The following is a 133,226-nucleotide window of genomic DNA, read 5'->3' as shown; positions in this document are numbered from 1 at the left end:
ACTTGTGGCGTCAGGCATACTCACGTGTACACATAAAAAGCGTGGTTTAATGATATATTGTAAAGTATTTTCAAACATGTTTCAACAAACAAGAAAAAATCTTATGCAACTAGATAATAGCAATTTTCCGATAATTCGAAAGTACACATTATTTTTAAACAAAATTTCTTTGCTAACCCAGTTTCACTTTGATTACAACCACTGAAAGAGTAGTAACCTGATTGTCCTTGTAGTTAACAGGTCGATCAGTTTAAGATCGTGTAGTGCGTGCAATTTAAAATTTGTTTTTTTTTTAAGCCCAAGAAACCGGGACCTAATAGATTTGGTATTAGTCACCTTGATTTGTAGTTGTAAACGTGCAGTCTGGCTAAATTAGATTGACCTTAAACCCAAGTATTGCGAAAATAAGTTTACAATAGTGGTGACAGTTTAATTTGACACACTTAACCACGGTAAATCAACCACCGTTCAAGCCTGCTGAAGTACGCTTGAGCATGAACTAGGACACACGTTAGCGCTCCACAAAAGGCCATTATAAGATAGATTCTACAGTCCACTTAAAACTGATAAAGCCAGGCGGCTAAAGCACTTTAGTGGGTACCCCTCGCTCTATCGGTAGAAGAGACCAGACTAGCGGTTAATGAGTGTATATTCTGGTCGTCAAAAATAACAGTCGAACCCTTAGATTATCATTTTAAAACACACGACGTTTTCCGATATTCATCATAAAATAACAGAAAATATAATACCTATCAAAAGTAAAGATGTGAATAAATACTTGATTTAAACATTTTTGACATTACTAAGATGTTTTTGGTCAACCCTCAACCAAATTACCTAAGTCGTCACAGTATCTCAATGCTGTGCAGTTTACTACAACTCCCCAGGAGTATCTTACGAGCTCGAGTGATTCCAGGCATATTTGGTTTATTTGACCATAACCTTTTAGGTAAGCTGGACATCCTTTTCAATTGCGAAGAATAAAACACCACATTAATTGTTTGATAGTCTTATTTCAGCATTTTGACGCATAGAAGTAGTAGACTCTAAAGGATTGAAACGAACCCATGAAAAGCGGCAGTCGTGAAAAGTAGTCAAAGAATCATCTCAACATTTGAGTGAGGTTAACTGGTATAACCAGAAATAACCACAAGGTTTGCATATCACGACACCATGTAAACCCAACTTTTGCGACGCTGAATTTATTGTTTTACGTTCGAAAGATGAAAATCTGAAATACAGTCAATCCCTACATGATAGAAAATTATGTACGATTTAATCAAGCTCACATGAGCATAATAGGCCAAACATGTGGTGAATAGAAGCAACTACTGGTCATTCCAAACATCAGCAGCCCCCAAAAATGGCAAAATCGATGAAGTAGGACTCAGTACGAAGCACAACATACAAAATATCATGAAGTGACGCAAAAATTGACCCGCATCCCACCATCAGTGGACGGATCTGATTGGTTGTCAAGGTCACTGGCACAAAAAATGTGATAAATCTCGACTCAACGTGGCCAACTTTTTAACAGCCGAAATCTAATGTTTTCATCACGAGCGTGTATGAACTGATTAACTCACCCATACTTCTCGTTGTTTCACTGCACTTCCAGGTATTTGATAATGTGGAGCGGTTGATAGTCTAACAACCCGACTTCACTAATTCTAATCACCTTGGTAGTTATTTGTGGATTTCCATATCTGCAAGCTCGAACGAGCGTGTTAGTCTCTTGTGAGTAGGGTTTCTGTATACCGGTAGCTATCACATTAGGAGACTGGTTATTCACAAATGCAAATAGTAGTGAAGTGATTGTTTCAAGAAAAACTAATCATTACACTCAATTGATGATATGTAAGAGGATGGAATTGAAAGAATGAGAGGGGAGACGGAGATGAAGCTATCCACTGAAAGAGTTGTGGTTGTTTCTGATGGGATAGAATTCCGATTGTGGCAAATCCTAATGAGAAAAAGTGATAGCGTACCTGAGTTCTTACTTTCCGATATGTGGTTCGGTCGATGTAAATTTATGTGCTTGTGGGAAAGAATGGTATGATTTATAACCATGTCGTCGAAAGCACATAGACCTACCAATCTCCCGAATGTAGCACGCCATCCTCATTATATTTTGGGATGTGATTCCTTCATACTCGGTATCATAGAATGGTACAATCTATCGTGATAACTGGTTGATTCGTCTCTTCTGGTGACCGGCTAGTTTGAACAATCCCACTTGAAATAACAGCATACATTGGTTAGAATAGATAGGAAGTGTATAGAGTAGAACTGTAGTGTTATTGGTTTCTAACCACACGACTCTCGGAGCTGGACATATAATTACTGAAAAGATTGGCACCCAACACGTAACGCTTGAAGGAAGTTAGTAATGGTGAATATGGGAAGAATCATTCAAAGTGGCATTTCTCGGCCATCCAAGCGTTGTCACAGTATGTAAAACCTATTGCATCTTGTACTGGATGGTTTACTCACAATATATCTCAAATATGTCAGTCAGCTACAACGTAGGACCAGGCACATATATGCATCGGAACAAGTTGCCATACCACATTAACACGACAAGATGAACACCGGATTCATAAAAGTAGTTAATTCAAAGGTGGTAATATATAAAAGAAAGATTGCAATAAGGATATAGTACAGGAAGAAAGAATTAGTTCGTAGAAAGAAAGATATGAAGTGATTTTAATCTCTTAGTTTAAGGGAAGACAGGGAGTGTATACACCGACGCCATTGTGATCGATTCTGAGCCATGTCACCAAGAGTCTCCAACGAAAGTCACGCGGACACCAACCAAGTAGTCTGTATCTACCAACATGGCTCAGACTACAAGTTAGTGACTTCAAGCACTGATGCCACGTTTTGGTTTGGCCGCCCCTAACTTTCTTCCAACCATCTCCAACACCGGCTGGCATTGAGCGTCGTGGTAACCGGTGTCCAGAAGTATAAGGCGTTATATTTCTGATTTTCATGATAGTGATAGTTCGTGTGGGCAATGACGTGACAGCAACGTAATGTGTTACAGATCAAGTTTTCACATCATTGCAAATCTACAATCTTGGCAAATATGTTATTTAATTGACATAAATGCATATTGTGTAGCAATGAAAGCAAGACTGGACTTCTACCTGGATCTAATTTTTAATCTTGCTCCTCCACCCAACATTTGGCTCAATTTTTAAACTATAGACTATCGCCTAATATCTTTTCTTCCGGCCACTGGCTGCCTAATTTCCGATTGTTGAGTACCATTGACAAACAGCAAAGAGACAATTTCAGATGCTTCGGATCAATTAAGTGACAAGGCCGACATTCACTTGTCTGTCGTATGGATTAGAAACAGTTTAGGCTGATAGTTGGTTTGATTGGTTAAACATAAACTGGTTCGCAATAAACTTGGCAATTACGCATTTGGGTAGTCCACTCATGATTTTATAAGGGTTATGGTAGCAAAAAGTGTAATACGGGTTATCATGAAAGAAAATTCGTCGGTGTATCCAAACACAGTGTTTTGCTTATTGCAATTTAGAGGCCTACTTAAGCTTAAACTTTCATGTACTTTGAGTTTCCTCCATTCATGTAGTTCCTCGTCAGTTCGTTATCATATTTTTGGTCTGTTTTCTTTAACCTATCTAAATACATATGAACGGAGATCGACCTATTGAGGTAAACAATCCTAAGTAGTTGTATCGTAACTACCCCATCTTATATGACTCAAATTCACCAGTCACGAACATTGTCTGTCCTGCTCCTCGTCGTTTTGTTTTTCCTTCTCTTTCCCGGAACCCTCAACATATACCACCAAAAACATACACGGAACATAAGACTTCGTTCTGCGTCTTCAGTAGTGCCTTCGATACTTCAACATTATTTGTAGTCATTTTCTGGAAGCCTGTTAACTTTGTCATCTGGGAACACTATCAAGAAACACAAAACAATGTCTTTAATCTGACGTCTTCAACCCACCGCTTATGCATTTACCACGTTACTTCTGGCTACAAACAGCTCTGAACCTCGTTTGCATTCTTTCTCGACTGTCGGATGCCCGTCGCAACCCACATACGTAATCATCAGTGTTACCCTCACCATGCCCTTCGTTGTCCCCTCTGTCCTCATTCCTTCATTATTTTGCTCATAACCATTATTTATGATTTTTGGATATTTATCATTTATTTATAAAATTGATTTGCTTGTCGCATGTTCGTTTTGAACTTTTTCACTCTTCCAATTCACATCTAACTATTTTCAGTGCTAACAAACAAACCAATTCCTCATTATGCAGAGGTTACGGGTTCTGGCAATCCTTATGATCAGAGACAAGTGTAATCAATCCACCTCAATTCATACTGTTCCAAACGGCCAAGATATACAAAATACATTGACCAGCAAATAATTGACAAACTGACTAAAACTATTGCAGTTTAGTGGCTTAACCACTGCTAATTGGACGTCGCCAAAGACCTGGAACCGTATAGAAATAACAACTGGTGAGAGCCAAGAACTCAATCAGGTTCGTACATGCTCGTCACAAGATTTGGATGCAGGAAGTCAAACAGGGTTATTATAATCGAATGATCACTCTGGCCCTTATGGATACCGAAAAAAATCAAAACTAATCTCTAAACTCAGGTCACAGATGTAAAAAAGAACATTGGTTTGAACGAACTGGTCACGAAGGTATTGGGCATTGGACATGTAGCCTTCTATCATGTTTGAAAAAAACCTGGCTACAGGTCAGCAACGTTTCATGTATATTGACTTTGGTGTAAATATTGTAGAATTTAGGGTGTTACATTCAGTAATAAACTGTCTTACAATCAGAGAAGCTTGGTCAAACAATATGGTTTAAAAATATGGTTCGCGAGAACTAAACATGCAGTACTGGCAACTGTTCCCAATCTCCCTATTATTAGGTAATATTCTTGGGAATTAATAGATGAAACCCGAAATTTCCCAAAACTTCGGGGATTTTTCTCAGGCCTGGGAAAACTTCGGGGAAATGGCACAAAAAACCCGAAATTATCGCATAGTTTTCTATTACAGTTTCCCCCAAAATTCACCCATGGTAGATAAAAAATTTCCGGAAAATAGGGTGATTGGGTTGTTTTCGTTTACAATCGTATAATTACAAATAAGCGATAGCAAGGAACTAAAAGTTGGAATCTCTAGCAAGAATCGATATGCTCTTCAGCAGCAATGTTTACAGATGTCTTTTAAATATGCATTGGGAGAAATGGTGAATCCTTTCCTATATCTCATTAAAGAAATATCTCTTAATTCACACTTCAATCTCCGCCTAAACTTGCATCAATGTACCAATGCTGATATTCTCTCAAACTACTGTTTAAATATTTACAAATAGATGGTTTATCACGTGAAAATCGAACTTCCAAACCAGTCAAACTGCGTCGTTAGTTAGTCTCTCTCGGGAGATAGTGTCAAAGTAGGCAACATTTAGGAGGAAATTAGGCTATTCGACGTAAGTTTAGGCAGAGATTGAGATGTGAATTCAGAGTCAAGTTTCCCAATGGAGCACAAAAAAACTCACTTCTAGTGGCAGGTGCAATAGACAATATATGGGTCAATGGTTGCTGAAATGCATATCGCATCTTGATAGAAAATATTACCTATATTTCCTCATTGGATTTTACCTAGGTAAACTAAGTGTTCTCTGCTTGTTGTCACGTCTTTCCCCAAGTGACCCTCGTCATTTTCTAATCATTCTTGTTTCGTATTCTACAGTTCTGATTTTTACTGATATAATAAGGGATAGAAAGATTCATGTCCAAAATATGATTATTGAAATAGTAGCAACTCAATCGTAAGCAATGTAGTCTGGCACTAGTGTGGGTTAGCCACATCTCATTAGCACGAGACGAATACTAAAGAGGTCAAAAAGTTAGCTTTTGACAGTCTCTATCCATACAAGTTACCGCTGATCCTAATATTCGGACGATCTTTCATTCCCCTGTTCTCTAACTAGGGAATTCCAAATTAGAATAATCACTTTTGTTTGCCACTAATGTACTTGAAAAACGTCTGACAATTGTAAGTAACACAGTTGTTAGGAAACGGGTACTAGGTAAGGATGGCAAATCAATTGATGAAGTAGTGAAACTTCATCAGTTGAGATGGCTTGGACACGTGTTACGTATGCCCAACCACCGACTGCCTCGACATGCTATGTTCAGTGGTATAGGAGTAGGTTGGAAGAAAGCTAGGGGCGGCCAAACCAAAACATGGCACAAGTCCATGAAGTCACTGACAAGTGAACTGAGTCATGTTGGTAGGTGTAGACTACCTGGTTGGGGACCGCGAGATGACAGCAACCGTTGGTTAGAGACCCTGAATGACATGGCTCAAAATCGTTTGCAATGGCGCAGGTGCATCCACTCTCTGTGTTCTCCCAAATTCTAATCTTCTGAATTCTTCATGTCCCTTTTTTTTCCTCTTTCCAAATTTCTTTCACTGGATTATACTCTTTAAATAACATCTCCAAACCCTAATCTTCCCGATTACTGCTTATACTCTTGCTACCTCTACCACTACGGGATTTGAATCGACAAGTGCATCTCTGTGCTAATGTGGTGTGGCAACTCGAACTGATGTACGTACGTACGAAGTTCTACGTTGTTACTGACTGACTGACTGACTGACTGACAATTGTTTACCTATGATTGAAAGTTCACATGACCGCATTATTTTCTGTGGTTTATTAGTATTATTAATTATTCAGACAATTTATTTATTTGAACACAAATATTGCTACACGGGGGCACCAAATATACATGTGCCACACAAAGCAATGAGAATGGGGAGTAAGAAAGAAGGTAAGGTGCGTATAAGAAATAAAAAAAGAACAATAACGACCACGGCTTAGTGTATGGTAGTGTAATGATAATAATAATAATGCGAGAAACAGAAAGGTACAACCAGAAGAATTCTTTCAGTTAAGGAACATACAACCACTTTTTATGAAGAAAGTAAAAGAAGATTACAGCAGGATCGCCACTGGCTTCTATTCTGAGCCATATTTGATAACATCTCTACCCGACCGTTGTTGCTACCTTGACGTGGTTGGTCGGGCTTGCCTATCGTGATGAAGCAACCGAGCTATACTAGCTAGAACAACCGTTCCTCAAGGTCCTACCATGTCAGACAGGTCGGTTGAAGAGCAGTAAGACTAAAAGCAACAAACCCAAGGTCCGAAGGCGAAGTCGTACTGCTGACTGTACAGAGGTGTGACAGCAGTAAGGTGTTTCCTTCAGACAACCAGCATGGCGGCGATGCTGCCTTCCCACAAGGAGGGGTTGGGTTAGAAAAGGTCGACCCTAAAAATGCACACCTCGCCTTATCCCACGGATTTCCGTCTCCGGCGGTAAGGCCCTTTGAAGAACGGAGCTAACACGTCAAAAACGTCCCATGAAAAGGCCGTGCGCGACCGGCCTCAAGGAGTTGTCCTTTGGGCACTGCAGTCACGCTCTCAGGTCACTGAGACCACCTCTAATCCAATTTCCTTTTCAGGTACCTCCAGAAGAACCCTTCCACGGTGTGGGCAACCGGGAAGTGATAACCGCCCTCATACCTCTAACAGCACTCAAGACCACTGTATTCATAATCAAACTCCCTCTTCAATTCCTATTATTCCTCCTACATCGACTTCAAACTCGAAACTTCTTTCTTCGGCTTCCCCCTCAAGTGTCACCATAGCCAACGATTCTAGCGCTCAAGACACTGTCCTAGGTCTACTGAAACCCTGCTCCACACTACACATTAGAGCCTTCAACGTACGCACCCTATGTCAAATCGGTCAGCAGGCTTCCTTGGCTAAAACCCTAGAATCTCTTTCCATTGATGTATGCTGTGTCTCCGAAACACGCATACAGGATTCCAGTGTGGTCATTCACTTGACCTCACCTCGGCAAAACGGAGAGCCAACTAGATACACCCTCCGTGTATCTGGTGACCCGATGGCCAGTTCTCGTGGACTGGCAGGTATAGGCATAGCACTAAGCATGAGGGCGGAACAAGCACTGCTAGAGTGGATCCCCGTCAACAGTCGTCTATGTGCTGTTCGACTAAACGGCTACGTAAGAACTCGGAAGGATAGGGACACACGTCGTTGCCTTTTCGTCGTTTCTGCCTACGCTCCCACTGACTGCAGCTCAGATGAAGTGGAAGATGAATTTTACAGAAAGCTGTCCGAACTTCTTCAGAAAGCTAAACGCTCAGACATAGTACTCGTAGCAGGTGACTTTAATGCTCAGATAGGTAGCTTAAACCAAACAGAAAGGCATTTAGGTGGATATTTTAGTATTCCGACACAGCGAACAGATAATGGTGACCGTCTGCTGCAACTGTGCTCAGACAATCGTTTATTTTTAGCAAACACAAATTTTAAGCATAAGGAGAGACATCGTCTAACTTGGCGACCCCCTACACCAAACCAACGATGGACTCAAATAGACTATATTGCCATCAGTCACCGTTGGAGAGGGTCGGTAGAAGATTGTCGCTCATTCTGGAGTACCTGCTTGGACTCCGACCACGCCCTAATACGGGTACGCGTCTCACTGGACGCAAAAAAGCCACAGTAAAAAGACCCATTAGAACCGAACTGAGTAGCGAGGAAACCAAAAGTAGGTTCCAGGAACAACTGAGGTCACACTTAGGTAGTTCTGAAAACGAGGCTGACCCAGATGTTGTTTGGAAAGCTATACAATTAGCTGTGGAAACAGCAGTGACATCTATCAGTGATTTAAACCACAGGGTTACAAAGAACCAATGGATTTCCTCTAGGTCTATTGCACTGATGGATTCTCGTAAACTCATCCCATCAGGCTCTGAACACGATGAACAGCGACAACAAATCAGATCTAGGTTAAGAAAAAGTCTAAGAAACGACCGTGAGCAGTGGTGGGCAACGAAAGCAAAAGAGATGGAAAAGGCGGCGACTATAGGGAACACAAGACAGCTTTACAGACTAATAAAAGAAACTGGACTTAATAAGTCAACTGTAAGTGAGATTATATCGGGAAAAGACGATACTCTCATCTCCTCCCAGTCCAGACGTTTAGAACGATGGGCGGAACATTTCAGAGAACAGTTCAACTGGCCTTCAGCTACTCTACAACTACCCTCCATTCCCAGACAGCGTGAATGGAACATTGAAGTAGGTCCCCTAACTCTTGCTGAAGTTCAAAAGGCTATAGTTAATCTGAAGCGAGGAAGGGCAGCTGATCCAGATGGACTGGCTCCAGAGGTCTTTAAGAATGGTGGTCCAATTTTAGCGATTAGGTTGACTAATATTTTAGCTAGGATCTGGGAGTTAGACGTTATTCCATCTAACTGGTCACAATCACTTATCGTCCCAATATATAAGAGACGGTTAAAATCATCCTGTGACAACCACAGAGGGATTAGTTTAACTAATATAGTGTCGAAAATACTAGCCTCGATAATTATCAGACGCCTAACTAAGACTCGTGAACTGCAAACACGAGAGAATCAAGCTGGCTTCAGACCTGGTCATGGCTGCATCGACCATATATTCACCATTCGTCAGGTTCTAGAACATAGGCATACTTATCGACGTCCGACAATGGTGGTCTTTCTCGACTTAAAAGCAGCATTTGACTCCGTAGACCGCGAGATTCTGTGGCAGTGTCTGTCATTGAAAGGCGTACCTCAGAAGTACATAAACCTTGTAAAGGCTCTTTACTTGAACACTACTAGTCGAGTGAGAGCTTATGGCGAACTGTCATCTGCTTTTACAACTTCAAGTGGTGTCCGTCAAGGCTGTCCACTTTCTCCGTTTTTGTTTAACTTCACCATAGATCTACTGATGGAAATAACTTTCTCGTCGACTGAGTTCTCGGGTATTGATCTCCATCCAGGAGGTCTACTTATCGACTTAGAATACGCAGATGATATAGTCATGTTTGGTGAGGACGCTGATAAAATGCAGAGTCTTCTGGTAACACTAAGCAACAATGCCAGAATGTCTGAAATGCGCTTCTCTCCCTCTAAATGCAAGTTGTTGCTTCAGGACTGGTCTGCGTCAACACCTGAACTAAGGATAGGGAGTGAAGTAGTCGAACGCGTTGACAACTTCACTTATCTTGGAAGTCTGATCAGCCCTAATGGGTTGGTGTCTGACGAAATCTCAGCACGGATTCGAAAAGCTCGTTTGGCTTTTGCCAACTTGCGTCAACTATGGCGAAGGCGAGATATCCGTCTATCAATAAAAGGACGCGTATACTGCGCGGCAGTCCGTTCTGTTTTAATTTACGGCAGCGAAACATGGCCATTAAGAATAGAAGGTACTCGTAAGCTACTAATATTTGACCACAGATGCCTCAGAAATAATGCTGGCATCTGCTGGGATCACCGGATAAGTAATAGTGAGGTTAGACGCAGGGTATTAGGGAATGATGGTAAATCAGTTGATCAGCTTGTGAATCTTCATCGACTGAGATGGTTGAGCCACGTGTTACGTATGCCCGAACACCGATTACCACGACGTGCAATGCTAACCGGTGTTAGAGATGGTTGGAAGAAAGTTAGGGGCGACCAAACCAAAACGTGGCACCAGTGCTTGAAGTCACTAACTTGTAGTCTGAGCCATGTTGAGAGATGCAGACTACTTGGTTGGGGTCCGCGTGACTTTCGTAACCAATGGTTGGAGACTCTTGGTGACATGGCTCAGAATCGATCACAATGGCGTCGGTGTATACACTCCCTGTCTTCCCTTAAACTAAGAGATTAAAATCACTTCATATCTTTCTTTCTACGAACCAATTCTTTCTTCTTGTACTATATCTCTATATGCAATCTTTCTTTTATATATTACCACCTTTAACCTAACCACTGCTATGAATTCAGTGTTCATCTCGTTGTGCTGATGCGGTATGGCAACCTGGATCGATGCATATATGTGCCTGGTCCTACGTTGTAGCTGACTGACTGACTGACATCTCTAGCCACTGTGTTGCACCATCTCTCAGACCCCAACCAGGAAGTCGTGAAGGACCGACAGAAGCCAGTCCTTTGCAGCTTCCTTTCATACCACGACACCATGTCATACACTGACCACCTCTCCGCTTCTTCCAACCAGTCCGCGCGTCGGCAAATAATGCACGACGTGGAATTCTCTGGGACGACGTTCGTAGGACATGTCCAAGCCACCGAAGTCGATGTTTCGAGATGGTGACACCAATTGAACTATCGTCTCTGCGCCCGAACACACGATGACGAACCTCTTCATTACTGACATGGTGTTGCCGCTGGATGTCAGCAATCCTTCGGAGACAGCGATGATCGAACACAGAGAGTCGTCTAACGTCCTCAACTCGGAGAGGGCAGGTTTCACAAGCATAGAGTAAAACTGCACTCACCGACGCGTTGTAGATTCGACCTTTTACAGTCAGACTAACATCACGAAGGCGCCAAAGGTGGCCCAGATTGGCATAAGCCGCTCTGGCTTTCACTATACGTGCATTGATCTCATCACTCACGCCACCACCAGCACTTATGCATCTACCCAGGTACACAAATTCCCGACTACTTCTACCTGCTCACCACCCAAAGTGAGTACATGATCAGAATCCTGCCAGACTTGTAAAAGTACTTTGTACTTCGAAGATGCAAAGCACATACCGTACATACGGACATTGATTGCCAACTGATTAAGTGTGGATTGCATGGCTTGGGCATTATCGCACAGTACGACAATATCGTCCGCATACTCAAGGTCGAGAAGTCTTTCTACAGGCAACAGATCCACACCACCACTACTTACATCCATCAGAGCTGTTTCCGGAATGTCATCGATGGCAAAGTTGAAGAGGAATGTTGAGATTGGACAACCCTGTCTAACCACACTGCTTGAATGGAACAATGGAGAGAGGTAGTTGTATGCCCTCACTGTGCCTGAGTCGTTTGTATATAGGGCTTTTAGATGTTAATAAACTTCTCAGGCACAGCCTTCTTCAATAGACAATCCCAGGGAATAGTCCTATCCAACGAATCGAAGGCAGTCCTGATGTCAAGAAACACTACGATTGTTGGCTTTTGATAAGTGTGGCGGTGTTCTAACACTTGGAGGAGGGTGAAGATATGATCAATACATCCTCGACCGGAACGAAAACCAGCCTGCTCCTCGCGAGTCAATCTTTCTCGGGTTTTGAATAACCTACGAAGTATGACGGAAGCCAATAGTTTGGACGCAATCGGAAGTAGACTTATCCCCCGATAGTTGTTACAGGAACGACGTGAACCCTTTTTAAAGATAGGGACAACTATCGACTCATTCCATGACGTTGGTACACTCTCTAGCTCCCAAAACTTTGTAAACAACGTCGTCGGTTCCTTAGTCAGAAAGTCACCACCATCTTTAAAAAGAGCCGGAGGTAAGTCACTTGGGTCAGGTGATTTGTAGCACTTCAAGAGTTGGAGTTCCTTGCGGACTTCCTCCTCATTTGGTGGATCAGTCGTCACCGGCCATGAAGGGCAAGACAGTCTGACCGATGTTGCCGGAGCAGCAGGCCAGTTGAACTGCCCTTCAAAAAATTCTGCCCATCGTTCAAGACGTCGATGGATGTTAGTGATTGGCATCCCGTCATCCTCGCAGATTGTTTCGCTCACGCAAGACGTGTTGTTGCCAGTGGCTTGGATGAGTTGGAAGAGCTTCCGGTAGTTACCAGATGCAGCTGCTGCTTCCAGCTCATTAGCACGCTTCGACCACCAGGCTTCTCGGTCCTTACGCAAGCTTTGCCCAATTTCCTTACGTAACATCCTTCGTTTATGGTCAAACTCACGGTCACCCGGAGTAGACCGACGGGCTTCAATGAGTTGTAAGGAGCCTGAAGAAACCCAGTGCTTATAAGCGGGACGTTTCGCGAACCCACAACTGACTGTACCCGCCATTTTCATGGCGTCATGCAATTGCAACCAATGCTCATCTATACTTTTCGGTGGAATGGTAGCTAGCCTAGAAGCTAGCTCGGTTCGATACTTACTAGCGACAGAAGTTGCAACCAGCTTGCTAATATCAATCCGTTGATGGCAGTCACTTCGTTGTCCATTGAAAAGTAAGGTGAGATTGGCACAGACGAAAGCATGGTCAGAGTCCAGATAGGTACTCGAAAAGGAGCGGCAGTCTTGTACACAACCACGACAGCGGTAGCTGATCGCGATGTGATCAATCTGAGTCCAGGCTTGAGATGCAGAGGGAGGACGCCAGGTGGCACATCGGTGATGACTGTGCCGAAAGTTAGTGCTAGCCAGAAACAGGTTGTGGTCTGTGCACAGTTGCAGTAGACGGTCCCCGTTATCTGTCCTGCGACTAACAAGTCCCCATCGGCCACCTAAACGACTCTCTTCTGTGCCTAGACGCCCGACCTGAGCATTCAAGTCTCCGGCTAGTACCACAATATCTGTCGAACGCACTTTCTGGAGAAGAACAGTTAACTGGTGGTAGGATTCATCCTTGATTGCATCCGGGCTGCAATCTGTCGGGGCATAGGCGGAGATGACGAAAAGACATCGTTTCTCACGCCCATTTCTCCTCACTTTGATGGAACTTTCTAATCTAACAGCACATAACCGACTGTTAGTGGTGATCCAATCGACTAGTGCTGCCTCAGCTCTAGCGCTTAGTGCGACACCAACGCCAGCAAGAGCAGACGAAGGTGCCATAGGGTCCCCGGATAAGCGCACGTAAAACAAGCTTTTTGAAGCGACAGATGTAGAGCGAATTTGTAGTACTTCACCAGAGTCTTGAATACGGGTCTCGGATAGACAGCAGACATCGATATTAAGACTCTCTAAAGATATAACCAGCCCTATCTGTTGTCCAACCTGCATTAGTGTGCGAACGTTGAAGGCAGCCAGTTTGAATGGTGCACGCGGTTTCAGAAAAACTGTTTCAATATTTGTAATCAGTGGTAGCATTCAATTTCCGACCAGTCAGTTACTCGAGATCGTTTAGATAGAACAGAGTTTCCACCATGGGCGAGCTGCTGTATAAGTTGAAAAATAAAAATACACAAAGTGGGAATAAAAAAGTGAATAACTGACGTGTTAATAATAGTAATAGCAATAATAATAATAATAATAATAATAATAATAATAATAATAATGTGAATTGTTTGACTGTTAATCGAAGAGCGAATAGAATTTTCAGTAAATATCGTCATTTTCATTTTATCTGTGTGTGGACTGCGATACTGCCCGGGTGCCCAAGCCGAAGCAGGTAGTTTTCTTAGGGTGCCACATCCAGAGCCTTTGAAATAAAGATCTGGTCCACAAGGTAGTGGAGCAACTTTAGGAGATGCAGTTCCATGGTAGCCGGTGACCAACAATAGGTTCATGCGCCTTTTGTTCCTTCAGAATACTGGAGCCCATGTTGGAATCAGGATTTTCCGACTCTCCTAGGTGAACTCTCCATGTCCACCGGCCTGGTTAAAGCGCTGAACACTCGCCGTTCGTCCTCTCAATTTCGTAAACAACATCCTCGCCGCGAGAAGGCAGTGAGTAGGACTTCCCTGGCAGAGTCTGTATACATGTGGCTTTGTGAGAGCATTTCGAAAGGGAGGGCCGGCCCTTCCCACTCTCGGCCGTACCAGGGCATTCGGGGGCCTGGACATGTGCTGTGAATGCCGATGCTGGGACTAGTTGTAAAATGCGGAGAGGTGGTTAGTGTATGATATTGTGTCGTGGTATGAAGGAAAGCTGTACAGGACCGGATTCTGTTAACCCTTCATGACGTTCTGTTTGGGGTTCCAGAGATGGTGTAAGACAATGTCTTGAGACGTTATCAGATATGGCTCAGAATAGAAGCCATTGGCTATCCTGCTGTAACTTTCTTTTACTTTCATCATGAAAAATGAACTTTACTTTTCATTTGATAGGATTTTTCCCGGTTGTATTACATCTAACTGAACTACTTTTCCAATAATAATAATAATAGTTATTATTATTATCTCACTCATGTACCAATTTATGTTCATTGTTCTTTTATTATACGCACATTACATTATCTCTTCACAAGCTCATTGTAACTGTGTGGCGCATATGTATTTGATGTGTTCGGATAAATAAATATATTCATACGTATCCGATAACGTCTCAAGACAGTGTGTTGCACCATCTGTAAGACCAAAAACAGGAAGTCATTAAGAACCAACAGATGCCAGTCATGTACAGCTTTATGTCTCACCAGTCCTAGCATTGACAAATAATGCACGATGTGGAATTCACTGGAACGACATAGTGCATGTTCGAGCAATCGAAGTCGGTGTTTCATGATGGTGACACTGATTGAATTGTCGTCACCGTATAAAAACGCACGCTACTGAACCTCGGCATTACTAACATGTTGTTACCCTTGAATGTCAGAAGGCCAACGATCAAACGCAGAGTCGTCTAAAATCCTCAATCAGGGAAGACCGAGTTTCACAAGCATAGAGCAAAACTGGTCTAACTGACGCGTTATAGATCCGATCTTTTACAGCCAGACTAGCAATATCAAGGCTCCAAACATGGCTCAGATTCGGGTAAACCGCTCTGTTTTTTACTATACGCGAATTGGTCTCATCACTCACGCCACCAACTTTGCTATGCTGCCTTCTCACAAGGAAGGATGGGGTTAGAAAAGATTGACCTTAAGAATGCACACCTCGCCTTATCCCACGGATTTCCGTCTCCAGCGGTGAGGTCCCAACAAGCACGAAGCTAACAAAAAAATTGCCCACAAGAAGGTCGTGTGTGACTGGCTTTAGGCATTTGTCCCTTGGGTACTGCGGTCATGTTCTCAGGTTACTAAGACCACCTCTTGCCCTTTTCAGGTACGTCCAGAAGAACCTTTCCACAGTGTGAGCGATCGGGAAGTAAAAACCGCTTTCATACTTCTAATAGTACTCAAGACCACTGTATTCATAATCAACCTCCCTCTTCAATTCCTATTATTCCTCCCACCTCGACTTTCAACCCTAAAATTCCTCTTTTGGCTTCCTCCTCAAGTGTCACCCTGGCCAACGATTCTAGTACGCGAAACACTGTTCCAGGTCTACTGAAACCTCTCTCCAAACTACACATTGGAGACTTCAACGTACACACCCTATGTCGAATCGGCCAGCAGACCTCCTTGACTAAGACCCTGGAATCTCGTACCATTAATGTATGCTGTCTCAGAAACACTCACACAGGACCCTAGTGTGGCCAGTCACTCGACCTCAGCTCGCCGAAATGATCTTACCGCTCATCAACCGACCTGTATGACATGGTAGGACCTTAAGGAACAGTTGTTGCAGCCAGTATAGCTCGGTTGCTTCGTCACGTTAGGCAAGCCCGACCACCACGTCAAGGTAGTAACAACAGTCGAGCAATCCGCACTTAATCAGTTGGCAATCAATGTCCGTATGTACGGTATGTGCTTTGCATCTTCGAAGTACAAAGTACTTTTACAAGTCTGGCAGGATTCTGATCATGTACTCACTTTGGGTGGTGAGCAGGTAGAAGTAGTCGGGAATTTGTGTACCTGGGTAGATGCATAAGTGCTGGTGGTGGCGTGAGTGATGAGATCAATGCACGTATAGTGAAAGCCAGAGCGGCTTATGCCAATCTGGGCCACCTTTGGCGCCTTCGTGATGTTAGTCTGACTGTAAAAGGTCGAATCTACAACGCGTCGGTGAGTGCAGTTTTACTCTATGCTTGTGAAACCTGCCCTCTCCGAGTTGAGGACGTTAGACGACTCTCTGTGTTCGATCATCGCTGTCTCCGAAGGATTGCTGACATCCAGCGGCAACACCATGTCAGTAATGAAGAGGTTCGTCATCGTGTGTTCGGGCGCAGAGACGATAGTTCAATTGGTGTCACCATCTCGAAACATCGACTTCGGTGGCTTGGACATGTCCTACGAACGTCGTCCCAGAGAATTCCACGTCGTGCATTATTTGCCGACGCGCGGACTGGTTGGAAGAAGCGGAGAGGTGGTCAGTGTATGACATGGTGTCGTGGTATGAAAGGAAGCTGCAAAGGACTGGCTTCTGTCGGTCCTTCACGACTTCCTGGTTGGGGTCTGAGAGATGGTGCAACACAGTGGCTAGAGACGTTATCAGATATGGCTCAGAATAGAAGCCAGTGGCGATCCTACTGTAATCTTTTACTTTCTTCATAAAAAGTGGTTGTATGTTCCTTAACTGAAAGAATTCTTCTGGTTGTACCTTTCTGTTTCTCGCATTATTATTATTATCATTACACTACCATACACTAAGCCGTGGTCGTTATTGTTCTTTTTTTATTTCTTATACGCACCTTACCTTCTTTCTTACTCCCCATTCTCATTGCTTTGTGTGGCACATGTATATTTGGTGCCCCCGTGTAGCAATATTTGTGTTCAAATAAATAAATTGTCTGAATAATTAATAATACTAATAAACCACAGAAAATAATGCGGTCATGTGAACTTTCAATCATAGGTAAACAATTGTCAGACGTTTTTCAAGTACATTAGTGGCAAACAAAAGTGATTATTCTAATTTGGAATTCCCTAGTTAGAGAACAGGGGAATGAAAGATCGTCCGAATATTAGGATCAGCGGTAACTTGTATGGATAGAGACTGTCAAAAGCTAACTTTTTGACCTCTTTAGTATTCGTCTCGTGCTAATGAGATGTGGCTAACCCACACTAGTGCCAGACTACATTGCTTACGATTGAGTTGCTACTATTTCAATAATCATATTTTGGACATGAATCTTTCTATCCCTTATTATATCAGTAAAAATCAGAACTGTAGAATACGAAACAAGAATGATTAGAAAATGACGAGGGTCACTTGGGGAAAGACGTGACAACAAGCAGAGAACACTTAGTTTACCTAGGTAAAATCCAATGAGGAAATATAGGTAATATTTTCTATCAAGATGCGATATGCATTTCAGCAACCATTGACCCATATATTGTCTATTGCACCTGCCACTAGAAGTGAGTTTTTTTGTGCTCCATTGGGAAACTTGACTCTGAATTCACATCTCAATCTCTGCCTAAACTTACGTCGAATAGCCTAATTTGCTCCCAAATTTTGTTTTGTGTGGCACATGTATATTTGGTGCCCTCGTGTAGCAATATTTGTGTTCAAATAAATATATAAATAAATATCAACTAATCAGTTTTCATTGATTGCCAAAATCACAGTAAATTTATTAAAATAAATGAAAGTTCATTGAAGTTCAGTTTATTCAATGCATATTGATTGAAATTATGCAGTTGAAAATACTCAGGAAGTCATTAAACAGTTTTATTTTCGAACAAATTAACGCAACGAAATGCATTAAAAGTTGACTGACCAAAAATCACCTTAAATATGTGCAAATTTTAAGGTGGATTTTCTGTTTTGTATGTTATATTTGGGAGTGTCATATCCCTAATATCTCTCATTTTCAAAATGGAACAGTCCGAGGTTAGTTTTTGGTCTTTCTTTTCGGATTAATGACTGGATATTTAGTTCACAGGTGTTCTTTCCCCCAGAGAATAAAACACCGATCGAGTGAATCTAAGCCATTTGTTCTTAACTGAATCTTAACGGTTAACAGATAGCTTAGAGGCAAATTGATAATATGACCGTTAAAATGGGCTATCTTGTTTATGTGGGTACTGCGGTGATGTTTGCTGATATGCCTGTTGATTTCATTTAGTTTGTTGTTTAGATTTCTCTGTTTTCTCGATTTTTTAGCATATTGTGACTATGGCGTCTATTTTAATAGCTTATTATATTACATTTACTGCTTCGGTGGTTTTTGAATGAGCATAATTTGGCAAAATGTCATGCACTTCAACGCCAACGTATAGATTTCAGAGTTTTCTTTTTGATAACTTATTGCTTGAGTGCAATGCGGTAAATCGTAAAGGCTTGGGACCAGGATCAGATTCATTGTTATGTGCATGAACTTCGAGATCACACTTTGTTGCAGACTGGACTAAAATGGTATAAATCCCGATATTCGTTAACCGTTAGTCTTTGGCAACAACATCAATACAGCTTAACATGGGTTCTTATTCGATGTAATGCGGCAAATCAGAGCTAGTGGTTGAAGATGTATTAACTTCAAGAAAATTACCGTAGAAAATCTAGATAAATATGAACCGTTGATCCAGTTAACACTTATATCTATCTTCAGTGTTTTCCACAATCATCCATAGTAGTCATCATTGTGAATTAAAATTGTGTTCGTTATTTTCTAATCATGAACAATTGGCTGAATATTTCAATACAAAGTGGTAGTTTCTTCTTTATGCGTTGTATTTGAGGATGTCACATCAACAACAGCTCTGTAGAGTAATCAAACTCGACTCAACCAAGTGGGATATCGATAGAACATCAACTCCACTATGGTGCTTAGTGCGTTCAGTATTTCCATCTCTTGCAAATTTGATTCGTCTTGATTACTTACCACACGTAGATTTGGTGGCTCAGCGATCAAGACCCTCTCAGCCGCTAAGTTACGAGCCTAATCTCTGTCCCACCTACTTCAACTTTGGGGATTGGGTAGTATCGAAGCTCTTGCACTTAATGCGTGGCTCGTAGCCTAAGGTATAGATCTATACTTGGTAAATGACCCTTAAAAAATATAAAACACTTCTGACCACTCCCACATCGTCAGTTACGTAACAAGGACACCGTAGAAATTAATTAACCGATTTTATCCAGAGAATGTTACTCCACCAATGTCCTTGCTCCAGGTTGTCGAAGACTCCTTCATATCTGTTATAATTCTCTCTTACGGTTATAACCCAGCTATTCCTATTGCTTAGTATTCTCGGACACCGATTCACTCGACAAGTCCCCAAATCAGAACACGGTTGAACAGCAAAGAGATTATATTCCAATAACAAGGTTAGATGGAAGTAAGAAGCACAATAGGGAAAACGTTAGTATATTTATAGTTTTTCACATGAGATTTCTAGTGTTCACTAAGTATTGACTAACACTGATTGGATAAGAATTAGCCAATCAGCGTGCACCAAAGCAATCGTGCATTGAGCATGCTTTAATCCAGTCTATGTCCCGCTAACAATATTCTTTTCGGATTCCTCGTTTATATTGATGCTTATGTGTAAAAAATAAAGCTTTCTCATAATCGATGTTTAAAATCACGAATGGTTAACTGGTTGATTTTATTTCGAAATATTTTCTATGACTTTCGCGGTTATCATTCTAGCGTTTCCTTTGTAGATGAAGAAGCGATTACATCGATCTGTCGGTTGTTTTGGATTTAGATCTATTCATCTTTTTTCAAACACAGCGATTACCAGTAAAAAGCTGCAATCCAAAAATCCCCCTATTCAGAACTCTGATCCAGACCCCAAAACGTATAACAAAGGACAAAATTTACCAGCATCTAGTGATTATGACCTAATGTTAAGTAGTGTAGTAAAAGAAAATGGTACGTATAATTAGTTTTGGAAAAATACGTAAAACCATATATAAGGTCGATTTTACTTAAATTCAGCATGTAATGATGATGCTAGTTGAATTATTTGCGATGAGTAAGAACGGTTATTTTATCCATTGTACAGCTACCTCCTAGTTTAGAATTTCATTCATTTCTGTATATTAAGGTTAGTTAAAACGATAAAATCTTATAAACATTAGACATTTAGTGCGTGTTAACCTTTTCTGAAATTTCGTTGAAGCTAAGGATAAAATACAAAGGGAAAATGTATGTAAAAAATTGTTCTGTTGAATTTTTAGTGTTGAACTAACAATAAATTTGGCACAGTGCTGCGTATGTATAAATACATAATACACACAAAGTTCAACGAAATCACATACTATGAACTGACTATGAGCTCACATAAGTATATGACTTAGTTTTTATCATAACTATGTATCTCGAATGGATTGTCAGAAATCTGTCTGCTGTTATTGGCTGAGGTCTATCGATGTGTGTTTGTAGATATCTGAGATTATTGTCCAATGAATAATATTATTTTAAAACGGGCCTTTGTGTCTTGCATATATTTCGTGCATTTATTTTCAACAACTTTTATGCGGATCACTAGTCGCCGACGTTGGTAGTAGATAGAAATTGCGAGTAGGTGTTGATTTTATGACAAGAATTCATGTAATAAAGGATAGTTTTTAGTTCTAAAAATTTTGCAACCCAATAGCTTGCGGCTTTATGAGACATAAGTCAAATTGAAAATTAGTGATGATTATTCTGGATTTTTTCGTCATATCCTTTGTAAATAGCAGGTACCTTTTTAACTGAACGAAGTGTATTTCATTTATACTGTGTTCCTCCAAAGTTCTTTTTAGTCTTGTGGTTACTTCTCTTCATTTCTTCACGATATCATTTCGTTCTTTGTAGCGTATTTCATAGGGTGCTGTTGTGACAGCTTTTTCGGTATCAAAACGTTAGTCTTACTGGTTGCTTGGTGTTTGTCGAAATTATTACAAGATGTTTGACAAACTTTGTTTTCATTTGGATGCGTGTTTTTTGACTGAATTCGCTTATACTTACCAGTGTATTTGCTTCTCGATTCAGCGAGTCAAATGATATCCATTATTCGGTTGACTTTTCTATTGTACGTTGAGTTTTGCTTACTCTAAAAGCATTGAATTCAAGGAGATTGGGTTAGCCTATGTGCTATCAAGCAATTACTTATTTTGATGAGTAGTCTGAGCACCTATTATTTTTCCTTCTAGTCGTACATCTATACCCACTTCCAAAACTAGCTACTTACCTCACAGCCGTTTTTCAGAATGTTTTCGGTGGGAAAATGAAAGAGACCTAAGTAGGTCAGTCGACTCTTCTCAACCTCATTTCTATTTTGGAAGAACGATCTGAGGCAATCGTATTTTTGGGGGGGGGTCTGGTAGGACAGTCATTCAAGTTTAACGACGTTACTTTTTCAGAAGCAATCTGGTGATACATTGTATCAGTACACAAAATGTGTAAATAAAACTAGGTAGATCTACGTGGTTTTAATCGGGATTGATCTGTTGTTTCACATTTTATCATCATCTAACACAGACTTCCCGGAGCTTAGATTTCTACTGTAATCAAAGTCGTTGAATCATTTTTAGCGATCATGTTGCCATTTTTCATACTTATTTACTAATTTCCAAGTTTAATGTTCTTAAGAGTGTTTTGATACATTATCATATTGTTTGTTCTACATAATAGATGCCTCCTCATGTTCCACTTCTCAAGTAACCAATACTAGTGTGCATAATAGTAATCTATCACACACAAAAACTAGCAACGTCGAGGAAAATGGAAAATACTTAGTGTTTGGCGGTAAAGTTTCCGAACCTCGTGCCCCACGTATTTCTAATGTCAGAAAACAACAACCGATGAAATTTCAATCTCGTACACTCAGTCCTTCCGATAATCAAGATGTACATGAGTCGTTGCAAAGAAATTTTATCCTTAACTGCTCATCTGTTTCAACATTGAAGCGCAACTCTTCCGAAACAAGAAAAACTGATGATTTCGATCTACAATTTGAAAAGCAATTAAATAATGGTAGTAGACATTATGACCTAAATAATGATGTATCAGAAGATATTCACAATTACTTATTGAATTCTCCATCCTGTACAAATTTACTAAACACTGTAACTGCCAAATGTTCAGATAAAAAGTTGATTTCCAAGACGGTAAGTCTTGGAATTCCTACACAAAGGTAAATTATATATATATATATATACATATATATATATTAAATGCTCTGTTTTTTTCCTGTGGTAAAGAAATTCATGAAAATATGTTTTTCTAATGCATACTAAAAACCAACTGTTTATTTACTACATGAATCCCGTTTGTCATAGAAAATAAAAGTTCCAGCCGTCCGACAGACTCATTCATTTGAATAACAACTAGTCTGTCGTAACCAAGTTTTGTGCCCAATACACTACTTCCACGTCAGTAAACCGTCAAGTAAACCACTAACATGCCGTTAACACTCCAAGGCCGAATGGGAAATTTTACTCAAAATATTTGGGACCCTGATAATTGACCAAACTTAGTGAATTTTCTGATTTTCATTATTATTAGTATCTGGTAATTATTATTATCGTAAAATTTCTCAGTATCGTTTATGTGTCAATGCTTATGATGTTATTGGTTAACATTTCCTTGGCAGTTATTTTTGTCACTAGAAATTTGTTTGTATTTAACAAACACTGTAAACTACTTTCAAAGCATAGTTTGTGATACTGTTTTGCAAATACGCTATGTATATATCACTGAATAAGGTGAAATATCAGATTATTGGATTTGAGTGATTTCTTCAGTTCACCTCGAGAGAACTTATAGCTGACTGAAAAACAATTGTGCAATTTCTGATTGGATTCTTTATCGCTTTGTAGTTTCTTTTCAAAGAACACATTTTCTTTTTAATTCCTTATTCACAGTCTATGTTTATATGCAGAATTTAACCTGATAAGTTTTGTTTAACTTGTGAACTTTATTCAAAAATTATGAAAGAGCATTTATATTTGATAGGTTAGTATATTAAATAATGATTTATTACCTAATGGTACTGTACTTTAAGTGATCACTAAAGAGAAGACAAGTCCCAGCGTAAACAAAGACGGTACGAATAAACGAAAAAGATAAATGTCAATCTAAGATATTAAGTGTGCTTTCCCTTAAATACGAACAGAATGAAGTGCCACGTCACTTTTCCTAGCATATAGAGCAAACAAATGTCTATTTTCGAAGTGTTATTACTAAGTTTTGATAATTTCAAATAACAACTATTGGTAAAAGTCTCATATCATGACATTGACATGATCAAAATTATTTTTTGACTACTATATATTCTGCGTTCTTCTGTACTACATAAACTTATACTAACTTCAGGCAACCAGATCTCTCGATACATTTAAACAGCAAAATCAATAAGGTTTGTCAAAAAAGGATTAATTATGTTTCACAACTTCTCATAACCTATATACAGCCTAAGATTATATATATAATCTGTCAAGCATAAAGCTAATCAAGATTGAAAGTGAAGTTATATCTCTTTCTCGGATTTAAATGGCCATGTTCCAAGTAAAAATGTCAACCAAGTTGATATACAAATTCAATTTGAAAGGCTGTACCAACAAGCCACGGACTTAAAACTTATAGATCATGACAGAAAGGTTTGGTCTGAATCCAAACTTGTTGATATGGCAAATCAACATTATATTTTCGCAATTTCACATCCAAGAATGTTGACGAAGGAACATATGTTGGCATTGAAGAAGAATAAGACCGTTATAATAAGACCAAATTGAGCTTCATGTATTGTAATAATGAATCGAAAAGATTATGTGTATAAAATAGCCCAAATTCTCAAAGATGCATCAAAATTCCAAGTTGGCAAATCTAGTAAATATGTCATCGGAACGATGGGAAACAGAGTTAATAAACAACCTACGGAACTTTTGAAAAAGGAACTCATCGATAATTCAACCTACAATAATCTGCAGGCAAAATGGTCGTGATTGCCTTTTATATATAGTTTCCATCATGTACACAAATTCAATATCCCGTTAAGATCTATAGTGTCTATGGTAGACTCACTAATATCATAAGTTAGCTCGATGGTTAACTAAATTATTAGAACCAATTCTTAAGAAATTGGCGGCTCATAGTTTAATAGACAGACCACAGTTTTCTGATGAAATGGATAATTTGAATAACCCAGATAAATTCATGATGTCTTTTGATGTCTGCTCATTATTTACACGCATACCATTAAAAGAGGTTGTTAATATAATTTGCGAACAGTCTGAACTACTTTCTTGACCATAAAATAAGTTGAGGAAATTATTATTGCTTTGGATAAAAGAAAGTCATCTCCAGTTCAGCAATAAATTGTACAAGCAAACAGGTAGGGTGGCCTTAGGATCGCTCCTATAGCCTACTTTGGCCGATGTTTGTGGTTAACCTAGAAGAAAAAAAACTAAAACATGAAATACAGAATACGACACACCATTCCAAATATGTCGATGTACGTTTATTATTTGTGATGACATGGATTATTTTCCAGTTGGTGTCTTTAACGTGTTTTGGACTTTTAGATGCCCGGAAACAGTAGATAACTGTTCTAACTTATCAATGAAACATGTATTAGGAATTCGGCCGTTAGTGAGACTATCTCGGAAAAAGACGTGAATATTATTCACTCTCAACCCAGGAGATTGAACCAATGGCCAGAACACTCTTGGAAAATGTTCAACTGACCTTCAGCCACACTTCAGTTACCAATTATTTCCAAGCAACCTGAATGGGAAATTGATATAAGTTTTTCAACTCTTGGTGAGGTTGGAAAGGCTATGAGCAGTCTGAAGCGAGGGAAATCAGCACGATCTGATAGACAGACTAACCCGCGGGGAAGTGGTTTAGTTTTAGCAGTTAGATTAACCGCGATCTTTGATAGAATTTGGGGACTATTTTATCTCGTCATGCTAATGTGGTATTGCAATTGCAGCTAACTTACATTCGTGCTAGATCCTACGCTGATTATAACTATCCGATAGTGAAGCAGGGTTGATTTTTCCTCAGTATGTGGTGGTTATTTTTCCGTCGTAAAATCATTTTATTTTAATTCTTGTCATTATGTCATTTTAATTGGTGCAAATTTTTCGAGTTGCTACCCTGTCTTTTGTTGCACAAGTTTAGCGTTATTCTATGTTGTTTTTTTCAGTAAGAATAATTGTATGTTATGATTATATTGTAACTGCATGTTATTTCCAAAATATAATTTATTTATGTAGTATTATTTATCTTACAAAAGATCTATATTTCGTTTGCTTGATTCATACATTTTAAGACCTTACTAATCCTATTTAGGCCAAATCATCCTCTAAAACTTTCTCCATCTTTTATGGAATCAACTTCAATGAAAACTGTTAATGATTCTTTGCGTCATGAATTAAAGCATCCATCTAGTTTCCTGTTTGCTAATGAACAAAGAGAAATGGTTGAGGAATTACAAGCAACAAGAATTATTCTTTTGAAACTGAAACGTTTATTAGTCGAGGTTAGTGACTGAAATGTTTTATTTTTTACTGGAGTAACTTTCTATTTCTCAGCATAGTGTTATTATCGTAATATTTCAGTAATCGATTTTCGAAAACTTTGTAAGCTGTACCTCACGTCAACTAATTACTTTTACGTCGCCTGTTGTTTTGTGTAGAAAATTCATATTACAGATATGTTCTATCTAAATGATAAGAATTATAATAGCAGAGAAAATAACCCTCAGTCGTAGTGTTGTTTTTATCATATTTTGTCTAGTCAACAAAACAGTCTTTATTTGGGATCTTCTTTGCTAAGTAGTTAGATCGTTATGGGATTGTTTTGGGACTAGTAATCAAACGATTTACCGATTCTCCATGGTGAGCACACAACAAAAACATATCGAACCGTATGAGTAAATAATGCGTAGTTTTGTTTATTCGAAACGTTTTCATTTACTATTTTAATATCTTCGAATTTTATAGTATCAAATAACTTTAAAAAATAAACCAACGATCTAGAAAGTTCCAAATTCTCCTATCATTTAATAATTACATTGCCAGAATTACAAGACCCTCCACCATAAGTTTCCTAATATTCAGTCTATATCTGATAGATCGATCTCCTATTTAACTTGCTGATAGTTTTTTAAGCTTGGATAAAATTCTCAGCCAGTCAGCTACAACGTAGGACCAGGCACATATATGCATCGGAACAAGTTGCCATACCACACTAACACGACAAGATGAACACCGGATTCATAAAAGTAGTTAATTCAAAGGTGGTAATATATAAAAGAAAGATTACAATAAGGATATAGTACAGGAAGAAAGAATTAGTTCGTAGAAAGAAAGATATGAAGCGATTTTAATCTCTTAGTTTAAGGGAAGACAGGGAGTGTATACACCGACGCCATTGTGATCGATTCTGAGCCATGTCACCAAGAGTCTCCAACCATTGGTTACGATAGTCACGCGGACCCCAACCAAGTAGTCTGCATCTCTCAACATGGCTCAGACTACAAGTTAGTGACTTCAAGCACTGGTGCCACGTTTTGGTTTGGTCGCCCCTAACTTTCTTCCAACCATCTCTAACACCGGTTAGCATTGCACGTCGTGGTAATCGGTGTTCGGGCATACGTAACACGTGGCTCAACCATCTCAGTCGATGAAGATTCACAAGCTGATCAACTGATTTACCATCATTCCCTAATACCCTGCGTCTAACCTCACTATTACTTATCCGGTGATCCCAGCAGATGCCAGCATTATTTCTGAGGCATCTGTGGTCAAATATTAGTAGCTTACGAGTACCTTCTATTCTTAATGGCCATGTTTCGCTGCCGTAAATTAAAACAGAACGGACTGCCGCGCAGTATACGCGTCCTTTTATTGATAGACGGATATCTCGCCTTCGCCATAGTTGACGCAAGTTGGCAAAAGCCAAACGAGCTTTTCGAATCCGTGCTGAGATTTCGTCAGACACCAACCCATTAGGGCTGATCAGACTTCCAAGATAAGTGAAGTTGTCAACGCGTTCGACTACTTCACTCCCTATCCTTAGTTCAGGTGTTGACGCAGACCAGTCCTGAAGCAACAACTTGCATTTAGAGGGAGAGAAGCGCATTTCAGACATTCTGGCATTGTTGCTTAGTGTTACCAGAAGACTCTGCATTTTATCAGCGTCCTCACCAAACATGACTATATCATCTGCGTATTCTAAGTCGATAAGTAGACCTCCTGGATGGAGATCAATACCCGAGAACTCAGTCGACGAGAAAGTTATTTCCATCAGTAGATCTATGGTGAAGTTAAACAAAACGGAGAAAGTGGACAGCCTTGACGGACACCACTTGAAGTTGTAAAAGCAGATGACAGTTCGCCATAAGCTCTCATTCGACTAGTAGTGTTCAAGTAAAGAGCCTTTACAAGGTTTATGTACTTCTGAGGTACGCCTTTCAATGACAGACACTGCCACAGAATCTCGCGGTCTACGGAGTCAAATGCTGCTTTTAAGTCGAGAAAGACCACCATTGTCGGACGTCGATAAGTATGCCTATGTTCTAGAACCTGACGAATGGTGAATATATGGTCGATGCAGCCATGACCAGGTCTGAAGCCAGCTTGATTCTCTCGTGTTTGCAGTTCACGAGTCTTAGTTAGGCGTCTGATAATTATCGAGGCTAGTATTTTCGACACTATATTAGTTAAACTAATCCCTCTGTGGTTGTCACAGGATGATTTTAACCGTCTCTTATATATTGGGACGATAAGTGATTGTGACCAGTTAGATGGAATAACGTCTAACTCCCAGATCCTAGCTAAAATATTAGTCAACCTAATCGCTAAAATTGGACCACCATTCTTAAAGACCTCTGGAGCCAGTCCATCTGGATCAGCTGCCCTTCCTCGCTTCAGATTAACTATAGCCTTTTGAACTTCAGCAAGAGTTAGGGGACCTACTTCAATGTTCCATTCACGCTGTCTGGGAATGGAGGGTAGTTGTAGAGTAGCTGAAGGCCAGTTGAACTGTTCTCTGAAATGTTCCGCCCATCGTTCTAAACGTCTGGACTGGGAGGAGATGAGAGTATCGTCTTTTCCCGATATAATCTCACTTACAGTTGACTTATTAAGTCCAGTTTCTTTTATTAGTCTGTAAAGCTGTCTTGTGTTCCCTATAGTCGCCGCCTTTTCCATCTCTTTTGCTTTCGTTGCCCACCACTGCTCACGGTCGTTTCTTAGACTTTTTCTTAACCTAGATCTGATTTGTTTGGTGTAGGGGGTCGACATGTTAGACGATGTCTCTCCTTATGCTTAAACTTTACAAGGTTAATGTACTTCTTTGGTACTCCTTTCAGTGACAAACACTGCCATAGAACCTCACGATCAACAGAGTTGGATGCTGCCTTGAGGTCGAGAAATACTACCATTGTAGGGCTTCTGAATGTGTGTCTGTGTTCTAGAACCTGACGTAGTGTGAATACCTGGTCTATACAACCACGTCCAGGTCGAAAACCAGGTGAAAACACATGTTACGTGTGTCCAACCACCGACTGTGTCGACGTGCGATGCTCAATGGTATAGGAGTAGGTTGGAAGAAAACTAGGGGCGGCCAGACCAAAACATGGCACATGTCCATGAAGTCACTGACAAGTGGACTGAGCCATGTTCTACCGATCTGTCTGACATGGTAGGACCTTGAGGAACGGTTTTTCCAGCCAGTATAGCTTAGTTGCTTCATCACGATAGGCAAGCCCGACCACCACGTCAAGGTAACAACAACGGTCGGAAAAAATTATCAGTCATCGACATTGAAATGTACTATTTACCTTTCTATTGGTTCAACATGGGTTTATTTACATAATCCTAATTTCTGCTTTCGGTAATTGGCGATTTATTCTTGTTAGCGTGCAGTATATATTATTTTTTGCCAGCTAACGTTGTAAGCTTGAATGTACTCGCATCCGCGCCCATTACAGTTTGTGTTAATATTTCCTCTCTTTTTGGTACCAAATTATCATATATTTAAATCCAGACTCCGAATTCGGGAAATAATCTTTATTCTTCGACTTTCAAACCAACAAATCTATGTAACGACTCGTTGCATTCCCTCAACTTTACCATGTGTCATTGTAATGTAAATCAAAGTCGATTTCTGCTTGTTCCCTCAGTTGCCGAAGATAATCGACTAATACCCTCTATCTGTAACAAATCAATCAATAGAACTGGTCTCGAAGAGCTTATTGATGTAAGTTCTTCTTAAAAAACGTTTTACGTTATCATAGATAAATACATTTCTACTTGCTATAATGCATTTTTAAGACGCTTTTCAGTGGATTGCTGTATATATATTTTCTTATATACCTAAACTAATTGATATGGTCATTTTTATTAGGTAACTCATAGGATTTTATGATTTTTGCCCCTGTCAATTATCACGTGACAAAATCGCCAATCAGAACATCGACTTATAAGACCTTGTTGTTGTGTTAAACCAATGACAAGTCAAAACAGTACTGGCAGCTTTGCGCAAACTCTGAATCTTTATTGATCCTTCTCGCTTAGTCCTGACCGTTGAGTCCAGAAAGCAAATCTCAACCTCCGCTATATAAATCATGTATTTCAAACATACGCAGTTTATGTACAAGCAAATCAGACCGCATCATATCATCAAATAGAAAATAACAATTATACACGATCAAGCCAAAAGTGGCTGTGAGTGTGAGATATTGAGAATAAATTAAGAATAGTAAATCAAATAATAGTAATCAATAGGTCAAATGAAATTTTATGATAAAATGAATATATATATATAGTTACTTTATAGTTATCCAATAAGAACGTGTGTAATAATAGTTCATCAATAATTTCTAGCAATTAACACTCATTGATTCTTCGTTAGGATATAAGATTTATCTAGATTGTAATACTCTGGCCAGACAGGTTGTTCATTGGTTAATCGTAAAGATTCTAACTTAACATATTCTGCGTATAAATATTCTAAAGTAAATTAGTTCTACAAACTTGATAACTGGTGTACCGTAGTTAAGGTTGCATGTTATCTACTGGTTGACCTTTGTTTAATGTATCGGTTTTCTATCTCCCTTTCTTGATAGATTTATCCCATTAATTACCAAATCAGTGTAAATATTATTGCTATTACACAGTTTATTTTTGTACACCAACTTTCAGTCGTTAGTTTCTTTACATACATCAAAAATCTTTCTGTTTTGTTAGCTCAGTGCTGGGATTGCTAAATGATTGTACTAATGAAAAACCTATTTTACCCTCAACTTTTAAACTGTTTTCCGTAAAAATTGAAACCAATTGCATATATTGTTGTTTGCTTTTCGCAAATGAATTTTAGAGCCTTGCACAGCTTCACTTTGAAAAATCAGAAATTCTATGCGCTACCTAATAACTGTAAATCAACGTTTTATCGCTTCAGAACTGTAAGTATATTTTTGAATTTATGAAACATTGCTTCCAAAATCATCAGAAATTATTTCTTTAAGAGTTATTGTTACATTTTGTAATTATCAATAGTAATTGCACTTCGGATTGTTTACTTTTGAGCATATGGTCAGCTTTATTCAGAGTAAGCATACAGACATCGTCAACATAGAGCCTGTACGTTGGCCCGATTTTCAAAGCCTCATTAGCAGGAAAAAATGGAAATAAAAAACAAGTCCGAATGATGTAATAGCAGTGATAAATAAATAGAAATAAATATTGAGAGTAAGTTTGGGAAGTTTGAGCGAAAACGTATAATTGGAACGGTAATGAGATTCAGGATCTAGAGGAAGATAAACAGTAAATACGTCTGCACTACGATAAGCGATTCTGAGATATACCACCTAAAGTCTCTAAAAATTAACACTCGTTCAATTTGGTCATCTAGTTTGTTTAACGAAGATGACGTATTCACCGTAAGTAGAATAGTTGTTGGATCATAATTGTTACAGACTGACACAATGTTTACATCTCGGTATAACTTGCCTAAGATAAGAAAGCTTGGTTAGTGGAAACTTTAGGTATCTGTTCAAATAAGAACCTATGCGTAGTATGTAATAATGTAATAAGAAGACGAAGATTATCAGAACTATGTGATATATTAGCGCAGTACAAATCGAACAATCTGATCACACATACTTGTTAAGAACATATGTATTAATAAATGATCAACTAGACTGGAAATGGGGTAAGAGGAGATAAGGGTAATAATAAGAGTAATAATAATAATAATGTGAACACAATTTGAAACCTAATCACTCTGGCTAATAAGTCATTATTAGGGTAGGTTTAAGGTGGGAACAAACTGTTTTTGAATACACAAAGGGGGGTTGAATTTTCGTATGGCTAACGCTTCAATAACCCTTAGTATACGCCCTTTTACACCTTTATACAACACCACAAAAGCCGAGTTATGATCAATCTTATGGCCTGTTTCGATTATATGTTTAGTAATAGAGGATGATGGATGTTTATCCTCTGCTCTTATTGGGTCACTTGATTGTAGTTGTTTCCGCAACCATTTTGGTAGATGTTCACACACCCTAACTTTGAGATCACGATTGCACCGTCCTATGTATGTGTGACCACACACACATTTAAATTGGTAAACAGTGGAATGTGACACAATCTTTTTCATGTCTTTAAGGTTTTGGATGAAGCATGCACCTTGTTCCTTCTTTGATAATGACCTTTGCTGCGCAATACGTTTTGTTGATGACTGATTTAAGCCTTTGTTTCAATAAAAGGTTATTTGAATCACCTCTGAATGGTAAGGTGATGTAAACAGGCTTTTTTTCTACCAAGGCTACAATAGGTCACACTGTACCATCGACTTACCGTCTATTTATGAATTTCAGAGGAATGCTATCAAAAGTATGTGAGTTGTCTGAATTTTAATTGGAGCAAGAACAGTATTTCCAGTAATTAGAACAACACATATAAGCGAACAATTGTTTTCAATTAGATCTTCAAAAGATTACGTTTAAATTATAATAACTTTGGAACAGAAAAGGCTATGGCAGTGAATCATACATCAAAAGAAAGCTTATGGTCTCTAGAATAAAATAGGAACAAAATTAAATGTTACTGTTTTACAAGCTTTGAATTAAATGAAATAACGTCCCCAAAAATAGCTTCCGTAGTTTGTCTAGGCTTCTTGTTCTCTGTTCATATCACAACCTACACTAAGCAATGAAGTGTCAGAAAATCAATTTCATACCCATTGATAAACCACAGATGGGTAGAATACTTCGAGGAACTCCTGAATAGGCCGGCTCCAATGAATCCACCGGACATCGAAGCAGCACACATAGATCTTCCTATAGATGTCAACCCACCAACTACGGAAGAAATTAGAATGGCCGTCAGACAAATCAAGAACGGGAAAGCATCAGGACCCGACAACATACCAGCTGAAGCACTGAAATCAGACATCGAAGCAACCACAAGCATGCTTTATCTTCTATTCAAAAAGATTTGGGAGGAGGAACAAGTCCCGATGGACTGGAAAGAAAGACACCTCGTCAAGATTCCAAAGAAAGGAGATCTGAGCAAATGTGAAAACTACAGAGGCATTACACTACTGTCAATACCAGGGAAAGTCTTCAACAGATTGTTGCTGAACCGGATGAAGGATGCAGTAGACGCCCAACTTCGAGATCAACAAGCTGGATTTCGTAAGGATCAGTCGTGCACAGACCAAATCGGAACACTACGGATCATCGTCGAACAATCAGTTGAGTGGAACTCGTCACTATACATCAACTTCATTGATTATGAAAAGGCATTCGACAGTGCAGATAGGAGGACATTATGGAAACTTCTTCGACACTACGGAGTTCCTGAGAAGATTGTCAATATTATCCGGAACTCATACGACGGACTACAGTGCAAAGTAGTGCATGGAGGACAGCTGACAGATGCATTCCAAGTCAGGACCGGAGTCAGACAAGGCTGTTTACTCTCTCCCTTCCTCTTTCTTCTGGTGGTCGACTGGATTATGAAGACCCCGACATCTGAAGGAAAACACGGAATACAATGGACAGCTCAGAATCAATTAGACGATTTGGACTTCGCTGATGACCTAGCCCTCCTATCGCGTACACACGAACAGAAGCAGATGAAGACAACCAGTGTAGCAGCAGTCTCTGCATCAGTAGGCCTCAACATACACAAAGGGAAAACCAAGGTCCTCAAATTCAAAGCGAAAAACAGAAATCCAATCACTCTTGATGGCGAAACTCTGGAAGATGTAGAGTCCTTCACATACCTAGGAAGCATCATCGATGAACAAGGAGGATCCGATGCAGACGTAAAGGCGAGGATCGGCAAAGCAAGGATCGCATTCCTACAATTGAAGAACATATGGAACTCAAAACAACTTTCAACCAATATCAAAGTGAGAATCTTCAATACGAACGTCAAGACAGTTCTACTGTATGGAGCTGAAACTTGGAGAACTACAACAACCACAATCAAGAAAGTACAAGTATTTATAAATAGCTGTCTACGCAAGATACTCAACATCCATTGGGCGGATACCATCAGCAATAGCCTTCTGTGGGAGAGAACAAACCAACTTCCAGCTGAAGAAGAAATTAGGAAAAGACGATGGAAATGGATAGGAAATACATTACGGAAATCACCTAACTGCATCACGAGGCAAGCCCTAACTTGGAATCCTGAAGGGAAGCGAAAAAGAGGAAGGCCAAAGAACACATTGCGTCGGATAATAGAAGCAGATATGAAAACGATGAATTACAACTGGACGGAGCTAGAAAGGATTGCCCAGGACAGGGTTGGATGGAGAATGCTGGTGAGCGGCCTATGCTCCTTCACGAGGAGTAACAGGCGTAAGTAAGTGATAAACCACATATGTTTTAATTACAATATCTCTTCAATCGTAGCAGATATTTTGAGAAAACTAGCTAATAACAATTTGAAGCAATCAGCTATATCACTTAACAGTTACGTTTGAGGATGAATGTAAAGAATAAATTTTTTCATGGACTATTTTAATTTTTTAAGGACTGTTGATTAATTATACGACAAAGACGCGACCAACTATTCACTTTTTGTTATGATAGGACACTCGATGTTAACGTTTTTATACTCGTTCACACCTAGGATTCTATCTTTCTGAATTTTTATTACATTTTTGTTGCATTTATTCTTTAAACACATAGGTGATTCAGGCAAACATGTACTTGATGGTTTTTGTATTGTATAGTATAGATATTTCAATACTGTGTTTCCAACACATTTTGACACTCATAATTTAAATCACATTAATAGTCGTATTACGTGTTATCCGGAGGATGGTGTAGTTCTGAATGTGGTTTTTAACATATTTTGACTGCTTCCTTTTATATTCTAAAAGGATTTTTAGATCTTTTTTTTGACAACCTTAATGTTGAAAATGTAAAACTTCGTGAAATTTCCTTCAAAACATCATTGTAGTTCTTTGAATTGACAACTATAACTAGTTATTTTATCAAGATATTCGGTGTCGAATGTAACTACGTATCAAGACGTAAATCACAGAAATACCGTTTATTATCAAACCTATTGGTTTCGTGCCACTTTGCCAATACTGCTTTTCTGTTGTCACCTAAATATTTCAGTGATTCCATATCATACACTCAGTAATTTGTTTCTTACTATTTCTGATAAGAAAGTGAATCGGATCAGGTGACTTATTATTAGCATTCCAAAATTCTTATTAGGTTAGTCACATTTTACGAATGCTGTACTTTATTCTGGTCGAAATCAATGTTTTATTTTAAGAAAGTTTAATGGAATTAACTAGTTCGTTTTTATCTTAATTGTTAGCTCCATTTTCTAAATATTTATCCACTGATCATTTATATTGTCATATCGTTTTGTGATTAAAGAGGTTAAAATATTAGCATTTTAACATTTGTAAGCTATTAATCCATACTCCACATACTTCGGTTAGAATAGCCGGGTAGCAGCACATGATGGCTCAAAACTGAATACATAAATTTGTGCTTGGTAAATGAATCAAAATATCTAAACGCATGTTTTAACTGTCATTGCTGCTACTGTTATTCTGTTATAATTCAGTTGAAAGTAGGTATTTTTACACATAGTGTATCATATCTCATTGTTATATTTTAATACGAACACGGTTGTAAGCAGTTGAAGATAAACCACGAAATAAAATGCATTCAAATTATTTTGCCTCAGTTGTGGTTTTAGCCTTACTGAAATAGGTATTGGCTGTCGTGCTTTGAAAAATTATTTCTCACAAACCAAATATCCCGTATAAGATCTTCAGGAAATTCACGGATTACCACATCCTGGATAACTAGACACCTTCTTACTGCCGCAAATTTTATTGTATTCAAAGCAAACTCATCAAAACACATGCAGTTTTTCGTCATTTGAGCTATGTTTCAGTTGACACTATTAAAGGTATCAAGTAATCTAGTCCTGGAAGGTTCGGAATATATATAATATTCCCTAAATTTAATTTGCAGTACAGTAATGAAGTACAATAATCCCAGTATATAGTAAAATTAAAATTTACAAACTATATATATACGCATTTTTTTCTTCGTTTAAATATTACTGATCACTGTTCACCGAATTTTTTTTAGACTACATATCCTGAGGATTTGGATACTTAAATATATTTTTTATAGTTCTAGCAGATATCTGGCGCTTCTTTTGGGAAGTTTTTCTTGGTAAATTTTCCATGACCTTCCTAATTGTAACTTTCCTCAAGATGCAGCTGATATACTTTATTTCAAAAAAGTGGATTTTTATTTATGCCGTTTTGTTTTGTGTGTCTATTCTGGTCCTAGCTTAACTTGATATATTTATGTATGTCTATTCAAACTTTATTTATTCAGAGATAGTGCCACTACTTTCAAAAAGAAATTTATTTAATTTCCGGATTTTTTAAAATGCATTCCTCAGAACATAGTATGGTTTTTTGAGATTATCAACTGTGATGCCCTTTATTTATTTATGGACGTTTGGTATTGAATGTTTTTATGCAATAATAATTTTAATCAAGAAATCATTTACTTTTGGTTTTCTCACCAGAATTGATGTATGTATGCAGATGTGGGTTCGTTGCTTTGATCAAGTTGGTTCGCTTTACAATATCACTCATTATTTGCCGATGCCTTTATGTCTATCACTTGATATTCATGTTTTTCAAAGGTTTGTTAGCGGAAATTCACTATTGCCACTTTCTTCTATTTTACAATATAGTGTCTGCAGAAAATTCAGACTATTAACAGGAATTCTTCATGTCAATCGCTGTACAATAAAATTAGATATCATGGCCTCATTGATCTAAATTGTTTATTTTCTTCACAGTAACAATGTTTTATCAGATTGCTTGTTTCGAGGCGCTGAGTTCACTGTCTACCTCTTTTCAAAATTGTTAGTATTTCATATTATTTTACCACATATATAAAATCGTTATCAAAATATATCGTAATGTCTACTTATTTAGGTTTATGTATTTGTGAAATAAGTGCAAAATTATAGTTCCAATAATTTGAACAAGATGTGATTAATTTCCATTTTCCCCACATCTAGTTGACGTTAACCCTTGGAATCTTGTTCATTCGCTAACAAAAAATCACCATTATTGATTATAGTATTTATGATTAGTTAAATTCATATTTCTTTATGGTACCATATTTTATTTACCCATATTACTCGTTGTATATCTTCTCATAACTGTTTTCAAAATGAACTTATGTATGACATAAACCGTCATACTTGTCAGGTCACATGCATGTGTTGAAGTTGAGTTGTTTTTGAGGATACTATGTTTTAAACGAATGTGTAAATTAGGAAAAAGTAATCACGTTAATGTTAAATGTGACGTACATGCATAGTCGTTGTACTTCCATTCAAAGATTTATGAATATAACCCAGTTAGTGTGGGGGGGGGGAACTGTCATTTCGATTTGATGGCAGCCTGTGTGAGCGGTTTAGTTGGTAAGGTAACTAACATGCGCGCCTTGAAGATGTGTGTTCACACAAAAACACATGACACAATCATTGTAATAAGGATTTTTTCTATTCCATACTAACAAAATAATCATTCCCGTTAACCAACACTTGAGTGTGGTTTAGTCACCCAAGTATCCATGATTATCAAGTGTTTGAAATGACTGGACAATTGAACTAGCATATTATCAATGGATAATTACTAAAAGGAACCTGTCATTGGGATGTATATATATGATTTACAATAATGAAATAATACTCGTCGAGTGGATACGTTAAGTAATAATTACATAATGACAATTCGATTATAAATTAAAATTGAGTAATTGAAAGAAGGAGGATTAATAATAGTCAAAGTAATTATTCGAAAATCAAGAAGTTGCTACGTTACATAGTATATAAAAAAAGAGAAGGAACAGGATATTTTGATGAGTGGTCAGTAGAGTAGTAGTTGTGCAAGAATCAAGAGATCAATGTTGAGAATGATTAAAATACAAAGTTCAAAAAAATGGAAGAAAGTAGTTTATCAATGTTCTGCTACAAACTCCCCTATACCGATGGCCAAGGTAGCAAAAGTAGTTGTACAAACTTCTTTTGGATGCAAAGGTTAGGTTTGTGAACATGGATTGCAATGGCTTCAGCAATGTGCAAAAGACGCACTCGTAAACCATGTGACATATTCGATGGAATATGGTAGATAACCTTAAAAGCTTTATTCAGTTCAACTTGATGACCTGTGTCAACCAAGTGGGCCTGTCCTTTGCTCAACCACGATGGATGGTGCTCTGTTATACGATGACGAACTTGCCGAATTGTACGCCCCATATAACTGGCTCCACAGAACCAGTTTAATCGATAAGTACACATAGATTTGGCGAATTCAGGCAATCTGTCTTTATTGGCTGTTCTTATTGTGGGGTGGTTGTAGAAGGTAGCACTCAGTCTGACTGCATTAAATGTTTTTTGTACCGCTTTTCTCAAACTCTGAGTCACAATTTCTTCAGTAGTATCATTTGGGAATTGTAATTTTAAGTACAATACTTCCTTCGGAACGGTAGGCAGCTTTATCCTTTTCATCTCCTTCATGTGTTTTCACTGGGTACCCATTCCTACTAAGTAAGTTACGAATATTTACCAATTCATGTACAATAATGTCGTCCGAACAAACCATTCCAGCACGATGAGTCAGGATCTTTATCAAGTTCGTTTTGTATCTAATAGGTACTGCACTATAGAAATAAGTGTATTGTCCTGCTGCAGAATTTCTGTGTAACCCTCTTTTTAAAGTTCCATCTGCTCGTCTAGTTAGTTGGACAGCTGGAAACGTTAAGCTACGGTTCTTTTCTTCTTCTAGTGGAAAATTAATAGGTGAATGAACGTTATTAAATATAATAAGTAAACTGTCCTTTACCTGTTCTTTTTCTAATACTACGAAAGTATCATCCACATAGCGATAATAAGATGTTAAATTGCTAATTGTGTTTTTAAGTGGTCCATTCTCCAGTTTTGCAAGGAAAATAGAGGGCCCAATAGTGACCCCATCTAGTTGTCTATAGTATTCGTTGTCGAATCGGGATTGGATAGAATCTCTTGAAAAAAGTTGTATGATATTACACTTTGCCTGATAGGACCTCTATGTTTTTTTCATTTTGATAGCTTAAATTCATCCGGATTGAGTGTCATTTCATTGCTGCTGATAAAAGAAGCCTACATGTTCTCTTCTAGTATGAAAACACTCCATTCATTTAACGGTTGAAAATTTACCGTAACATGGAAATACGTCTATAAAGTAATGAGATCAGTTAGATAAAAACTAGAAGTTCTTCCCCTTTTGTTACCACCTTTCCAATGGGTTTATCTGTATTTGTTAAAAATATCTCTATCCATAAATTATTCAAATAATTATCATTCAACTTACTGTTAGTTTTGAATTCACGTTAAATAACCGCATTCCGTTTGTAACAAACATAAGATGGCCAGCAAATTAATTGACCAGGTATGCGCATTTATTGCACTATATTTCTGGTGTGAGATATCAAATCTACGGGCACCTTTTACTTTTGATAGTTTAATTAGACCTTTTCTCATCTTTAATTAGACTACATACAATGCATTTCTAAATAAGAAACATCTATTGCAATGAACCTGTGCTTTGTATTTAGTTTATCCAAAATGAAAATACCGATGTTTGGCGGACTTCACAAATTCCATTCGTATTCCTATCTGCTTACGCAATCATCATTATTCTCCCTAAGACTTCCAAAATATTCAAGCTTGCAAACTCGTTTGTTACATTCGGGACACAAAACAGAATTATTTGGTGATAAAAATGAATCTTGGGTACCCATATATCGTTTCCGTTCCATAATTTTCCTCCAGGTCTGTTTCCAATTATTTGTCTTCTAAAAATTAGTAAGTCACTAACACGAAATATATATATATATTAAGCATGTAGTCCAACACAGTTAACCAGTTCTTCAAGGATTGGCAACATGTAATCAGACCTCCTTACATGTTTCATCCGAAGCATATTCGAGGGCGATTGTGCTGATAGATTTTAGGTGGTTCATGTTTGTGCTAAAGTGGTTTACTGTGGTTCTGCCATAAGCAAAATCATGGATATTTTTAAACCCTTGCCGTTTTTCAATAGTCGCAGGATTTCTTAAGACAGGAATCCGTCGATAATTGATGGTGTGGGAACAGTTTAAAAAATCTCACACTGTATAAGTGGGCATACTGAAAATGTATGTAGTCCATTGAATTTGATCGTAGGTTTTTGAAAAATTTGTCCACCACTAGATGTTATTCCATTACAAAATAGCTTGAGGTCTTCATTCAATCGATATATGTCCAAACTTTCTTTTACATTGTAGACCCAATGGTCATTATGACTATGAAATAGCCCAACACATCCCACCTCTACTCAATATTTTTACAATTTAATCCATATTAGTTGCGGTATTATTACGGAACATAATAAATGTCGTTTAAGACACAATTGCTACAATAACAAGTATTGGACAGTGTTTGCAAACTGGAACTTATTCCTTGTCTTAAAACCTGCCAGTAGACATCCAAAAGACACACATGTTTCAATTATTTTCATGAGAAATTAGTAGTATTTAAATTGTTGGTAACTAGACGATGTATTAATAATTTAACTTACAATTATTTTCCTAGGCGATCTCACAACTTAAAATTATATTAACTGGCTCATTAATTTCTGGCTGTCCAGTAGCTATATACAAATACCTACATGATCAAGTTTCTTCCTCATTAGTTTATACATTTCTGGGTTGTGCCGTGTTTTCCCTGTGCAGTCTGATTATTTTCAGTTGGCTCAGCATAAAAATTGTGGGAGTCGTAAGTTAATCATATTTTATATTATATATAAGATTCCTCTTGTATAAAATCTTTTTAGTTCTTCGAGTTAAGTCATACTATACTGACAATTCTTATTGTTTCATATAGCGGTTAATTTATAAGGACAACCCAAGATTCATCACATCCAAGTTTATAGTGACCGTCAGTCAACATATCTATCTTCAAATGAGAGGGATTTACGACGAGTTTCTACACATACTTTTCGTGTTATGCGTGATCAGAAATCGGTTTTCGGCTGGAGATTTAAGATGTTTTGTTTCGTTACGTCAGGTTTTTCATTATAGTGAGCATCTGATCTTCATAAATCACTATGAGGAAAACTTAATTTACAAGAAATATATGCGTCACTAGTTCTTTGTAATAGTTGTCAGTAGGTCCGTAATTAAAAATTTGAGTGGTCAATATAACTTAGATACCCTGCAATTGCTTTTTGGCCGTTTGTATTTCAGGTTAGTATTCACAGAGAGTCTGGTCTAGTACGCATCGGACATTTAACATTTTGGGGAAAACGTCAAAATACAATTTTGAATTCAGGTCAAATAGTCCCACCATCGGATCTTAACGAAACACCGGGAAAAAAAAGTTATGTTCGTATTGGGATAATTAATGCAAATGCCAATTCCACAAAACCTTTGGGTATTGGACGAACCTTTCTTCTAACTAGAGGGAGATCGGAAATATTAGACAGAGAAAAATTCAAGCAGATTTTCGGATTTATATGAGTTTTAAGTGTTATCATCTTAATGTATAACATATCCCCACACCACGCTTTACAAATGGAGCACGATGATACACTATTGTAACTGCGGTCATCGTAAAATAAGAAAATAAACTGATTTATAAACATCTTTTATACTTTCCACTGCTGATCCTGGTTAGTGAATTAAGTGATTCGACGTTAAAATCTGGCTCAGAAATAGTTTAAAATATTACTGACATTGATGGATGGTAATGAGAAATTGATCCTAAAGAATCATTACGGATTTAGAAGACAACTAACTGTTACTACTCAGTTCGATTGCTATTGCATCGAATTTATTTAATAATATGATTTCTTTCTGTGAGTCTCTGGTACTCAGAGATCATTTCTCACAATATATTTTTTGTAGACAAGTTAATCTTGGCAGAAAAGTTTATTTTATACTTCCTACTGCTGGTTTTGTGGAAGTCAGCATCTCTAAATTCCCGCGAATCGGGCAAAAAAGTTAAACTTATAACGCCCAGTTAATAAATGAATAATTAAGAACGAAAAGTCATAAAATGACGACTAATTACCTACCCTTAACAAGGCGTAGTTACGACAATGAGTTTGTTAAGGTTATTTATCGTCTCGTCTTGAAAGTTACATTAAAAATTTTCTAGCACTCGCCTGAACAAACATGATCTGAGTTTGGAAAAGTCGTTAGTCTTTTGTTATCTTGATCAGTCCTATAATCGAATATACTGAATATACATCGGTCTCTTCCAATTTAATAACTTAATTATCAAAATATTGGTAAATCTAATCATTTTCTGTCAGAGACGGATGAGGATTATCGCTTACATCACTTAAAGTTTCAAAATAAGCATATCTGCTTAGCAAGCTCACAGCTGATATCATACATCTTTGTTTCATTAGTTAGTAATTTTCACCTCTAGTTTCTGCTGATTTGTATCAGTGCAAAATGTGACATTCATCTGCTGAGATTATGTGCCGAATAACGTTTCACAAATTTGGTATTGAATCGGTTTGATTAGGTCGAACAAGAAACCAATGTAAGAATTTTAAAGTTAGATGAATAACGTTTACATTTTTCCATACATTCTCAGCTAGCATCAGCTTCAATATCGATTCTGTTCAATATAGGGTTGTGGAGATTGTTGAGTTTCACTGAAATCGTGAACTGGCCTTAGTGAGACCGTCCGGTGCTTCCAGGTTTTCAATGGTGGTCTAACTTAGATCGGTTCATGATTTCAACTAAACAATTTGTTGTCTGCCATAGCTCTCTCTTACCGATACGGTCTCATTGACTCACCATACTAATTTCAAATAGATTTGTCAACTCATATTTTGTAATATCAGTAAGGAATACTTATCTGGTCACTTAATTTTCGAAAACAGCACACAAATAAAAATAAGTGGTCCACTTCTAGTGTTTCTTCCCAACTTGTTACCTATGACTGTCTACCACTTTTTTGAATATAGTCTCATAGTTCTGGTTTGTATCATTTTTGTTTTAAGAGGAGATTATCAAAAATATAATAGAACGATTAATTTTGAAGTTTAATGCATGATGAGAATATTTTCCTTCATTGGTGTTATTTAATCCTGGCAAATATACATTATGCCTCTGGAATAAGATGTTGGATTTAGTTTTACGATGAACCTCATTACCAGTCCAATAAGGTATAGAAGACCAAAGTCATCGAAAATACTGAATCTTTTTTTATTATCAAGATTTGTACACTTTTTTTCGATAACCGTTAAAGATATAGGCTTGCACAGAAAATGATATCTCTTTTGATTAGGATTACGGCTGGAAGAAAAAAAAGTTTATATATATATATATATATATATATATATATATAAGCCTATTAAGAAAAACACAAACTTGTCCAGCAATACTGTATATCTTAACAAATTAAAAGCGGTTCACAATATTTTACGTTTGTTATGTCCGAGTGGAGATTAAATTACAGGTAACTCCCGAGGACTATTAATGGACTAATATTCTATAAATATTCTTATTGTATAATTATTCAACAATTACATTACATATATTTATATTCCTCTTATTATAAGCTTTATTTTGACCTATAACTTATTATTGTACGATTTACGGTTCTTAAGTTATGTTCAGTTTATTAACTACTGCCTCCCACATTCACAGCCACTTTTTGGGCTTATTTGTGTACAAATATTATTTCCTATTTTATGGTACGTTGCGGTCTGTGTGATTGATATATAAACTAAGTATGCCTGAAATAAACGATCTGCTCTGATTCTGGTCTGATCTGCTCTGATTCGGAAGCTGGTATCTTGTTCTGGACTCAAGTGGAAGGGCTCGTAGGACATAGGACCAATAAGGACACTAAACTGCCCACACCGGTTGAACGTCATTGGTTGGCCTAGTGCGAAGATTCGTATAAGTCGTATTCGGATTGGTAGATAAGTCGTGTGATCGAAAAGTCAGACATCCAAGGTCATAACAATTGGCGACGGGGATTTTGGCAAAAACAAAATAATTGGGAGACGCAAGGTCATAACAATTGGCGACGGGGATTTTGGCAACAAAGAAATAATAATAATACAAGTGGTGACTCAGATTTTGGAAATAAATTAGCTGTATAATTGCCGGTGATTTTTGGAGCTAATATTATTGGCAACAAAAAAAAAATGTCGATTTCTTTCGAACAGTTGCGGTTAATATTACAGCACCAGCAGAAGATGTTTGCCTTGCAACAAGAGCTATTTATAACAGTTTTGGGCAGACTCTGCATTCAAGCAGAAAATAAGAAATCTATATATCATGCAGATAATGGTGCAGTAATGGACATTTCAGAAGCATATCCTGTGCAGGATTCAAATCCCTCTATACCAGAAGGAAAACGTAATATTGGTAACGTGTCCAGCTCAGAGCAAGAAAATATTGTGCTAAATGCACATGAAGTTGTGACAATACCAGATGATCAGGAGCCAGATCCTGTAGATGATGCCCAGAGTCCAGAATCAAATGAAACACTACTGGTACTGTCTAGCTGCGAAAATAAACGTCAGCTCGAACAAAATTGTGGTCCACGTGCTATTAGCCGAGAAAGCTATGGTGACTCGTATTCAGAAAATAACTGGAGCAACACGATGAACCAAATTGTACCAGATGTTACTCAAAATCACCGGAAGACAGAATTTTATATTGAGTCAACTTATCCCATTTCTAATGACAGTGTGCCAGATACTGATTCTCAGAATAATGCATATGATTTTGATGAAACTTCTTATAACAATGAGGGAAATATGTCAGCTGAGTCGAATGATGGCCAAAAATCTAATTTAATTCTGTTAGACGTTGACTTTCTTAATGACTCGTTATCTGCTAACGAGATTCATAATGAATTTGAAAATAATGAACTCAGATCAAAGGTCGTTCATCATCATCTAGTCATTTTTAGTGGATTCTCCAGTCAATACGAGAAACATGGTTTAAATAAAGTCCTACTAGTTGTAATTTGGAGCCATAAGGACCCAACATTATTTCGAGGAGGAGGAGAATGTCGAGGAATTTAAAGTCACATATGATTCTTTTTTTTTTAATCAGAATCTAAAGTTGGGTTTTTCAAAAAAAAAAAGGGGGGAGGTGTTATGTCCGAGTGGAGATTAAATTACAGGTAACTCCCGAGGACTATTAATGGACTAATATTCTATAAATATTCTTATTGTATAATTATTCAACAATTACATTACATATATTTATATTCCTCTTATTATAAGCTTTATTTTGACCTATAACTTATTATTGTACGATTTACGGTTCTTAAGTTATGTTCAGTTTATTAACTACTGCCTCCCACATTCACAGCCACTTTTTGGGCTTATTTGTGTACAAATATTATTTCCTATTTTATGGTACGTTGCGGTCTGTGTGATTGATATATAAACTAAGTATGCCTGAAATAAACGATCTGCTCTGATTCGGAAGCTGGTATCTTGTTCTGGACTCAAGTGGAAGGGCTCGTAGGACATAGGACCAATAAGGACACTAAACTGCCCACACCGGTTGAACGTCATTGGTTGGCCTAGTGCGAAGATTCGTATAAGTCGTATTCGGATTGGTAGATAAGTCGTGTGATCGAAAAGTCAGACATCCAAGGTCATAACAATTGGCGACGGGGATTTTGGCAAAAACAAAATAATTGGGAGACGCAAGGTCATAACAATTGGCGACGGGGATTTTGGCAACAAAGAAATAATAATAATACAAGTGGTGACTCAGATTTTGGAAATAAATTAGCTGTATAATTGCCGGTGATTTTTGGAGCTAATATTATTGGCAACAAAAAAAATGTCGATTTCTTTCGAACAGTTGCGGTTAATATTACAGCACCAGCAGAAGATGTTTGCCTTGCAACAAGAGCTATTTATAACAGTTTTGGGCAGACTCTGCATTCAAGCAGAAAATAAGAAATCTATATATCATGCAGATAATGGTGCAGTAATGGACATTTCAGAAGCATATCCTGTGCAGGATTCAAATCCCTCTATACCAGAAGGAAAACGTAATATTGGTAACGTGTCCAGCTCAGAGCAAGAAAATATTGTGCTAAATGCACATGAAGTTGTGACAATACCAGATGATCAGGAGCCAGATCCTGTAGATGATGCCCAGAGTCCAGAATCAAATGAAACACTACTGGTACTGTCTAGCTGCGAAAATAAACGTCAGCTCGAACAAAATTGTGGTCCACGTGCTATTAGCCGAGAAAGCTATGGTGACTCGTATTCAGAAAATAACTGGAGCAACACGATGAACCAAATTGTACCAGATGTTACTCAAAATCACCGGAAGACAGAATTTTATATTGAGTCAACTTATCCCATTTCTAATGACAGTGTGCCAGATACTGATTCTCAGAATAATGCATATGATTTTGATGAAACTTCTTATAACAATGAGGGAAATATGTCAGCTGAGTCGAATGATGGCCAAAAATCTAATTTAATTCTGTTAGACGTTGACTTTCTTAATGACTCGTTATCTGCTAACGAGATTCATAATGAATTTGAAAATAATGAACTCAGATCAAAGGTCGTTCATCATCATCTAGTCATTTTTAGTGGATTCTCCAGTCAATACGAGAAACATGGTTTAAATAAAGTCCTACTAGTTGTAATTTGGAGCCATAAGGACCCAACATTATTTCGAGGAGGAGGAGAATGTCGAGGAATTTAAAGTCACATATGATTCTTTTTTTTTTAATCAGAATCTAAAGTTGGGTTTTTCAAAAAAAAAAAAGGGGGGAGGTGTTATGTCCGAGTGGAGATTAAATTACAGGTAACTCCCGAGGACTATTAATGGACTAATATTCTATAAATATTCTTATTGTATAATTATTCAACAATTACATTACATATATTTATATTCCTCTTATTATAAGCTTTATTTTGACCTATAACTTATTATTGTACGATTTACGGTTCTTAAGTTATGTTCAGTTTATTAACTACTGCCTCCCACATTCACAGCCACTTTTTGGGCTTATTTGTGTACAAATATTATTTCCTATTTTATGGTACGTTGCGGTCTGTGTGATTGATATATAAACTAAGTATGCCTGAAATAAACGATCTGCTCTGATTCGGAAGCTGGTATCTTGTTCTGGACTCAAGTGGAAGGGCTCGTAGGACATAGGACCAATAAGGACACTAAACTGCCCACACCGGTTGAACGTCATTGGTTGGCCTAGTGCGAAGATTCGTATAAGTCGTATTCGGATTGGTAGATAAGTCGTGTGATCGAAAAGTCAGACATCCAAGGTCATAACAATTGGCGACGGGGATTTTGGCAAAAACAAAATAATTGGGAGACGCAAGGTCATAACAATTGGCGACGGGGATTTTGGCAACAAAGAAATAATAATAATACAAGTGGTGACTCAGATTTTGGAAATAAATTAGCTGTATAATTGCCGGTGATTTTTGGAGCTAATATTATTGGCAACAAAAAAAAAATGTCGATTTCTTTCGAACAGTTGCGGTTAATATTACAGCACCAGCAGAAGATGTTTGCCTTGCAACAAGAGCTATTTATAACAGTTTTGGGCAGACTCTGCATTCAAGCAGAAAATAAGAAATCTATATATCATGCAGATAATGGTGCAGTAATGGACATTTCAGAAGCATATCCTGTGCAGGATTCAAATCCCTCTATACCAGAAGGAAAACGTAATATTGGTAACGTGTCCAGCTCAGAGCAAGAAAATATTGTGCTAAATGCACATGAAGTTGTGACAATACCAGATGATCAGGAGCCAGATCCTGTAGATGATGCCCAGAGTCCAGAATCAAATGAAACACTACTGGTACTGTCTAGCTGCGAAAATAAACGTCAGCTCGAACAAAATTGTGGTCCACGTGCTATTAGCCGAGAAAGCTATGGTGACTCGTATTCAGAAAATAACTGGAGCAACACGATGAACCAAATTGTACCAGATGTTACTCAAAATCACCGGAAGACAGAATTTTATATTGAGTCAACTTATCCCATTTCTAATGACAGTGTGCCAGATACTGATTCTCAGAATAATGCATATGATTTTGATGAAACTTCTTATAACAATGAGGGAAATATGTCAGCTGAGTCGAATGATGGCCAAAAATCTAATTTAATTCTGTTAGACGTTGACTTTCTTAATGACTCGTTATCTGCTAACGAGATTCATAATGAATTTGAAAATAATGAACTCAGATCAAAGGTCGTTCATCATCATCTAGTCATTTTTAGTGGATTCTCCAGTCAATACGAGAAACATGGTTTAAATAAAGTCCTACTAGTTGTAATTTGGAGCCATAAGGACCCAACATTATTTCGAGGAGGAGGAGAATGTCGAGGAATTTAAAGTCACATATGATTCTTTTTTTTTTAATCAGAATCTAAAGTTGGGTTTTTCAAAAAAAAAAAAAGGGGGGGAGGTGTTATGTCCGAGTGGAGATTAAATTACAGGTAACTCCCGAGGACTATTAATGGACTAATATTCTATAAATATTCTTATTGTATAATTATTCAACAATTACATTACATATATTTATATTCCTCTTATTATAAGCTTTATTTTGACCTATAACTTATTATTGTACGATTTACGGTTCTTAAGTTATGTTCAGTTTATTAACTACTGCCTCCCACATTCACAGCCACTTTTTGGGCTTATTTGTGTACAAATATTATTTCCTATTTTATGGTACGTTGCGGTCTGTGTGATTGATATATAAACTAAGTATGCCTGAAATAAACGATCTGCTCTGATTCGGAAGCTGGTATCTTGTTCTGGACTCAAGTGGAAGGGCTCGTAGGACATAGGACCAATAAGGACACTAAACTGCCCACACCGGTTGAACGTCATTGGTTGGCCTAGTGCGAAGATTCGTATAAGTCGTATTCGGATTGGTAGATAAGTCGTGTGATCGAAAAGTCAGACATCCAAGGTCATAACAATTGGCGACGGGGATTTTGGCAAAAACAAAATAATTGGGAGACGCAAGGTCATAACAACGTTAAATATTTTCACTGTTATGAGCACTGTTTGTATTACTTTGTTCATGAGACATTTATAAATAGACTACATTCACTCTAAAAACGATCAGTGAAATTGTATGAAGGTGAATAATTCGCCTATGAAACTAACACTAGTTAGAAATGATTTTATGTTATGTTGTTTTCTGAAATATTGACTGCTTAACGAAATAAGAAAATTACTAAAATTATACATACATTTTGAAAAATATATAGTATTACCAACCTAGATAAGTGTAATTTACGATCATTGTAGCTTAAATGTTATTATCATTAACTCCAGCATTTTACTTGGATTTTAAATTGTAAAACATGTACTATAAAACGTGCATCACAAAAGAAGGGAGAAACATACCTTCTAAAAACTTATTTTCCAACTCCGAGTTTCCTGCAACTTTGGCTGCATTATGCATTTGACATAGTAGTTCTTCCAGTCTTCTGATGCATCTAATTACACTACCTTCGAATGCACTTGTCAATTCACAAAGTCGAGAAAAACTGACACCTTCAGCCCAAGCACATACAACATCCATTAAATCACCGACAAAACGATTAACATAAGCTTGCTCGTCATCCGAAAGACTATTTCTATTATTTCCAAGATTCTCAACCAAAGTCGTTGGTTGTTTCTCATTATTACTATGATCCGTGTTAATATTACATTCGGCAGACATTTTTGCAAGATATCTTGCTTTATCCTTTAAAGATTCATAATATGCAAGATTATGTTACTAAAAGTACTGACAAAATTTGAAGTGTGAAAGGTGACAAACAGTAGGGAAGCCGAAGTCATCAAAAGTAAAACTTCCATAAATAATCTGATGTTCGTTAATACCTGTTGACATGACAGAAATTCACCAAATGTCCGAGGACTAACATCACTTCGAGTTATCGAATCATATCAGTTGTGGCCCCGGAAATTCCTAATCTAGTTTTTATTGTTACAGCACCTCCTTTGTAGGATGTGCACAACCAAGCAGCCTCGAACCTCCTAAAGTGTAAGTCATATTTCTTGCAAGCTACACTGCATTGGTCGAGTTCGTGTATAAGTAATAAAAACGGTTTTATGGTGAATACTGATGGAAAAGCGATTCCTGAAATTTCAGGAGCAATAATTTATTTGATATCTTCATCTAATTTGGCTTACAAAATATAGTCATTCAGTCAGCTACAACGTAGGACCAGGCATATATATGCATCGGAACAAGTTGCCATACCACATTAACACGACAAGATGAACACCGGATTCATGAAAGTAGTGGTGGTAATATATAAGGGAAAGATAGCATATAAGGATATAGTACAGGAAGAAAGAATTAGTTCGTAGAAAGAAAGATATGAAGCGATTTTAATCTCTTAGTTTGAGGGCAGACAGAGTGTATACACCGACGCCATTGTGATCGATTCTAAGCCATGTCACCAAGAGTCTCCAACCATTGGTTACGATAGTCACGCGGACCCCAACCAAGTAGTCTGCATCTCCCAACATGGCTCAGACTACAAGTTAGTGACTTCAAGCACTGATGCCACGTTTTGGTTTGGCCGCCCCTAACTTTCTTCCAACCATCTCCAACACCGGTTAGCATTGCACGTCGTGGTAATCGGTGTTCGGGCATACGTAACACGTGGCCCAACCATCTCAGTCGATGAAGATTCACAAGCTGATCAACTGATTTACCATCATTCCCTAATACCCTGCGTCTAACCTCACTATTACTTATCCGGTGATCCCAGCAGACGCCAGCATTATTTCTGAGGCATCTGTGGTCAAATATTAGTAGCTTACGAGTACCTTCTACTCTTAATGGCCACGTTTCGCAGCCATACAAAACATATCGATTGTATGTGATTGATTGAGGACACATCCATAACTGCCAGGAAAGTCCTACTCATTGCCTTTTTGCGGCGATCGTGTTGTTTACGAAATTGAAAGGACGAAAAGAGAATGTCCGGCACTTTAACCGGGCCGGTGGACATGGAGAGTTCACCTAGGGGAGTTGGAAAATCCTGATTCCAAACCAGTAGCGCACATGGGCTCCAGTATCCTGAGGAAACAAAAGGCGTATGAACCCATTGTTGGTCACCGGATACCATGGGACTGCATCTCCTAAAGTTGCTCCACTGCCTTGTAGACCAGACCTTTATGTAAAAGGCTTTGGGTGTGGCTTCTTAAGAAAGCCTTCTACATCGGTCTGGGCATCCAGTCAGCATCCCAGCTCACACACATCAAGTGACTTGTGTGGTGCACAGGTAATCGGTGCCGCTTTGTACCAAAATTTATGTGACCACATAAATAAACCCATCAACTAATTTGAGCTTACGTCTGCTAAGTTTCAATTGGTGAATACTGGTGAGTTTATCATTAATAGCAATGAAAAACGTACGTGGATACTTTTTATAGCCTTCTTCATGGCAGGACTCAGATTTATCTTGTGATGTTTTGTTTGTTTTTCTGCTACAAAACATGACATGACACCTGCTAGTTGAACTGGTGAGAATTGTGAAAAGAACCCATCCAGCAGTAACTCAGTCAGTACCAATTCATCACCAGTTGAAATTTCACAGGCGATACGACCTTTTAATGCAATTGTATCATCCTCTGAACAAAAACAAAGTCTTCGCAAAAGTCTTTTCCTTGCACGCAACTCGTCAAAATGTGAAAGTGAATCTGTTCTGTTTATACGTTCACGAATGTCTTCGAGTTTCCTCAAATTCTGTAATTAAAATAAATGCACAAGGGATGTAATATATGGATACTTTAATATTTGATTATAAAGTGATTAAAATATTCCTCAAGTGAAGAAACGCAGAGTAAAATGAAAATGTATTACATAATTACAGAATCAAACGCTAGACAATTCTTAAAACATTATCTGAAAAACACAGATGATGTTGTATGCAGAGATGATTATTACATCCTACTACTAACTAAATAGCATTGAAAGCATTTTGAGAATAAGTCAACAAGCTAAGAGAAACTGATAAACAAGCTTGTATTAAAAGTTCGACAATAAAAATTTCGTACAATCCATTATTGCTGAATAGTTTTACAATCTTCAGATCTTACTCAAAAAAAGTATATTTACTGTAAATCATTAATAACAAATAACATTTGGATAGGAAAGATTTTGCTTCATATTAACTTGAGTCTTTCTTAGCAGTATCTATGTTCTCATCAAGGCATTAATTAACAGAGGTCAGCTATGAAGAAAAGATTGTTTCTTATTTTGATAGTTATCTGCTAATCAAATGATAGAAATATGATAACGTTAGATTTTCGGATTTAAATGATACCAGCAAAACACAGTAGACGTTCAACTAAGAGAAAACACTAATTATGATACACTAAATCATCCAAGGAAATAAAACACGACGCTACAAACCTATATTACATCCTTGAAAATTAATCACGACTGCAGTGTGGAGAATATTTACCCTAATTTTTAGAATAAAATAAAAAACGGAAAATATTTGAAACACTTACAGTAGCTTTCCAATTAAAACGATCAATAAGACTGTCTAGATCAGCGCGTTTTGAGATCGGATTCATGGCCATTCGTGCTTTCAATAAATTAATCGTCTATAATGAAAAAAAAAAAGTTCCCTTTTTTACCTGAGTAAATAATTATTTAAGTAGATGCTTGAAGTTATATTGCACCAAGCAAATCATGCGCTGAAGATTTTCTTTACATAACATTTAAGCCTTTTGAACTCGTTATGTAATATCAACCAGACGACATTTAATACTTTAAATGTTTCTAAATGTGTAAATATAATTAAGTGTTGAAAAAAACTTAATCATGGCAATACATGTAAACTAAACTAACAATAAGACAGTCTTTCCGAGCAACGTAAGTGGTTAACAGAATAGACTAAGTCCTAAAGCAAGTTAACACCACACTGATTTACTACACTGAGACTAAAACCAAAATGACGAGAAATTTTTCGACGATTTTCACTGCAAAATATTTCTTGAGCTGAGAAACAATTTAACCAGACAGTTGATTGAACCTAATATTGTATGAAGTGATAATAACAGAAAATATTATGGGTGAATTTATTGTTTTTACCGACTACTAATTAATGTTGCTTCGTACAGCTGTCTCTGCACTTAATATGGAATACAGTTCAAGACTAAAGCATATACATATCGACATCTGCGGACTACAAGGCGAAATTTACTATAATTGCGGAAATATTCATTCTACTGGTCCAACCCAACATTTTCAGCGAAAAACATGCACTGCTTAAGAAAGATGACATTAGACAACTTTTCCGACTCGTTAATTAAAACATACTTGTCAGTGAGACTATGTCGGAGAGAGATGGAACCTTTATTCACTCTCAGTCTAGGAGATTATACTCACGGGCAGAATATTTCAAAGGACATTTCGACTTGCCAGCACTTATATTCCAGCTACTCACTATCTCATAAAAACATTAAAAGCGAATATCCCCAAGTCACTAAACTTTTAGTGAAGTTAAAAAGACTATAGTTAATCTAAAGTGAGCGTAAGTAGGAGGCCCTGATGTATTAACCTCTGAGATCTTTAAGGAGAGAGGTCTAGTTTAGGCAGCTAAGCTGACAAATACTATTAAGAGTTTCTGAGCTCTCAGTAACTCCTGATTAAACCTGAGGGCTGGCTGTTCCGGTTTATAAGAAGAGACAAAAATCGTCTTGTAATAAACCAAGAAAAAGTTTGACTACGTATTTAAATTACTAATCACTAAAATCATCCGATACTTCATCAGAGCTTGTGAAGAGCAAATCAGGAAAACTAGGCTGGTTTTAGACCTGAATTTGGATATTCAGATCAAATATTTGCTCATCGCCAGATTTCAGAACACAAGCATACTTACTAACGTCCAATTACAGTTGTACATCTTGATCTTAAAATAAGCCCATAGCTGTTACACTGATATCGTAGCCAAGGCGTGCCTACATGACGACCCCGTCGAGCTACATAGGCTGAAACAATTGATTTTACCATTTTAGGCAAGTCGGTTGCAAAATGTTACGACTAAGACAGGAATTTCGAGTCCGAGAACGAAGTAGTACTTATGACTGTACTGGGTTATAACGGGTTTTCCTCTCATACAATTAGCGTTTGCCGTGATGCCGCATCCAAACAACAGAAGTAGTTAGAATGAATCGACTCTAAAAACGTCACACTTTTTCTTATCTCATAGGGTTTCATCCCCGTCAATGAGGCCTTTAGAAGAACGAAATGACAACTGTCCACACATCTCGAACAACACTCGAGATTCTCTTGTTCATTTTCGAATCCCTTTGTCACTACTTAATATTTATTCCACCTATTCTCTTATGATTTTATCCACACCCACCACTAATGCTAACAATTCGAGTTCACGAAATGCTATTCCTGGCCTCTTAAAAGCGCATGTTGGGGCTTTCAACGTTACAACCTTACGTCAAAACAGATTTCATTAGCTAGAACTACAGAATATCGCGCTGTCTTTGAAACCCACATACAGGATTCAATGGTAGTCATTCACTTGACCCCACCTAGTCAGAATAAAGAAAGGCCATAATCTACTATTTGTGTGTCTGGAGACTCGACCGGTAATTCTTGTGACCTTGCTAGCGTTTGGTGTATATCATAGAGTCCCAAAACAGAATAGGTTCTCCTGGTCTAGATTCCGATATACAGTCGCTTATGAGCAGTATGACTAGACGGGACAGTAAGAACAAGGAAGGGTAAGGATACACGTTGTTATCTCTGCCTACAATCCGACTGACTGTAGCTAAAAGAAAATGAGTTTCACAGAAAGCCAAACGCTCAGACGTAACTGTAGAAGGAAATATACTACAGTATACCAACCTCATACAGAATTTCTTTTCGAAAGTTATTATTCTAGCTGGAGCATATGGTGGGCTATCATCAGAATTTTTGCCACTAAGTGTCTGCAAGGATTGTTTAGCCTGAACATTAAAAAAACTATGGCATAAATTCAGTATTCACAACACCCCCATCGGCACCCGAATGCCCTGGTACGGCCGAGAGTGGGGAGAGTCCGCTCTCCCTCTCGAAATACTCTCACACGGCCACGCGTATACAGCCTCTGCCAGGGAAGTCCTACTCACTGCCTTCTCGTGGCGAGGGTGTTGTTTACGAAAATGAGAGGACCAGAAGCGAATGTCCGGCGCTTTAACCGGATCCCAAACCAATGGTGCACATGGGCCCCAGTATCCTGAGGGAACAAATGGCGTATGAACCAATTGTTGGTCACCGGCTTCCATGGGACTGCATCTCCTGACGATGCTCCATTGTCTTGTGGGTTACACCTTTAGGTCAAAGGCTCGGGGAGTGGCCCTCTAAGATAACCACCTACTTCGATTTGGGCACCCGGGCAGTATCACAGCCCACACACAAATGATGAACTCTCTACGTCTATGGAAATTACTTTTCTTGCTTCGAAAAACAATCAATTGATTCAAATTATTATCATTACTATTATTTTCATTATTAATATTATTATAATCATTAGTATTATTATTATTGTTATTATTTTCCACATTATTCACCCTCTTTTATACTTATACAGCGGCTCGTCTTTGGTGGAAATTCGACTCTCTCTAAACGTTCTCGAGTCACTGTCCGGTTGAAAATTGTATGTTACCAATGAATATGAGTACTGAAGCAGTTTTTCTGAAACCACGTGCACCATTCAAACAGGCTGCCTTCAACGTTCATACACTTATGCAGGTTGGACAACAGATAGGGCTGGTTATGTCTTTAGAGAGTCTTAATATCGATGTCTGCTGTCTATCCGAGACCCGTATTCAAGACTCTGGTGAAGTACTACAAATTCGCTCTACATCTGTCGCTTCAAAAAGCTTGTTTTACGTGCGCTTATCCGGGGACCCTATGGCATCTTCGTCTGCTCTTGCTGGCGTTGGTGTCGCACTAAGCGCTAGAGCTGAGGCAGCACTAGTCGATTGGATCCCCATTAACAGTCGGTTATGTGCTGTTAGATTAGAAAGTTCCATCAAAGTGAGGAGAAATCGGCGTGAGAAACGATGTCTTTTCGTCATCTCCGCCTATGCCCCGACAGATTGCAGCCCGGATGCAATCAAGGATGAATCCTATCACCAGTTAACTGTTCTTCTCCAGAAAGTGCGTTCGACAGATATTGTGGTACTAGCCGGAGACTTGAATGCTCAGGTCGGGCGTCTAGGCACAGAAGAGAGTCGTTTAGGTGGCCGATGGGGACTTGTTGGTCGCAGGACAGGTAACGGGGACCGTCTACTGCAACTGTGCACAGACCACAACCTGTTTCTGGCTAGCACTAACTTTCGGCACAGTCATCACCGATTTGCCACCCGGCGTCCTCCCTCTGCATCTCAAGCCTGGACTCAGATTGATCACATCGCGATCAGCTACCGCTGTCGTGGTTGTGTACAAGACTGCCGCTCCTTTTCGAGTACCTATCTGGACTCTGACCATGCCTTGGTCTGCGCCAATCTTGCCTTACTTTTCAGTGGACAAAGAAGTGACCGCCATCAACGGATTGATATTAGCAAGCTGGTTGCAACTTCTGTTGCAAGTAAGTATCGAACCGAGCTAGCCTCTAGGCTAGCTACCACTCCACCGAAAAGTATAGATGAGCATTGGTTGCAATTGCATGACGCCATGAAAATGGCGGGTACAGTCAGTTGTGGGTTCGCGAAACGTCCCGCTTATAAGCACTGGGTTTCTTCAGGCTCCTTACAACTCATTGAAGCCCGTCGGTCTACTCCGGCTGACCGTGAGTTTGACCATAAACGAAGGATGTTACGTAAGGAAATTGGGCAAAGCTTGCGTAAGGACCGAGAAGCCTGGTGGTCGAAGCGTGCTAATGAGCTGGAAGCAGCAGCTGCATCTGGTAACTACCGGAAGCTCTTCCAGCTCATCCGAGCCACTGGCAACAACACGTCTTGTGTGAGCGAAACAATCTGTGAGGATGACGGGATGCCAATCACTAACATCCATCGACGTCTTGAACGATGGGCAGAATTTTTTGAAGGGCAGTTCAACTGGCCTGCTGCTCCGGCAACATCGGTCAGACTGTCTTGCCCTTCATGGCCGGTGACGACTGATCCGCCAAATGAGGAGGAAGTCCGCAAGGAACTCCAACTCTTGAAGTGCTACAAATCACCTGACCCAAGTGACTTACCTCCGGCTCTTTTTAAAGATGGTGGTGACTTTCTGACTAAGGAACTGACGACGTTGTTTACAAAGTTTTGGGAGCTAGAGAGTGTACCAACGTCATGGAATGAGTCGATAGTTGTCCCTATCTTTAAAAAGGGTTAACGTCGTTCCTGTAACAACTATCGGGGGATAAGTCTACTTCCGATTGCGTCCAAACTATTGGCTTCCGTCATACTTCGTAGGTTATTCAAAACCCGAGAAAGATTGACTCGCGAGGAGCAGGCTGGTTTTCGTTCCGGTCGAGGATGTATTGATCATATCTTCACCCTCCTCCAAGTGTTAGAACACCGCCACACTTATCAAAAGCCAACAATCGTAGTGTTTCTTGACATCAGGACTGCCTTCGATTCGTTGGATAGGACTGTTCCCTGGGATTGTCTATTGAAGAAGGCTGTGCCTGAGAAGTTTATTAACATCTAAAAGCCCTATATACAAACGCCTCAGGCACAGTGAGGGCATACAACTACCTCTCTCCATTGTTCCATTCAAGCAGTGTGGTTAGACAGGGTTGTCCAATCTCAACATTCCTCTTCAACTTTGCCATCGATGACATTCCGGAAACAGCTCTGATGGATGTAAGTAGTGGTGGTGTGGATCTGTTGCCTGTAGAAAGACTTCTCGACCTTGAGTATGCGGACGATATTGTCGTACTGTGCGATAATGCCCAAGCCATGCAATCCACACTTAATCAGTTGGCAATCAGTGTCCGTATGTACGGTATGTGCTTTGCATCTTCGAAGTACAAAGTACTTTTACAAGTCTGGCAGGATTCTGATCATGTACTCACTTTGGGTGGTGAGCAGGTAGAAGTAGTCGGGAATTTGTGTACCTGGGTAGATGCATAAGTGCTGGTGGTGGCGTGAGTGATGAGATCAATGCACGTATAGTGAAAGCCAGAGCGGCTTATGCCAATCTGGGCCACCTTTGGCGCCTTCGTGATGTTAGTCTGACTGTAAAAGGTCGAATCTACAACGCGTCGGTGAGTGCAGTTTTACTCTATGCTTGTGAAACCTGCCCTCTCCGAGTTGAGGACGTTAGACGACTCTCTGTGTTCGATCATCGCTGTCTCCGAAGGATTGCTGACATCCAGTGGCTGTTCCATTTTAGTAATGCAGAGGTTCGGCATCGTGTGTTCGGGCGCAGAGACGATAGTTCAATTGGTGTCACCATCTTGAAACACCGACTTCGGTGGCTTGGACATGTTCTCGGAATGTCGTCCCAGAGAATTCCACGTCGTGCATTATTTGCCGACGCTGGGACTGGTTGAAAAAAGTGGAGAGGTGGTCAGTATATGACATGGCGTCGTGGTATGAAAGGAAGCTGCAAAGGACTGGCTTCTGTCGGTCCTTCACGACTTCCTGGCTGGGGTCTGAGAGATGGTGCAACACAGTGGCTAGAGACGTTATCAGATATGGCTCAGAATAGAAGCCAGTGGCGATCCTGCTGTAATCTTCTTTTACTTCATAAAAAGTGGTTGTGTCTCCCTTAACTGAAAGATTTCTTCTGATTGTACCTTTGCGTTCCCTCATTACTACCACACTACCTTACACCAATCTCTTCGTTATTGTTCTCTTTTTTTTCTATTTCTCTTCGAATTCTCATTGTTTTGTGTGGCGCATATATATTGGCGCTCTCTTGTACCAATATTTATGTGTTCAAATAAATAAATAAATACACCCCCATCAATTATGAAACATTTTTAACATCTTCCCAAAATGACGTAATCGGCTGTCATTATTTTAAGATGGATATTAAAGTTAATAATATGTGCAGAGATTTTCTTTTTATTATGAATGAGTCCTAGTAACCGGTCGCGGTTGTAGCTAGAGATAACTGATTTGTCAGAGTGCTATAACTTTAGATGTTTGGATAAAAGTGTACCCTTAGACATATTGAACACGTTTTGATAACACTTGAACCACTACTACTCTTCTAAATGTTTATAGTTAGAATTTGTTGTTAAGATTGAAGAATACAAATCACTATCGCTTCAATGAAGGTCGGGGAGTGCAAAAGGAGAAGTAGAGAAAAATCGCTTATGAACGTAAAGACAGGAGTCAATGATGGATTTAAACTACGGTTCTCGGCTTCTGCTCAAAGCAGATGAATGAGATAACTTGACTGGAGTGATAAATACAATAAATTGTTACTAAATTCAAGAAATTAAAATATTTGTTTAAAGTGGACTTCATTGGACGACTAGAAAACTACGTTTTTGATTGATCATAGAGGCAAACGGACAGGGTAAATGGAACAAATTTCACATCCATAAAGATTTTGTTACCTCTTTTGGTGGTCACCCTAATTAATGTTTAGACCTATTGATGTGCACCTTTTGTACTCGCTTTCATTGACTTTTGCCAACTTGTATCCCTTTGATGCAGGGAAGATATTCGTTTAGCAACTAGAGAGTGACAATTTACTCTGCTATCGTATATTCGAAATAAATTATTACAATTCGTTAAATGAACTGAAATTATAATGTGCTTAATGACATTAGTGAGAACGCATAACCTATAGAACTATAATACAACTGCAAGCATAAACAACACATACATCACGAAAATACTCTTCGTTAACTTAAACAATAATCTATTTTTAAAACTCACTTATGATACATCGTGCGTCATAAACTGTTTCGAATAAAATTATGCAAATTATAATGGATACCTTAGTATTACAACCAAAAGTTTGAATTGATGTTCAAACTAACCTCGCACTGTTGTTTCACACGATCGTCTTTAATATTTAAGTCCTTGATAGGATCTAATACTGGTAGTACTCCTCCTAATTTTGCTTTGGCACGACCAACACCTTCCCAAATACGTCGTTTTACATGATCAGGTTGAACTGAAAGCTTGTTAAATAACATTTCAGTATTCTGATTGTCACACTCCAATAATGAATTTAGTTTGAGACAAACGCTTGAAATACCAGACAAACAATCTAGAGGGACAGAAACTAACTGAATAACCGATGTAAAAGTATCAGTTTGAAAATCAACACCATCAGCAGGTTTCACAAACGAAAAAGGAATCGGTTTTCTTGTATAATCTGAATTTCTTAGGATGCGGTCTTCAGCCACTTCCATAAGACAAATGACTGACATTCTGTCGGATTTTTGATGCACAGACCGATCTACGTGCACAATAATTCCCCATCCGAAGTCCCAATCGTCCAGATTGCGAATCTAACCAAAATACAAATAGTTTACCTTTGTTTATCGATAGAGAATAAGAAATGAACTTTTAAATCAAGTTAGAACACTTTAATCGTAAACATACTCGAACCACTCTACCAGTCTGAAAGAAAGGTATGACACTTTTTCTTTGTGAAACTAATGCCCACCTCTCAGATTCACATACGGCAACTGCATGATGAAGTTTAACATAAGCGCCAAGCTGTTCCATATCAATATCGTCCGGAAAACAAATATTTTTGATAAGAGATTCTGTGTCATTTAAACCTGAATATCAAACAGGAGAAAATGTGAAAAAGACAAAATCATCCTGAACTTTACATATGAATCATGTTAATTCAATGATAAATAACTTGCTTAGGATTGCATTAATTCGGGCTAGTATCAGTAATAATCAATTTACTCGAAGGATTCAACACTGGTCTCAATGTATCTTACTGAACAATAGAAATGTCAGTTAGGTGAGTAATGACAGTTAACTCGGTAGTATATACGAATAATAAATAAGAAAATAAGGAGTTGCAATCGGAAGTAGAAAAATTACTAACTGTTCAGACAACAACATAAAATAAAAAGCGTAATGTCATGTTAAAGTACTCACACTGACTCAATAGTTCAATGTAGTTAGAGTTTGTTATTCTATTTTAGTAAATATGAGATATTTTAAACCAGTTTTACCGGCTGATCTGCTATTCTATTTTCCTGATTTTTAAAAGATATACTCTACTCCTTCATATGGCTATTTATCTAACACAGATAATAAGTGTATTACACTCTAACTGATTTCCTAAGTACACATGCAAGCACGACCGATGATCACTGTTTATATGAAAAAACTCAACTAAGATATTATGAGAGCGCGAAGAATCACGGCAAAGCTAAATGGTAAGTGATTCTGAAATGTGAAACCAGTAAGTCAGTTCGAATAATCATACACGTCGACGCAAAATATTGCGTAAATTTTCGCCGCAGCCGAGTTTTATTTGGACGGCTCAAGACATTTTTGGGACTGCTACTATATATTTGGAAAAAGCGAATTATCTAGAAACGCAATGAGATCTAATGTAAAATGAGTGCTACATTGAAAGCAGCCGCACCTTTTCTGAGGACGCGTAAATGTAATAAAGTGAATTCGTTGTTAATCATTCTCTTAAGTTAGTTAATATAATAACCCTTATACAGAAATCTTATGTGAAATTAATGTCATAAAGTCATACTGTTATGAAGCTGTTTGTCATACGAAATAGTTTGAAAGTCTCTTCTGAAATCTGTGAATTGATTCAAAACTATTCTACTTATTTAAAACTGGGAATTATCAAAACGAACACTTAAATGTTAATATTAAAGCCTACCGCATCATAACAATAACTGGTATTACGTTCGCTAAATAAACGCAATAGCTAAAAATCATTAGTAACAACAAGTATATATACAATGTCGTTGAAATAAACTTTAATACTCCCATATTTAGTGCAGGTATGCAATTAGTGGAGACAATTTCTACACAGAAAACCCATCAATGTCGAGATATACCAACAAGTAAATGAAAATACATTACCGAAGCACGAGAGAAATAAATAAAGAACTTCCACCGTCAGAAACAAAGGGTTTTGCAGTCATGTAACCCGTATTTAGTTTGTCCTTATCCCTTTGACAATTAACATTCTTAGATTGTGCTAATAAGAGATGTGATATGTTAGACAGGGACCTACGATGTCGTTAAAAAACTGCTGAATACAGTATCCACAATCAAACAACGACAAAGTAGATTAGTAAAAAGACTATTCATAAAAGTTTGTTGACTGGTGAGTAAACTTTAGTGACATTCGTCTCACAGAGCCTTATATATGAAATTAGTGCATAGTGGTCATATCACGTAGTACTTAATCTCCCAACCTTTCTATAATTCATTTACCGTTGCTACGGTTAGACTTAACAGAAGAGTATAGTGTAATTATCACTCATGAACAATGTAGAACCTGTAAAACGTCTGTCGATCTACTTTTTCAAACCACATCATCACAAGATGGAACTATGAAAATAGATATCAAAGCAGCACAGATATTGATAGAATTAGTGATGATAAAGAGTAGTCATAAGCATTATAGCTGATGCATTAGGAAAGCACAAGAGGATTTTCAAAACTCCTGTTCTAAGGCAAGACAAACGGTGAAAGAATCTAGCCCATTTCACTAAAAATCTTCAACAATTGGTTACAACAGTTATACAAACCTTACCTAGGTAGTTTGCACCTACCAACAGGACTCGGGTAAAAAGTTAAGAGCTGCATAGACTGACAATACACCTTAGTTCAACCGTTCCTAGCTTTGTTCTAAAATTCTACTATCCCATCCAACAGCCACTAAAATTAGACGTTAATCATTCATTAAATGTTTAAAAAAAATAGCGAAGTAGTCTACTATTAATAAGTACTTTGTTATTCTTTATTCAGCCCCCGAATGCCCTCGTACGGCCGAGGGTGGGGAGAGTCAGCTTTCCTTCTAAAACTGATCCCATATCGCTACGCGTTAGGGAAGTCCTACTCACTGTTTTTAAGAAATTTGAGGGGACAAAAAGCGAGTGTCCGGTGTGTTGGGGACGTTAGATCCCTAGAGCTCACTTGGAAAAGGTCCTAATTTTGCAATTTTATTTCGAAAATTTGAATTACTTTGTTTTCGCGCCAAAAGCGCTCTTCTCACCTTCATGTCGGATTTCCCACTTGGGAGAACGCTATTGGTCGGTTGTGTCTTTTAGTATGCTATTTTATAACGCTTTCCAAGGACGGTTTTGTGCTGTATATATACGTTTTGATTTTTGTCTGTTGTTATACCTCGTGCTTCTGGCTTTTTGCGAAATATACTTCCCCATTCGGACTTCGACTTCTCTCTCTAGTTAGCGGGGCTGGGACGCAACAGAATAGCTAGTTTATTGGTCTTTGGTCACAAGTCTTGGTTCCGTTCGCAGACTAAGTAAACTCGTAACAGCTTCAACATAGCGCAGTGCTTTAACAGGGTTGGTCGACACAGAGGGTTCACCTAGGGAGTTGGAAAAGCCTGATTTCAAACCAACGGTCCATATGGGCTCCAAGATTCTGAGGGAATAAATGGTGTATGAACCTATGTTGGTCACCAGCTACCATGGGACTGCATCCTCTAACATTGATCTACTGACTTGTGGATTAGACCTCTGGGTCAAATGCCTGACTCTCATCCTGACCACTGTGATTTAGTATTGCTTATATCAATAATTTAATTTTATTGACGCAGCATTTATATATGTATAAGCAAATTAGCCTGCGATACATTACTGTTAATTAACTTTAACTAGTTATATACTTTATTTTCTGTGGTTAGTTAATAAATACATGTTTCTCTAAAATAGATTTAAAGCTTTTACCATCATATTTGCAAAAACTTACTATTTGTTTTAGTAGTCTAATACAATTTAAATAAAATGCATTGAAGCAAGAATGATAAATGCTGGATAGTTTTAAACCGCTGTTTATTTATCTTCTATCCGTAGTCGTAAACTGAATGGTTTAAACATAAGAATTAGTAAGATAAAAAACAAAACGGTAAATTTATACTACCGAAATAAAGAAACTGTCAAGACCTACGTTTTTCAAGATAGGGCAATTCAGACCTGCATTGAAATTGCTGAAAATTTTTAGCGAGCATTATTTCTGGATTGATGTCCTCAACACGAAGTAAATTAAGTATCATATTATTCGTTATATAGAATGAAGAATCCAGTCGGTCAGGTTCACCAAGTAAGAGTTTTCTGGCTTCATCTGCACTAATACGATCATCAAGCATCATTATAACTGTGCCACGTATATCTTTTCCTCGACGACCTGCGCGTCCTGACATTTGAATATATTCCCCAGATGACAGTAAACGGAAGTCACGTCCGTCGAACTTCCGAGTAGACGTGAATAACACAGATCGAGCCGGCATATTAAGACCCATAGCGAACGTTTCGGTAGCGTACAGTACCTATATTACATGACAGAACTTACTTTTAACGGAAACAGAAAAGTACATCAAAAAACTTAAAATTAGTAACTATGGGCTATTAACTCCAAACTTTAAATTTGCCTGATATTCTTCTACCACTTCTGCCGGTCCCTAGCCTGAATAAAGGAGGTCAGCAACCATACGCCGTAAAGAAAAACGCTAACCAGAAACTACTTACACTCTGCCCTGAGAGTTGAAGGATTTTTATGTAGAATAGTTTTGACGCCTTATTTTTTTCGGACGTCACGAAGCCGATACCCATTCTGAAAATCAGAGTAACATCTAAGATAGAGACAGACTGTCTAGACAATGTCGGAAACCGTTTAAAGCATTTAAATAACAGTGGAAATGAGAAGATAAAGTCTGGCTATGACAGAAATAAGTGACACGCATCGAACACAATGTGGACAAAAAAGATCAAATTTAGGAAAGGTCCTGTTATGTTCTGATCACGAAGAGGAACGTGCCACACATACGATGGGGTTGTACTGATGCTTTCCAAAAACGTGCTTCTAGGATGAGAAATCGACGGCTTTAAAATTATTAAATTATCCTTCAGAACAAAGGAGAAAAATATAATAAATGTTATTCAATGATATGCACCTACTAATTATGGCAGAGATGGTAAATATCAATTTTATAAGAGACTGCAGTTCGTCGTAAAGAAATTTCCAGGAAAATACTTGATCATTCCGGTGTGGAAACTGAATGTTAAGGTTGGGATAGACAGTACTGGGTATGAAGCATTACTATGGAACATGGACTAGGAGAAAGGAGTGAGAATGGCGACAAACTAGTGGATCTATGTGCATGCAATTAGAAAGTTTTGACGGTAGCAAGGAGATGTAGCAGTCAGTCAAGAACAAAGAAGACAAACCAATAACGAAGGTTAAAGAGTGAAGGAACAAGTGAGTAAAGCAATTAAAAAATCCACACAGCTGAACTCTCTGGATATTCATGCAGTACACATAAGCCTCCCTATACATAATACCCCACCAATGAGAAGTGATTAGCAAGGACATCAGATAAAACGATAATGGGAAAACAAAAGGATCAGATGGTATACCATCAATTTTCCGTTGATGGTTTACCAGCCAATAATGAATATATAACAGTTAGTAACACAAGTACCCTTACATTACGATAAAATGAAAAGAACCGCGTACTTAGTACAAAAACAAAAACTTACTTTTATAAAACCTTCAGCGAATAACACTTCAACAATTTCCTTGAGTATAGGCAACAGTCCACCATGATGTATACCTATTCCACGACGTAAAACGGGCAGTAAAATTTGAACCTGAGGAAGATTTCGATCGTCAACGGAAAGACTCTCAATGGCATTATTAAACACAAGTTCAATAGCCGCCTTTTCTGATTCTAACAAAAAAGGTAGAAAGTTGGTTTGGTCATAAAATCGGTAAAATAATTTTTTGTGATATTTGCTGACTATATGACACTATCATACATGGACACCGTAAAACAAACCACTGAGTTCCTGTTGTGACTTTAAGCCCGGCTAATTCCCACATGATTTATCAGCTAATCGAAATGCAACCGATACTATCTTAGTACTGTGTTGAACCAACAACGTTCGACCGGTATGAGCTGTAGGATTTAATTTGTCCTACAGATATACTAGTAGAACTGTAAACGCGATAATGGTGATCCCAGAGTCTATGTGAAAGCTATAGTCAGAACAAAGACAACTTGACTGTAAACTTTATATTTTTAAACGTAAAAACAATTAGATTGGTACAATAATTAAAGGAATTGTAGTCATCAAGTGGAACGCGCAAACATACAGACCAGATTATCACAGTCATTAACTAGCTTTATGAGTGGCCGATTGTTTAATATTACTTCAGCCTCTATTAAAAACGTTTCTAAAGACTCGTCCATCAATACCTTCTGAAACAGTAGTGATCGTACAATTCTTCTTATTGACTTTATGATGCGTCCCCGTGCACTGCCTCGACGACTAGCTCTGGGAAGGTTAAAGCGCCATTCACAACCTCTTTTTAAAAGGGCATTTGCAATCTTATTCTGGTCCCAACCACACATAATCTGTCTCAGACTAGCATTAGCTCCTTTAAAGCTACCAGATTCATCCTTACTCTTATTCACAACCCGTACAGAGGAGCCTTTCTCAAAACCATAGAGAATATGTGCTGCCTGCTTCTCCAGGATCTTAGTTACTAACTTCTTTGTTACAATGGCCTTTGGCTTTTTCGGCGTCTCGACTTTCGGCTTGGAGACCTTCTTTTCCTTAGGCTTTCTTTGAGTGAATTTAGGTCTATTAGCGGATGGTGCTTCAGTTTTCGGCTTAGCGTCAACAATTTTTTTCGGCCACTTGTCTCTGTGCACGCTTAGCACCTCCCTCAGTACGGAGTTGTTTACTGATGTGGACATTATTATTGCCGTCTCCCTGTTCTTCCTGTGTAGCAAGGTATGGTGTTTCCAGCCACATCCTTCGACGGTACATGACCTCGGTACTCGATAGTCTCTTGTTATGTGGTCCGTCTTCAGACAGACATTACACAACTTCTTTAGTACAAATTCTATCCTTTCATTAATATCCTTATCTCTAAACTTTCCACATTGGTCTAAAGGGTGTTTTTCAGTACATAATAAACATGACAACTCAAGAATGTCCCGTCTTACGTGTGGAGGGACATCAGATTTACTCGTGCTGGCGAACGATACTCTCGCTCTATACTCTGAGTCGAGGTTTCTTTCAGTAACAATAGCCGGTTGCATTTGGTTGCGATTAGAAGGATCTGTATTGACAAGTAATCCGTATCTGGTATTAGCAATATCCGACTGCTTTTTCACAAATTCACAAAGGTCCTTAAATAAAGGCTCTCTACCCGTCTTAAGAATTTTATATGCCACTTCCACCCATTCTATTTGTAAGCATAGTGGGAGTTTTAAAAACATACATTCGATAGACTCTGTAGAATTCAGATCGGATACATAGTTCATCTACGTGAGTGTTAGCTCACAAATATGCATCTCACGAGACAGTCTTCTTAAATTATCTGAACCAGTCCCCTTAATAGCAGGGATGTTTAGCTTGTTATCAATAAATGCATGAGCTACTATGCGCTACTGACTGAATGATTCCTCGAGAAGCTCTAACGCTTTACGTCAGCCTTCTTCTGGTTCGAGCGATTCATAATGAACAATAGTAGTCTTAGCTTCACCATCACAATACTGAATCAAATAGTTTAAACTAGATCGGAATCCAACGCTTTCATCGAAGCAGTCTTCGAAATTCCGTGTGAAACTCCGGTAGTTCATGAGATTAACATCAAGCCTTATGATCTCTCTCTTTGGTAGGTCTAAAGCTTCAGATATCATTGTTATCCAGTCCTTTCCAGGAGGAACATTAACTCCACATGAAACAGATACAGACTCATACGATATCACCTCATCAGCCATAGCCTGATTACAATGTTACCTTACCCTTTGACGTAATCTATCCACCCCAATTTCTCCTTCTATCCGAGCTAAACGTACTTTAACTAATTCCAGCTCTAACAAGGGATCTATTCGATAGCCGTTTCCTTTAATTGGTCATCAATATAAGTTCCTGTATAATGAGGGAGACAATTCAAGAATCTGAACGGTCTTTCAATTCTTCTCCGTAAACATTTGACAGCACTTAACGTAAGAATTTCTGGTGAGATACTGGTCAAAACTTTGTAGGACTTAATTTGTCCTACAGATATACTACTAGAAATGCCCACCATTCCCGAACATCCTGAATGGAAAATTGAAGTAGGAGTGTTGTATATTTAAGTTCGGCTAATTATCACGTGATTTATTCGCCAATCGAAATGCGAATTATACAATCTTAGACCAGTGACGTTCGACTGATATGAGTAGCCTAGCGTCCTTATTGGTCCTTTGTTCTCCTGGCCCTTCCAGTTGAGTCCAGAACGCCGATAACAGCTTCCACTATGCGAATCATTTATTTCAAACATACTTGGTTTATATACTAGACAAACAGACCACATCAAACCACAAAATAGAAAATAACATTTGTGCAAGATCAAGCTAAAAAGTGGCTGTGAACGTGGAAGACGGTAATCAATAAACTGAGTATAATTTAAGGATAGTAAATCGTATCATAATAGTCTATAGGTCCAAATAAAGCTTGTAATAAGAGGAGTATAGATATACAGAATATATATAATTCCATTAATAGTTCTCAGAAGTTACCCGTGATTTAATCTTTACTAGAATATAACAGTTCCAACAAAACAAAATACTGTTGTCAAGTCATTGGGTTAATACATTTACGTAAGGACTCACAAACTAAGCAAAATTTCATGCTTACACACATAACTGGTTTTAATCTAAAAATCAGACGTCTTCATAAGGTAGCTAGCTGGTAGAAAACAAAACTGACGATCAGGTCCAACCAAAAAATGCTGCTGATTCATACAGACTTTTATTAAACGACCATAAAATCTTCCAGTAATTCCTACTCGGGACGTAGAATAAGAGGTAGGAAACTGTATCTCAACAACTACGACTATCATTATTCGGGCCACATGTTTAGATGTATAAATTTTGGAATTATTGCTTAGTGTTATAAAAACAGCTAAATTGATTTAGGGTTTCACTGTCAAAAGGCCATCACTATACACAAATGAATGTCGATAAACTTATTGCATTTAGTGTAGTAAATAAATACTACATGTTATTGAATTTATGACTAAGCTCTTATCCAATGGAACATGAAAATAAGTACTGGTTATCCTTACAGGATACCGCGACATTCGCGATTTATGTCGCGCTTTAGGCCTCGACTTTCATCAGTTAGTCATCTATACACAACGTAGACCCTGACAGATAAGTGCACCGGCTCAAATTACCACATCACATTAGCACAGCGAGATAAAATTATCGATATAAATTCTCAGAGTAGTAGAAGTAGTAATAGTATCAGTACCAAAGATTAGGTGTAAAAAGGAAACAGAAAGGTATAACAGTAGGATTAATGATAAATTTTTAAGATCACAATGAGTAAAAAATTGGATCTAGAAAGTTTCATGCCAACTTAGTGTAAGCCACTTCTTCAAGATTATTAAGAGATCTATTTTTGAAGTCTATATTATTGTAGCATGGGTTTACATTTCACAGGACTTCCCAACACAATCTAAATACCCTAATTTGCAGACACAATTTTATGTCGAGCTCGAAGGGGTTTTATATTTTATTTTAACTAAAATATTTTGGACTGTGTTAACTTTCATAGGAAGCTCTAATGATCTGTGATTTGTGGATTCGTTGTAGCTCTTCTGTTATGCTCTGACAGCATGGTACTAATAATAAAAGAAACTGGAATTAATAAGTCAAATGTAAGTCAGACTATTTCGGAAAAAGATGACACCCTCATCTGTCCCCAGTCCAGACGTTTAGAACGATGGGCGGAACATTTCAGAGAACAGTTCAACTGGCCTTCAGCTACTCTACAACTACCCTCCATTCCCAGACAGTGTGAATGGAACATTGAAGTAGGTCCCCCAACTGTAGCAGAAGTTCAAAAGGCTATGGTTAATCTGAAACGAGGAAGGGCAGCTGATCCAGATGGATTGGTGGTCCAATTTTAGCGATTAGGTTGACTAATATTTTAGCTAGGATCTGGGAGTTAGACGTTATTCCATCTAACTGGTCACAATCACTTATCGTCCCAATATATAAGAGACGGTTAAAATCATCCTGTGACAACCACAGAGGGATTAGTTTAACTAATATAGTATCGAAAATACTAGCCTCGATAATTATCAGACGCCTAACTAAGACTCGTGAACTGCAAACACGAGAGAATCAAGCTGGCTTCAGACCTGGTCATGGCTACATCGACCATATATTCACCATTCGTCAGGTTCTAGAACATAGGCATACTTATCGACGTCCGACAATGGTGGTCTTTCTTGACTTAAAAGCAGCATTTGACTCCGTAGACCGCGAGATTCTGTGGCAGTGTCTGTCATCGACAGGCGTACCTCAGAAGTACATAAACCTTGTAAAGGCTCTTTACTTGAACACTACTAGTCGAGTGAGAGCTTATGGCGAACTGTCATCTGCTTTTACAACTTCAAGTGGTGTCCGTCAAGGCTGTCCACTTTCTCCGTTTTTGTTTAACTTCACCATAGATTTACTGATGGAAATAACTTTCTCGTCGACTGAGTTCTCGGGTATTGATCTCCATCCAGGAGGTCTACTTATCGACTTAGAATACGCAGATGATATAGTCATGTTTGGTGAGGACGCTGATAAAATGCAGAGTCTTCTGGTAACACTAAGCAACAATGCCAGAATGTCTGAAATGCGCTTCTCTCCCTCTAAATGCAAGTTGTTGCTTCAGGACTGGTCTGCGTCAACACCTGAACTAAGGATAGGGAGTGAAGTAGTCGAACGCGTTGACAACTTCACTTATCTTGGAAGTCTGATCAGCCCTAATGGGTTGGTGTCTGACGAAATCTCAGCACGGATTCGAAAAGCTCGTTTGGCTTTTGCCAACTTGCGTCACCTTTGGCGAAGGCGAGATATCCGTCTATCAATAAAAGGACGAGTATACTGCGCGGCAGTCCGTTCTGTTTTAATTTACGGCAGCGAAACATGGCCATTAAGAATAGAAGGTACTCGTAAGCTACTAATATTTGACCACAGATGCCTCAGAAATAATGCTGGCATCTGCTGGGATCACCGGATAAGTAATAGTGAGGTTAGACGCAGGGTATTAGGGAATGATGGTAAATCAGTTGATCAGCTTGTGAATCTTCATCGACTGAGATGATTGAGCCACGTGTTACGTATGCCCGAACACCGATTACCACGACGTGCAATGCTAACCGGTGTTAGAGATGGTTGGAAGAAAGTTAGGGGCGGCCAAACCAAAACGTGGCATCAGTGCTTGAAGTCACTAACTTGTAGTCTGAGCCATGTTGAGAGATGCAGACTACTTGGTTGGGGTCCGCGTGACTATCGTAACCAATGGTTGGAGACTCTTGGTGACATGGCTTAGAATCGATCACAATGGCGTCGGTGTATACACTCTCTGTCTGCCCTCAAACTAAGAGATTAAAATCACTTCATATCTTTCTTTCTACGAACTAATTCTTTCTTCCTGTACTATATCCTTATTGCAATCTTTCTTTTATATATTACCACCTCTGAATCAACTACTTTTATGAATCCGGTGTTCATCTTGTTGTGTTAATGAGGTATGGCAACTTGGACCGATGCATATATATGCCTGGTCCTACGTTGTAGCTGACTGACTGACTGACAGCATGGTAGAGTTACAGTACCAACCCATGATATTTCAACCAATTTATTATTATTCAACAAAAGGACATTTATTCTCTGAAGCGACTCACATCAAGTCATTAAAAGTCAGGAATTCTTTTTGGGATATGAAAAACGTATCATTATTTCATCATTATCATTCCACCAAATGCTCAATTTATTTGGAATTATTCAACCTAACTTATGCAATGATGCTTAAAAGAAATTTCACCTTGGTGTATTTCTAAGAATATTTGCGGGGAAGTCTCACACCATTAGCAAACAAATATTTGTAACCCTACTGTTCCACATTACAAAAACCCTATTTTCTACATCTCACAATATATACATAAATACACATGTATGTCTCACACAGAAACACCTTGACCGTAATGACATCAGATTGACATAATCAGACCCATTTTGATTTTGGCTTCGATAAAATATTCTACTTCCTATTATTTATACAACTTGTGTTAATTTATCTCTACTCTGAAAAAGTGGTTTATACAAAGTTGCGAAGGTCGGAAATTCAATCTTCCACTTACTTGGTTTTTACGAGTACATTATTATTTCCATTATTAAAAATTTACTCGATGGTCAACTTATTCGAAATCACCAAGTCAAACGTTGATAATGATACTTAAAGAAGGTATAAGGAGGTTTAGGGATTCAAGAATTAAGGGAAGATAAAACAGTGAATACATCTGAGCCATGTTATCAACAGCTTTTAACCACTGGTTACGATAGTCACGCGGACCTTAACCAAGTAAACCTTACCAACCTACAAAGCTCATTTTAACAGTTAATGACTTCATAAACTGATGCCACGTTTTGGTTTGTACGATTCATAAAAACTGAGTCGCTATAAGTCCCCTAAATTTTATTGAAGTTCACTGAGTAAACTGAGTAGATGACAGATGCAAATCACTACCAAATATCTTACATGAAAAGTTTAACAAATATTACGCAGGGATGACCATTCATAATGGGTGTGATCAACAAAGATCAAAATCAAAACGTCAGTTGTCTACGGTAAGCCATACTTTCTTCACAAACATTCAGAAAGCAAAGGAACGTTGAAGAACAACACTACTTCTCCAGAGATTGTGTCTATCAATATGGGTTACTTAAACGTATACCCTATAGTACAAGCTGCTACGAGGCCAATGTAGAATTCCAAATCCTGGATAGAATTTGCCAACCATTAAAAATACAGATTTTCGTTCTTCAGTATTATTAATCTACTTGTATCTACGAATTCTCCACAAACGAATAATATATTTTAGATCGGAGAAATTATTGTTTCGGAGTTTTAAAAGCGATGCAGTAACAAAATGTGACACTTACGTGTACTAAAATCCATCTTGTTTAGTTGCATTGCATAGAATTCACAATCCATTTTGCTAAATGAAAATACGATAAGTGGCTCCAAATTTTGGTCCATTACCAACTTGACTAACTTCGAGCAATATGGTTGAGAACCTTAGAAACAAGGCACCAAAAATGAATCACGTAACAATAAACTTTTGTTATAACGATAAGGTCATACTAGCAAATATGACCTTGTGTACATATGCTACAGCCTAAAAGTGACTGGACAACTGTTGATAATAATTTGAAGGAAGAAAACATAATGTGACTGATAGGAGTCAAATCTCAAATAAAAAGGCAATTCACTTGTTACAAAAAATATAGTTTCCGACAAATATTAAAATTAACAAGTAATTTAGCGTAAGCAGAGACTTAAATTTGGTACACGGAAACTCATCATGTTCACTGATGTGAAATTGTGTTTATTGAATACTACACCCCTAAATATGACATATGAGTATGACGAGTACAACATTAAGATGAAACAAATGTTCAGTGTTTAGCTGGTATTCAACGACTTAATGCAGACTACCTTCAAAAAATTAGTCGAATATCAGTACACACATTTACTAAACAGTATATTGTAGTATTGTCATTCTGATAATAGTTCATCAACTAATGACTTAACCTCAAATCTTTACTCTATGAATATTGTAAACATTTATTCTGAAGTTTAAAAGTTAACTTGCTTGTTTTGTAAACTAAGGTTTTAATATTATATCAAGGTTAAAACAGAAAACATTAAAATACTTCATTCAAAACATGATTAGATGTAAGATCACTGGGAGAAAAACAACAAGAACATGAGGATTCTTGTTGTTTCCTTATGAGATCGTGCGTTTTACAGACCTTAGATCAGTTTACAACAACCGTTTCCGAGTTCTGCACTCAATATGTGAGAAAATATGAGATTTCCTGCGTGAAAACTTCGTTTCCAGTTATAAGACATGAGTGCGCGATAAATATAAAAACGCGATTAGAAAGAAATTGTTCAACTTACGGGTGCTGCCACCATTACGTCCACGGGACTTCATATCAGAAATCGAATTGCCAGCGGCATTTTGTAAAGTATTTAAAGCAAGATTGAAGTTAGATTCAATAAACTCACGCTGGAAAACAAGCGATTAGAAACGAAACGAAACAACCTGTTAGGGATACACAACAGCAAAATTGTTTAGGGCCAACTGTGCACGTAATCTATTATCTTAACTCTCAACATAAGCACAAGTGAAAAGGAAAAAACAAAAGACTTCTATTCAAGCCTGGTAGTGTAAAATTTCTAAGTTTTACATGATGACTGACTGCTAGAAACTACTTATATGGACATTGAGAGCATCATTCGTGACATATGAAGACTACTGTGTTTTCCCTATAATTAATTAATCTGGATACAGCTTATTATCAAACTCAAAAAATATTACGTAATTAACTAAAAAATATAGATGGGTCTAACTGAATTTTTATGATCACATCATCATAGTCAACAATGCATATAGCTACAGAAACAGAATGACTGAATGTTCAAAAAGTTAATAGAATAGTCAGATAAAAATCTATGCCTAAATATCTCCAATTACAAGTTATGAGAAGCAGATCAGTATCGATTAAGTTCCAATTCTACTTTAGTAAGTTATTATTCAGTAAGAACATTGTTTATGGACTTTCAGTACATTTTTTACCATGATTTATCTAAATGACAAAAAGCCAGTTCAAATATTCTAATCACTTTTTAATTGATATGCAATCGACAAACTGGGTCAACATCAAAATGCTTTGTCCACTAAACTGGTGTTATTACTCAAGTTAGTGAGGAGGAAAAAAGGAGAATAGATATAGTTTCGTTCACAGCATTGAAATTGATGCAGCGAATTATAAACGCAATACACGAACATATCACATAGCAGCATAAACGAACACACGTTAAGAAAAAACGGCATCCGACAAACAGCAATGAGAGCAAACTTTCGCATGTAGTTTGGATCCTTTATCAATCTGACGGTGTAGAATCGGCTTTGAGATAGCATGAAATTTCATTTTGACCGTCTTTATATGGCTATGTGACTATTAGATAAGTACTAGAATTATTAATAAAAGATGTAGTCTAGTACTTCGTCTTATCAACACTAAAGGAACTTTGCCCATTGTTTCAGGGAAGGAAACGAGTTTCCTAATTATCCACATTTAAACTTTCGAATTACGATATTTGGAAAGCAAGGACAAAGAACTGGGCAAAATAATATGAACTCATTTTACGTCGTTAGATTACCATTAACCGCTTACAAACCATATCTTAAAATCAAAATTACCATAGTTTACATACTTAGAAAGATGCACGAAGTGAATATGCTGACTAAGATTGTTATGTCAACGCTGCACAGTATGTAACTTCAGCAAACTCATGATTACTGAACCTTAAAACTGAGAATCAACGGCTCTTCTTCAGAAGACGAGCAATTAAATCTATTTGTGTCAGACAGTTTGTTAATAAACATATGATGATGAGGGTATTCTACTTTGACTTAAAAAGATCCAACTGTCTTCAAAATATTTAGCGAAATGCGTTGTTTAAACTTCTTTAAACTGTAGCTATAAGTACTTAGAAATGAATTGTCAATTTACTATTACCATCAATCGAAAGTCACCACCAAATAAACTTTTAAGATCAACTAAAATTAAAATAGTACTTATCAGTTATATCATTCGGGAGATAAACATTTTCAAATGAGAATATTAAGAAACTTACGTTCTGATTGACTACCAAATGAATTCCATCTCCACCACATGGGTAAACATAGTGCTGTAATGGAACAGGACGACAATCAGTGTAAACAACGTGACAAGGCTTTCTATGTAAAAACACTATCCATTCAGCAAATTCACGAGCATTGGGAATTGTTGCACTCAAAAAGACAAGCCCAACACTATCAGGTAATAAGATGATGGTTTCCTCCCAGATAACACCACGTTCTTTTTCCCTCATATAATGAATTTCATCGAAAATAACCCAGCCAACCTCACGAGTTACATCTGAGCTTCTAGAATATGATGCCAAAGAACAAATAAATATCACTTAATGAGTAACAGGGTAAGTAATACCAATACAATCCACCTATTAAGAGTTATTTCGACTAGGCTGTTTACATGCACCTCATAATGTAAAAATACTGTGAAAAATCAAAATCAACTACGAAACTAATGCGACTTTCCGTTAGTATTTATCATCAAATTAAAAATGATTCGAAACAAACAATACATGGATGATAAGTTTTACTTAGCGCATTTTTGAAGACGTATAGTTCTCATAAATTTTTTTTTGGGATATGAGCTAGCACATGCTATTTCTCATTCATAGGCCCTGCAGTAAATCAGTACCAACACGTCATCAAGAATTTTAAAAGCCTATTATCGTTTGCTCCTATTATTTCACAAGTGCATTAAAATTGTTACTGAAAGCCATATTCTACATTTTAAAAACTACGAAGTTTAACATTTTATTTCGTCAGTGTTCATCTAGGAATGATAATTTGCATTTGCATCTTTATTGAATATGCTCAAGAAAATGTTTTGACATTAATTAATTGAAATGAAAAATTAACACAATTGATTTTCTTCGGAATTATCATTAGTTGTACTTTAGTCCTAACAAACTGTTTGGATTAAATTACTCGTTCATACTAGACTTGATTACGAAAATTCTAACAGCCACCTTCAAATAATCATACAGACATGAAGTACCTTTAAAAATAAGAGCTGGGACTAAAAAGAATGTAGAGAATACATAAAAGCAAATAGTCAGGAACAGCAAAGAACCTGGCACATATGTGGATCGGTTCACGTTGTTGAGCCATACCAGCACAAGATGACATTATCAAAACAAGACTAGTAACCGTATCGGTTGTGGTAGGAAACATTAAACAATACAACCTAATTAGAGAATGAAACAAGGAAAGTATGATATAATTTTAAAACTAAAAACCTAGAGGCAGACAAGTGGGTGAATCTGCACCACTGGAAACGATTCAGAGCTATGTGCATTATCAAGGATCAAAATATGTTTATTTACATTTCTATAGATTAAACTAGGTTGTTAGTGGTCGCCACAATAGTAAGTGTTAATTTGATTTCGGTCGGGCTAGAAGTGTTGAAAGAATAAAAAAATCAGCAATTCGCTTAAATTTGAAAATGTATATTCTCGAATTTTCGCATAGAATACAGACTGTTTTGGATAAATTATCTATACAAGGCTAGTTTCGGTATCATTAACACTGACGTTTTAAGATAATACTAGATGGAGTATATTAGGTACACCCGAACACTGCCGTACGTTGGCATCACTAACACAGCGTTCCTACCGGACGTGAGTAATCTCTTAGAGACGGAAATTATCGAGCACAAAGATTCGTTAGGCATCATCAACCATAAGGGGCTGGGTTTCACAAGCTTAGAGTTTAACTACTTCCACTAAATGATTATTCTGCTCCGACAGGCATTACACGACCATAAACTGTATGTCTGCATGTCCAGAACATGTGTAATGACATAGATTAGGGTGGTGTGCATCGAATGATTTTTAATAATCCAGAAACCTGAAAACGTACAAATGTCACCGTATGATTAGAAAAAAATTGTGTGAATCTATCAGTAATATTGAAAAGCTTCAGCACAAACGCGGGAATTGATCAACTTTGATTCAGAAGAATTAATTCAACTCTGGCAATTACCTGTACAACATAGATCTCAATATTTCTGTTGTCATTATAAGAATAGTTGCTTCTTGGTTGATAGTTATATCACCAGTCATTAGGCCAACATCTTTAAAAATCTCAGAGAATTCGCGAAACTTCTGATTGCTCAGGGCCTTGATAGGCGTTGTGTAAATAACGCGCTGATTCTGCTTCAGACTTTTAGCAACTGCGTACCTAAAAAATCATGAATATACTGAACCAAATGACTTACTCAGCAACCACAGTTTTACCAGCAGATGTATGGGCAGATACCATAACAGACTGTTCGTTTTCAATACATAGAATGGCGCGTTGCTGAAATGGATCCAAAGTAAAGGGATAATTCCTTACAGGATTTTCTAGATTCTTCAATTCATTGAGTGCATAACCAGAAGGATAGACAACCTAACTAACAATAGTTTCAGCTGTTAACACTAACCTCATGAATGCAACCGCTACCTGATAAAAGCACGTATGTTTGGAACTTTGGAAACTTTTTGAGACATCGTTTAACTTCAATCGGACCATCAGGAGCTTCTTTACATCTGAAGTAAAAAGAATTACCAATCTTAGTAGAAATCACCTTTTCCCAAAACGTTTAGCTTCGTGAAAAGCAGAAGCAACTTCATCCAGATTGATATCCAGAAATTCCATAGTAGCTGAAAGATAATTCAAAACACAATAGTTATACAAATGACTGCTTATGAAACACAATACCTGACAAAATACGAACTGAGTTCTGGTGCCACAACCGGTTAGTTTGGTGAGGTTAATAAATTAAGATAACAAAAGTAAGATTTTGGAAGCGTGACTATCAAGATATTCAACCGCAAACTATTGAACATTTGTGACATTATAAGTCATTTTGATTCGGTTGAATCGATTACTTGTCTATCACTTATCATACAAAACCTGATAAAAAAATAACAATGAGCTGCAAAACTCAATGACAATATTGTGAAAAAACATGAGAAAATATTTTGAGACTTCACTAGCAAGCATTAAGATAGCGATCATAATAAGAACAAAACTAAAATGAATATTGTCCTGCGTCGTACCACAATTGAGAACAGAAAACTAAAGCATTGGATTTTATTCTGAACCTCAAATTACTGAACGATATGACCACTTGGACCCTTCCCAAGAAGCCGTGAAGAATCCATGAGTGTTGACCCGACAGAACTATCATTCTTAAAAAATATGACGTCATAAACTGATAATTAATTTGCTTCCACTCAGCCCAACCGTCGGCAAATAATACACAAAAATTGAGAGTCTACATCGGGCATCTCATTTGATGGGAAATAACGAGAAAACTTTAGTCTATGAGCGATGACTTCGAGATCCTTACATGTGAGACAACCACGAACATAGCTAGTTTCAGGAACTATGGTGAGCGGATTACTTCCTGTAGATGTTAACAAGAATAACTACGTGGAGATATGAAACACTGACTAAACAATTGACAGTATCATATGGGCTACGCTTTACTTTAGATGCTCTGCAAAATAAACGACTCCTCAGAAAACGTTATTCAAAATGATACCCAGCCAGGGTAACTCACTTATCATGTACAGATTTATTGTACTTCTAAAAAAATTTCCGTGAGGCGGGGTTATCCTGTACACGGAAAGTACCCTAACCGTAAGAGTAGCTGAGACAGTGGCACGTGTTTCAGGGACATGTGAACTGGTGCGATGTAAGCTGAAATGTAGACGGCAAGATATTGAATTAGTTGTAGTATATTGCAGTCCAGAATGTGTAGCAGATGATTTTCTCCTAAGTAAACTTAAGTCCTGGGTAAAAGCCTTGTAGTAGGCGACTTTAATGCACCGTATATAGACTGGGTTAACTTAGAAGTAGGGTCATCGGTAACGTCGTTCCAATGCAAACTATTAGAAACATCGATTGGATTAGCTTGATTTTAAAACATTAGAAACCCCACAAGATATGACTTAAGAAACTCTTCTTCTCTTTTAGATTTAGTCTTCACACACGGTGACGACGTTCGTCAAATTACTTTTCTCCCACCACTAGGGAGAAGTGACCATGCAGTCATCTTATTTAAATTCATGGCTGAGATTGCCTGCCAAACAGTTACGCCGGCCCGTCCTAACATATGGAAGGCAGATATTGGAGGCAATCAACTCCGCAGCATCGGCTGAAAACTGGGAAATTGGCTCAAGGGCATCAGTACAAGAGGCATGGACCCTTTTCAGGCAGTTATACAATCGGGTAACTCGACCATACATACCCTGGACAGTTCCAAAGAAGAAGAAGCACGGTCATCCCTGGATAGGCCGGGATATTCGACGTTTACTAAAACAAAAGAAGAAATGGGTTGTTGCCATCCGCCTTGGCACGATGGAACGCTACAGATCGGTAAGAAACAATTGTATAACAAAAATTCGGGGGAGCTCAAAGAAAATATGATATTCAGCTGGCACAATCTGCACTCAAGTAGCCCAAGAGAATATTCTCGTACATAAACTACAGAACAAGGATGCATCATTGGATTCCCAACCTAATTAAAGAAGGAAGTGAATCTGAAATGACAGAGGAAGATCAGGAAAAAGCAGAGGCTATGGCTGACTATTTTGGGGCAGTTTTCACTCAGGAACCTCCCCTAGACAAAGAACCAAACCAAAATAAAGTCAACAAACCAAATGCTAACCTTGGACTTCGATCAAGACGATGTGCTTAAGGCTCTTAGGACCTTAAACATGGAAAAGTCAACAGGACCAGATGAACTACACCCCCAAGTCTTGAGACATTGCACAATATACCGCGGCTCCACTGACTGTGACACTCAACATGTCATTTAACCAAGGTTTGTTGCCTATGGACTGGAAGGACACAATCGTCACTCCCATACATAAAACAGGACCAAGACAACTTCCATCGAACTACAGACCTGTAAGCCTCACCAGTGTTGTAGTTAAAATATTGGAAAGAATAGTTAGACGGACCATAATGGCATTTATGGAAACCAACAACTTGCTAAACATAAAACAACATGGTTTTAGAAAGGGTTTATCTTATACAACGAACCTCCTTATAGCAACGGAGTCCTGGATAAAGGCACTAGACAACGGGAACTCAGTGGATGCTGTCTACATGGACTTCAGTAAGGCTTTTGACAAGGTGCCAACAAATAGACTACTATTGAAGTTGGAAAACCTTGGTATTGCCGGACCTCTATTAAAATGGATAGAGGATTTCCTAGTAGATCGTAGACAGAAAGTAATAATAAATTACAAGTGCTCCATCTGGAGACCAGTACTTAGTGGGGTACCTCAAGGTTCCGTCTTAGGTCCTTTACTTTTTATAATGTATGTTAATGATCTTCCAAATATAGTACAGTCTCCAATGTTATTATACGCTGACGACGTAAAAATCTGGTGAGTAATAACTGGAGACACAGACGCACGTGCTCTTCAGGTAGACTTAAATAATATGATAAACTGGTCTAAGGAGTGGCTGGTGCCTATCAACGCGGCAAAGTGTGTCTACATGCACTTTGGGGATTCAAAAGTTAATAGGTACAACATAGGGGAAGTGCCATTACCCGTAGTCCGGTCACATAAGGATCTAGGGGTGACAGTGAGTCATGATCTTAAGACGACGGCCCATTGCTGGGAGGTCGCAGCTAAGGGGTTTCGAACCCTCTGGGCTTTGAAACGGACATTCACTAAGTTAGATACTACCATGTTCACCACAGTATACACAACCTTAGTGAGAACTAAGCTTGAGAACTGCGTTCAGGCTGCAAACCCGTTTGAAAGGTGACTCGGATATCTTAGATAAAGTACAGAGGACAGCTACCCGTGCAATTCCAGAATTCCGGGGTTTTTCATACAAAGAGCGGCTTGAAAAGTTGGACGACTTTACTCTCTTCTATCCCAGACTAAGGGGAGATCTAATTTTGATGTACAGAATACTGAGAAATGATTTTGGACCTTACTTATTCTCTCTTTTTCTTTCCACTAGATCGGGACATCTCAGAGGACATAGCAGGCGAGTAGAAAAGCCAAGAACGAACAAAATACCCATGGCATACAGGTTTTCAGACCGAGTCATCAATACTTGGAACCTGTTGCCCGAAGCAGTGGTGTCCGCACCTTCAATTGACTCTTTCAAGAGAAGACTGGACACTCACAGAAGCATACTAGAAAAGGAATAACATATGCCGTAGGCCTTCTGTCCTTACTACACAAATCTGAATCGGTGAGGGCTAATCATACTGCTCGACTGTCGTGCGGGAATGGGATGCTAGACAGGTCAATTGCCTGAATCCAATTGTACTCAAGCACTGGAACGGAAGGATAATACAACCATCCATTTTCACGGAACACGACCGAGAGGATTTATCACAGAAACCACAAAATGTGTCCCAGCTTGAAAACTGTGCGAAATGTATGTACTGTTTGAAAGGCAACTCAGATCAGACTTCAGGTGATTACATCTACTAAGATGTAATTGGCTTACCAACCATATCCGCCTGAAGTAAGAACTTTTGCACAAATTATCAACTATCGCGACCTAATGTTCGCATTTTCAACAGATGGATTAATCCATTTAAAAGACTGAACAGAGCCCAACTGATAGAGAACTAGAGTAGGCTTTTGACCATTTGTTCGCAAAATGAGGAGCTTGAGTCTCCTAATTGTATTCATTTACGTGAATACTAAATTAGTGTCTGCACACGTCAATACCTAGGAAGGGCAGTTACGTACTTATGTCTTACGTTGTGGAATGAGACCATTTTTTGTAGACGTTTCCTATAGGCAAACCACATGCAGAACGGTGTTTCAGTGCTACATCATAACTATTTGGATAAATCAACAATCCCGAAATTAACTTTGAGTGAAATCTAAAAACACCTAACATTAATGAGCAAACCACGCAGAACTGTAGTGAAATACATTCACACCGGATAGAGCAGGCTGTGCACTTCAAGGTCAGACAGCTGTTTTACCATTGTTGCGTTAACGAAGTCCAACAGCGGTGAAGTGAAACGACCTCTGTAAGACAACATACTTTTCACAGAGAATTTTATTTCAAGCCTTACCCTTCATTTTATTTGCCTTTAATCTTGCAACCTTGGATTTAGCACAGTAGCACGTTCATAGAAGACATCCATAGATAGACAAAGATAGTTGTGTGAAAATGATTGTAATAAACCTAGTTTACGAGTAACTTTTGTCAATATTTATGATCTTCATGATTTCATCTAATGTGTGCAAACACTGTATTGACTAAATAATCTTGTTTAGGTTAACTTCCATTTGTAGAGATAGAGAACACGAACTTATTTTGTGACTGGTTTTTGTTATTAATCCTTTTTTCAATTATTTCTCATGATTTCTACAATTGCCATTATTGGCTGCAAAGGTGCCGTTGGCGATCCTGCTGTAACTTTCTTTTACTTTCTTCATGAAAAATGAACTTTACTTTTCAATTGATAGGATTTTTTCCGGTTGTATTTCATCTAACTGAAATTCTTTTCCGATAATAATAATAATAGTCATTATTACTACCTCACTCATGTACTAATTTATGTTCATTGTTCTTTCATTATACGCACGTGACATTATCTCTTCACAACGTCATTGTAATTGTGTGGCGCATATGTATTTGATGCCCTCTTGTACCAACGTTGTGTTCAAATAAATTAACAAATAGTATGAATCTAAGTGGGTGAAGCCTATTTGAAGCCTATGTAATCTATAAAACTATGATCCTGTCTGTAAACTGTCAAGCCTCATGTAACATATTGTTATTTGAAGATAAATCATTACTATTACTGTCAAAATATCACGGACCAAGTATTTTTCTCGCTTTGTATATGCATTATATTTCCGATTATCTTACACTGAATGTTGAAAGCCTTGTTTGTTGGAAATGATGTCTTTCAGCTCCAACTGTTCTGCTCCGCGATCTGAGTGAAATCCTAATAAAACCATCGACCCGAAGACTTTCAAGTAGAAAATGAGGTATAAATGCCAGCATTAAAGACCTTGAGATCGTTGCTTCTTCTGTATAGATTCATGTCATTAAAAAAACGGAGACAGGTGTGAAAGTAAATTTGTTCTCTGTGAAACTACTGATGTTGAGGACTTATGGCTCACATTCACTCTCTTTACCTTAGTACTAAACATCCTATTATCTATGTGTTTTGGAGCTAGGATAAGTAAAACGCATCTTTGCAACCCTCTCTATGAGAAACGCGTGCACTACCATGTTCGAGTCGTTCGTTAAGTCGAAGAACATTGCATGAAACGGTGTCTTTGATCTTAGCAAATCGTCCGACTGTCTCACTCTATGAGTAGATTGGCTGCACATGACCTGCCTTTCCTAAACCTGTGCTGGCCTATATGAAGAATATTATCCCTATCCATGTATTCCCTCATTTGTTCATTGACTAGTCCTTCCATTATCTCCGATAGTATTGAAATTATTCTGACAGGCACGGATCTTTTCTGTCTTTTCTCTTAAGATTCAAGAGAAAGTGCCCTGTTTCTATTCTGTTGGCAGTTGATGCGACTCTTATAAGTTCCTGAACAGATCACCTACTGGTGTACTGATGAGCTTCGAGCACTGTCCCAGGATTATAGGTCGGATTTTGTCACATCCCAGTGACTTACCTGGGCACAAGGATATAGGTTTTACTGATAATAAAACGGCAGTTGGTCGTAAACTTCCTAGAACCCAGAGTTGAAAAGTTTAAAGCGCATGCATGTTCCTAGAGTAGTTGGTCAATGAATTAGGGGTGAAAGATCTCTGCTAACTATGAATTAGTAAGACGATTGCTATTTGATCATTTAATAGTGAAGGTTGGATGGTTTGTAGGCTTCCTTTTTGTCATGCATCTGCAGAGATATTTGGGGTTAGTTTGGATTTTAGTTACTGGCTTGGCCTGAAAATATCTCCCAGTTTTGTGGACGTTGACGTTGCACCCATCTCTCAATTCCAAGTAGGAGTTACTGTCGGAGTCCTTCGGAAGAACTTTCCGCGTATGCTGTGCTCTCTGTTTGGTCTACGGCAAGCGTTCGGTGTTCCATTTAACCCAGAACCTTCGTTTTCCGAATGTACTACGTGTGGTATGTTTTGTTGGATAGCGTCCTTTATAATGTCCTTCACTATATCCCGATGGGCATCGACTGTTGACCTCCACCACTCTCGTAGATATTGAGCCTGTTGAAGATATTCGTTCATGGTTGGGTAGTTTCCCTCGGTGTAGCTAAGGTAAGGAACATTGTTGTCCATTTGGGGCACCTTGTTTGTCACCGCACTAAACATGACAGTGAGGATGGAGTGCTGCAGTCTCCAGCTAGTAGTATTCTGTCAAACCTCAGCTATGGTAGCTCTAGTGTTGCCTATACTATCTTATCGTTGATGGCGTCGGAATCCCTGGGAGGGTCTAGAAAGGCCAACGCGGGGACACTTAGGAGAGACTACGTGGTTCGCATACCCATGCATGGTCACTGTCTATTCTCGATATCCCCATATGGAATACATTATACCATCCTCAGTCCGTAAGTGTTTTTCGAAAGCTATTACTAACATTCGCGGACTTTCATAATAGGATGAGTTAGTATAAACAACGATATGACCGTGCTGAACGTTTTCTTGGGAAGCCATTGTACTAATTTACTTCTATAACAGTCTGACGTGTAAGGTGATGCAGAATAAAAAACTTTTGATAGGATTTAGAATTTGGGAAACGGCTTTTAGTTTCACAGTTAGGAAAATGAAGATAAAGATGTAGTCTTTTTAAAAAGGATTGCTTGTGTCAATATTGAGTCTAACATGTATAAATGTTCAGCCATGACACTGAAGCTGTCCAAAATGCGCCATCTTGAGGTTAAAATCAGATGTTCTACGTAAAACCAACGCATTTTCACATAGCATTATGTAGTCATGATGAAGTCGTTAGATATCTTATGTAAAAGAAAGGTTTGAGAGTGGTGTTTTTGACACATTATATAAGACTGGTCTTTACAAAAATACTTGATAAAATTATTGCAGTATCATAAACATTGTATATGATCTAGAGACACAAGATCAGTCGCTTTAATTATTATCCGAACTCACGTTATTCAGTAAGTTTGAAGTAAACAGTCAGTCGTGGCTAATAGTTCATCGTCCTTACTTGATGTAAGGGTAATGTGGTACAATATAACAATAAAAAACTCAATGAAAGTTTCGACTCACTGCATTTCCTATCATTTTTTCATATTTTCCAGCAGTCCCAGGAAAGAAAAAAGGAAAGTATAGTTATGTGTCGAAATATGAGTATAGGACGCAAAACATGCGCTAGGAAAAAAGCTGGTATACACGCGTACAGATAATATGCAATAGTGAGAAAAATGATTTCACAAAATTTTATTGAAAAATTAAAACGCGCATATGTAAACACCTTGGGAGAGATAGCAATTTGTTTTGATGCAACAATAAAAAGAATCCAGACAAAACAAAAAGTCTCCCAGTATCCTGCTTGTGAGTGGTGGACGATCGTTCACGATTGTGTGGTTACTAGTATTGTAGTCCAGATTCGAACTGGCGTCCACGGTCTGTAGTGTTATTTGTAGGGCAGCCGAAGCTTCCTATCCACCGTTTGACGAAAGCGCGGGCCACTGTCTCAGCACCAATGTCTTTGATAGGTGCTATTGTAGTGAAGGAGAACACAGGTGAAGACAACCGAATTATATTTAGCACGAAACTACGGAGTTACTTGGTAAAATAGAAGTACCATACTATAATAATTAATTTACAAAATGTTCAATAATTGTCTCGGACTTCGTTCTTGCATTTCCATACTAACTGCTTTCTATTCCCGTTCTTCCTTTCCTGATCTTCTCAATCTTCTGCTGCTATACATTACATTCCTGATTCGCGTTACATACTCCTCATGTCAGTATAAGAAGCACGCATCGCACTATTTCTGGCCACCATGTGAAACGATCTACACAAGAGATAAGAGTGTCCGTTTAAATCTGGCACGGGTCCTACCAAATCCGAATGAAACGAACGTCGGTAGTTTGAAAGGGCCTAAGTGACATTTGTTGTTTTGAATCACCTGAGATTTCCGGCAGTTCACAATAGGGCATGCCCACTCCCACACGTCTTTATTGATACCAGGCCAAACAATCGTCCTGCTGTGAGCTTTGTGGTTGCTCAAACACCTAAATGAGGACGTTTGTGCAATTTACTGAAAACGTTGTGTTGATAATGTTTTGGTAAGGCCGGAAGATTACTGTCTGTAGATGTGTCATATAGTAGTTTCCCTACCTGTTCCCATCTTTTCGTTCCGTAGTTTCATGGTCGTCGAAGATAACTCGTGCTGAAGACCATTGTCTTCTTATTGAAGCTGAGTGAGTTTAAGAAGGTCGATTCCTTGGAAACTGTTCAAGGAAGTTATGCGAGACGAGGCGTCTGCAATTATGTTGACTGCCTCAAAAATGTATTGTATATGTGTAGCAAATTGAGGACTGTTTTTCTGCTGAGTTGTACTGTTAGTGGTCTCACGAGAGACGCGCGACGCTGTATGAACGGCCGATAAAACATTATCAATCACCTGAATACGCGACTGTGGCCGGTTCTGGATAATTTAGAATGGTATCTACTTTATTTGCTAGAGTGCGAGTACCACAGACGTTAATGTTATGCTTAATATGATCTTGGAATTCGACCGCGATTTTTTATCCCTTGGTGCCTACAATCATGTCGTGTTTTTGAATCACTGAAAAACAAAGGTCAGGTTTTCTGTTTGGACATGCTACCACGAAGTCATCACCAGCCATCAACTCGTCAAGCATCGGTTGAACCTATGAACCTGTATAATGTATAGTTACAATCCTACGTAACCTTCAAATAGAAAATGAGACTCCACTAGGAGATAACTAAGTATGTTCGTCTGCTGACCCCTATTTGATTGGGTAAACGAGCAAATACTCTATTGTAGCAGGTCATTGATAGTGATTGGTATTGGCATGTCTGTAACAACGAGAACCCAGTGAATGGGCCTGCTTAAACTTATGTTAAGGTGAAAATACATCTTCCTGTAAAAAGTTATCGGTTTTCCTTTTTTCTGTAGGCTGAAAACTGAATTTTCTGGACGGTCACTAACATACAATTACATCTACCTGCCTCTGGGTAAGTATCGACGCGATTGAGTACTGTCATCATCACGTCAGCGATGTTTATAAGACGAACATAGTTAGTATTTCTGAGTGACGGCGAGGACGTTTCCAGAAGTTTTGTCTTGGCGGAAGGTTCAGGGTTAGGGAAACTGCAACATTTACTGAAATGCCTAGAAGACTTGCTGTAGGTATCGTGGTAATAAGAACAGTTGAAGTTGTCTGGTTCTCGTGGTATAGAAACAGTTACCTTTTATCGACGGGCTTCTCTTGAAAGTTTCGAACGGTTTGAGGTCATAACGAGGGGCAAAGCCTCTCTTTGACACAATAAACCATGGTACTAGAGATTCTAATAATGCACAGAATCCGATGAGCAGACAAAGCTAGTTTGCCAAATGCAATATTCAAATATGAAATAACAATCGCTTGCACCAGTTTGGAAGGTTGGATAAAAAGAGCCGTGAAAATAGGCCCTTGAGTTTTAGTTACCCTGTAAAACCTCGCGTTCTTGGCGACAGTTCTGTTGGGAGTAGCTGGTCTAAATTTCGTCGATTGGTTAGGTTGTAACACCTTAGGTTGGTTGGTTAAGAGTTCACTTCAAACAACTAAGCATATGTCGAAACAGTATAGTTCAAGTATTTATTCAATTCCTTATTTTGTATAGGCGTTAAATTTCCTATTATCCTATATTGAATGTTGAGAGGTTTTGTTTGTCTGAACAAATAATCCCACGCTCTACTGTGACTGCGCGAAGATCAAAATAAGGACTTATTCACTACTTGTCTGGTTTCTTCTATCAATAGCACGAGGGTTACCTAGAGGCACGAAAAGGTCTCCAAATTGAGGATAATGTTTCCCAATGTGTCATAGGGTTCGAAAACACCACAAGTGAACATACTACGTGTAACGTACCTAGTGAGATAGGCTTAATACCTTTGTGATCGGAATACGTTGAGTACTTACTCTGTCACTCCGTGCTCGTGGAAGCTAGATTCTGAGCAGAACAACCAACACTTGGATTTATCCGGCCAGAATGGCATGAGTCGAAAGTGAGGGTGTAAGGATACCAGTCATCAGACTTTTGTCTGTCTGCTCCAAAATACGAGTTCTTACTTAGTTACGCCTGTTACTCCATGTGGAGGGGCATAGGTCTCTCACCATCATTCTCTATAGACTTCTGTCATGTGCAAACCTCTCCTGTTGTTTGCAGTTGTTATTCGTTCTTTTGATGTCTACTTCCACCTCTCAACGCAGTGTGTTCTTTGGCCTTTCTCTTTTTTGTTCCCCCTCAGAATTCCAAGTTTGCGCTTACCCCATGATTCAGTTTGATGGTTTTTGCAATGTATGTCTTATCCACCTCCAGCGTCTGTTCCTAATTTCCCATTCAGCTGGAAGTTGGTTTGTTCTCTACCACAGTAGATTGTTGCTGATGGCAACCGGTCAACGGACACTGAGTATCCTGCGTAAACAATTGTTTGGCAGTACTTTTACTGTTTTGATGATAGTTGTGGTAATTCTCCAAACTTCAGCGCCGTACAGTAGAACTGTCTTGACGTTCGTATTGAAGATCCTGACCTTGATATCGGTTGACAGTTGTTTTTGAGTTCCATATGTCCTTGCTCTGTTAATCCTTGCCTTTACGTCTGCATCCGTTCCTCCTTGTTCATCGATGATGCTTTCCAGGCACGCGAAAGTCCCCACACCATCCAGAGCTTCTCCCTCAAGTGCCATTGGGTTGATGGTCTCCGTGTTGAATTTAAGAATCTTGCTTCCTCCGTTGTGTATATTGAGGCCTGCAGACGCAGAGGCTGCTGGTGGTTCCATAAAGATCTATAGTGGCATTGGACCATAACCATATAATCCCCAGAGCTGAACATGAGACTACTCGGAAAATAGATATTCAATGTTTAACGCGGAGAAATACCTAACGACGGAAAAGGCAGGAACAATGGGTTGAACTAATAGTTTGTCAAATAATATGACTGATAAAACTGATGACTTATAATTATCAATAAATAGTGTTGTTTTTCTCGGTATCTTCATCCATTGCAGATGATTACAGTATGTTTCTCTATCAGTTGCTCATTCAGCAAAAATATCTCATATCCTCGTCAGTCTAATAGCAGGTTTAGCGACACAATCTGAAATCGTATTCCGCCTTATGATAAACTGCATACTTGCTACTAACTAGCCGGCAGGTATAAATATAAATAAATAGTCTATGGCAACGCAAAACATTGAGTCTAGAGCATATCTTTTACGAATACACTCATGTTTAACGATTTGTTCCTAGCTATCTGTACAAAATTCACATAATTGTCACTCACGTATTTAAATTTCGTTTTGATAACCATTCATGTGTTTTAGTAGTACTACTAAATTTCTACCACGGTCAAGTAAAAATGAGGTCGAGAAAATCTCCCCGTAACTAAAAAAATCGTGTCAAACTAACTGGAACACTAGTTGGATTTCTTCTCCACGGCAATACTTTTGTTCTTTCAGTTAGCCTACTAATACAGATGCAATTGGAAATCAACACATATGGACAGGTTACCGGCATAATCGTTATCTGATTTCATAATTTAAACCAAAACTAATACCAATACTAAAATTTCTACAACATTGATTGCTTTTAATATTTCTAAACACAAAATACTCACTACCTATAAGTTAAGTTATCAATCAGCAGCTATTAACACGCATTTTACGTTTTATTATTATTATTGTAATCCCATTTTTTATAGCCCAAATATTCTTCACCCAAGTTTTCATTTTAAGCGTCTTAAGCATGAAGGCAGATATTTTAAAATTATTACATGTGTTTCCCGGCCAGATGCTGCCGCCTTTTTGATTTATCTTTCAGCTTATCAATACCCGGAGGATTCTTACTATCCTTGGTAACCTCCGGCGCGCGACGATCCCATCCAATTTGGTATCGAACCAACACCGCGTTGATTCTGTTGGGAGAGTAGTGTAGTAGCATTGGACCATAACCATACGATCCTCAAAGCGGAAAACGAGACTACGCGGAAAATAGATATTCAATATTTAACGCGAAGAAATACCTAACGATGGAAAAGGCAAGAACAGTGGGTTGAATAAATTGGAGTTGATCGGATGGCATAACTCGACCATGCAGGCGTCGTCCCTGCGGAATGTTACGTTGTATCTTTTATTCATATTAAATGTATTGTTCTTTCTCTAGCCCAAGCTTTTTCTTCATCATGCATTTGTAATTGTTACAATGAAGTGAGTTGGTGTAGACGATGATGTGACTTCCACGTAAGATCTTATAGATTAGGCAGTTATATCATGACAAATCTACAATTTTAGGATTAGGTCTATTATTAGAGCAGTACTAATGTCATAGTAGACCATAATTCTACAGGTCTTCCATCATTGTTGTCAAACGCTTGGAACATGCTGCTGACAACTATCTTGAATTCATTGAGTCTGTCAGTGTTTCGGAGGTAGGCTATGCTGTTTCTCTACTTGTCCAGTGTTTCTTCCAGTCCATCTCGCTCCACGATATCTTCATATCCTGTGTTTTCGATTAAGACCTCGGTATTTTGTTCCTCCATCAAGGTGATCAGGACCTTTCCCTACCAGTTCGTCACGATCGACTGCAGCCTCTCATAAAACTAATCACTATCGATCTCATTACAATCGTTGGTGAGTATATAGTACTGGACAACTTTAGTTGTAAGTCTTTCCTTTGTTTTGAAGGATGCTTCGATGATCTTGTATCCATGAAATTCCCTGGTTGTTAGAAGGGGCATCAGCCTCGTGACTTCCGGAGAATTTTGGCTTTCGGCATGGGGTGTCACAGTTCTTTTGAATAAAGATCCTTTGAATCCCGGGGGAGAGTTTGAATGGTTTAAATTACATAACGTGTTTGACATTTTTTAGCAAGGCTGTTTTCTACGGGATGGGGTCACTGACCCCTTGCCTAACCCTCCTCCTTTATTCGGACTTGGAACCGACAGTAACCCTATAAGAGCTACAGGCGGAGTAAATATAAGAGTAAAACATTAAATGTGCGGAAATATCGGGAATTCAACAACCACATTACACTACGTAAGAATATATACGATTCTACATCTAGTACGAGACTCAACGTTAATCGTTCGGTGAACCAGATTGCGTCTGGCTTACCACAAAGTGTGTCACAGATATTCAGGGTTCAAAGACGCCTTTGTCTGCAGCACATTTCCGGTCGATGATTACCGGTTCGGTCAAACTAGAAGTCAGGAATGGATTTCGAATGAACAGTTGGAAAGTCATCGATATTTCCAGAAGTGTATGATCTAAGCTGCCAGTTTGCTGCACGTTATGACCAGCATGGCATAGCTAGTGATGATTCGGTGCATATGTATGACTGAACACCCTCAGCTGGAATGTATCCAGTTAAAATGATGAGGTCAATAGCAATTTCAATGACCAACAGAACTGTTTGCTTCTGGGACTTATTTATCGCTACAAATCTATGTGTATGTATGAATCAATCGACTAATAATAGGTTAACATAAGTAGAAATTAGTCAAGAAAGTCATAACGAATCTGGGTTACTAAGAGCTCACGTATCTGTGGTTGGTCTCATCAGTGTAGGACTTAGCTGTAGGTCAGTATAGGCGCACTTATCTATTGCACTAAGATAATGGACCAAATCAAATATTGTGGACTCCCATGATATGAGGACCTAATCTGTGGGACCTTACATCGAAGTCATATCGTTGTTTATACTAACTCATCCTATTATGAAAGTCCGCGAATGTTAGTAATAGCTTTCGAAAAACACTTACGGACTGAGGATGGTATAATGTATTCCATATGGGGATATCGAGAATAGACAGTGACCATGCATGGGTATGCGAACCACGTAGTCTCTCCTAAGTGTAAGATCCAAACTACGTTTGGACTGCTGGACAGCTGTCTGGATGAGTTAGATACGCGCCCTCGCCCGATTGAAACCAAAACAAAGTAATTAGGTAAGATAGCGGTTCTATAATTTATCATAAATTCAAGTGTACATTATTACCTAAACAAATATAACCACTCAGCTATCCAACCAATAATTGTTCACTTGATCAAATCTAATTACAATAAATAAGGAAGTTGATAAAGGATGCAAGAAATTTACCAATCACAACAAATCAACGTTATTCTATCCTGGCTGGATAGATCACACACAACAGGAGGAACAAATCAATATGGCTACCGCCAAGAACAAGTGTCAAGTAAAACAACACAGATGCAGTTCAGGAAGAAACACAAACTTAGTGAATGCGTAAGAAAACAAAAACTATAATAAAAAATACAAGTATTAACAACTCAAATGTAATCAAAATACAACAATGTACAACTAAGGGAATCAATAGGAACAAAGTACAAGTATATACATGGAGGGATTTTCACAAACACACAAAACATTCAAAATGGATCTTACACCGGCCCCCAAAATCCCTCCATACCACACAAGCTACCTTGATGCCTATGGTCATGGTTCATTATGTAGCATATTACACTATAGGAACGAGTAGGACTTACAGCAGTACGCCTACTCGACCTAACTACATTAATAACAAAAAAGACTAACCCGAAGCTTCAGGGAGACCTGCTTCATCTGTTCTCTGGTGATCAACAATAACAGTCGTGGTATAGACCTAATCACTCTTCCCCAAACTCCAGCCATGCTGTTGGATGAGGGTCTCGCTGACAATTCAATATTTATCTTCTGCTGATTCGACTGCTGCACAACCCTTCTTAACTCGGAAAGTGTCCCCACGAAGCTTGACGCACTGTCACTGTAAATCTCCGGAGGTTTCCTTCTTCTTCCAATAAAACGTAATGAATCAGCAATCAAACTACACATCAGTTCAATATGTACTGCCCACGTTTGCAAACAAGTAAACACATATCTATATCCTTTTTCTAATGACCTTCCTATGTGTCCTGGTTCCTTATGTTAATGTCTAATTATCATTTCCGTCACTAAGTGTCGACTGCGTAAAATTACTGGATGTTTAAAGGCATTTAAGGATTCGGAGTAGCTTAGCCGACCTGTAACACAGAGTAACCCATCAAGCATTATCAGTGATAAGCCTTTCAGATCATATCTTACTACTTTACTGCTGTTTCTAAATCCACTGAATAATTTTCCATACACTTCCCTTTGAACCATCAATAAATTCTTACACTTGGCGATGTCAACCTTTAAACATCCTAGATGAACGGATCCTTTACAACTTGGTGCACGATGTACCATCAGGAATTCGATGAACCTTCTAAACCAGGTTACAGCTCTGATTAATTTCAACCACTCGGAATAATAAGAGAGAATAGGTAACATGTTGTACTTTATACTACTCAAGTTACCCACAGCAGTTTTTCTAAGCTCAATAGCGTCAGGAGTATGTTCCGGACAGTCAGTGATTGTTATATAAAATTCGCCATGCAATAAAGTAGGGCATTCGAACCAATATTCAAGATAAGTCACTTTCTGTATGCTTCCTCTACATAATAATTCACTTATATGTTTAACGAAACTCTTTGCTTGATTACAAGTGGGAATGGATATCCAGCAATCATCAACATAGAAATTATTCTTGACATCATCTACAACATAACCATCAGAGAATATTTGGGCCGTCTTATTCAAGGCAAAGTTTGCTGGCTTTTTCGGATTTAAAACTGCATGGTGAGGTAAGTACCACCGGGGGTGATAACTAGGTCGCAATTGTATTTCAAGGATCTCCGCATAGCCCTGAATAAAATTACTTTCAATACCTTTTGTATACTTGATATACAGAATGTCATCTTTCAACAATCTACGCTTCAAGCTCTGTAGTCTATTGTTTGCCACTTCATAATTCCTCCCTTTCATATTTGAGTTCACTTTCCATGGTACAGGAACCGCAAAATGACCATTTTCGAAGCTTAAGCTCCCTTCCACAATCCTTATAGCCTCCTTATCTTCTATTGATACTGATTTATCCTTTGAATTAACATCAGAAAACTCTACATCATAAAGTTTACGTATTTCATTCTCCAAAGTCTGTATCTTACTAGTATGATTGACAACTCTTTTCCTATATTCCGGACATGACGCAGGTCCGAAGACCGTCCACCCCAGCAACGTCTTCACAGCGTACGGGTTTTTTCTTCCACCCAACCGCTGGTCTAACACCCAGTGTGCTTCTGGTACGTCGCAACCAATCAACAGCAGAACTTCTTCAGAGTCTAAGTTATCTATTGGTACATCCCTTAAATGTGGCCACTTAACTAGGCTGTTCACTGCCGACCTTGTTGGCTTATGACCTGGTATACCTGCCACAATCAGAGCTCCTTCGATCGTAACATGTCCTGACCGATCTAGAGAATATACCTCAAAAGGGGTCTTTGTGACCGGCATTGTCCTATTACCACCCACAGTCTCTACTACCACTGACGCTCGGTCTTCCTTCAGCCCGAGATACCTCAAACAGCTAGATTTTATCAGCGTTACATCCGACCCGTTATCCAACAAAGCATAACCTACCATTTCGGCATTTCCCAACCTCAACCGTACAGGAATCATTCCTAGGCACACTTGGCTACTTAGGGATTTAGTAAATCCACAACAATTCGGGATATCAGGTTTCTCACTCTCGCTGTGCAACAAAGAATGGTGTTTCCTCTCACAACCATTAACGTTACAACGTTTTGCCAGCTTACATTCATTAACTTTATGCCCTTGCCTAAGGCAGACAAAACAGATGCCATTAACTTTTGCTTGAGACCATCTCTCTTGAACGGTGAGCGCTAAAAATTTTGGACATTTATAAGTAGCATGGTCCTGGGAACACACCCTGCATTTAGCTCTCGAGTTACTCTCCTGCTCTAATTGCAAGTGACAATTTGTCTTTAAGTTGTATCCCTTTCTCGGACGATTCGCTAACCGTCCAAACCTACTATTAGATACTCTCGCGCGGGATGCTATAAATTGGGTAAGCTCGTCAAAGGTTGGTTCTCTATTATCTTCAGTCAATTCATCCACCCAGTCCGCCCACTGGGCTTGCATAACTTGAGGTAAGAGTCCTACTATTCTCTCTAAGGTAATTAGAGAATTTAAGTCGGCAGTATACTTCATCTGTTTCAAAACCATAGAACAATTTTCCATTCTAATAGCTAGATTTGTTAGTTGCTCAGGATCACTGTAATCAACATTTGTAGTTTTGAATAAGTCCTCTAAAGTCTCCCGAGCGATTACATGCGCCTGTCCGAACAACCGTTTTAGAATTTCTTTGGCCTTCTTGTAACCAAAAGAGGCTTCCAACATAACACAACCCTCAATGGCTGTTTTCGCTTTACCCTTACAATAATGTATCAAATAAAGCAAGCGTTGACCATCATCCTTGACCCTTGATTCCACATAGGTCTCAAACTCCCTTAAAAACTTCCAGTAACCTCTTGGTTGACCGTCAAAATAACTTAACTCAACCTTTGGTAACTCTGGACCTATGAAAAACGCCGTAGGCCTTACGCTTTTTGCTTGCTTCACGTCTAAATTAAGATTCTCTATGCCATCTGCCATTATATCACAACTAGATTCACTATAATTACAATCGTCCTTATTAGAATATGAACCATGACACATAGAAGCATCAGAAGGCACTTGCCTTGATTGAGGGGATCCATCCTTTTGTTCATCTCTTTTAACATCCACAAGCCTTGGACTTAATTTCCTTCGACGATTGTTTGGCATCGGAAGCGAACAACCAGATATTCCCAGAGACGATGATTGGAATCAACGAAACGAAAGCCAAACGAATTCGACCAAATATTTGTTTAGAACTGTAAGATCCAAACTACGTTTGGACTGCTGGACAGCTGTCTGGATGAGTTAGATACGCGCCCTCGCCCGATTGAAACCAAAACAAAGTAATTAGGTAAGATAGCGGTTCTATAATTTATCATAAATTTAAGTGTACATTATTACCTAAACAAATATAACCACTCAGCTATCCAACCAATAATTGTTCACTTGATCAAATCTAATTACAATAAATAAGGAAGTTGATAAAGGATGCAAGAAATTTACCAATCACAACAAATCAACGTTATTCTATCCTGGCTGGATAGATCACACACAACAGGAGGAACAAATCAATATGGCTACCGCCAAGGACAAGTGTCAAGTAAAACAACACAGATGCAGTTCAGGAAGAAACACAAACTTAGTGAATGCGTAAGAAAACAAAAACTATAATAAAAAATACAAGTATTAACAACTCAAATGTAATCAAAATACAACAATGTACAACTAAGGGAATCAATAGGAACAAAGTACAAGTATATACATGGAGGGATTTTCACAAACACACAAAACATTCAAAATGGATCTTACACTAAGTGTTCCTGCGTTGGCCTTTCTAGACCTAATTTATGTGTCCGACGGCCAGTGTAAGACTTTTCAGTTATTATATGATCAGACTTAACACTCGTATGGTTATGAACTAAGTTCAGCACAGTTACTTAATTTTCAGTCCACTACAAGTTCTTACAACAGTGTTTTTTTATTATTGTGCTACCCAGTTTGAAAACTAGTGCCTTTGTTCTATCGTGAAGGTCTTGGAATAATATGCCTCCTATTATCCCTAGTACCGCGTTTAACTGCGAAATATACCCACGCACTTCTTCACTACTATGGAATTTACAAATGTGCTCAGTTTATACTGCCTTGATATGAAGTAAGAAAATTGTAAGTGAAAAAGTGACTAAATCTATCAAAATGAATGGTGATTTCAGACTATTGGTAAATCGACATCGATTACAATAAAAGATAAATGTGTGTCCGTTCACATCAGAAAATTAAGTATCCACCGCAACAATAGTAATTCGGGATTAGTTTTTTTCTGACAGACCGTGAAGATCGAGAAACATGCGACAGCTGATGAATACTCCTTCAGGAGGTCTTTTTATGTAGTTTTCTTCCCCTGTCACATACGACTCTACCGGACAATTTGGCTCTTAGCATCCTGGAATTTCATATCCGACGTATGATTACATAAGAGAGCTCCAACCTTACTTAACAAAATGGTTATATTAATAAACTTAATCAATCAAAATGATCATGTTTAATGAGCATAACAGGAACATGGGCATTTTTTCAGATCACTGTTGGAGAATTTACCACGTCCAATATGTCTTCGGTTCTTAATAACAGAACAACATACGTAGGGAATGAATCGACTGTATGCGCGAGTTACTGCATAGTAGCATATAAGGTATATGCCCAAAAGTTTGGTTTCTCTTATTAACATGCATAGGACTCATTCAGACCATGTAGCGGTGCAAGGTGTCAAATGACAGTCACTCACATAAATCTCAAAGACAATGGCTATGTGATGGAAGGGTCAAATCATTCTCTAGGCACAGGACCCTGAGAATTCATTCTCTTCAAATTCCACTTTCGGTTATATACACATAGTGAAAGGTATGACCATATCAAAACTCAGTGGAGAACTAGGCGTGTGAGAGGAAGTGAATTTAGCAACTCGGTTGGAAAACAGTCAGACAGACTTGCCTGATAGCTGAATCCTTGGGAATGAGAAATTTCTTTTTAACGGCTTTCAGATCCTTGACTGATAGAACAACAGTAAGCACGCCATCACATGCCTCAGTTTATTTGTAGGATCGTGGCAATGGGTGTTTGAATTTCAGCAGTTTGAACGTACTAGGACCGGTAGATTGAAATATCAGTCTAAAAAATTATGTAAATACTTATCATCCATTGATAACGTAGAAACATACTCTTGGCCGGATTGATAATAAAAATTTTCACCTATTTGTAATAGTCGTGTTTGACCCCACGTTTTGGAATAATAATATTTATTTTGTTGCTGCGAAATGTTAAGAATTCTTAGAAATCGATGATATTTTGCATTTGAAACGACGGACTAAACACTATGTTTCCATATTTTTAGTGAGGACAAATAAAGCTGGTTTACTAACTCCTTGTAATGTCATGGAAACTTGTAGGTGTTTCTTGAAGAAGTTAGTGATGTTCAATCTTAACACAAAAAGATGTCGGAACGCTCAAGAGTTAGACGAGAATTTAGGACGGATCGTATGGTAAATATACTTGCTACTCTTTAGGATTATTATACTTTAAAACTTCCTTACCGTCTGAAGTCGTTCAGATAGCCTGATAGGTGTCATTTATGAATAAATCTGATGTTTTCTTAAGGTATCAATAATATCTTGTAAAGATTTACCGAATTTGATCCATCCTTGATTATTTTAATATATATATAGGTTCTTACTTGAAGGATCCTGTGATTATTGATATTAGACACAGTCTTGTGAAAGATATTTCTAATCTATCAACAAACAACTGAGTCACTCGAAGTCAAATAGAGAATTTATGATTGTATTGCATGCTTGTCGCCCATCAAAACCGGCGACTTAGTGTAGTTTCTTTGGTTGGTGGGTCCACTGTTTCCGTGATGCTGCAGTACTTAAACAGTGCCACAAGTTCGTGTTAGGTCACCTCTGTCCATGGTTTTGGTACGTTCGTGCCCAGTGTAAAAATATATATCAACGTAACTAACCAATAAGAAGCATGAAATCCCACTGGAAACAACCGTAATAATCCTCATCAATATATCCAAACTCATCCGATACAACCTAAGCCAAACACGCGACTATCATCCTACTAATTTATAGTTAGCAGAGATCTTTCACCCCTAATTCATTGACCAACTACTCTAGGAACATGCATGCGCTTTAAACTTTTCAACTCTGGGTTCTAGGAAGTTTACGACCAACTGCCGTTTTATTATCAGTAAAACCTATATCCTTGTGCCCAGGTAAGTCACTGGGATGTGACAAAATCCGACCTATAATCCTGGGACAGTGCTCGAAGCTCATCAGTACACCAGTAGGTGATCTGTTCAGGAACTTATAAGAGTCGCATCAACTGCCAACAGAATAGAAACAGGGCACTTTCTCTTGAATCTTAAGAGAAAAGACAGAAAAGATCCGTGCCTGTCAGAATAATTTCAATACTATCGGAGATAATGGAAGGACTAGTCAATGAACAAATGAGGGAATACATGGATAGGGATAATATTCTTCATATAGGCCAGCACAGGTTTAGGAAAGGCAGGTCATGTGCAGCCAATCTACTCATAGAGTGAGACAGTCGGACGATTTGCTAAGATCAAAGACACCGTTTCATGCAATGTTCTTCGACTTAACGAACGACTCGAACATGGTAGTGCACGCGTTTCTCATAGAGAGGGTTGCAAAGATGCGTTTTACTTATCCTAGCTCCAAAACACATAGATAATAGGATGTTTAGTACTAAGGTAAAGAGAGTGAATGTGAGCCATAAGTCCTCAACATCAGTAGTTTCACAGAGAACAAATTTACTTTCACACCTGTCTCCGTTTTTTTAATGACATGAATCTATACAGAAGAAGCAACGATCTCAAGGTCTTTAGTGCTGGCATTTATACCTCATTTTCTACTTGAAAGTCTTCGGGTCGATGGTTTTATTAGGATTTCACTCAGATCGCGGAGCAGAACAGTTGGAGCTGAAAGACATCATTTCCAACAAACAAGGCTTTCAACATTCAGTGTAAGATAATCGGAAATATAATGCATATACAAAGCGAGAAAAATACTTGGTCCGTGATATTTTGACAGTAATAGTAATGATTTATCTTCAAATAACAATATGTTACATGAGGCTTGACAGTTTACAGACAGGATCATAGTTTTATAGATTACATAGGCTTCAAATAGGCTTCACCCACTTAGATTCATACTATTTGTTAATTTATTTGAACACAACGTTGGTACAAGAGGGCATCAAATACATATGCGCCACACAATTACAATGACGTTGTGAAGAGATAATGTCACGTGCGTATAATGAAAGAACAATGAACATAAATTAGTACATGAGTGAGGTAGTAATAATGACTATTATTATTATTATCGGAAAAGAATTTCAGTTAGATGAAATACAACCGGAAAAAATCCTATCAATTGAAAAGTAAAGTTCATTTTTCATGAAGAAAGTAAAAGAAAGTTACAGCAGGATATCCAGTGGCTTCTATTCTGAGCCATATCTGATAACGTCTCAAGCCATTGTCTTACACCATCTCTGGAACCCCAAACAGGACGTCATGAAGGATCAACAGAACCCGGTCCTGTACAGCTTTCCTTCATACAACGATACAATGCCATACACTAACCACCTCTCCGCATTTTACAACCAGTCCCAGGATCGGAAAATAATGAAAAAATGGAATTCTCTGGGACGACTTTCATAGAACATGTGTAACAGTGAGCAAGTTGATAATTTTCGCTTGGGCTGGAAAAACAGAAGTAAGGTGTTGTTGATAGATACGTTAATCGAACCGACGTTCCTACGGAAGTCGATTCTGGGGGGAAGCTAATGTAACACCTTCCGTTGGTTGGGTAAGAGTTGACCTTAAACAGCCAAGCATATGCCAGAACAGTATAGTTCAAATATTTATTCACTTCCTTAATTTTTTATAAGCGTTATATTTCCTATTATCCTATATTGAATGTTGAGAGGCTTTATTTGCCTAATTAAATAACCCCACGCTCCACTGTGACTGCGCGAAGATCAAAATAAAGACCTATTTACTACTTGTCTGGTTTCTTCTATCAATAGCACGAGGGTTACCTTAAGGCACGAAACTGGTGAGCCCTTTTGGAACACAAATTTAACCTCATTTCTGTTATTAACATTTTTTTACTTAATCGTAAAAGTAGACCTGATTATCCGTAAACTAAAATGGGTATATAAATAGTTCTTTTTTTATTATCTTAAGTTATTCGTATTATAGTAACCATTTTTCGTGCTACTTTTATTGCTATATTTGTCACATACCTCATGCCAAACTCAATAGAAACCCATAATCTGGAGGATTTGTCACCAGTGGAGATAGACACTTTTATGGCTACGAAATCCCGACTTCCAGAATTTGATCGTAGTGATCCTGAGTTGTGGTTTGCTCAGCTGGAGCATTATTCCACGAGACACAATATCAAATCTGAAGGGATTCGCTATAGAGACTTGTGTTCTATCCTTCCTCCTTCAGTCGCCAAAGAAGTCCGTGACCTGATTTTAAGTCCATCATCACCACAACCATACACCACCTTAAGACGAGTGATAATGAACCGTTTATCATTATCGGACAGTCGAAGAATCCAAAGAGTTTTTCAAGGAGAAACACTAGGTGATAGGTCACCGTCACAGTTTTTACGTGACCTCCAAGTCTTAGTGGGTGATAACACAGTAGGTGAAGCAGTCCTAAAACAAGGATGGATACAAGCTCTCCCATGCTACGTCCAACACTGTTTGGATGCACAAGATCCTGAAACCTCATTATCTCATTTAGCGCGTATAGCCAATCAGGCACAATAAATCACACACAAAAAGTAGAATCAGCAAAAGACCCGGTCATAGAAGGACTCATTGCGAGTGTTAAGAGTCTCACTGAGGCTGTCACCTGAATGCAAATGGGTCATAGAAACAGGAGCAGGTCGCCACAACGACCACGACCCAAGTCACAAAACATGTCACAAATGTCCAGACAATCTGGGCAGTTTTGTTGGTACCACTGGAAGTTTGGTGTCAACTCAACCAAGTGCATGCAACCATGCGCCTGGCCTAAGCATAATTCCAAGACAGCGGGAAACGAGTAACCCCTGCCCAGGTCGCGACGACTGAGGAGTGGCGCCTAAACAGTCGCTTGTTTTATGTTAGAGACAGAAACTCTGGCTTGAATTTCTTGGTGGATACTGGCGCTGCTCTTAGCATCATCCCTCAAAATAAAACTGAGATTAGTCGAGAAACATCATCAATTACACTTCAAGCTGCAAATAAAACTAAAATCGCGACATTTGGGCAGAAAACTTTAACACTAGATTTGGGGTTCAGGAGGCGATTCCCTTGGGTTTTCACGGTAGCCGACCTGGATCTGGCAATACTGGGGATGGACTTTCTAGAGAGATACGAATTTCTAGTTGACACCATGAAACGGCGCTTAACACTAAAAGAGACTTCAAATTACACAAAAGGCAAAGAAAGTCACATCAGCTCTCTTAACTTGATTCAAACTCCTCCAGTAACAACAGCGAAATTCCAAGATATACTCGCGGAATTTCCAAACTTAACTGGAACAAACCCACAGCCTTCCAAAGACAAACTAAAGGTAAGTCACACTATCAAAACGTGAGGTGCTCCGGTGATTGCGAAACCCGGGAGACTAGCACCAGATAAGCTCAAAATAGCTAGGGCCGAGTTTTATTATATGCTACAACTGGGTATTATTCGTCCCTCTGATAGTCGATGGGCATCCCCTTTGCATATGGTACCAAAGAAGAATGGAGGTGACTGGCGACCGTACGGCGATTACAGAGCCCTCAACCGTCAAACCGTACCAGATAGGCACCCAATACCGCATATCCAAGATTTTGCAAACGGTTTACAGGGTATGAACATATTCACTAAAATTGACATAGTCAGGGCATATCACAATATCCCGGTGGCTGATGGAGATATCCCCAAGATAGCTATTACTACACCCTTTGGCTTATTCAAGTTTGTACGCATGCCATTCGGCCCGAGAAATGCCGCACAGACATTTCAAAAATTCATCGATAACCCACTTCGAGATATACCATTTGCACAGGGGTATATAGACGACTTGTTAATTGCCAGCCCCGGTTTGCAATCACACGAACAGCATGTACGAGCAGTGTTGAAAAGACTGGATGAACGTGGAATAAACATACATCGAAGTGTGTTTTCGGTGTTCAAACTTTAGAATTTCCCGGTCACACAATAAGCCCAGAAGGGATTAAACCTATCAAAAAAGAAGTGGGTACCATCAAACAATACCCCATACCTAGTTCTCTAATACAACTGAGAAGTTTTCTAGGTCTAATTAACTTTTATCGCAGATTCATACCACGTTGTGCAGAATTAACACAACCTTTGGCAGATTCACTTAAAGGAAAACCAAAAGAATTCAAACTGTCTTCTGACGCCGTCGAAGCTATTAAACAGCTTAAAGATAAACTGGCCCAAGCAACTACGTTGACATATCCGAATTCTCTTTCCCCACTTGCTTTGATGATGGATGCTTCAGATAAATCAGTAGGCGGTAACCTTAACCAACTGATCAAAAACGCCTGGAAACCAATTGCTTTCTTCTCGAAAAGACTCGCTCCAGCAGAGACAAGGTATTCTACCTTCGGGTGAGAGCTTCTTGCAATCTACCTGACCATTAAACACTCCCGACACATGTTAGAAGGTAGGGAATTTATAGTCTTTACGGATCACAAACCACTAACGAATGCAATAAAAGCGGGAGTCGATAAATACTCACCTCGAGAAGTCCGACACCTTGACTATATATCACAGTTCACAAGCGATATCCGACATGTCAAAGGTCAGGACAATCAGAAGTCAGATGCCTTATCCAGACTAGAAATGAACGTGCTACAGCAGTCTGCGGTAAACTTCGAGACGTTGAGATACGAACAAGAGCAGGATCTAGAATTACAAAACCTACTTAAAACAAACAATTTAAGTCTTAATTTAAAACAGCTCCCATCACCTATCGATGGTATTCTAATTTATTGTGACACGACCAAGGCAATGCCGCGACCTTTCGTTCCCAAAAATATGCGAAAGTTGATATATGATAACTTTCATTCTTTGTCTCATCCTGGCGCAAAAGCTTCAACAAAACTAATCAATGCCAGATATATATGGCCGAATTTACAGAAGGATGTACACAAATGGGTTAGAGAGTGTTCAGCATGCCAACAATCAAAGAGTATTCGTCACACAAATTCACCCATAGATGTTTTCTCGCAACCAGATGCACGTTTTGCCCATGTGCATATCGACTTGGTAGGTCCTTTACCCCGTTCAAACGGTTTTAATTATCTTTTTACATGCATAGATCGATTTACCAGATTCCCTATAGCCATCCCGATAGCGGATATCACAGCGGAAACAGTAGCCAAGGTTTTCATGCAGAACTGGGTAACCATTTTTGGTACGCCCATAACAATAACGACGGATAGAGGAGCGCAATTTGAATCTGAACTATTTAATAACTTGCCTAAACTTCTAGGCTCCAATAGGATACGCTGCACTGCATATCATTCTCAGGCTAATGGGATGGTAGAACGTTTTCACCGTCAGCTAAAAACCGCCCTGTCAAAACTGTTCAGCCGCGGAACTGGTTTTCGGAACAACTCTGAGACTACCAGGTGAATTTATTAACCCTAATACTAACAGTCAAAAACTTAATTTAGAAAATTACGTAGATCAACTAAGGGATCATATGTCCAAACTTAAGCCAATTAATACTCGTGAACAATCACGCGCCATATATGTATCTAAAGACCTAAGCAATTGCACACACGTCTGGATAAGATGTGACAAAATAAAAGCACTACTCAGTCCTCCATTTGAAGGTCCTTTCAAATTCGTCTCAAGAAAATCTAAATATTTCGTGATAGAAAAACATGGAAACATCGACACAGTAAGTATTGATAGGCTAAAGCCGGCTTGTCTAGATCATGAACCACCATATGTGTTGTTAGATCGTTTAACTGACAAATCCATCACAAAATCGAAATGTAAAAATGATAAATCTTTACAAATGACTAAAACGGTTCACTGGGCACATCCGATTAGTTAGTCAAGGATGTTGACAGTTTCGGCTGCAGGATAAAATCTAACCACCTTGCTAAATAGACCCTGCATTTACTTAAAAATAATTTTTTCCTCATTCCGCCTCACCTATAACTCTCCAGACCTTTTACCTTTGATATATAAGTGTTATGTTAAATTTTTTTAATGCTGGACACATGAGCTAGGTATTCCGTAACGATGGCTGAGGATTTTAATCAAGCTCATACAACTAACACTGGCAAATACAAAGAATTCAAAAAGCAACCCAGAATACCAATCCGTTCTGGAGGCCAATCACTTACGTGGAACCGAACAATTATCAATTATATTTATGTAATTCCATTTTGTATTTTATTATTTTATGCAGGCAGTGGAGCAGTTTTTCAGGTTTGATTGATTTTCACCATTAACTTTGAAGTAGATTCTTCTTTACTTTTTACTTGATGGCGACTCAAGAGGCAGGTGAGTAAACACCTGATAGCCGGTCTGAGCATGAAAAAATCGTACCACACCAACATGGTGTTGGGTAGCCCGTTCGCGGCACTTCCTCAGATATTCTTGTTCCACACTCCCACACTCTTTCTCTTGAGAGCACGTAGCAAACCATCAGCGATAGTTGTAGGAGAAATCACATGCTACAGAATAAGATGACAAGCTAGCAAATGAAAAGACATCTATGGACTATCGTTGATTGCTGACGGAATTAGTCGTCATTGATTAGAAGTCAGACAGTGAGCGAGTTGATAATTTTCGCTTGGGCTGGAAAAACAGAAGTAAGGTGTTGTTGATAGATACGTTAATCGAACCGACGTTCCTACGGAAGTCGATTCTGGGGGGAAGCTAATGTAACACCTTCCGTTGGTTGGGTAAGAGTTGACCTTAAACAGCCAAGCATATGCCAGAACAGTATAGTTCAAATATTTATTCACTTCCTTAATTTTTTATAAGCGTTATATTTCCTATTATCCTATATTGAATGTTGAGAGGCTTTATTTGCCTAATTAAATAACCCCACGCTCCACTGTGACTGCGCGAAGATCAAAATAAAGACCTATTTACTACTTGTCTGGTTTCTTCTATCAATAGCACGAGGGTTACCTTAAGGCATGGAACATGTCCAAGCATGGTGTTCCCAGTGGATGTCAGCAATCCTTCGGAGACAACGATGATCAAACACAGAGAGACGTCTAACATCCTCAACTCGGAGAGGCCAGGTTTCACAAGCATAGAGTGAAACTGCTCTCACCGACGCGTTGTAAATCCGACCTTTTACAGCCAGACTAACATATATAATATATAATATATGTTTCTGCATGTGCAGGAACACGCCATTTTTACAGGCATGATCTATAAATTACGACATTTGTTGATTCACAAAATGCTTCTCAACTTATGAAGTTTATAGTTGTTATAAAGTATACTCGTAGGGCGCTTGCTGTAAACCGTGACCTTGAGGGGACGCGTACGTCAAGTTTGTTCCAAACGTTAGAAGTTTGATGGCCGTGCCCTCAGTGCAATTTTCTGAAGAAGAAATAAAAAGAGAAACACTAGAGCAGCAAGGCACTTGGATATGAACGCCATACGTTGCTTAACATTGTGTAGTAGAACGGACAGATGTATAATAAATTAGAATAAATTCATATTATTAGAGTGAAATGAAGTCAGAGGCTCCGTATTAGAGAATGTAGTAATAAAGAACAATGAGTTGTGTCGTTTGACAAGTTGGAGTAAGCTCACATGAAGGAAAAGAAGTCAAGGCTGGTACAAGGAAAGCGGCTTATTAGAAGGGTGTGTATATAGAGGGTGAAGTGTTAAGAATACTAATGACTATATCTTTTGTTATCTAATTTTTTTCCTTTGTTTGTTCGTCCGATGCCAGCCACACAATCCTAGTGTAAAAGTCCGAGTTAGCATGTTATAGGTTGTCGTAGTAGAATAGCCAATCCAGCATAATATTGGAAACGTGAGTCTGATTGATGAACGTAGGAAGACAATCTATATCACAGATTGATTGACTTATTCACATTCATAAAGAGCCTGACATATACTAAATGTTCTGCCCTCACAAACACGGGTAGATTGAATTTATCGCCCCCACCATCAATGCTTGCTGGTCAGTAACTCCACCCTCCCTCCTTTTGTGATGTTAGGCTCATTTAAGCTTATTTTTGTATATATGTCATACCTCACGCAATCCTCTGTGTTTCACATCCTGTTGGAAAGCAATATTTTTATAAGTACCATTTTAAAAGCTTATCAGGCAGTTACAAGCTATGGACTGTGGGTAAGGCATCGATGCAGTGCTTTTGTTGACTATAGTATAAAGTATAGTAAAGTAACGTGACGAAGGCGCCGAAGATGTCCCAGATAGGAACAAGCTGCTCTGGCTTTCACTATATGTGCATTGATCTCATCACTCACACCCCCACCAGCACTTATGCAGCTACCCAGATACACGAAATTCTCGACTACTTCTATCTGCTCACCATCCAGGGTGAGTACATGATATGAATCCTGCCAGTCTTGTAAAAGCACTTTGTACTTCGAAGGTGCAAAGCACATACCGTACATACGGACACTGATTGCCAACTGATTAAGTGCGGATTGCATGGCTTGGGCATTATCGCACAGTAAGACAATATCATCCGCATACTCAAGGTCGAGAAGTCTTTCTCCAGGCAACAGATCCATACCACCATTACTTACATCCATCAGAGCTGTTTCCAGAATGTCATCGATGGCAAAGTTGAAGAGGAATGGTGAGATTGGACAACCCTGCCTAACACCACTGCTCGAATGGAACAATGGAGAGAGGTGGTTGTATGCCCCCACTGTGCCTGAGGTGTTTGTATATAAGGCCTTTAGGATGTTAATAAACTTCTCAGGTACACCCTTCTTCAATAGACAATCCCAGAGAACAGTCCTATCCAACGAATCGAAGGCAGCCCTGATGTCAAGAAACACTACGATTGTTGGCCTTTGATAAGTATAGCGGTGTTCTAACATTTGGCGGAGGGTGAAGATATGATCAATACATCCTCGACCGGAACGAAACCCAGCCTGCTCCTCGTGAGTCAATCTTTCTCGGGTTTTGAACAACCCACGAAGTATGACGGAAGCCAATAGCTTGGACACAATCGGAAGTAGACTTATCCCCAGATCGTTGTTACAGGAACGGCGTGAATCCTTTTTAAAGATAGGGACAACTATCGACTCATTCCATGACGTTGGTACACTCTCTAGTTCCCAAACCTTTGTAAACAACGTCGTCGGTTCCTTAGTCAGAAAGTCACCACCATCTTTAAAAAGAGCCGGACGTAAGTCACTTGGGTCAGGTGATTTGTAGCGCTTCAAGAGTTGGAGTTCCTTGCGGACTTCCTCCTCGTTTGGTGGATCAGTCGTCACCGGCCATGGAGGATAGGACAGTCTGACCGATGTTGCCGGAGCAGCAGGCCAGTTGAACTGCCTTTCGAAAAATTCTGCCCATCGTCCAAGACGTCGATGGATGTTAGTGATTGGCATCCCGTCATCCTCACAGATTGTTTCGCTCACACCAGACTTCTTGCTGCTAGTGGCTCGGATGAGTTGGAAGAGCTTCCGGTAGTTACCAGATGCAAGTGCTGCTTCCAACCCATTAGCACGCTCCGACTACCAGGCTTCTCGGTCCTTACGCAATCTTTGCCCAATTCCATTACTTAACCATCGTCGTTTGTAGTCAAACTCACGGTAATCCGGAGTAGATCGACGGGTCTCGATGAGTTGTAAGGAGCCTGAAGAAACCCTGCGAGGATAAGCCGGACGTTTCGAGAAGTTGCGAGCGACTTTGCTCTTTATTTTTATAGAGTCATGCGATTGCAACCAATGCTCATCTACACTTTTCGATGGAATATTTTGGCGATTTATTTACCGCTACAGCATATTGGTCCTAGAATCAGTACCAAGATATTTTTAGCCAATGCCTAATCACCCAGCGTAAATTTTTCCAGGTCCACCAAAAGCAAAAAAGATTCCCTTGAGCCTCATAAAGATCTTACAACAGAGAAACGGACAATAGACAATGAGTTAGAATTTAATTTATCGAAATGTCAAGTCGTGAACATCCTATCAAGACAAATGCTATTCCCCAACTAATTTAAATAAATTAGCGTATCCACCCCAGGGCTGTTCCTAACACTGTTGAAAACGCAAACACAACCCTGTCTTGAAGTTCTTAATGTCTCTCCTCCCCCTCTCTTCAGAAGAGATATCAATCCTTTAGGCCAAGAACAAAGATAAGCAATCAATTGAGAGATAGAGCTAGAACATAAATCTTATGAAAACGTATTCTAACAATTGGGACTATTCTCGTTGAACTATAAGAGAATAATCGGTAGTCTTATAATGGCATACAGAACACTGAGTAAGCCAAGCCACTCGGACAAGAAAATTCTACCAGAATTTCACCACTGCGCTCTTCCAGTCGACTTTCGAACAGTGACACATTAAAGAACAACAACTCAGGTGTGCTCCCACTTATTCTTATTAAAATTTGCTCCAATCGGAATGCTATCCTAGCCGAAATGACCGTAGTGCTTTCAGTGGATAGTTTAAAGATGATAAATACAGCGTATGTATTCAGATTTCGATGGCACCTTTACTAGTAACACCTTCACAGTCGAAGTATGCCAATCCGGTCAAGTTTGAAGAGTTTCGAAGTTATGTCTGAAAGGCTATCGATACGTTGAGAAGCGTCTGGTTTAAACTTGCTAACGGTTGAAGGAGATGTGTAGCGCGGCGCACCGACTCGTGATAAATTGCGGATGCTCGACCAAGCACCTTCAGCTGGGTGAGTCCAGTAAAACTAATGCAGTCAGCATCAAATATCGAAGGCTTACAGAACTATTAATTTTGGGGATTTATTTGCTATCACAAGGAGACTTGGCGAGCACGTACTTACCTAAGGATTACTAGCTCCTGCTTGGGCCATCTGTGTCTGGCAAATGTCTCACAATTTACCCACTGCTATCATAACTGCGTATATTTATATAGCCTATTATCATCATCCTCGTTTTCCCCCTTATCCTAACAATTCGGTCTACTTACAATATATACATTACTAATTAATTAACGTATCCATTTATTTCTTGAAACAGTCATCTAGCACTCAAGAATCACTTTATTACTTCCCGAATAGCAAATAACCAACATCCTGCCTGTTAATGCGACAGCTTTTTATATTTAGAATCCCTGCTTCCATGAGACTGTGGTATAATGTAACGTCATATGCTATGTTAAACCCACACAGCTTATTATATCTGGCTTATTTATTCTGACTGTTTCTGGATGAGAGTTTGCGTGTACACATCTTATCCTACTCATCACCTGTAAGTAACGCGAGTTAGGTTGATAATGACATACGAGGGTAGTCAGGATGTATAATTCAATACCAATCAACATACAATATAATCGGATTCAGAAATAGAGCCACTAAAAGGCAAACACTCTCAAATCGCTACATAAACAAGCCCACGAATGAATGCCAAACTGACCGGACTTATTGCTAGATTTTCACCCATCGGACATTACCTGATACCTGAAACCGTACTGAAACAACAAAAAGCGAGCACAAATAAATCAGACGGTTTATACGGGCTTGTGAAAAAAGTATTGGATTTTGGAGGTTAACGGCCTTGAACTGCCAGGTCATCTGGCGGTGTTGCTACTGGTAAGTCCTACTGGATACGCCGTGGCGTATGAAGCGGCTACAAAATCCCTTCATCTATAGTGGTTTTTTCGCTAAGTATTTATCCTGTCTCACCATGCTGGTGCGCCTTATCTTATCTAGTATATTGACTTCCCATTTTCTTTGCTGAAGATGTCACTGGACATCCAGACGGGGTTAGTGTAATCTCCAGTAGAAGCCTATGCTTTCCTTACAGTACTCTTATATTCAAGAACTTTGCTCCTAGTACTAACATGCGTAACCTACGACAAGAACGTATAAACATCGTTCCAAGTTAAGGGACCAAAAGATAAAATATAACCTTCGTAAACACACTCAGTTCTATATCTTTTGACCAGCATACTACTTTGTCAGTTATTTCCCATTGGCTTAAATACTCTGGTCGAGGTACATGCCCCGTGTCCTTAGACAGCTGTGTCAAGTCACCAGTCATATTTAACCGGTTTGGTAAGGGGTTGAAAGCATAGTAGTGTTAATGTACATTCTCCGTCCCTGTTCTCACTAGGATTTTGTATTTGCATAGAGGTTTCTAATGAATTTAACCAAAAAGCTTTCGAGAAACCGAGGTATATCACACCAACTTTATTTTGAGGTCGATGATGGCGGGCCGTATATTCATCGCATTCAGCAGACTGATGATCTTTGGGTGGCCCTTCCCCAAACCGTTTTGTCAGAGTGAAAAATGTTTTTAGATAACAAGTCGCTTAGGCCATCATACACCAGAGATTTCAGAATCTTTGAGGGTACTAAATGAAGTGCCGCCAGACGGCAATTTGAAGGTTCATAGCATCGGTTGCCGTTGAAAATTGATGTGGTGAGTACCAACTTCCGATTACTTTTGACTGCATCTTGGGTTAGCAGATGACAGGACACCGAAATAAGGCGCATTGCCAAGAATAAAGGCGCGGTGAGACCATAATTTATGGACGGTCTTTGAGCGAGGCTAAAGTGACCTGGTAAGCTAGCTCTGTCCTTGGGTCCACTTCGGAGACTCATGTTAAGTTGCAGGTGGGGTCCTCGTTGTTGTGAGTCGTGCGTAATGGTCGTTATGCCTGAAAATATTTTCCTCAGGAGCGGTAAGGCATCACCGTTGTTATTTGCTGGGTCATTAGAACTCAACAACTGGGGAACTCGGTCTTTGACTTTCTGAAGAGATGTTGCGTGGTGGAGTGTTTTTGGGATTGAAGACAAGTTTATCGATCAGCTTTGTCTGGTGTTTTGGCGCCTTTTCCGCTAGTTACTCGCTTGTTTGAACCGCCTATATGTACTACCGTCATTAGTTCGTTTGTATTCCTAGTAGTATATTTTACGTATTTTACATACTATTCCTTGTGACTTAAAGCTGCTTATAGCTTTTGAGTGTCATTCTTGGAACACTGGTTTGTAGCACCTAAGTTTATGTTAATTAAAAATCCCAATAAGCAACCACGTTGAATTGAGGGTAGGTCTTTCACTTTACTTGATGTAGATTTTTCTTTAAAGTTAAGTGTCCGAAACCTCAACGCCCATTGCCAGAAGAGTGTTTTAGTTCAGTTCTGTAAGTAAGACTGTTTCCTCTGATGGTGTGGTTCCTTTTCTCCAGGTGAGCCAGGATTGAGAGATTATCAACTATGAATTCTTCGCTTGTGAAGATGCAGTCTTATTGTGATAACGTGCAGCTATTTCTCCACTTAGTTGCTGACTTCACATCAAATAATCGTAGTTGCTCAATGAACTTAAAGAACTGAGCTTAGTATTATTTGGATCACTTAGTTCTCACAACTCATCCAACTTAAGACGGCATATGCGAACGAACAATATTGTTTTCCGTTGGGTCCTCATGCTTTACTCTATTATACCGTAATTTCTATGTGGGAATGTCGAAGTATTAAACCAGTTAAGGTAAATTATGAGTTATTGATAACAGTGAAATAGATTACGTAAATAAACATTACGAGTAAAAATTACAACTTGGCAGTGTAATGACAGGTTTACCAGCTGTGATAAGAATAATGAAATCTTGAACCAATTTTTTGTAGTAGGAAGTAGGTTAATGACTTGAAAGACACATGGTTCTAGTTTAACAGTATGAGGACTTAATATTTTAAAGCCACCTAGTAACCCATTTTGTATGGTAAACTTGCGGCGTTCGTATATAGAGTCGATGCTTTCGATTTGAAGCCCATATCTTGGTTCTGTTAGTCTAGACGTGCTTTATATGAATGAACAAGAAACATACGTAGATATGGCTTTACGAATACGTAGTCTCCGCCCCTTTCACCTTATTTCGTCCTTGACACTCCACAAGTGAAATAGGCAGTTACAGCTTGTTCTTCTACCGGCATCGTTGGGACTGTCCGGATGCATGTAGACTCCTGTTGATAACTGGTATCGAAATGTCTCAAAAGTGACAGTCGCCATTTAAGAGGAAGAAAAGCCTATTTTGAGCAGCTAGGGTCTAGTATTCCTGTCCTTGACCAATAGTACTGCTTATTGAGTTAAGATATTTTTAAACACCAATGACTGTTTTATGAACTTCCACTCTTGAATATGATATGCTTCATCATTGAGGTCCATGTTTTCTAGGATACCTCTGACAGTAATGTCCCTTCCGCGAAAGAATTCTCAAGATTCCTTAGGGCCGTTCCTGATGAAATTGCAGTGCGAATATGACATATTTAGAAGTATTCTCATGTTCTCCCTGAGGATTTAGCAAGTGACTAGCCAGCACAACATCCGCATCGTCAGCAATGGGGAGCGTTACTTAGGGTTTGGAATAATTTAGTTTCCTACCCTTGGGTAAGTCATTTGGCCGTTAGTGGTTCAGTTTAAAAAAAAATCATGAGCTTCCTGCTTACGTTTTGGTTTTTCCCCTTTAAACTGAGATAAAGGTCAGAGTGGTCTCTTAGTTTCATGATTATTAGAGAATCATCACGAACCTTTACTGTTATGTTGAGGTTGGGGTCCTTTGTGTTTCACCGTTGAATTGTGGTTCGAGTTCTCACGTTTCTTAATGACCGGTTGGACAATTTTAGTAGCAGGTTTTATGACTAGTGTATTAACTGAGCTCCTCCCAAGACCTAGGCAGTTGAGCATTTTCAACGCTGACGGATTATTTTTAACCCTGTTAAAAGTAGTCCAATTGCTCATAGTAACCTTGATTGACCATAACTGCATTTAGAGGAACTAAAGTGGGAGACACAAATTTGACAAAAGAATTTAATACTGTTGGTGTTTTGGCGGTTCTGAGTTGCAGCCTATCATTATTTTCAAAAGAAACTTCGGTACTAACCCTTGCTGCCTAAGGGAGATAAACTCTCTGATCCAGTTAAGTTCCTAGTGTAACGAACCTGTCTGATGTGTTGCTCAAATAAAAAATCATATACAAATTCCCTATTGTCCATCCACTTTGTTTCAGTCTCCGGATATTAGGTCACTGTTGAACCTATTGTAGTATATCTACTTAATATTTCAAGCCACGATTCGGTGGTTTAATTCTATATTCCAAATGAGGCTTTCTATACATCGAGTATAATATCCTTGACTTATTTTCATTCAAGCTAAGACAATGAATTCGTGAAGTTGTTGCTAAATAAATATCCTCCCTTGGTTATTTATTCATTTTAATCACTTTTTGGTTGAGATTTCCGCAACTCAGTTTGAATAGGGATTCGACTATCGGCCACTATATCTCAGATCCCGCTGCACTTCGGTTTTGGTAGCTACATAATATCATTAGCTCCCCTCTGAAGGTCGACTACACTACTCTGTATTACCAAGTGAGTTATATCGTATCTGATTATATGGTTTAAAGTTATCAGATTCATTGGTCTTGCTGGCCTTGCTGAGTTCATAACTAATGAAGTCTCCGCTCGGACTTAGAAACTTAACAGCTTTTATTGCCTGTGTTGTAAGCGAGATATCCGTTCACCATTGGAGAGCTAAGTTTATTGTTCAACGGTGCGCTTTGTATAATTCTACACCCACGAGGTATAGCTTGTAAAAGTGGAAGACTTATGGGCCTCAAGTACTTGATCGTGAATGTATTCAAATCATTCCACCCATTCGGTGTGCCCACCGGGTGAGTAATACTGAGGTCAGACGTACAGTTCTAAGCTTCAATGCAGCAATCCAATGCACTAAAAATTGTCTGGAGTACTTGAATTTCCGGAGTTATATTTTTATAATGCCAGTGGCTTTCTCCTCATATTTCGACAACTCTAGTTTATCGGTTAAGCAAAGTTTGTGGTCTAGGTAACATCGCAAAGGTTTCAAAATATTATGAGTGTTAAAATCTCGTACTCCAAACTGGAAAGTCAATCAGTCGGTAACAATGTAGAACCTCGTACCTACGTACATCAGTTCGAGTTGCCATACCACATTAGCACAGAGATGCAGTTATCGACTCAAATCCCCTAGTGGTAGAGTTAGTAAGAGTATAAGCAGTAATCGGAAAGATTACAGTTTGAAGATTTTATTCAAGGAGTATAATCCAGTGAAATAAATTTGGAAAGAAAATAAAGGACATGAAGAATTCAGACTAGAATTTGGGAGAACACAAAGAGTGGATGCACCTGCACCAATGCAAACGATTTTGAGCCATGTCATTCTGGGTCTCTAACCATCGGTTGCTATCATCTTGTGGTCCCCAACCAGGTAGTCTACACCTACCAACATGGCTCAGTCCACTTGTCAGTGACTTCATGGATTTGTGCCATGTTTTGGTCTGCCCGCCCCTAGCTTTCTTCCAACCTACTCCTATATCATTGAGCATCGCACGTCGAGGCAGTCGGTGGTTGGACACACGTAACATGTGTTTTCACCTGGTTTTCGACCTGGACGTGGTTGTATAGACCAGGTATTCACACTACGTCAGGTTCTAGAACACAGACACACATTCAGAAGCCCTACAATGGTAGTATTTCTCGACCTCAAGGCAGCATCCAACTCTGTTGATCGTGAGGTTCTATGGCAGTGTTTGTCACTGAAAGGAGTACCAAAGAAGTACATTAACCTTGTAAAGGCTCTCTACTCGAATACAACTGGCCGAGCGAGGGCTTATGGCGAACTGTCATCAGAATTGATTACCTCAAGTGGTGTTCGTCAGGGCTGTCCACTCTCCCCATTCTTGTTCAACTTTGTAGTTGACGTGCCTTTAAAGATAACACTTTCCGCATCTGACTTTCCAGGGGTTGAACTTCTACCGGGAGATCCACTTGTTGACTTGGAATATGCCGATGACATAGTTCTGTTTGGTGAAGACGCTGACAAAATGCAGAGTCTTCTGACCACTGTAAGCAACAATGCAAGCATGTTTGAGATGCGATTCTCCCCCTCGAAATGCAAAATGTTGCTTCAGGATTGGGTTCCATCGACACCCGAACTAATGATAGGGAGTGAAGTAGTTGAGCGTGTTGTCTTCGAAACATTGCTCGTATATCCTGGGACCATCGAGTAAGTAACGCAGTTGTTAGGAAACGGGTTCTAGGTAAGGATGTCAAATGAATTGATGAAGTGGTGAAACTACATCAGTTGAGATGGATGAGACACATGTTACGTGTGTCCAACCACCGACTGCCTCGACGTGCGATGCTCAATGATATAGGAGTAGGTTGGAAGAAAGCTAGGGGCGGGCAGACCAAAACATGGCACAAATCCATGAAGTCACTGACAAGTGGACTGAGCCATGTTGGTAGGTGTAGACTACCTGGTTGGGGACCACAAGATGATAGCAACCGATGGTTAGAGACCCAGAATGACATGGCTCAAAATCGTTTGCAATGGTGCAGGTGCATCCACTCTTTGTGTTCTCCCAAATTCTAGTCTGAATTCTTCATGTCCTTTATTTTCTTTCCAAATTTATTTCACTGGATTATACTCCTTGAATAAAATCTTCAAACTGTAATCTTTCCGATTACTGCTTATACTCTTACTAACTCTACCACTAGGGGATTTGAGTCGATAACTGCATCTCTGTGCTAATGTGGTATGGCAACTCGAACTGATGTACGTAGGTACGAAGTTCTACTTTTTTTCTGACTGACTGAGAGTGCTTACTGTTCCGTCTATTTGGACATAACTCAAACGACTGTCTACTGGGATCCATTTTAATTGACTTGGTTCTGTCGTAGGACTCTGTGCTGTATCTACACCAGCGAGGTGACCGAAGGCAACATCAGGGCTTTCAGATACACGGGGCTTAAATCGAGTTGGTTCGTTACTTTGACATGGTGAAGTCAAAGAATGACACTACTCGGATCCTGTATGCGCGTTTCGGAGACTCAGCACACGTCTATGGCGCTTGATTCTATAGTACATAAACCTTGTGCAGGCTCTTTACTTGAACACTACTAGTCGAGTGAGAGCTTATGGCGAACTGTCATCTGCTTTTACAACTTCAAGTGGTGTCCGTCAAGGCTGTCCACTTTCTCCATTTTTGTTTAACTTCATCATAGACTTATTGGTGGAAATAACATTCTCGTCTACTGAATTCTCAGCTATTGATCTCCATCCAGGAGGTCTACTTATCGACTTAGAATACGCAGATGATATAGTCATGTTTGGTGAGGACGCTGATAAAATGCAGAGTCTTCTGGTAGCACTAAGCAACAATGCCAGAATGTCTGGAATGCGCTTCTCTCCCTCTAAATGCAAACTGCTGCTTCAGGACTGGTCTGCGTCAACACCTGAACTAAGGATAGGGAGTGAAGTAGTCGAACGCGTTGACAACTTCACTTATCTTGGAAGTCTGATCAGCCCTAATGGGTTGGTGTCTGACGAAATCTCAGCACGGATTCGAAAAGCTCGTTTGGCTTTTGCCAACTTGCGTCACCTTTGGCGAAGGCGAGATATCCGTCTATCAATAAAAGGACGAGTATACTGCGCGGCAGTCCGTTCTGTTTTAATTTACGGCAGCGAAACATGGCCATTAAGAATAGAAGGTACTCGTAAGCTACTAATATTTGACCACAGATGCCTCAGAAATAATGCTGGCATCTGCTGGGATCACCGGATAAGTAATAGTGAGGTTAGACGCAGGGTATTAGGGAATGATGGTAAATCAGTTGATCAGCTTGTGAATCTTCATCGACTGAGATGATTGAGCCACGTGTTACGTATGCCCGAACACCGATTACCACGACGTGCAATGCTAACCGGTGTTAGAGATGGTTGGAAGAAAGTTAGGGGCGGCCAAACCAAAACGTGGCATCAGTGCTTGAAGTCACTAACTTGTAGTCTGAGCCATGTTGAGAGATGCAGACTACTTGGTTGGGGTCCGCGTGACTATCGTAACCAATGGTTGGAGACTCTTGGTGACATGGCTCAGAATCGATCACAATGGCGTCGGTGTATACACTCTCTGTCTGCCCTCAAACTAAGAGATTAAAATCACTTCATATCTTTCTTTCTACGAACTAATTCTTTCTTCCTGTACTATATCCTTATTGCAATCTTTCTTTTATATATTACCACCTTTGAATTAACTACTTTTATGAATCCGGTGTCCATCTTGTTTTTTCAACTTTGTAAAGGGACGGAGGATCTGTGGTGGTCGTATTCGATATATCCCTTAAACTTCGTATACAATTCGTCTTGATAACCGTCCTATTTAACCCCAACGGTATATTATTCAGAAGGCGAATACGAAGCGTTGATTACGTTTATTTCGAGACCACACACACAGATGTCCAAAATTACAGATGCATTAAACGAGCATTAAGAGTTGTGTCGAACGGCAAACAGGCAAGCGAGCGACTGAGCGAATGTAAGTAATCGAGTACAATCAAGCGAGCGAGAAAGCAGAGTCAGCCATATGAATAACGTGGACATATATATAGCATGTGAAATTAATGAGTAATCGAATCAAATAAGCGGTTAGTAGTGAGACTAGCAGAGTGACATAAATGCGTAGGCCGTAAGCAATATTCAAGCATGCGTATTTCATACAAGCACAAAATAATAATAAGGGTACAATAAGTTGTTATAGTGCGGATGGCTTTGTCCGCTAAATAAGTTAGCAAAAGGGCTTAACTGAGTTAAATGAGAATAAACCCATTTGCACGTGAGTCGCTATAGGCCTACATTAACTTGCCATTCAGGTTGACTAGAGAACATGGGAAACCGAAGTGTGGCTGATGGCCAGTTGAACTGATCCCTAAAGTGTTCTGCCCATCGATCCAATATCTTGGATTGAGAATGAATAATATGTCCATCTTTCTCTGAGATTGTTTCGCTAACGGTCGCGTTCCTAATTCCGGTTTCCTTCACGAGTCTGAACAATTGTCTGCTATTACCTATCACCGCTGCCTTTTCCATCTCTCTTGCTTTCGCTACCCACCACTGTTCGCGATCATTGCGTAGACTTCTTGTCAGCTTGCGCTTAAGCTGACTCCGCTCTTCACTATGTTCAGAGCCAGGTGGAATGAGTTTCCGAACATCTATCAGTGTGATAGATGCTGCTGAGATCCAGTGTTGCTCCCTAACCTTCTGGTTTACCTTACTAGCAGATATCACTGCTGTTTCTACAGCTTTTCGGATATCATTCCATGCTGCCTCGAGGTGGGCATCACATACATGTCTGCCTAACTGTTTTCCTAGTTGTTCCTGAAATATACTCTTAGCTTGACTATCATTAAGTAGGGCCCTAAGAGGTTTCCTTGCAGCGTCTTTCCTACGTCCAGTAAGACGCAGACAGATACGCGCTCGCACTAGAGCATGATCTGAATCTAAGCATGTGCTTTAGAATGAGCGACAGTCTTCTATCGAGCTCCTCCATCGGTGGCTGATAGCGATGTGATCTATTTGGGTCCAACGTTAGGACGAATGAGGGGTCGCCATGTTAAAAGATGTTTTTCCTTATGCTTAAAGTTAGTATTTGCCAGGAACAGGCGGTTATCTGAGCATAGCTGCAACAGACGGTCGCCATTATCTGTTCTTTGAGCCACGACACCATAAGATCCACCTAGGTGTCTTTCCCTATCGCTTAGTTTACCTACTTGAGCATTAAAGTCACCGGCCACTATTACTACATCAGAGCGCCTAGCTTTTCGGAGAAGTTCGGAAAGCTTTCTGTAAAACTCATCTTTTACATCATCTGAGCTGCAGTCAGTGGGAGAATAGGCAGAGACGACGAAGAGGCAACGACGAGTGTCCCTATCTTTCCGGATTCTTACTGTTCCGTTCAGTTGGACAGCGCACAGACGACTGTCTACTGTGATCCACTCTAAGAGAGCTAGTTCTGCCCTAGGACTCAATGCTATACCTACGCCGGCGAGGCCACGGGAAGCAGAATCAGGGCTTCTAGATACACGAAGCGTAAATCGAGTCGGTTCTTTATTTTGGCATGGTGAGGTCAAATGAATGACGCTACTTGGATCCTGTATGCGCGTTTCGGAGACGCAGCACACATCGATGGCGCGAGATTCTAAAGTCCTAGCTAAGGAAGCTTGCTGTCCTATTTGGCAAAGTGTTCGTACGTTAAAAGCTCCTACGTGTAGTTTAGAGCGTGGTTTCAGGAGACTAGGAATAGCGTTCCACGTACTCGAATGGTTTGCCCTAGCGGTGCGAGGTGATAAAGAGACGTAAGGAGGGTTAGTCATGGAGATAAGAGAGGTATTAGAAGGTGTAGGAAGGATTTGAATGTGACCAACTTGGTCTCGTCTGTTGTTACGGGTATGAGGGCTGATGTCACTTCCCGGCTGCCCACACCGTGGAAGGGTATTTCTTGAGGAACCTGAAAAGGAAATTGGATTAGTGTTGGTCTTGACGACCTGGGAGCGTGACCGCAGAGCCCAAGGGACAACTGCTTGAGGCCGGTCGCGCACGGCCTTTTCGTGGAAGGTTTTTAATGTGTTAGCTCCGTTCTTCAAAGGGCCTTACCGCCGGAGACGGGAATCCGTGAGGTAAGGTGAGGTGTGACATTTTTCGGGTCGACCTTTTCTAACCCCACCCCTCCTTGTGGGAAGGCAGCATCGCTGTCATGCTGGTTGTCCGAGGGGAACACCTTACTGCTATCACACCTCTCTACAGTCAGCAGTACGACTTCGCCCTCAGACCTTGAGTTGCTGCTTTCAGTCTTACCGTTCTCCAGTCGACCTGTCTGGCATGGTAGAACCTACAGGAACATATGTTCTAGCCAATATAGTTCGGTTGGATCATCACGATAGGCAAGCCCGACCACCGCGTCAAGGTAGCAGCTTCGGTCGGGGTGTGTGACTATAAATATTGATTAACGCTTGATTAAATGGAGTTGGCTCACAAGCCTTCTCCACTGCGTGTCGTTTCTCTTCGTTCCTCTTATGGTCTGCTTGGATCAATGATTATACAAAGTATACGTATTCGAAATCCTTTCTCGTATTTGACTTATTTAATTCTGTTATCCACCAATGCTAGTTAAGTCGATAATTTTATACGATTGACGATATATATATAACAACCAAGCATATATAACTGGAGTCAGATCTCAAGCCACAAAAATGGTGAACCCGTCGACAACATCGTCCTATCTAATCGACGTCAAAATGATGGGCCCCACTAAAAATCTTAGTGTCTGATTGTAATTATGGACAACTCAATATAGTCTGTTAAAACAGTGTCTTGATTTGTTGATACCATCTAGTTGATGTCTTCAGGACCCATTCACAGGTATACATCTCTGTTTCATTTGTACCGTGTACTAGTCGAGTCAGAGCTTATGGCGAACTCGAGTTGGTTCGTTACTTTGACATGGTGAAGTCAAAGAATGACACTACTCGGATCCTGTATGCGCGTTTCGGAGACTCAGCACACGTCTATGGCGCTTGATTCTATAGTACATAAACCTTGTGCAGGCTCTTTACTTGAACACTACTAGTCGAGTGAGAGCTTATGGCGAACTGTCATCTGCTTTTGCAACCTCAAGTGGTGTCTGGCAAGGCTCTCCGTATTTGTTTAACTTCATCATAGACCTACTGATAGAAATAGCGCTCTCGTCGAATTGCTTTATATCTTACTTTCTACGAACTAATTCTTTCTTCCTGTGCTATATCCTTATACACAATCTTCCTATTGTACATTACTGTCAGTGAAGTATCTAGTTCTGTGAATTTGGTGTTCATCTTGTTGTGTTAATGAGGTGTGGCAACTTGTACCGATGCACATATGTGCCTGGTCCTACGTTGTAGCTGACTGACTGTACCATGGAAACTAAATCCGCCTTGTCAAATTTTGTTTATCGTTTAAAACTCATCACGTTTGTTACATTGTTATAACTTAAAATGTCATGTATTTGTCTGTGATGATATTACTGTTTATATTTTGCCAAGGTTTTATGATCGTTTGGTTTATTCCCCCGAGTTGATTAATAAAAAACGAAGTACTTGAGAGCTTCCATGTTTTCGTCTCTGTTTCTCTTTTGAAAATTACAGATTTCCAAGTTCATTTGATTGATACTTCTTAGGCTTAAAAATTGTCATATTGTTTTTGTTACTAAAAGTGTTGGTGTTTGGCTTAGACTTAATTTCCACACCGGGAGTACTATAAAAGCAATGGCTTTTTTCCTACAGCCGTTAGATCTATTTTTTGAAGTCGAAATACTCTAGCCACCGTTAAATATCGGTTTTTATGTCCACACTAACTTATTATAGAAAATGATCTATTGTGCCAGTAACTTTGTTTCTTGTACATCATGTCTTCATTTTCTAGTCTACTTCAACATACTTCCATAAGAAACTGCAACAAAATGGGTAAGAAGAAAGGTTATGGGAAGAGAAGTAGTAGTAGTAGCAGCAGCAGTTCCAGCAGTAGCTCTGGTGGCAGGTACAGGCCTGAACGAATTGAGAAGCGACGTTTGAAGTACAGAAAAAAAATGATGAAAGTATGTGCTTTGAATTTTTTATATCATTAGAAAAACCGTTGTATTTGCGGATATTGCCCTCATGGTGTTCTAGCCTGCGACCAAAACTTTATGCAAAGATATCAGGTAATCGACGCAAATGTGTGATTTTTCACTATCATTCCAATCACCTTGCATTAGTACACAAATTTTATGCATCGAACTTGTATGAGCTAGAAAGTGTTGAGCTAAGTTAAATATCTTAGCGCCTAATATTTGTTGCTTAACGGTTATATTAAAATACCGTGAAGCCTACGTCCCATGCATCTGAGCATCGAATCTGTAAGCTGAATAACTTGATCGCAGACTTGGTGGGTCGAGCTTAGTCAGTACTAGGATCAAAACACCGTAACATTTGTTACCTTTCAGTCATCAAATAGTTTATTTAACCCAATATTACAAGTACTCGATTGCTTTCATTTTAGTTAAGTTGTCGGGCGGGGTTCGATCTAAGTCTCAGGTTTAAAGCTCGTTCCACCCATATCAATCTGAGCTACCGGGTACTTAACATTAACAACCCTCTCATTTGGAGTCTGGTCGAAGATATCTATATGAATCTGTATCTGTTAAATGAGTCTAAAAATGTGTTATTCTTGTTATTAACCATCACCATCCATCAATTACTAGCTAGGATTTGCTAACTATTCTAAATATAAAATTTAAACTATAAGGGTAAACAGTACATGACGGAGAATTTTAATGAAATTATTTTAACATTTCAGAAGCCTGGTGGAGCAAACGTCTTAATGTATACAACAAGCGATTATGATGAGTCAGTAGGAAGTTTGGTTGAGGCGTTTATATGATCATGGGGAGAATTATGCAATTATATTTAGTAGTTACGTTTAAAGTGACTAGCAAAATAGTTATGATGTGAAAGAGCTCCATCTAATTGAGTTGCGAAAGTTTGGAAAATAAAAAAATATCTATGAAGAAAACGAGCTATACCATGATACCAGTGTTAAAATTTCGTTTGATATTCTACTTGTGATTGAATAAATTTAGATCGTAAAGACATCACTACTCCTTTTGCCTTTTACTTAACTAATCAGAGAATAAGGTTAATGCAAAACAAATTTACCATGAGTCAGCTTGAACAAACATAAAATTAATTACAAATTATTAATGAATGTTTTCGGTTTAAATGATCTTTGACCTTGTACCCTATTAAATATATAACGTAATGGTATTGCCAATTAGAGAACGGTGATTTGTCGACCGGACCAATGACGCGTGAACCCGTACGAGCAGTATAGAGTTTTTGTCGGTCCTGCTTCCTGCCTAGCCCTGCCTGTTAAGTCCAGAACACCAATCTCAGTCTCTGTGATATGAATAATATATTTTAAACATACTGGGTTTATATACAAACCAAACAGACCACATCGTACCATAAAATAGAAAATAACATTTTTACAAGATCTAGCCAAAATTGGTTGTGAATGTGGGGGCTTGTCATTAATTGACTGGGCAAAACTCAAGAATGATAAAACGTATAATAATAGTTTATGGGTCAAAATAAAGCCTATAATAAGAGAGGAACATGAATATGAATAGTCTAGTTACTTAACAATTATACGATAAAAATATATGTATAGTATTAGTCCAGAAATAGATTCCAACAGTTACCATTCTTTATTCTCATCGAGATATAACAATCTGTCTTCTACCATCACTTAAAAACTTATATTATTATTTATTAAAATACTTTTCACTAAAGTTGCTCCTAACGATTTGTATATTAATCTTTTTTATTTTATAAGCATGGGATGACAGGAGGATATGGACCAGGTGGACAAAATATTGGAGGTGGTTATCATAAACACAACCCACTTTACCCCAATCCCATGACACCACAATATCCACCTGCACAGCCTTTCAACCCCATGCAACAAGCTTCAATGATGCCACAACAACCTGCAGTCTTTCCTAATCCTGGTTCGTTTCCACAATCAAATTCATTCTCTCAACCTGGAGGCTCTCACCAAACAGGTTATTTTCCGCAACCAGGAATGCCACAGCAAAATTATGGTCCAGGTCATCATGGAAACCAGCCATATCCCTCTTAATTTTCTAAATCCTTGCAGTACGCACATATCTGCTGTGAGTTTATACATATTTAGATTTTAATAAGTTTCTTACAATTGGTTGGGTTTTTTATACTTAAAATCAGTCTATCAGTTTCTTAAATGATACATATGCAACTGCAGTTGTACAAGGTTTAAATAATCCAAAACCAAAGACGTGAAATATTTCTCTGCAAAAGAAGCATGCGTTCTCACTTTCATATTTAGTAAGTACTGGGCAGGTAAAAAATCAATTTATCACAGTAAAAGTTATATGTCTGGCACCTTGAGTCATATGATGTACCTATGAATTTCACTGACATATTCAAGTATGTTAAATTAAATGCATGTTACTTTTGATGGTGTCCTACAAGTAGTGTCGTTTAAAGACTGAATAGCGAAATATCACATACTGTTCAGAAAAACTACGACTACGACTACTGTTATTATTATTATTATTATTATTATTATTGTTATTATTATTATTATTATTATTACTATTATTATTATTATTATTATTATTATTATATTCCCGTACACTTTGTTGTTTTGACTAAATTTCGGAAAGCAAAATTAACACTGTAGAAATGAAATAAATTCATTTTATTTCACATCCTCTGAATCGTCCACGTATGCACTAATTTTTTTTACAGATAGAATGTAACACGTATGTAACATGCGCAAGGTCATGTAGTTTGCTGGTGAATAACAATTGTAACTACCTCTTGTGTTCATACAACCCTACTTTGTAAAGGAACGAAATAATTGGGAGTTAGGTAGTTATGTAATCTACAATGATGAACTTACGTAACCTGTTATTAGTACGGTAGATAAAATGACAAAAATAATACTAACGACAAAAAGCTATATTTAAGCCACCATTGTGATGGCAAAAACTATTAGATGTAGTATGAGAAAATGTGGATATTTTGGTGGCTGAATTGATTTATGATCAAACAAGACTACGTATCTTGATAACTCATCGATAAAAGTCACTTGAACAAGTATGTGGTTCAGCAAAGAGGTCTTTTTTGAGCGATTACCGCTCAATGTTGCAAATTGACTAGAGTTAGAAATGCAAAACGGTGGATGTCAACTCAGTGGTCTGGAAATCATGAGCCCGATTCCTAGTAGAGTCGTGCATACCCACAGTGCTCAGTTGTTCCATACTAGGATGAAACAGTTGTTCAGTACTTCCTGGTTTTCAATGATTGTCCAACTAAGTTCAGTCAGTGATGCAAAAGTGCGTAGTCTCAATAGTCCCATATAATCAGCTAAAATCTATCTTCTTGGTGTTCTGCTTCAATGGTTTCATGAATCAAGGGGTATTTTTTGTTTATTTTGCTTATGTTACCGTGATCAATAAATTATTATTAGTAAACATATACTTTATTATTGTGAAAAGGTATATGTTTGAAGTTGTATGGTTTTGAGAGGAAAGCCATTTAAAAGAAAACCTTTTACTGAACCGATTTCTTGTTTCATATTCAAAGATTATTAGGTCTGCAAAACGATTTGTGCATTACGTAATGATATCTCTAGCTTGGTCCGTTCCTCTGTGAATTGAACTTGTGCGGATGTAAGAGGCAGTTATATGTAAAGTCACATTCCTAAAACATCTCATATGTAAAAAAATCAGTCAACATGTGAAAGAGTCCCTGAAATGGTGTACTAATACCATGATGGTGATTAATCACATGACTATACTTTTACATGTGCTCTACCGAATAGTGAAGAATATGGTGCGAATGATTCAAATTTTTTCCTAGAGAAGACTAACGATTGACAGGCTATTTGTGTGCGCATCCAATTATCTTTCAAGATTAATTGAAATGCCAGTTGATTTACAAGGTTAAAAGCCTTCACAACCAACACAACTGACTGTCTCAAACCCAAGTTTGTTCCGTTTGTTCTCTGATTCGGAACTTTATGACTGTCACTTGCTTACCCTCAAATAAAATGCAAATTTATCTTATTTCTCCTTAAATGTGTATGACGTTCTATGTACACATAGTTTAGAATCATTTCTACAATAACTTTCATCTCACTCAACTGCCCAAAGCAATGCTGGCGTATGTTAGAAACGTCAATTAATGCTGACATTAAACCTAGGACACTTAGTTAGGATGACACATCGGTTGATGAGACAGTGAATCTTCAACTGATGTGGTTAGGGGGTGTATTACATGTGCTCAATCACCTATTGTGAAGTGTGGTGTTAGCTGGTGTGAAAAAATTTGTAAGAAATATAGGGATGAGCAAACCAAGACGTGTAGACTATTTAGTTGTACTCCATATTATTATCCTAAACAATAGTTGATGTTAAGTGATGTGGCTTATAATCGGCTACTAGATATCGCTATTGTCTCCGAATTTGTTTAAATATCATGCCAGCCTACAGAGGGGTGAACAGTACGCTAATAGTTGACTAATTGCTCTAGTTTTTCATGAAGGATTCTTGATTTATTCGTCGTTGAGTTGAATTCTAAAGGATCTTATTGCTGTGGCATTTTTGCATCCAGTGAGACACAAACGCGTCCTCACTCTAAAATGTGATCAGGATCTAGACATGTGCTCTAGAATAAGCAAATTCCTTTGTCGAGCTTCCAAAGATGGCTGATGACAAGATTGTCTACTTGCATTCATCGTTGGTCGTATCGTGGTGTTGCCGTGTCAGTCGCTGTTTCTTTTCGTTTAAAGTTTATGGTTGTTAGGACTAAACGGTTGTCTAGGTATATTGGCTTCCGAAAATACTGTTATCTATTCGCTGAGTTGGGACACTTAGAATCCATCTGATCGCTTTATGGTTTGGTTAAGATATAGCCATTATAATCACCTGTTATGATTACTGTGACTGATCGTTTGATTTTTTGAAAGAGAGCAGAAAGTTCTCTGTGAAACTCATCTTCATCTTAGCCCCAGTCGGTGGGATCCTAAGCAGAGACAATAGTGTGTGCCCTTGTCTTTCCTTGTTCATAAGCGATTGTCTTGGAATCTAGACCAGGAGGACCTATTCCGCTTTGGAACCCTATGATGTACACCAAACACTAGCAAGGTCACGAGAAGTGCCGGTTGAGTCTCCAGACGCTCGAATAGTAGATCATGGTCTTCATCCTGACTAGGTGAGGTCAAGTGAATGACTACCATTGAATCCTGTATGTGGGTTTCAAAGACAGCGCAATATTCTGTAGTTCTAGCTAATGAAATCTGTTTTGACGTAAGGTTGTAATGTTGAAAGCCCCAACATGCGCTTTTAAGAGGTCAGGAATAGCATTTCGTGAACTCAAATCGTTAGCATTAATGGTGGGTGTGGATAAAATCATAAGAGAATAGGTGGAATGAATATTAAGTAGTGACAAAGGGATTCGAAAATGAACAAGAGAATCTTGAGTGTTGTTCGAGATGCGTGGACAGTTATCACTTCCTAGATTTCTATATCATGGGAGGACATTTTTTCTTGAGTCATCTGAAAAGAAAATTAGATTATTAGTTGTTTTGGCAACTCAGGATCATGACCATAGTGCTGATGAGACAGCTCTTGAGGTCCGTCGTACACAGTCTTTGAAAAATCTTGATAAATTGGCATTATTCATATTTATGCTAATAAATAATTTTCAATGACACACAAAGGGCAGTCGCAATTTATGTAATTAAGCCCTTTGACTGGTGAAATAATGCTAGCATAGTCAAAGTTTATTATTCTTTGTGCTGAAAACGTGTCTGAACCACAACGACGTTCTTTCAAATTTGTTATTAGGATATCATTTATGGTGGAATAGAAGAAAATCGGCAAGATTAATTAATCGTACCGACCACATTGCCAACTTAGGAGGGTGTTATAATTAGAACAGCGTAAAGTCGATTGGTTACTGCTTTTTTAAACAAGCTTGATCAAATAATGAAAGAATAGCTAATCTAATTTTTATACAGACATTAAACATACAACCTAATTTCAATTTATGTTTATCAAATTCCCGTGTACATATTTTTTTAGGGGTTATATATCCATCTGTCTACCCAATATCTTTTACTACTACTTTGGCATTCTTGATAGTTCTAGCCGACCATGCTGATGTGGCTTGACAACTTGCACCGATGTTAATTATGTCTGACATGCAGACATACATGCCATTTTGTTAGGATGGGGTCGGTAAACACTAATGGAAAGGAAGTGGTTGATCAAACTTCTCTACAGTTATCAGCTCATTTCTGTTATGAACTACAATTATAACTAGTGCTACTTATTGACCAATTTGATATGTGTGTAATCGGCTCTGAACCACACTCAAAATTCAGGCAATTTTAACTTTCGGTAAAAAAGTGTGAAGTAGTGTTATGAGGCTTAAATATCATTCAGTTACGGAGTTTGACTGTAAACCATCATTACTGTAATAACAAAATTATCATTTCTTTTTCTTTTTTTATAGATGACAAGAAAAACAACAAGATATTTGTTTGTAAGACTCTTGTCGTATATTCTATTTAGAAACGTAATTTAATTTATTTTATACCTTTAGAATCTTCTGTTATTACTCTGTTAAGGAAATAAAAGTACTAAACAAGTCAGTCTTTTCTTGAGTAAATTCTCAGTGTATATATCACAGAGGTTACTGATATGAGCATTCCGTATGTTGAATCGGTCGTGTGGTTAGGATCCAATGCTACTACAACACCAAATTCAGTGAAATTATCGCGCGCTGTGGCTTACCAAGAATAATAAGAATCTTCCGGGTATCGATAAGCTGAAAGATAAATCAAAAAGAAGAAAGCGGCAGCAAATGATCGAGAAATACATTTATTAATTTCAAATTGTTTGGTTTAATTCTTAACACGCGCAGAACGGAGATTTATGTGAAGATTATTTAAAAGTTAAAGAAGTGGAGTTACAATAATTTATTGTGAAGATATTTTAACAAGTCACGTTAAAATATATGGCAATTTTCATTAGTTACTATATTAATATATATGGCAGTATTAGAATTTTGTGTTAAAAATAGAAAAAACAAACAATGTTGTATAAGGGTAATACTTATGGTTTAATTACGAAAGTCAGGTAACGTTTATATTGGCATGCTGTCCATATGAGTTGATTTTTAATTGCATCTACATCAGTGGGCTAACTGAAGGAACAAATATATTGCCGTGGAGAGGAAGAATTCCAACTAATGTTCCATTTAGTTTGTGAAGTTTAATACGCTTTATTTGGTTGTAGGGAGATTTTTCTCAACTTCACTATTACTTAACCGTTTGTTTGACTCAGTGCGTGATAGTTCAGCCATTATATCAGTGCAACATGATAGTACCTAAATTTGATGGCGTGATTAACTAAACTATGTTCGTTATCATAGGTAACCAATATAATAGCCCAATTCGTAAACCCAAACACGTCAACAATGATGACTATGATGGGTTGATTAGAAAACCTTGAGGGCGTTCAAATAATAATTGAATTCAAATGACATGGAGGAGATATAATACAAAGCATGTGCAGGCCAGGTTATCATGTAGGTTGGCGAGGTATATACTTACTTACTTACGCCTGTTACTCCTCGTGAAGGAGCATGGGCCGCTCACCAGCATTCGCCATCCAACCCTGTCCTGGGCAATCCTTTCCAGCTCCTTCCAGTTTTACTTCATCCTTTTCATATCTGCTTCTATTATCCGATGTAATGTGTTTTTGGCCTTCCTCTTTTTCGCTTCCCTTCAGGATTCCAAGTTAGGGCTTGTCTCCTGATGCAGTTTGACGATTTGCGTAATGTATGTCCTATCCATTTCCGTCGTCTTTTCCTAACTTCTTCTTCAGCTGGAAGTTGGTTTGTTCTCTCCCACAGAAGGCTATTGCTGATGGTATCCGGCCAATGGATGTTGAGTATCTTGCGTAGACAGCTATTTATAAATACTTGTACTTTCTTGATTGTGGTTGTTGTAGTTCTCCAAGTTTCAGCTCCATACAGTAGAACTGTCTTGACGTTCGTATTGAAGATTCTCACTTTGATATTGGTTGAAAGTTGTTTTGAGTTCCATATGTTCTTCAATTGTAGGAATGCGATCCTTGCTTTGCCGATCCTCGCCTTTACGTCTGCATCTGAACCTCCTTGTTCATCGATGATGCTTCCTAGGTATGTGAAGGACTCTACATCTTCCAGAGTTTCGCCATCAAGAGTGATTGGATTTCTGTTTTTCGCTTTGAATTTGAGGACCTTGGTTTTCCCTTTGTGTATGCTGAGGCGTACTGATGTAGAGGCTGCTGCTATACTAGTTGTCTTTATCTGCATTTGTTCGTGTGTATGGGATAGGAGGGCTAGGTCATCAGCGAAGTCCAAATCGTCTAATTGATTCTGAGCTGTCCATTGTATTCCGTGCTTCCCCTCAGATGTCGGGGTCTTCATAATTCAGTCAACCACTATAAGGAAAAGAGAGGGCGAGAGTAATCAGCCTTGTCTGACTCCGGTCCTTACTTGGAATGCATTTGTCAGCTGTCCTCCATGAACCAATTTGCACTGTAGTCCGTCGTATGAGTTCCGGATAATATTGACAATCTTCTCAGGAACTCCGTAGTGTCGAAGAAGTTTCCATAATGTCCTCCTATCTGCACTGTCGAATGCCTTTTCATAATCAATGAAGTTGATGTATAGTGACGAGTTCCACTCAACTGATTGTTCGACGATGATCCGTAGTGTTCCGATTTGGTCTGTGCACGACTGATCCTTACGAAATCCAGCTTGTTGATCTCGAAGTTGGGCGTCTACTGCATCCTTCATCCGGTTCAGCAACAATCTGTTGAAGACTTTCCCTGGTATTGACAGTAGTGTAATGCCTCTGTAGTTTTCACATTTGCTCAGATCTCCTTTCGTTGAAATCTTGACGAGGTGTCCTTCTTTCCATTCCATTGGCACTTATTCCTCCTCCCAAATCTTTTTGAATAGAGGGTATAGCATGCTTGTGGTTGCTTCGATGTCTGATTTCAGTGCTTCAGCTGGTATGTTGTCGGGTCCTGCTGCTTTCCCGTTCTTGATTTGTCTGACGGCCATTCTAATTTCTTCCGTAGTTGGTGGGTTGACATCTATAGGAAGATCTATGTGTGCTGCTTCGATGTCCGGTGGATTCATTGGAGCCGGCCTATTCAGGAGTTCCTCGAAGTATTCTACCCATCTGTTCCGCTGTTCTTGAATTTCAGTGATTGGCTTGCTTTCTTTGTCTTTGACCGGCCTCTCTGGTTTACTGTATTTCCCTGCTAGTTTCTTCATTGTGTCGTAAAGCTGTTTCATATTTCCTTCTCTAGCAGCTTTTTTTGCCGTCGTTGCCAATTCTTGCACGTATTTCTTCCTGTCGGCTCTAATGCTCCTCTTCACTTGCTTGTTTGCTACCATGTATTCAGCTTGTGCTTGGAATTTCTCTGCTCGTGTTCGGCTGTTGTTAATTGCTGCCTTCTTGTTCTTCCTTTCTTTGATCTTGTCCAGTGTTCCTATAGAGATCCATTCCTTATGATGGTGTTTCTTCAGGCCCAGAACCTCTTGACACGTTGAAGTTAATGCTTCTTTGATGCCTTTCCAGTTGTCCTCCATACTAGTTTCTTCTTCCTTCAGTAGATCCTGTAAGGCTTGGAACCTGTTGTTGAGAGCTATCTTGAATTCATTGAGTTTGTCAGTATCTCGAAAGAAGGCTGTATTGAACTT

At 38.7% G+C, this 133,226-nt stretch overlaps 4 protein-coding genes across 9 annotated transcripts; 2 read left to right on the top strand and 2 right to left on the bottom strand.

Annotated features, from left to right (window-relative positions):
* Positions 1-14,160: 14,160 nt before the first annotated feature.
* On the top strand, positions 14,161-41,637 carry MS3_00003457 (uncharacterized protein). Of its 3 annotated transcripts, XM_051211266.1 has the most exons (8): positions 14,161-20,466; positions 22,213-22,714; positions 25,876-26,065; positions 29,578-29,790; positions 30,910-36,974; positions 39,716-39,932; positions 40,734-40,916; positions 41,387-41,637. In XM_051211266.1, exon 5 carries the CDS (start codon positions 32,836-32,838, stop codon positions 34,414-34,416), a length of 1,581 nt encoding a protein of 526 aa, XP_051071301.1. In that variant the 5' UTR covers positions 14,161-20,466; positions 22,213-22,714; positions 25,876-26,065; positions 29,578-29,790; positions 30,910-32,835; the 3' UTR covers positions 34,417-36,974; positions 39,716-39,932; positions 40,734-40,916; positions 41,387-41,637. The 3 variants fall into 3 exon arrangements, with proteins under 3 accessions (XP_051071301.1, XP_051071302.1, XP_051071303.1); XM_051211267.1 differs by lacking the exon at positions 29,578-29,790 and having other exon boundaries at positions 36,801-39,932; XM_051211268.1 differs by lacking the exons at positions 29,578-29,790; positions 39,716-39,932; positions 40,734-40,916; positions 41,387-41,637 and having other exon boundaries at positions 30,910-30,994; positions 36,179-36,603.
* A 1,565-nt stretch (positions 41,638-43,202) lies between these two features.
* LIMA1_1 (LIM domain and actin-binding protein 1) lies at positions 43,203-83,112 on the bottom strand. Of its 3 annotated transcripts, XM_051211265.1 has the most exons (15): positions 82,924-83,015; positions 78,619-78,694; positions 78,268-78,580; positions 78,033-78,230; positions 76,055-76,346; positions 74,312-74,420; positions 73,288-73,422; positions 65,822-66,012; positions 64,233-64,611; positions 60,702-60,883; positions 60,131-60,607; positions 52,689-52,784; positions 51,589-51,918; positions 49,560-49,902; positions 43,203-43,453 (listed from the first exon to the last, which is right to left on the bottom strand). In XM_051211265.1, exons 3-15 carry the CDS (start codon positions 78,309-78,311, stop codon positions 43,401-43,403), a joined length of 2,829 nt encoding a protein of 942 aa, XP_051071299.1. In that variant the 5' UTR covers positions 78,312-78,580; positions 78,619-78,694; positions 82,924-83,015; the 3' UTR covers positions 43,203-43,400. The 3 variants fall into 3 exon arrangements, with proteins under 3 accessions (XP_051071299.1, XP_051071298.1, XP_051071300.1); XM_051211263.1 differs by lacking the exon at positions 43,203-43,453 and having other exon boundaries at positions 48,388-49,902; positions 60,131-60,883; positions 78,268-78,440; positions 78,475-78,580; positions 78,619-83,112; XM_051211264.1 differs by lacking the exons at positions 43,203-43,453; positions 49,560-49,902; positions 51,589-51,918; ... (6 more) ...; positions 78,619-78,694; positions 82,924-83,015 and having other exon boundaries at positions 58,664-60,883; positions 64,233-70,060.
* Positions 83,113-93,161: 10,049 nt separating this feature from the next.
* On the bottom strand, positions 93,162-97,508 carry MS3_00003455 (uncharacterized protein). The gene is made up of 3 exons (XM_051211262.1): positions 97,257-97,508; positions 97,155-97,209; positions 93,162-97,118 (listed from the first exon to the last, which is right to left on the bottom strand). Exon 3 carries the CDS (start codon positions 96,918-96,920, stop codon positions 94,143-94,145), a length of 2,778 nt encoding a protein of 925 aa, XP_051071297.1. The 5' UTR covers positions 96,921-97,118; positions 97,155-97,209; positions 97,257-97,508; the 3' UTR covers positions 93,162-94,142.
* Positions 97,509-111,562: 14,054 nt separating this feature from the next.
* Positions 111,563-130,112, top strand: MS3_00003454 (uncharacterized protein). Of its 2 annotated transcripts, XM_051211260.1 has the most exons (6): positions 111,563-113,173; positions 113,219-114,414; positions 123,298-123,469; positions 123,500-123,574; positions 125,248-125,587; positions 129,978-130,063. In XM_051211260.1, exons 3-5 carry the CDS (start codon positions 123,335-123,337, stop codon positions 125,551-125,553), a joined length of 516 nt encoding a protein of 171 aa, XP_051071296.1. In that variant the 5' UTR covers positions 111,563-113,173; positions 113,219-114,414; positions 123,298-123,334; the 3' UTR covers positions 125,554-125,587; positions 129,978-130,063. The 2 variants fall into 2 exon arrangements, with proteins under 2 accessions (XP_051071296.1, XP_051071295.1); XM_051211261.1 differs by having other exon boundaries at positions 111,563-111,618; positions 114,202-114,414; positions 123,298-123,574; positions 129,978-130,112.
* Positions 130,113-133,226: the final 3,114 nt, after the last annotated feature.

This window comes from Schistosoma haematobium, chromosome ZW (genome assembly GCF_000699445.3).
Source record: "Schistosoma haematobium chromosome ZW, whole genome shotgun sequence".
NCBI lineage: Eukaryota > Metazoa > Platyhelminthes > Trematoda > Strigeidida > Schistosomatidae > Schistosoma > Schistosoma haematobium.
This window is presented reverse-complemented; position numbering and strand designations above follow the sequence as displayed.

Excerpts from the sequence above, each read along its gene's own strand:
- LIMA1_1 (XM_051211265.1), bottom strand. The coding sequence starts at position 78,311 with ATGGTATCTGCCCATACATCTGCTGGTAAAACTGTGGTTGCTGA. Across the intron at positions 74,421-76,054 it reads ATTTGGTAGTCAATCAGAAC|CGTGAGTTTATTGAATCTAA; the intron begins GTAAGTTTCTTA and ends CTTGTTTTCCAG. Across the intron at positions 66,013-73,287 it reads CAAGATGGATTTTAGTACAC|AATCAGAAAAGGCGGCTATT; the intron begins GTAAGTGTCACA and ends CTTTTTTGTTAG.
- MS3_00003454 (XM_051211260.1), top strand. The coding sequence starts at position 123,335 with ATGGGTAAGAAGAAAGGTTATGGGAAGAGAAGTAGTAGTAGTAGCAGC. Across the intron at positions 123,470-123,499 it reads ACAGAAAAAAAATGATGAAA|AAAAACCGTTGTATTTGCGG; the intron begins GTATGTGCTTTG and ends TTATATCATTAG. Across the intron at positions 123,575-125,247 it reads ACTTTATGCAAAGATATCAG|CATGGGATGACAGGAGGATA; the intron begins GTAATCGACGCA and ends TTATTTTATAAG.
- MS3_00003455 (XM_051211262.1), bottom strand. The coding sequence starts at position 96,920 with ATGCCAAACAATCGTCGAAGGAAATTAAGTCCAAGGCTTGTGGATGTT.
- MS3_00003457 (XM_051211266.1), top strand. The coding sequence starts at position 32,836 with ATGAATCCACCGGACATCGAAGCAGCACACATAGATCTTCCTATAGAT.